This window comes from Cervus elaphus, chromosome 20, assembly GCF_910594005.1.
Source record: "Cervus elaphus chromosome 20, mCerEla1.1, whole genome shotgun sequence".
Lineage (NCBI taxonomy): Eukaryota > Metazoa > Chordata > Mammalia > Artiodactyla > Cervidae > Cervus > Cervus elaphus.
Window position 1 is genome coordinate 57322857 of NC_057834.1, and position 143247 is coordinate 57466103.

Sequence of the window (143247 nt, forward strand, 5' to 3'; positions counted from 1 at the left end):
TGTGCCACTTGGGAAGCCTCTTCCAAGGGTAGCCTTTACTCTGTATCCCCCAGGACAGTTCAGATTTCAAATATTTTGCCCCACAATCCCGACATTAGAATGTGCTACAAATACAAATGTTTTGACAACCAAGCAACAGTTTCTGAAATACTTCTGTGTCCCAAAATAATAAAACAGCAAACACTTGCATAGTGCTGTTTTCCAGGACAATTGACTCGCCAAGGTCACCTTGGTCAGATCTTGACATTTTTTAGCTCAGAAAATAATTGTCCTCACATTCAGCCATCCTGTCTCTTTCGTGCCTCCCTAGTCTTGTCTGAAAGCTTTGCACGTCTATGTCCTTCATCCCCTCAGGGACAGAAACATTATTGTAGTCACATGTCTTTGAATGCTTCCCTGTACTTGCTTAGTACATAATGGAAGCTAAGTTAAGAACTGTGAGTTCATTAATCAGCTTAGAAAAACACAGAAGATAAAAGAATAAATTATATTATGAAAATTATAATAATATGCAAAATGGTTCATGAGTATGATATTAAATATAAAGTTGATATAAAACAGTAAATGCATTAAGATAGTAACTATGTAAAAATCTAAACAGACTATTAAAAGACTGGAAGGAAATACAACAGAATGTTGGCAGTGGTTATTGATCAATGGTGTAGGTAAGGGTGATATTATTTGTTTATTTATACTTTTCTGGATTTTCCCATTTACCTGTAATCATCTTGTGATAATTTTTTGAGCAGAAAAATACAAGTTTTGTATTTGATACAAATAGATCATCCACTTAAAGGAAAGCAAAGGCAACATGAAGAGACTGGTCGATCAGAGGGTCTCCTCAGGGATTGAGCTGCATGAGTGGAATTGGGGTTGTGGTGTGGCTGTCACAGACTCTGTGTGTGTGTGTGAGAGAGAGAGACAGACAGACAGATAGAGACAGAAAGAGGTATCCATGTCACAATCCAGTGGCTTATATATGAGGACATAGTTTAAATGATTACTTATGAACTAGGAAACAGAACAATTTCTCTCCTTGTTATACTTCAAATGGCCCGTGAACTTTGGAGGAAACATCCCAGAAAATATTAATATGTCAGAGTGGGAATGGAGCCACAGAGATCTAAACTCAGATCTTACCGATCAATTTCTGATAACTACTTTGTTTAGTACACTGATCTGGGTTGAGCTATATACCAGGAAGGAAAAGGTTGAAATCAGAAATAGAATTCTCACATCTTCCTATGTCTGGGTCAGACCTGCAGTTTGGTCCTGTTGCCCTGGAGGAGGGACCCTCAGGCATGCCTCTGATGATGGGCTGGCCCTGCTCAAGGTACCTGTCGTTGTCACTGGTGGTTCTCACTTCTGGGGGGATCATGTCTCTGTGGCTGTGTGTGTGTGTGTGTGTGTGTGTGTGTGTGCACGCGTGCATGTATGTGAAGTCTTGAGTGATTTGGGGGAGAGCACAGGGCAGTGGGACTGGGCTTTCTGAAGACCTAACTCTCTGGCCAAGCCGGCTAAGCCAAAGAGTCTGCCCTGCTGGCCTTCCTGATGAACTGTTGTTCTCCACTCCTTCTGTGCCCATGTGGCTGGGAAACTGGGCTCTATGATCAGAATGACCATTCAGAGACATCAAACAACCAGTGACCAACCAGTAACTGACCAGTAATTTGTTCAGTTGGTCAAATGGCTTTGTATGTTTAGATCTTGCTGTAGAAAGTAACATTTTGTGGTCCTGTGGAGGACTTCAGGAAAATCACAACTTCACACACAGAAGCAGAAGTTTTACAAAATATTTAAATAATTCATTCTGATTATAAAAGAAATATGAATATTCTAAGAATTGGAAAATACAGAAGGAATAAAGAAAATAAATTTCCCATAATTCTAATCCTTAGTAATAGTTTCTATTAACATAATTTTTTCCTAAAATTGCTTCATTGCAGAGACTCTTTAATTCTCCAAGTAATATGTTTGAGTAATTAAAAATGTCAGAATCATCACTTAACAACTTTCAATTATCTGATATCCTTTTCAGACTGTTTTCTAAGAATTTTATTTGCATGACTTACATAGTCTTAAGATTTACAAACACTGGTTATTACTTTCACTAATAAAGAAGTATTTGCATCCTATTAAATGCTGCTGCTGCTTAGTCGCTCAGTTGTGTCCGACTCTGTGTGACCCTATGGACTGCAGCCTATCAGGCTCCTCTGTCCATGGGATTCTCTAGGCAAGAATACTGGAGTGGGTTGCCATGGCCTCCTCCAGGGGATCTTCCCCACCCAGGGATTGAACCCGGGTCTCCTGCATTGCAGTCAGGTTCTTTACTGCTGAGCCACCAAGGAAGCCCTATAAAATAATAACAGCTTTATTTATGTATGATTGGCATATAATAAATTGCACATATTAAATGTGTCATTGTATACATTTTGCTGTGGTTCAGTTGCTAAGTCATGTCCAACTCTTTGCTACCCCATGGAATGCAGCACAGGCGCCTCTGTCCTCCCATTATATCCCAGAGTTTGCTCAAATTCATGTTAATTGAATTGGTGATGCTATCTGACCATCTTATCCGCTGCTGTCACTTCTTTTGCCCTTGATCTTTCCCAGCATCATGGTCTTTTCCAATAAATAGACTCTTCACATCAGGTGTCCAAAGTATTGGAGCTTCAGCTTTAGCATCAATCCTTCCAATGAATGTTCAGGGTTGATTTCCTTTAGGATGGACTGGTTGGATCTCCCTGCAGTCCTAGGGACTGTCAAGAGTTTTCTCCAGCAACAAAATTCAAAAGCATCAATTCTATGATACTCAGCCTTTTTTATGGTCTTAACTCTCATCTGTACATGACTACTAGAAAAACTATGGCTTTGACTATATGGACCTTTGTTGGCAAATTGATGTCATAGCTTTGTCATAGCTTTCCTTCCGAGGAGCGAGCATCTTTTAATTTCGTGGCTGCATTCACCATCCGCAGTGATTTTGGAGGCCAAGAAGATAAAGTCTCTCACTGTTTCCATTGTTTCCCTACCTATTAGCCATGAAGTGATGGGACGGGATGCCATGATCTTCATTTTTTGAACGCTGAGTTTTAAGCTAGCTTTTTCACTCTCCTCTTTCACTCTCAAGAGGCTCTTTAGTTCCTCTTCACTTTCTGCCTTTAGGGTAGTGTCATCTGCATATCTGAGGTTATTGATGTTTCTCCTAGCAATCTTGATTCCAGCCTGTGCTTCATCCAGCCCGGCATTTCGCATGATGTACTATGCTTGTAAGTTAAATAAGCAGGGTGACAATATACAGCCTTGTTGTACTCCTTTCCCAATTATAAACCAGTCAGTTGTTCCATGTCCCGTTCTAACTGTTGCTTCTTGATCTGCAAGCACGTTTCTCAGGAGATAGGTAAGGTGGTCTGCTACTTCCATTTCTTTAAGAATTTTCCACTGTTTTTTTTTTTTTTTTGTGATCCACACAGTCAAAGTCTTTAGCATAGTCAGTGAAGCAGAAGTAGATGCTTTTCTGGAATTTCCTTGGTTTCTCCATGATCCAACGAATATTGGCTGTTTGATCTCTGGTTCCTCTGCCTTTTCTAAACCCAGCTTGTACATCTGGAAGTTCTCAGTTCATGAACTGCTGAAGCCTATCTTGAAGGATTTTGACATTTTGACATATGTCTATATTTGGAAGATAATCTCCACAAATAATATAATACATTCTTCATCTCTCTAAGTACAATCACATTTGAAAAATATTTCCTTAAAAGAAGTATCCAGCTAACAAATATTACCATATTAAAAAAAAAGCAAAAAATAAAAAAAATTAAAAAGCAAAGCAAAACAATAGTTGTTCCTTGCAATTAGTGGTTCCTTCTAAACTTATTTCTCTGTGTGAATATCTATATCTACATATAAGTATATATTATATATGTCTACATATAGAGAGACATATATATATATGTTTGTGTATGTGTGTGTGTGTGTGTGTGTTGTCATGCTGCATGGCCTGTGGATCTTAGTTCCTTGACCAGGGATTGAACCCATACCTCCTGCATCAAAGCTCAAAGTCTTAACCACTGGACCACTAGGGAAGTCCCTATAATTTTTATTCCTGCTTTTTCCCGTTAATATTATATGATAAGCATTCTCCATATCCCTCAAAATTCTTTGAAAAATATGATTGTTAATGACTGCATAAAATTCCATGGTAACAATTAGCATTATGCAACTATTCTCCTTGTATAGAATAATATGTTTAAGCTATTTCTAAGTTTTAAAAGATAAAAATATATAATATCATTTATGTTCAAATTATAGAAAATATGAAAGTCAGAGGAACACATTAGTGGCACTTTAGCACTAAAATCAGCAAAACCCAGATTCCAGGAAACTCTGTAGAACAAATGAATCAGTTTTTTATTTTTATTTTTTCAGTAAATAAACTACTGGGCCAAGAGATCAGGGGAAGGGATCCTGTAGGGTCTTATGGATGAAAAGAGGTTTAAGAGACATATCAACTAATTGCAATGTGTAAATGATATTTGGATCCATATTCAAACTCTAAAAAAAATTAAGAGAGAGAGAAATTGAAACACTAATACATATTTGATGATATTTGTTGTTGTTTTAGTTGCTAAGTCGTGTCTGACTCTTTTGTGACCTCATGGACTGTGGCCTGCCAGGCTGCTCTGTCCATGGGATTTCCCAGGCAAGAATACTGGAGTGGGTTGCCATTTCCTTCTCCAGGGGAATCTTCCCAACCCAAGAATTGAACTGGTTTCTCCTATATAGGCAGACGGATTCTTTACCACTGAGCCACCAGGGAAACCCTTGATGATATTAAGAAATTATTATTTTTTTCAGAAGTGATAAGAGCATTGTAGTTATGCTTCTAAAAACAAATTCTTGCCTTTTAAAGACACAACTGAAAATTTCACATTTTAAAAGATATATTTGGGATTTGCTTCAAAACACTGGGAGGGAGGACAGGGGAGTGTATGGAGATACAGATAGGTCAAGATTGTCACAGTTGTTTAAACTGGGTAATGGGTATCAAGAGATTCATTTTACTATCTCTTGACTTTGGTATGTGCTTGATATTTTATGTAATTAAAATACAGGAGAAGAAAGGAAAAGGGAGCTGGCATCTCTGATGCCAAGTTCTGAACTTTGCTGTGAAGGAAGAGGCCCTGTACTTGAACAGGACAGACTTCATTTTAGTCCCACCCTTCACACTTACTGGTTATGCATCCTTGGGCTGCTTCCCTAATCTCTTTGAGCCTCAGAGCCCTCACTCACAAAACTCATACTATAAAGCCTGCCTCACAGGGTTTTTGTGAGGAAAAACATGGTCTTATCTGGGAAGTGCTTAGAAAATTAAGGAACATTGGGTCTTTTATCTTAGGGGCTGAGTAGAGCATGAGGTCCTGAGAAGGCAATGGCACCCACTCCAGTACTCTTGCCTGGAAAATCCCGTGGACGGAGGAGCCTGGTGGGCTGCAGTCCGTGGGGTCACTAAGAGTCAGACACGACTGAGTGACTTCACTTTCACTTTTCACTTTTACTCATTGGAGAAGGAAATGGCAACCCACTCCAGTGTTCTTGCCTGGAGAATCCCAGGGAGGGGGAAGCCTGGTGGGCTGCCGTCTATGGAGTTGCACAGAGTCGGACATGACTTAGCAGCAGCAGCAGCAGAACATGAGGTCAAAGGGCAAGGACAATATGTACCTCTTTCCTTCTCAGGGGGTTAAGGTTCCCCAATTTTTTACTGGCAGCTGGAGGGTGAGGCTGTTATTGACACGTACTTGGGTATACCGTTTTAATTCCCTTGTAGTTTCTTTTATTATGTATTTTTGGTTGTTTTCTTAATGGTTGTCCTGGGGAGTACAGTTAGCATCTTAAATTACAGCAGTCAGTTAAGATTAACACCAACTTAATTTTGATGGTACCAAAAAGTTTCCTCCTATATAGCTCTATTCTTTTCCTGCATTTGTGCTATAATTATCACAAATTACCTCTTTCTACAATTTTTACCCACCGTCATAGATTTACAACTATTGCTTTGTTCACTTTTAAATCAAATAGGAAAAAAATATATTTGGACTTTTATGTTTACCCGTGCTGTTACTTTTACTGATACTTTTAATTTCTTCATGTGGATTCCAATTACTATCTATTATATTTTTATTTCAGCCTGAAGAAATCTCTTGGTATTTCTTGTAGGTCAGATATGCCTCATGACAAACTCTTTCAATTTTTGTTTATCTGGAGATATCTTTTTTCTTTTTAAAAAAAGATTGTTTCCTGTTAATTGAAGGATAATTACAATATTGTTTTGGTTTCTGCCATACATTAACATGGATCAGAGCCATAGGTATGTGTACAACGCCTCCTTCACCTTCAGATTTGAAGAATAGTTTTACTGTATATAAAATTTTTGGTTGACAGCTTTTCTTTCAGCACTTTGAATATGTCATCTCACTGTCTTCTAGACTTCATAATTTCTTTTTCTTTTTTAGATTCTTTTAGGTGATAGGTTAAGTTCTTTATTTGAGATTTTATTGTTTCTTGAGGTAGGCCTATATTGCTGTCAGCTATTAACTTCCCTTTTAGAACTGCTTTTGCTGAATCCCATAGATTTTGCAAAGTTGTATTTCCATTTTAATTTGTCTCAAGGTATTTTCTGATTTCCTCTTTGATGTATTCACAGACCCATTGGTTTTTTTAGTAACATGTTTGTGCTTTTCCAGTTTTTTTTCTTCCTGTAATTGATTTCTAGTTTTATATCATTGTGGTCAGAAAAAAATTCTTCAGATAATTTCTGTCCTCTTAAATTTAATGAGACTCATTTTGGGGCCTAACATGATTTCTGATGAAAAGTCAGCAGCTAATCTTATTGTGGATTCCTGGTACCATATGAGTCACTTTTTTCTTCCTGCTTTTAAGAGTTTCTGCCTTTCAAAACTTTGCTGAACTTTCTTGGATGAGCAGATGAATGTTTTTCAGCAAATTCAGAGAGTTTCAAGCATTATTTCTTCAAATATTCTTTATACTCCTTTGCTTCTCTTCTCCTTTTTTGGACTCCTACTATGCATATGTTGGTATGCTTGTTGATGTCCCCTTGGTCTCTATTCTTTTTTTCTTCATTCTTTCTGTTACTCAGTCTTGATAATCTCAATGAATTTATCTGCAAATTCACTGATTCTTTCTTCTGGATATTTATATCTACTGCTGAGCCCTTGGGAAATTCTGATTTCAGTTATTGTAGTTTTCAACTCTAGAATTTCTGATTCCTTTTTTATAATTTCTACATCTTTGTTGATATTCTCTGTTTGGTGAGACATCATTCTTATATTTTCCTTTAGTTCTTTGGACATGGTTTCTTTTAGTCTCTGAACACCTTTAAAATACCTGGTACCATATGGGTCACTTCTCAAAGTCTTTACCTCTTAAGTCGAATGTCTGAGCTTTCTCAGCGATTGTTTCAATTGATTGCTTCTTCTCCCTGTATATGGACCAATCTTTCTTGTATTTTCACATACCTTATAATTTTGCTGCTGTTAAAACTAGACATTTAAAATGACATAATGCAACAACTCTGGAAATCGGCTTTCTACCCCCTCCCCAGGATGTTGTTGCTGCTGCAGAAAAATACTCTGAACATGACACAGGCCTTGGGTCAAATTCCCTCCAAGCCTGAAGCTCTTCTTTGGGTAAGTAGACTGTCACAGTGGGGTTTTTTTGCCTATGGGCATGGATCTCATTTTAGGAAGATCAACATGGACTGAACACCCACAATGCACTCTGATCATGATGCCTCTTTGAGGCTCTCCCAAACATCAGATGCAGCAGCAGGGATCTTCCCCCTCCACTCTTCAGTCTTTGGCCTGTCTCCCCAGAATCACTAGAGTGTGTTGAATCTGCAGATGTTACATTCAGTGGTCCTTATCCAGCCTGGCCCACACAATCCAAGCCAGGCCTGGATGACCTCCCCTGGATGTCTGGCTGGGTATGTGAAGAACAAATTTCTAGTCTCTTCATCCAAGAAGGTCATATTAGGCAAAATAAGAATGACGCTAAAGCCTGTTACCAGTTGGAATGATCAGTGCCCAGATGTCATGATCAGTGCCCAGATGTCACCTGGGCCAATAATTAACCAGGGGCCTGGAAGATGCCCAAAAGGTGGGCAGGGAGAAAACATATGGGTTACAAAGGGTCCAAGCCAAAGGAAGACAGTGGGAGGGCTGACAGTCTAGAAGGGCCTTTCCCAGAGGCACAGATGGTGGGCACTTTGCCCAGGAGGGGCCTTCCTCCTTTCTAGTAGATTCAGGGTTAAGAAAAGAGCTGAGAGAGCAGAAGTCTGTCATAGGCCCACCCCCTACCCAGTGCCAGACTAAACAGTCCTGAGGGGAAGAAGGCGAGGATGCTAAGGCCCTGGGGACCTTCAACCCCAGTCTGACACAAGCTATCTGTTTGTGCAATAAGCATCTGTTAAATGGCTACTAGGGTGTAATTTGACAAGAGAGTGGACTTGGAAAACACTCAGACCTGGATCCAAATCCAGACTCTGCCACTTACCAGCTGTTGTCACCTTGGCCAAGTTTTAAGTTTCTCTAAGAGAAAAAAGAAGATATTTACACCTAGCTCATGAGGTTGTCGTAGGGTTGAATGAGTTGCATTTTTATAGACTGCTTCATGCGTACTAGGTAGTTGATCAGTGAAAACTGTTCAATCTTTTTTGCAGCACTGAATAAAGGAGAGAAATAGACCATGCCATGTTTCCTGAAACCCTTCTATGACTTCCTCTGCCTTAATCATCCTGCAGGCCTGCCAGGATGCTTTCCAGGCTAGGACAGTCCACCTTGCTCCCTCAGCATTCTAGCATCCAGGGGGGAAGTTCCTGGTCAGCCCCCTTCCCAGAAACTGGACCAGGAAACCAGGGAACAAGAGTGTTGCTCTGGTAAAGGGTACCTTCACCGGGGGCTGGGGGGACTTGCCAGGAAATGTGGGCTCTTTCCCCAGGGCTGCCCCGCAGCTGACCTGGGCCTCAGGCTGCCCAGCCACTGCTCACCCCCTAAGAACTTTAGCTCCTCATTCAGGGGGTCATCAGACACCCACCCAGGCCCTGCCCAGACCCCAGTCCCACCCCCACCAACCCCTTCCTTGTCATGGCTCGCAGTCTGCATGAGGTTAACCTCAGCTTCTTCCTGGTTGCCTCTGATTCACTTTCCTGGCTCTGGCCGGATAATGGTTTGGGGTTTGGCTGGGCCCTTCTGCTTGTATACTCAAAGCCAGAGTTCCTGACCCTGCTGCTAACAGACACCCGCTGCATCCCTGGGCCATTCCCCCCTCTGTTTCCCACCTGTCCTGCCTTTTAGCCAAAAATCCTTGAGCTACAAGGTATCTGAATCTTCACCCTGGCAGGAAGTGCCTGGCTCTGCTGCCTTCTGCTGAGTACAGCCAGGCTCTGGCAGCATCCTGGGTCCCCAGTGCCTGCCCAGAGAGGGGCTGTGTTTGGCCTGGGCACCATGGGACCAGCTGGCAGCACAGCATCGGAACATGCTTTATCTGAGGGCAGCCTTTGGAGTCCACAAGGTGCTTTGGGGTTCGTCTCTGCATTTGAACCTCAGATCAGGTATTTTGTTTTTCATTTGCAAAATCATGTCTGACCCTGCGACTCCATGGACTGTAGCTTACCAGACTGCTCTGTCCATGGGATTCTCCAGGCAAGAATACTGCAGTGGATTACCATTTCCTTCTCCAGGGGATCTTCCTGATCCAGGGCTCACATCCACGTCTCCCGCGTTGGCAGGCAGATTCTTTACCACTGAGCCACCCGGGAAGCCCCAGATCAGGTTTATCTGGCTTGTATTCTTAAACCAGTTCTAAAGATGAGGAGAAACCTGAGGTCAAAGAGATTAAATACTGCCCCAAGTTCACACAGTTAGGTAGGAAGAGATCCAAGCCAATGGCCTGAGTTCTTTGGCTCTGAATCTGAAGTTGATAGTGTTCCACAGATACAACTGAAGCAGTGCCTGCAGCACATGAAGCCCAGGAAAGGCCTACTGAGATTTCTGGATCTCTCCCGGGGCCTCCAGAAAGGAAAGTGAGGGACAGGGGCATTTGTTTGTTTATTTGCCAACTCTGGCTTAAAGACCTTGAAATATGCATTCTATCTGCTGCACAGGGATCAGTTAGGGTTTTAACTGCCTCATCTCCAGCAGAAGCTGGGGACACCTGCTGAAAATATCTCTTCTGCTAGTGAGTTGTAGTCATTAGAAATATATTCCATTTGGCTAATACCAGGAAAGCCCCTAGAAAAGGTCACCATTAAATCTGGCCAGAATTTACCTTACTATACTTTTGTTCATGCATTCAGTATTAGCTGTTTGATGCACATCTATTGAGCACCCACTGTGTGCCAGATACTCTCAGGCACTAGGATGCAAGGAAGGATGCAGCACAGTTCCTGTCATGGTCAGTGGCCTGGTGGGACAAATAGACAGGCCCTCAGTCTGTGGGAGCACAGGGGAGAAGGGAATTGAGCCAGGGTGGGCCTCCGGGATATGGGTCAGGCTGGGAAGGCTTCTCCGAGGAGGTGACTTCTAAGTTGGGACTTGAAGGAAAAAAGCATGAATAAGTTTCTTCAAAAATCTTTTCTGAGGAGCTTTGGATAGAAAGGGAAGAGTTAGCTTAAGAGAAATGATGCGAGACAGTGTGGTAGTAGTGACTTGGGACACAGAGAGATGTAACTGAGTTGCCTGGATACTTGGTCTCTGGCATGTTCGCTTGGTGCCCATTCTTACCCTAAAACCTTGGTTTCCTAAGTCCGGGGACCCAAGCTTTCACTTAGTGCTGTCCAATGTGATTTTGGAGACGATACGAATGCTCTGTTTCTGTGTTATCCAACATGGTAGACACATGTGGCTATTCAAATTTGAAGTGTGGCTAGTACTACAAAAAAACTAAATGTTTGCTTTTATTTCAGTTTAATTAATTTAAACCCAAATAACCATCACATCACATAATGCAGCTCTACATGCTTCTGATTCTAAATCACATGTGAATCCCTTGAAATGTCTTGGAAAGCTTTAGAAGCCTGGTGCCTGAGATTCCAATTTCGTTGATCTAGGATGGGACTTTGGTACCAGTCTTTTTGGAAACAACCCAAGTGAGTTTCAGAAGAGCCAGGGTTGAGAACCATTGATTCAATACTCTTAGCAGTGGGGAGGCTCCCCCCACCCGCCGCCGCCTTGCCCCAGCCTTGCCAGGAGTGTGTATTTGGGCTCTGCTGGGCCTTCAGTCACTCTGGACCTTCCCAGCACCCTGCTGTCCCTGAAAGGCTGCATCCTTGGTCTCCTCTCCAGAAGGAAGCTCAGGACTTAGGGCCACTCACAAAACTTGCTGGCTCTCTTTCCTTCTGCCAACTTCACCTTGTTCCCAGTCCACAGACAGGGCTCATTCACTTCATAGCCTGCTAGGACCTGGACAGTAGAGCTCAGTGGTCAAGGAGCCTCATCTTTACAGGGCCCTCGGGCCCTTGGACAGAGCCCAACCAGCCGTTTTCCTGGGCTGGGCTAGGCTGTGCTGGGGCAGAGGCTGGTGGCCAGGCATGAGGTTTGGCTGGTTTTTGTCCGTTTTTCCTCCTAAACGGATATGCAGATGAATGTGTTTGGGACAGCGATAATGCAGGAGGTTTTAGTAACAAGAATGGAACTTGGAGACAACCTTCCTTCCCCAAGTATTTTGAAAAATGCTTTCTGAGCTGGAGCTCCCCCAGTAGCTCCCGGCACCCCCCACCCCCCACCCCCCCATTTTTGCCATCCACACCCCAAAAGCAACTTTTTCCATGACTCACACATGGCAGCTTGTGCACTTCTTTTATTATTAAATATAAAAGCAGCTTCCTATTTTTTAAATAGATATTTAAATGACTTCATATAAAATAAATCAACCACTTCCAAGTATAAAAACAAAATCTCACAGTGTGTGAGCCAATGTTCCCTCTCGACTTTCTCAGAGAAAAGAAGGGTTCCTGTGCAGGCAGCCGGGTAGCCACCCAGAGGGGGTGCAGGGGCCCCTCCCACTCCTGGGTCACCAAGAGCGCACAGTTTCTGTGATGGGTTGGATTCGCTTTCTTGATCTTTAAAATACTATACGTTCAAGGGGTGGGGAGTGAGGGAGGAATGTTTTTTCTGTGGTTTTTTTTTTTCTCCCTTCCACTTTTAAATACAGAGTTTTTAGTAACAAATATAGAGTCTGTGACTAGGAAAACGGGCCTCCTGGGGAAAGTTCTACACTGCCCATTCCTCAACTGATAGCAACAGGGCAGGCAGGGACCAAAGGACCCTCACTTTCAAGGGCAGGAAGGGAAGCTCATAGGCCCCGGTCCAGCGGCCAAGTCCAATAGGATCTCTTGGTGGCGGGCCCGGAGCAGCAGGAGAGGAGGGACACAGTAGCACAAAGGCTGAGGGCAGTCTACTGGCCTGTCACCTGATGCCCAGAACTCAGAGTCGCAGCCACTGGCCAGTCCAGGGAGCTGAGGCCCTCAAGGCAGACCGGAAGCAGCTGCCTGGGCTCTCCGAGTCCCTCTCCCACCCTGGCTCACCTGGTTAGAGAGATGATACTAGTGAGGGGTGGGAAGAGAGCTGGAGGGGGTCACTGCCTCCCGGGCTCCTGACAGAGACACCGCTCAGCCCAGGTGTCTGCTGACAGCAGCCTTTGGACTGTGGTGGGAGCAGGGGCCTGGACAGGGAAAGAGGCCGGCCGGAGGGGATCAGGGGTGCCGACCCCTCGCCACACCTCAGGGGCAGGCCGTCAATTTCAAAGACCTATTTGCCATCAGAGATCACCCTGCAGTCTCTCTCTGTGTCAGTCCCTCCCCTCCTTTTCGCCCTCTCTTTAGTCATGTCCCTCTTGGGAATGTCAAAGTGCAAGATGCAGAAACCTGGGTGAACAACGCAGCCTAAAGACCAGCTCTGGCTGCTGGCCCCGGGAAACTCTCCCACCCTGATCCATCCCAGGCAGTCAGAGCCGGGTCAGCAGAAGGTCAGGGCTCAGGGGCTCCCTCAGTCGACAGGCGAGGCCGGCTCGGGCGCTCAGTGCAGGAAGCTGGGGAGAGGCTGGAGGAGGGGGAGGACGGACAGGTGTTTGCTCTCCAGGATGGATGGGGCAGGCTGTTCAGCAGGCAGGTTCAGTATTCACAGTGCGATGGTTTCCTTCAGAGGAGAGGCTCTGCACGGCCTCCTGGAGGAGCTCTGGCAGGCCCTGGGGGACGGCGGGGCAGAGGCCAGCGCCTGGTCTTGCCCTGGGCATCGCGAGCCAGGCCAGGCAGGTCCTGAGGGCCGGGTTGGCATCCCCTCTCTGCCTGGCTGCCGACAGAGGGCACAGAGGCAAGTGGAGGGTACAGACCCGCCCCGGGCGATCAGTGCAGACCAGCAGGCCCAGAGGCCTTCTCTTCCCGTCTTCTGGGCTACACGCCTTTACGGGAAATCCAACAACGCTGTCCCGCCCTGTGAATCTCATGCTTCTCTCTCTGGAGACAAGTCCCTGCTTGTCGGTGCTGGAATCCCTTGGCGGCAGGCAGGTCCTCTGACACGAGGGCTCTTCCATTCCTCAGTGCCCACCCTGCTCTCCCATGTCCCGTGGGCCTCCAGATCCCTAGAGGGGAATGGGCAGAGGACACAGCCCCTGAGGGACAGAGGGTCCCCAGCCGGGCTTGGCAGCCTTCCTTAAGCGGATGGGAGCCTCCAGGGCCCCTGATAAATATCAGCAGCGTTGGGGGCATCCTCCGGCCCTCTCTTAGTCAGTCCAGAGTCTGAGGGTCAAGGGCAGAGGAGCCCCAGCCTGGCTGCTCTGGTCTAGCCCTGCTCTCCCGAGTCCAGGAGCTCTCATGGTGGGCAGGCCACATTCCCGGGAGAATGGTTGGGGAGGGGTGGTGGCGGCCGTCCCCACAGTATCTCCTCCCATGGAGAGACTGTCCTGTGTGCCCATCTGTAGGGGAGAGAAAGAAAGGCTGTCAGCTGAGTGGGAGTCAAGGGAGGGGTCGCTGAGGACATGGGTGGGCGAACTAGAGCGTTCCTGTGGGCTGCTGCAGACAGGACTTCCTCCCATCCTTTCCTTAGCCTTCCCCGCCACCCCAGACACCGCAAGGGCCCTGGGCAGCTTTCTCTGGCAGCAGCCCAAGCCGCTGAACAGACTGGCCTCACCTCCTACCTCCTCCTGGGGAACTAGGGACCACGGGGGAGGTAACAGGGCCTGGCAGAGGTCTGAGCGGAGTTGGGATGGGCGTTACTCAAGTGGAGGGGTCTACCAAGGAGGGAAGGGGGCACTTGAGTGTCCTTAGATGCACCCCTCACCCCAGGCAATACCATCTCACTATCTTTGGTCTAAAAAAATCAAGAGCGAATCCTGCTAACTCTAGCCAAGAAGAGGATTTTCTCATTCCCACTCCACACCATTCATCACAGAGGTCATCACACACAATACTCAGGGCAGCAGGGCAGAGGTATCTGAAGGGAAAGAACTGGGGGCAGTTCCAGACAAGGAAACTCCCACCCTGCCATTTGGCCTGCTAAGCCCTAAGCAAGCCAGCCTCCTTCCGGATGGGCCAAGGGACTTGCCTCCCTGCATCATGCATAGGAGTCAGGGCCCTGCTGTCTCCCAGCCTTCCCCCATCCTTGTCTTCAGAACGCTTTGTTCCCAGAGCAGAAATCCCCTGGCTTCCATCCAACAGTTTGACTTTGGACCCTGTGCGGAGCTTCCCTCCCTGACTATCCCTGGGCCCTACCAGCAAAACCCGTGATGGATAAGGAGGAAAGATGGGACCATAGCTTCTGGCTCCCAGCCCATTCCCATGCTCTGGAAGGCAGGCGGGGAAGACCATAAACTGGACATGAGCCACGCTCGGTATGGCTGGGCCACAGGCCCTGCTGGGGCCAGAAGGGAAGAATAACCAAGTGGGCAGGCTCCAGCCCACTGCCCCTCTTTCTTGGTTCCTTGGAGTGGAGGGGTCAGGGTCCACATTTCCTTTCTGAGGGTCCCTCTCTTATACCTCTGCCTCTGTGTTTCCCCCTCTCATTAGGGCAGCAGTCTCAGTTGGCCCTAAGGCTCCTGCTGCCTGGCCTGGAGACCACTTTAGGGCAGGATCCAAGTAGGGGTCTGTATGTGGCCCTGGCCCTGGATCACTCTATAAGTGAAATCTTCAGGGGAGGAAGAAGAAAGCTTGGGAGGGCCTGAGATTAGGTAGGCAGAAGGCCAAGGCCAAGGAGGGAGGTGGGCGACCAGTCAGAGGGTGGTACAGCATTGAGTCGTGAAGTCCCCAGGGACCTTGTTCCATCCTCTGCTTGCCAGTTCTGAGGGGTCTGCCTCATTCTTACAGCCCTGCCAGTGTCCCATCTGACCCATTTGAGTCCACCTTACCTACAAGGTGGACCCCGGGAAGTGTTATCTCTTTCACATGTGTTCCACATGTATTATATCTTAAAGAAAGAAAGGAAGTGAAGTTGCTTAGTCATGTCTGACTCTTTGCTACCGCATGGATTGTAGCCTACCAGGCTCCTCCGGCCATGGGATTCTCCAGGCAAGAGTACTGGAGTGGGGTGCCATTTCCTTCTCCAGGGGATCTTCCCGACCCAGGGATCGAACCCGGGTCTCCCATATTGTAGGCAGATGCTTTTACTGTCTGATACTGTTCTCTAAATAGGCTCCCCTGGTTTTAAGCATTTGGCAGATACCCTATCTCTGTAGGAGTGGCCCAGACCTGTCATTCTACACACTAGAAGGCCCTGAAGTGCTGGCTTGCATTTGGCATGGGTGTGACTAGAAACATGAATGGGCCAGCCTGCCAATCTGCAATTTAGGCAAGCAGCCAGCTAGCCAATCAGCTTCATCAATCAACTAGCTAGTTAGGCAGTGACTAGCTAGTTAGTTGGTCAGAGTCATCTATCCAGTTGGTCGGCCAGTCAGAATCAACTAGTTAGCTAGTTAACTGGTCAACCAGAAGGCTGGCCAGTTAGAGACAGCCAGCCAGGGTCAATCAGCCAGTCAGCCCTGAAGCTAATCAGTCAACATCTATCGAGTTCTTAGTATGAAGCATGAAGAGGCCCTCTCTGTTTAGGACTTAGGGTAGAAAAAAAAATGCAAAAAAAGTAGAAGACACAGTCCCTGTGCTTCAGGGGCTTACAGACTCCTTAAGGGTACTCATACGCATAAAGATTTTAAAATGTATGAAAATAAACAACATCCAAGGAAGTGCAAATCAATATAGCAAGTTAAATACAAAAAAGATGAGTAGGAACTAAAGGAGCAACCAGAGGATGATGGAGACCATCAGGAAGAGCTGATTTCTGCAGGCTGATTGTGGTTTGAGGGGAAGGAAGGGAGGAGGGCTGTGGAGTGCCTGGAATTGGGGCGCCAGGGGTGAGGAGTGATAAGAGTCACATGTTTATCAAATACATGGGTGAGGACAACAGAAGACACTCACTGATGTGCAGGAAACATGCTGGGAGGACTGTGAATACAGAATTAGGATTCAAAACAATTTCAGTTGGCTCGGGTGAGGGGCTGAAACCAACAAGGTGGTTTTTAACAAGGATGAATATAAATTCCTGCACACTGGTTAAAAAAAAAAATTAAGTTCTCCAAGAACAGGATAGAGTCCACAGGTTTAGGGGAAATGGAACTAGGGGGTTCAATAGACCACAAGTTTAACATATGACAACAGAATGATATGGTGGTTAAAAAAAACAAAACAAAAGAGCAATGCAGTCTTAATTGGTACAAATAGAAAAACACTGTCCATATCAAGGAAGGTAACAGTCCCTCTGAACTCTGAGCTGGTCAGACAATATCAGGGAGCACTATGTCTAGAGCTGAGAGTCACATTTTCAGAGGAACATTGACAAACGAGTGTGTCCAAAGGAGGATGACCAGGGTGGTGAGGGGTCTGAAAACCACATCATATAAGGAGTGTTTGAAGGTCTTGGCCACCCTTAGCCTAGAGAATTCTTAAAGGGGACATGGACACGTGAGTTTAAATATTGGAAGGCTCTCATGATGGGGAGGGGGCAGGAAGCCAATTACATTCAAATAAGGAAGGACTTCCCCACGGTGCTATTGGGACAGGGCAAGGAGCTTGCCTGTGGCTGAGAGTGTGTAACCAGAAGCAAGCTGACTCCCCATCAGGGATGCAGACAGGGGAGGCCTCTCTGCAGTGGGATTCTAGACCAAATGACCCCCGGGAGCCCTTCTAGGACCATGCTTCTATCGCTCCATGGATCTAAAAGCAGGGAGGCAGAAATGGTCTTGGTTGGGGGGAAGGCTCCAATCAGGGTGCACACAGAGAGGAAGCTGGCAAGAGATGTGTGTGAGGGGCTGCTGCTGGAGGAACTTGGGAGCCAAGCTGAGAATGTTGAGTTGAAGTGGTTGGTGATGCAGAGCTGCTGAAATTCCCCTGGAGGCTGAAGACTTTGCACAAACAGTGTGGTTGCTTTGGGATGAAAGATGGCAGCAAAAGTCGAAGCTGGATGCAGAAATAGTAGCCTGATTCAGAATTAATAGTACCTGCCCTCAGGTGGAGGGAGTGAAGTCGCGATAAGAGACCTGAGGACCCGGGGAGAAGAGGGTTGGCCAGACTTGGCGTTGGATGGAAAAGGGAGTAGGAGAGAGAGAGAAGGGAGTCAAGGGTGGGAGCCTCAGGGGAGCTGGTGGTACCACAAGCAAGTTAGGGTGAGTGGAAAGTTTGGGTGTAACCAGTTTTAAGGAGCGGCGAGAGCTCCAGATCAGCGTCTTACCTTAGGACTCTGTCTACACTGGCAGCTCCTCCTGTCTGTCCTCTTCCTGGGTCAGGAGGCTGTGGGCAGAGCACAGGGCTGGTGTAAGACTTCAGCAGAGGCCAAGGAGTGAGGGAACCCCAAAACCCTCACCCGCATGCTCCAGCCCTCTCAGATTCGGGAGACCAGAACTGCCTAACCCTAAGAAGAAATTAGGAAAAATCCCAGATATCTAGGGAAGAAGAGATATGCTTCCTTCTCGCCACCCACCCCCCGCATCCTGTTCTGAGCTTCATTTCCTTAGAGCAAGCGGCAGAAAGTCTCCTCCAAACCTAGATGGAAAATAGATGCCAAGACAGCCCCCCTCCCCCCGTGCCTACCAGAGCCCCCTCCCCCAAATTCTCACCTGCCCTCTGGTTGCTCCATGGGAGAATCTACCATCTGTGGCTCTCGATGGCTCTGGGGGCAGAAAAGAGCTGGCTCAGTGAGGAGCTGGGGGAGGGTGGGGGGCCGGGGCCCTATCCTCAGGCAGGGCTGCCCTGGGGCTCTATGAGTGAGTTGCCCAGGTCTTCCCTCAGCCAGAGGGCCAGAGGGCTTCCAGAGGCTGCTCCTATCCCGGGACTCCTTACCCCTCCACCGCTCTGCATAGTCTCCAGGGATGCCCTGCCCTGCACAAGCATCACTTTCCTCCTCCGTCTCCTGTCTGGGTTCTCACCGCGCTGTAGCCCAGGAAGAATGTCTCCTACTTCTCTGCAGCGTCCCTCCGGCCGATTTTGCAGCCTGAGCCTTCCCCATTCTTGAAGAAACCCTCCACTTGCACCTCCCACCCTCTGTGCTCAATCAACTTCCTGTCTCTCAGAGTCTGAAGAACCCAGCCTGAACCCAAGTCGTCCCCTGCCCTGCTCCTGCGCCCAGGCTCTGCCCCACCCCACGAGCCGCCCTCCTCTCCCCCATGGGGCTCTTCTTACCCGCCGCCGCCGCCTGTAGAACAGGAGCCCGCCGACGGCCAGCAAGACCAGGATGATACTGGGCACCAGCAGGCGGAAGACAAAACCAGGGAGCTGGGGGTCGGAGGCTTCCTTGTGCTGCCTCTCATGGCCTGCATCAGTCAAAGGAACGGAGTTAAAACGGGCCGGGGGCCTGGCCGCCCCCTCACTTGCTTGTCCTCCTTTCAGCTCTGCGGGACTCCTCCGGTCCCTGGTGCTCCTCCTGCCTTCCAGCTCCCCAAGGGACAGCACGTGGCCCCCGGAATGGCTTCTGGGGAGCTTTGGCTGAGAAGAGGGGGCGGAGGGACTGCTGAGGCCTTTCGGGCGCAGTGCTGGGGTCTTGGCCAAGCCTGGCTCCTGGTGGTCTCTGGGCGAGGCAGAGCGACGGTCTGTCTTCTCAGGTGTGTGACTCCAGGCCTCCGTGGGTCTCATGGGGCCCAGTGTGGGCAGGTGTGTGCTAGTTGCATCCGCAAGCCGCAGCCCTTTTCCTGATCCAGAGAGTGCTGAAGATGCTGGGAGGATGTGACTGGGGCTGGCAGGCTCTGTCTGGACCCTGCGTCCTCCCAGACTGTAGGAGAAAAACTCTGCCCCTTGGGGCATAGGACCCTCACTAGCCTCTCCGGAGGCCTCTTCCAGGGCCATGTTAGCACCCAGCAGAGAGTCAAGAATGTCTTCCATCCCAGTGACAGGGGCTCCAACCGAAGGACCAGGCTGAGGAGAATCTCCAGTGGGGTGGCCCTCAACGCGTGGAGTCTCTGGCGACTCAAAGGTCTGGCAGGTGCTCCTGGGTGGTCGCTGCTTGGCACTGCCCGGGTCCACTGTGCGAAGGGCCTGCTCTTTGGGCAAGAGGGAGCTGCCGTCTGTTGCCTCAGAGTCAGCCCAGGTCAAGCCAGCCATAGGGGCTGTGGAGGGGGTGGGGAACTGCTGAGGGGAGACAGAGGCCAGGTCACTGCTAGGGGTGGCTTTGGGGTACAGGCAGTTGCAATCAGGCTTGGTCACCACATCTGAAAGAACCACAGAGAGAAGGAGAGAGAAGGATGGGGAGGAGATAGAGTCACCAGCCTCCAGCACAGCTTTCCCAGAGGGATGGAGATGGGGTGTGGGTCTGGGGGGTCCCCTCAGGCCCTAACTCAGCCCTGGGGCTGAGGTGAGGACAGGACTGGAGCCAATGCTCATGACACAGGCTTTAGACAGGAAAGGAACAAACTGCAAGAAAAGAGCAAAGAGTGGGGTTTAGACACACAGGTTGGGGGATGGGGTCAGGGAAGACCAGAAAACTGCCCTTTCTGGAGATCCAGCTGGCCAGATGCCAAGCCAGGGGTGACAATAGCCAGCCAAGATGTTGAGTAGTGGCCTCCAACACAAGACACCCTCAAGCCCCCAAGACACTGTTGGTTGGAAAGCCGCAAGGTGGGGGGGGGGGGGGTTTCATGCACAGCAGGGGGCTACGCAGCCACGACCACAGGTGGGAGCAGGCTGGGGCTGGCATGTGGCCAAGGCTTGAGGCCTTGGGGTTGAAGCGACGAGACTGGACTTGGCCATTGGCAGGCCGCAGGGCCTCAGCCCTTGCCTCGGGGAGCAGGGTTGAATGTAGGCGGGTACATTGGCACAGGACGCAGAGACGAGGACAATGCAGGGTACATGTGTGCGCAGCTGGGCCAGCGCTGCCCGGGTTTGAATGATGCTCAGACTTCAAATCCAATCTTGTCCCTTGAGGGGACACTCAAGGCATCCTGGGGACTTCTGGAGCCAGGCTATCCTGGTGATTCACAGCAGGGCTCCTGGAGCAAGCCCTGACTCCCGGATGGAACCTCTGCTGTGTCCACGGAACCCCCCATACGTTCAGCCAGCCTGCAGAGCCAGTGGGAAAGCTGCCATGCCTACAGGGCTCTCTGAGAAGGCCCCCTTTTCCACGCCCTGGTCTCACAGCCACCAGCTTGATCCTTCTTGATGCCTCAACATGCAGACATACGTAGGCGTGCATGCACACACATGTCGGAAAAGACATGTGCCTAGGACCACTCAGAGGTACACGAAGCCACAGACGTACACAAAACAAGCACGTCTACATACACAGGAGCACGAGTAGCAGCCAGGCTGCCTCCCAGGGGTCCCTCCAGCCCGATGTGTCACCCCCCCCAACCCGATGCACCTCTGTTCCACTCACCCTGCCCCAGCCCCACACTTGCTGGCCCCTTCCAACATGCTTACCATGGCTGGAGCATTTAGCAAAGCTGTTGTTGCAGTTCTTGCTGAAAACGTTCCAATCCTTTTTAAGGAGATTTTTTGTTTCATTAAAGACATTCTTGATTTTCTCCAGCAACTGGAGAGGCGTCTCATGGAATGTTCGGACACAAGCCTGGAAGGAGAGCAGAGCCCCCTTGATGAGAATAAGCACTGGTCCCATGTCTGTAGCTTCTTTGTCACACTCCCTTGGCCTTTCTCACATCCGTCTTCTTTTTCTCTTGTTTTCTCCCTGCCCTCTACCCTTGTTTGTAGGACCCCTATGTCCTGAGGTGGTGAGATTTATCATTTATTCATGGCTCCATTTAGCACATAGTTATGTGCCAGGCATATGGTAACTACCTGGAAATCGTGTAACGAATGAGAGAGAGGTGGTCCCTGGTGAAGTTGGACATTGAGTCCATCGGGTCACCAGCATTGTTACAAGTGCAGTGAGTCCTAAGAAGAATTATCTGAGCGTGTATAACAAGTGGAACTAAATGAGGACTTGGGAGAATCCCCAAGGAACTGACTAAAAGATGAGCAAGAGTTAACAAGGAAAGGAGGTGGGGTTGGAGAGAGCTGTCCAGGTGGTGGGAATAGACTGTGCAAGAAAGAACCTGAAATGTTAAAAGATGAAAAAGAAGGCTAGAGTAGGCTATAGCACAGCCATCTAGGAGGAGAGTGGCCAGAGATGCAGCGGAGAGAGGTCAGAGAGGACCAGGTCCTGTGGGGCCTTGTTGGCCTTGTCAAGAACCTTAACCTTATCCACAGAGCAAAGAAAACTTCTGGGGCATGTTGGGGAGGTGGGTGGAGCCTAAGACTCTAATCCTTTAGAAAGAGCATCCTTTGTGTGAGGAGAAAGGCCTGGAGGAGGCCATAGGGCTGTGGATCCTTCTCTGGCATTGGTGTATCTTGACAGGAGAGCCCAGACTGCCCCAGTCCTGTCTGCGGAGCTGCTATTTTCTCTTCTGCTCATGGGACCTAGGCTCCCCATGCCCACTGGGGCTCTGAGAACATCACACTCCAGGTTTTCCTCCCTCCCCTTGAGCTGCTCCATCTCAGTCTCCTTACTAGGCTGCCCACCTCCACTTGACTTCCGCAGGCTGGCATTCCACTCGCCCCCAGACATTGCGCCCATGGCTTCATCGCATCTATAGCCCGCCTGCTGATGAACCCGAGTCCTTCCTTAAACTGAGCTGCACAGGGAAGAACTATGGGCTTTACTAGGCACTGAAGTTCTTGAAAGCACCACTGGATGCCCAGGGGCTGTGCACAGTAGGTCCTCAGTAAATGTTTATCAGATAAAGGAGAGAGGAATGCAGGAATGGGAAGCCCCGGGCTTGGCTTCATTACTCACCAACTCAGCAACACTGGCCAAACGAACTTTCCAGCTTGGGCTCATCTCCTCATTTGTCAAATCAAAACGACAATCCCTGCCTGCCTCCCTGACAAGGCAACTGTAAGGAAGAGGTGAGCTCTCTTCCTCTTGTCTTTCTTACAAAATATCTGTGCTCTTCATACCTCACCTCATACATCACAGTGAAAACAAGGACAGAATGTCCTGGTGTCTATCTGTCTCAACAGAGGCAGTGGCTTTTCACCTTCCGAGCTCTGAATCCCTCCCCTGCCAGCTCCTCAGGAGACCTGCTCCTCTAGCTTCACCTGCTCCCCACCTCCCAGCATCCCTGCAATGTGCAGGGCAGGTGGCTTGCTAAAATACAAGATTCCAAGGCCCACCCACAGACCTAGTGAATCAGACTTTCTAGGGGTACATACTGGGAATTTGCATTTAAAAGTTTTTGTGTTTTTTTTTTTTTTTTTACTAGAAGTTATTTGAGTTTTTATTTGTTTAAAAGGAAAGGTGCTTTGGAACTGGAAATTTTTAAATGAAGACTTCCTTTTGCTTTTATTATTATTATTAGCCACACCATGCAGCATGTAGGATCTTAGTTCCCTGACCAGGGATCAAACCCACACCCCTTGAAGTAGAAGTGTGAGTCCTAACCACTGGACCACCAGGGAAGTCCAGGAATCTGAATTTTAAACTAGCTCCACAGATGATTCTTATGAACCTCAACCCTGGAAAACCACAGATCTAATACTTCTCCTATTTAGAAATATTTCCTCTCTCCATCCCACCCTCCCTCCAGCTAGCTCTCTTTTTCTACATTTTTTTTTGAGCCAGGTTCTTCCACAGTGCTGTCTCCACTTCCTCACTCTCTGTCCACTTGCTCTGGCACCTGCCTCCAACATCCACATTGCCAAATCCACCAGACACTTTTCAGCGCTTCTCCTGCTTGACATCTCAAACCCCAGTTGATAAAGGTGACTACTCTTCCCATCCTGAAACGCTCTTTGACATAGGCTCGGTGATCTCACGCTCTCCTGGGTTTCCTCCCACCCCTTATGCAGCTCTTCAGTCTCCTTGCCAGGCCCCCTTCCTGTGCCTGACTTCTAAATAAATGCTGAGATTCCTGGGCCTGTTTCTCTTCTCACAGTTGGCAATGTTATGAAGACCCCTAGCTTCACAGATGACCTTCAGACCGACACTGCTTCCGTCTGTCAATCACCAGCCAAACTCCAGATTCGTACACCCAGCGACCTACTCAACATCTCCATTCAGTCATTTCACAAACATCTCAAGCATAGTGTGCCCCAGCCTGAAACTCCTGCCCTTCCCCCAAACCTGCTCTGTCCCACTTCAGCATCACCAGAACTCTATGGGCTGCAGACAAAACCACTGTCATTCTTCTCTTCCCTCAGCTCCACATGGCCAATGCGTTGCCAAATCCCCTAGCTCTTTCTCTGAACTCAGAAGGTGTCCCCTGGCCTCACCTTCACTGCACAAACCTAGTCCAAGCCGCCTGGACTTGCGTCTCCTGCTGGCTGCGCAGCCTCCATCCCTGATCCCTACACACCCTTCCCAGCACAGCAGCCAGAATGGTCTCACAGCGCAAGTTAGACTAGGTCCCTTGGAGAAGGAAATGGCAACCCACTCCAGTACTATTGCCTGAAAAGTCCCATGGATGGAGGAGCCTGGTAGGCTACAGTCCATGTGATCGCAAAGAGTCGGACACGACTGAGCAACTTCACTCATTCACAGTTTAAACAAAATCCCACATTTTTTTCGACCCAGCCGATCTGGGTCACCCAGCTGGGAGACCCAGGCTCCCACCTCCGTGGCTCTCTTGCCTTCACTCCCAGGCCTTGGCCATGCCAACCACGTTGGGAGGGCCTGAATGTGTGTGCTCCCGCTCACTTAGGGCTCTGTGCCCAGCGTTCTCTATTCTGGAACACTCTGACCACTTTTCACGCTTCCTAACTCTTACTCATCTTTGAACCCCGAGTGAATAACTTTTTACTCAGAAGCCTTCCCTGTCTCTTCTTCCCCACTGCCTTTTAAATCCGAGTCCCATTTCTCTCTTCTGGAGCCCCACATACTTCTTCCTGGCTCTCTCCCTCACCTCCTCTGGTCTTCACTTTCTGGTTTGCTTTCTGCAATGCAGTTATTGCCACTTTACTTCTACTTTATTTACGTATTTTGTTAACTGTCTCACCAACCTCACATCTAAGCTCCATGAATGTGGGGAATTTTGTCTGATCACAGCTGTTCCCCAGAGTCTAGAACAACATCTGGTACACAATAGACACTCATTGATTCTTTGTTGGATGAACGAATAGTCCTCATGGGTTAAAATTCTATCTACTTGTGTCATTGTTTGTCTAGTGACTGCCACCCTCACTTAACTATAAGCTCCCAGAGGCTGGGAACCATGCAGTTCCTGCTCATGAGGAACATCAGCAAGGCCTAGTACCATCCGTCCTGCACAGTGAGTCCTCCGCAAAGGTTTGTGGAAGGAATACGCGAGTGAGAGCACAAGTGAGCAAGGACCTGGGGTGAGGCCAGTGAGCATCTCTGTGCTTACAGGCGGGGTGGTACCACCGCAGCTGCCCTCTGCCCTCTCTCCCTCAGTGCTCCCAGCTCCAGGACCCTCCTACCTTGTCCTGCTCCTCATAGTCCATGGTGAAGCAGCTCTTCAGCCTCAGAGAGAGTTCCTGGAGCTGGACAATGACTTTGGCATTGGGGGTGTTGTCTTTGAAGCGCATGGTATCCTCCATTATGTCTTGCACCAGGAGAAATGCCTTCTTAAGGTAGCACACGGGATCATCCTGGAAAGTAACAACCTGGAGTTTATGACCTGGCTGATGCCACTCGGGAGCCCAGGCTCTGTGCTGGATGCCCCCTCCCAGACAGACTGCCCGACCACTGCTCCTGAGGAGAGGACCATCCACTCCAGAAGACAGAGAACACGGCCCTCAGCTGGCTTTCACTCTCCCTTGTTGGCATCTGACACTACTGGGGATTGCCTTCCCTACTGCTTCCCTTTCCTAGAGGGAAGGAAATGTGGACTCTGACCAGAGTAGTGCTTGGATTTCTGAAAGGTGAGCTCAGATTGAAGGTGCATAGGTAGGGTGGGTTCTGAGGAACTTCTCTTTTTCTGTCTCTGACCCTCTTTTGGCTTGCTTTCACAAGAAGCTCTTTACCATACGGCTCCTTCTAATCTTCCCAGCCACAGGGGTACTGGAGACTACCCCAGGGTCCAAAGAACAACCTTAGTGTTTTGTCTCCCTAAAAAGATGGTGGATGCCTCAATGAAGACTCTGCTTTAGCTCTGTATTCCTAGTCCCTGGTCCAATAGGTTCCTTGTAGTAAATGCTTGGTGAGGTGGGAGTGAGCAAGTGAGTGGAACATTGAGGTTACTCCTTGGGCTGTAAGATTTGTCTCCAGTGCTAATGGAAGTATGTGTGGGTCAGGTGTGCAGAAGCTCAGAGATGGGAGCAAACCCTGGTCATGATGGTGATTTTGTGTCAGGCAAGAAGATGAATAGATGTGGCATAAAACCTGGGGTGGGGACAGCTGGAAAGGCATTACAGGCATCAGAAAGAGCATGTGCAGAGGCTTGGAGGCAGGAAGGAACACAGAAAGGGGGTAGTGGGTTGGGCTGTGTGATGGGGACTGGAACTTGTAAACCCAGACTAGACAACCAAGGCTTTCCCCTGGAGTGAGGGGGTCTCCAGGTTCAGGAAAGGCAGTGAAGATAACAAGTTGTGGTTCAGAGAGCTCCCCCCAGTGGTGGGATGAGGAGCGCACAGGAGGAGAGGAGGCCATTTAGGAGGTTCTTGAAACTGTCCAAACAACTGATGGGGTGGGGCCCCAGAACCCAGAGATGCTGAGGAACCAGCATCACTCAGTATCTGGTTGGGCGTGGGATAAGGAGGAAGAGGGAAAGGGCTGGACTGATCCCCTTGGTTGCTGGTCTGGCTGTTAGATGGAGGTGACGTCCTTAAGCAAACCATGTGACCCAGAAGAAGTATTGGTTTGCCTTAGGCCTTACAGCCTGCCTTCCTGGGTTCAAATCAGGCCTCCACTTCTGAGCTATGCCCTCTCCCCTGACCTTTCATAAACAAGATGAGTGAACCACATAGTCGGGATCAAAAGTGCCTGACACATTGTAAGTCCTTGACATGTGCCAAGCCAGGAGAAGGGCACAGCAGGGGACTTGAGCCTAGGACCCTGACCAACCCTGGACCCTGGCACCCCAGACTTGGGCACCCTGGGGTCCTCATACACATACCCTGAGCACCTCTAGGATTTCTCCTGCCCACATACACCCACACTGGTAAGTGCATACATATGGGCCCATGGGTTTTGTAAACAGCCATAACTCACCAACTGCTCCTGGTCTACAAACTCGAAGGAAATTTGGCACGAGGTCTCCATCTGACTGTCAATCTGTAAGAGAGAACAGGCTAGTGGTGGCAGGTGTCTGCAGTTCCAATGAGCTTGCCTAAGAATAGGGACTAGAGTTCCTGGGGTTTGATCCTCATCCATCTCCCCCAACCATATGTGAGAAGACAGAGCTAAGGTTAGGGGAAGACCTGTGACTTCCATATGGCCAGGGGAGGGATGGAGAAGAACAAGAAGCCTCGGTCTTGTACCTCCTACTTTATGAAGTCTGACAGATGCCAGTTTGTTATAAGGAAGAACTGTCTAATACAGCATAGAGGACATAATCTCCTGTGGGAGGTAGTGAGCTCCCTGTCCTGGAAGGAATTTAAGCAGAGGTTAGACAAGCTCTAGGAATTCAGGATATATACAGACTGGGGCTAGATGCCCTTACAGCCCCTGCTGCCCTTCAGAGCTGTGGTTCTGTGATTCTGAGCCTCAAAGAATGCAGCAATTCTTAGTCTACTTTGTATTGCTACAGCAGCTACATACAGGAGGAAAAGCATAGCGGGTAAGAGAGACAAGAGGCCAGCCCACAGGCCCCAAACTAAAGGCCCTGGAGCTGACCTTAGCCAGTGGGGCTCCACCCTGCCTTCCTGGCCAGAGGGATGGCAAATTCTGTTCTGAGCGGGACAGCAGCCATGACAGCAACCTGATTCTGCTTGGCTGAACCACACTAGGAATTGTTGACATCTATGCTGGCCTGATGAAGGTGAGGCATGGGCTCCTTCAAGGCCCGGGTGAGCAGGCCATCCCAGCCCCAGGGTTCGGGCAAGAGCCAGGGAAGTGTCGGGGTAGGGCTGGGAGTCAGCTGGGAGCCTCCCTTCCAAACCTGGCCGAGGCCCTGGTGCCAGGCTGGCGGCACATCTGGGAGCCCAGGAGCTAGAGGCAACATTTGGACACAGAAGGCAGACTGGGCTGGCTCCTGAAGGGAAGCATCCCATCAAGGGACAGCAGGCTCTATAAGCCTTTTCAGAGTCCTTGATGGACATTCTAGGCCATAGTTAGCCCAGGCAACCAGCTAGAAGCCCACCCTGTCCCCCGCCTGCAGGAGAGCTGGAAAGGGCTTCAGGATTGGGGATGGGGGTGGGGTCAGAGGCATTGACCTTTAGAAGCTCAATGAGAAGAACATTCGTGGAGCTACTGGGAGCCACAAGCCACATCCTGCACGGCCGTCCTCCTCTGCCTACAACCCCTCTCTTTGGCCCTGTTCCCTGCCTCCGTTTCCCCAGTGGGGAGAACCTGGGGTAGGCAGGACCACACACTCACCAGTTGCTGCAGGAACAACAGGTGTCCGTTCCCAATCATGTGGCTACAGTTCTCCGACACCTCCTTGGTAGCAACACTGCTCACCAGGAGACAGGCCAGCAGCAGCAGCAGAGGGCCCAGCCATGTCTGCGATAGAGAGGGCATCATTTTTCCCCAGCTTTCTCACACTCCCCAGGAACCACCCTGCCCTGCTGAGGATGGAAAAACAAGGACCTCAGACTTACAGTGCTACAGGCTCGGCCTCTCATCCCAGAATACACCATTCCCAAAGCCACCTTCCTCAAGATTTCCTAAGAACCATGCACAACCCTGCTCTCCCTTGATAACAACCCAAATGTCATCTCCTCCAAGAAGCTTTCCCAGATTAACCCAGGCCAAGCCATTCTACACACTGAACTTCTAATGAGGACATGGGAGTTGTGCCTACCAGTCTAAATGCCAGTCACACAGGAAACTCCTCTAATGCAGGACTTGCTTCTACCCATTATTCTGACTCTGTAACATCAAACACTGAGCCAGGCATCTTGGGAGCTGCCCACTCCTCTCAAGTTCATGTTCCTACACTGGCTGGCTTCCACACTTGGAGCCAGAGACATCTCTCTGGGCCCAGCCCTTCCTGCTACCTGATTCCACGCATGTCTGGCTCTGCTAATGGAAAAACCAGGGGCCCAAACTCAGTTTCACTGGGAACCTATCCCGCATCACAGACCTTTGGAGCCCTGGGGCTGTGTGTCAAAAAGAGCCCAACTGATTAATCAGAGGCAGCAGTGCCAACTCTAGACCATCCCTGGCTGGCACCTGCCTATCGGAGCTCCATCAGGCTCTGCATCCAGCCTGACAGCTCTTATCGTTGCAAGAACATTTTCTGAGATCTCTCCCCTCTTTTAGCAACCCCTGAGCCAGTAGCTGCTTGTCCCCAGAGTGATGGACGAGCTCCTGACACCCTGTCTTTCCACTTCCTTCCTCCTTGCCAAAGTCCGCTTAGCCCTCTCCCTGGCTCTAGGTACCTGCTTCTCCAGCCAGAGGCAGAGAAAGACCCTTGGGCTGTCTCTCTCCAGATGGATGTCACCTCCTGGCAGGTCTGGGGAAATGCTGTCAAGGTGGGGTGTGGGTTGGTACCTTCCTGGGTTCTGGGCTCTGCCTTTTAATTCAGATGCTCAGACAAATAGTGCAAACAAATAGCACACTGGAGGCTGTGAAACAGCCCACAACAACATGCTGATTTACATACAACTAAAAGCCTAAAATGTTTGTCAGCTCTTACCAGGGAGGAGAAGCCCTGGCTGGGCTCCAGGTAGGTTGCAGGGAGGAGGGGCCACAGTAAGACCTTCAAAGATGGGGGAGGGGGGTGGATGGGTTGGTGGGGAGGTGGGGGGGGGGGGGGGGGAGTTGATGGCAGAGAGAGGAGGGGGAAGAGGGGCCTGGGGGAAAGAGGCTCAGGATGGCCCAGTGCTGATCAGCACCAGGGTCTGGTGAGGGTCCTGGTCTGACCTGGGAGAGGGAGACTGTGGAAGAGGGAGAAGAGTCATGGAGGGAGCACTGGGCCCTGTTGAGGAGGGAGCTCTGGGTGGGAATGGCTGTGCCAGCCCTCAGGAACCTGCAGTTCAGGCCCCACGGGAGGAAACTGGGCCATGCAGAAGGTATGTCTCTGCCCCAGGCTGGTTGCCCCTGAGGCTTCAAGCCTCAGGTGTCAGTGGTTTGGAGGAAAGGGCCCATGGGGAAGGGGATGCTCAGGAAGACAGCCTTGCCACTGACAGTTTAAGATATTGATGTTCGAGGGCAGCCAGGAGGGGGCAATGCTTAACCCCAAGGGCTGCCTGGTTTCTGAGGTTATTTCAGGCATCAGTGTGGGGAGTGTACAGCCACCATGTGGGAGGCTGACTTTGAAGGTGGCCAAAGGGGACCACCCCAGCACCTGGGGCCTTGACTTGGCCTCAGAGGAGGAGCTGGACAGGTACCCAAGGGTTAACACTCTAGCTCGCGCCTGGCTGGCCTGGCTCTTCTCCCCCCTCCTTTCTTCTTCCCACCCACCAGCTTTGGCCTCTGGGGCAGCCCTAGGAATCTTTGCTTCAGGCTCAGAGAGACTCTGGGACATCTCAGCCCAGCCACCCATCCTCACCTGCTTCTCACCCTGTACCAAATTCCCCGATAAAACAGTCCCTGGAGAGACCTTAGCATGAGTGGACCCTCAGGCTGCCCCTGTCTAAAATCAGCCTCTTTCCTTCCACATTTACCTTCCTCCTCTTTCCTCACCATTTCTCACTTCCAGCCCCTATTTGTCTTGTTGTCCATCACCTCACCCTTCCTGACTTCCCCTCCTAACCCCAATCTCATCTCTCTCAGCTGGCTCTTCCTCCTCGTGGAAGGGCTGGTCCCTATCACCCTACTTGCAACCTCCCTCCCTTATCCTCTGAATATTTTCCTGTTTCTCTCGCTGCCCACCCCCTACACCAGGTTTCTCCTCTAGAATTCCTCAGAAGCAAACCCATTGGGAGACCACTTACTGTTCATTAATGGAGTCACTCTGCATCATCTAGCAGCTGCCCCAGCTACAGCCCATGGTTAGGGCAGGGCAGTGGTGAACAGCCCGCAGCCCCTGTCCACAGTTCTGCAACCCCAAACCTTCCTTCCACCTCCTCTACCATCATCAAGTCCAGGAGCTACCAACTAACTGAATCTGAATCTGCAGGAAGATCCAGAGCCGGCACCAGGCAACTCTGGTACCCCCATCCCCCACAAAACGGACTTGACCCAGCCACCCAAATGCCCAACAGCTCCTGTCTGTGAGCTGGAACAAGTAGTGGCTTGCCCGGGCTCCTTCCTTCTGCCTTGCATTCTATAAGCTGGATGGTACCTGAACTTTCCCCATTCAGAAGCACCCACTCCCCAGCAGGACCTAGAAGCATGCGTATGGCCCGTGTGGAATGCCCCCTGGGCAGGCGCCACCCTCAGGCGCACAGCCATTCCGCCTGTCCCTTGGCGGTGGAGAGAGTCTAGGACGGAGCTACTGCCCCTTGACTGCAAACCCCTCTCCTTTGCCCGCAGGTGGCTCTGCGTGCCTCTCCCTGCAATGGGCTAAGCAGTCTGCTCTTCCCCAAAGAGGTGCCGCAGCCCCAGGAGCAGCTGCAGGGCCGCCTCTGGTCCCAGCCCTAGCGCAAAAGGGGCCTCGCGCAGTCGGCGTGCAAATATGGGCCCGGTGCCGGGGGGACGGAAGAGCCTCGGCAGTCGGCGCGCGCTGGGGCAGTGGGCTCCGAGGAGCCGCGCCGCGCCGCCAAGCTCCAGTCCCAGCCCGGCCCCGGCCCGGCGCCGCGGCGATCGCTTACCGTGGGAGGGCAGCGCCCGGCGGCGCCCCGCGCGGTCATACGGGCAGCTGGGTCCCGGCCGGGCGCGTCGGCCGCCCTCGCTCTGCTGCTCGCTGCCTTGATCGCTGGCCGCTGCAGAGTCCGCGCCCTGGCCGAGGGCCGCGCTGCTGACCCGGGAGTGTAGAGGGACCCGCGGCGGCGCGCGGAGCACCCAGACAAACTTTCACTTTCCCCTAGCCGGGCTCCACTGGCCAGCTCCTCGGCACAGCCTTTTAAGCGGACTTGTGAGGCATGTGGTTTATGGGAAATCACCTTGGCCAGGCGCCAGACACACAGACACACGCACACACACAGGCGCGGGCGCACTGACACAGACACACACACTGCGGAGGCCCACTGAACGCCTCCCCGCCCCCACCCAGCGGGCCGGTCTTCTCCGTTCGTCTTCAGTCGCCCTGCGTGCTGCGCTCAAAGCCAAAGCCTTCAAGAAAGCAACGCGGGCTCCGCCGCCTCCCGCCCTCCAGCGCGCGTATTTTGGACAGAGCCTGGTCTTTCCTTCCGCGCTCTCCAGGCGGATCCGGTGCGCGCGCTCTCTCTCTCTCTTTCTAATATTTGTCTCGAGGGACTTTCCCTCTGGGTCTGAAAATTCCCAAATCTGAGCAGGAAATGGCCTGAGAGCAGGGGCAAATACTGGAGACCGGGGCCTCCCCGACTGCGCTTGCTGCGGCACCTTGTGGCGCCTTAGTCAGCAGGTTTGGGGGCAGCCCTCTCCTTATGCAGCCCCCAAAGCGCCCGCCCAGCCTCTGTCTTCTCTGCTGGGGGCAGGGTACAGGCAGAGAGGCTACTACCCGGCCAGAGGGGGATGAATTGTGTCCTGTGGCTGGGGCTGGGACACTCTGCTGTGTCCCAGGAGATGCTTCCCACACCTGATCTGCAGGTGATATAAACACTGGCTGGAACCCAGGTTCCCTCCTGAGCCTTAGACCTGGGCAGATTGGCACCCAAGCCCTACATTTCCCTGAGGCTTTTGAAAATGCATTTACTGAAATGATTAAGCTCATTTTGTCTCTATATGAGAATGAATCTAAATGAGGCTAAATAGGACGAGCCTGTTAGTCATAATGTCAAATTCGAGAGCTTTTTCTTTCAATTCACTAGGATTCAATGTTTCAGTCTCTCCGTGGCTCCACCCACCCCCAGCCCCTGGGAATTACATGATATGCAGCCATGTCTGGAAGGGGCATCTCTTGTCACTTATTCCAGCCCCAATTAGTAATTTTACACCTGCTTGCTCTTATTAATACTGGTGCCTCTGTTTACAATGCTCCTTTCCCAACTTGTGCTTAAGGCAAACACCTTCTCTGTCAAGGCTGAAGTTACACCACATCCTTCACTAGCAGAGCCTTTTTGGACTCCTCAGGCAGATCAATGATTCCTGTCCCTTGGTCTCACTGAATTTGGCTCCTCTCTCTGTAGTTTTTCTGATAAATTGTCATTCATTCATTGTCCACATTATTCTAAAAGTTTTTCAGGGGGTGCTGATAGCTATATTCTGGAGCATCAGACTGAAGCTTCAGCCCCACTGAGATTGAGACTTCCTCCAAGCTGGTCCTGGGTTTCAGTTCAGTTCAATTGTGTGCAATTCTTTGCGACCCCATGGACTGCAGCATGCCAGGCTTCCCTGTCCTTCACCATCTCCCAGAGTTTGCTCAAACTCATGTCCATCGAGTTGGTGATGCCATCCAACCTTCTCATTCCTCTGTCGTCCCCTTCTCCTCCTGCCTTTAGTCTTTCCTAGCATCAGGGTCTTTTCTCATGAGTCAGTTCTTGGCATCAAGCTTCAGCATTAGTACTTCCAATGAATATCAGTACTGATTTCCTTTAGGATTGACTGGTTGGATCTCCTTAAGTCCAAGGGACTCTCAAGAGTCTTCTCCAACACCACAGCTCAAAAGCATCAATTCATCTGTGCTCAGCTTTCTTTATGGTACATCTCTCACATCCATACATGACTACTGGAAAAACCATAGCTTGTCTTGTGTTTACCTCCAAATTGAAAGTGCCCAGCACATACTTGGTACTCAGTTGATAGTGAGTGAATCACATGAATCCATTAGAGAATAATTTATTCATTTGACAAAATGGCTATTAGCCATTAGTTCATTAGCCATGTGGCTACTATGTGCTGGGCACTGGGCTACACCTGGGAATGTGATGATGGACATGTCGGCATATCTCTGCTTTCATGAGTTTGGGAGTAGTCAGAGCTTAAAAGGTGTGGGGCAGCCCTGGATGCGCAGAGACTTGAGGAAGGAAGGCCAGAGACTGAGCCCAGCCAGAGGAAAGAGGCTAAGGGCTTACTTCCCCTGGGCATTGTCAAGTGGTCCCAGTACAAAATGATTTAAGATAACATGTTGACACGACTTGTTCTTAGGACTGATAAGAGGTTAGAGGAAGTGATGTGACAAGAAAACCTCTTGTCTTGTTGAAAGTGAGAGGGGGAGGGAGGCAGGAGGAGGGATCGGGATGGGGAATACATGTAAATCCATGGCTGATTCATGTCAATGTATGGCAAAAACCGCTACAATACTGTAAAGTAATTAGCCTCCAACTAATAAAAATAAATGAAAAAAAAAAAAAAGAAAGTGAAAGGAAAGTGAAGTCGCTCAGTTGTGTCTGACTCTTTGTGACCCCGTGGACTGTAGCCTACCAGGTTCCTCCATCCAAGGGATTTTCCAGGCAAGAATACTGGAATGGGTTGCCATTTCCTTCTCCAGGAGATCTTCCCGACCCAGGGACTGAACCTGGGTCTCCCACCTTGTAGGCAAATGCTTTACCGTCTGAGCTGGGAATAAAATCTTACCTACTCCCTCCTTCACCAACAGCTGCTGCCCCAGGCTCATGAAGGCTGGTGTTAGGACACAGTTCTGCCTCTGGAAGGTAGCCAGTCTCTGTCATCATAAGCCTTAAATTCTTGCTCCCCCTTAACTAAAATTCTTTACACACCCAGGTTTGAACCCTGACTCCATCACTTACATGCTATCTGACCTTACAACTCTGCTCAGTCATTCATTATGTGACCTGAGATAAACCTCTCTCGGGCTCAATGTCTTCATCTAGGAAATGGAGATGTTAATCTTTCTCACCAAAGTGTTGAGGATTTAATGGGATGATGCCTGCAAAGTGTTTAGCACAGGACCTGAAGGTAATAAATACTATTGGTATTAGCATTAGTATTAGTATTATCTGTCCCCTCACACAGGGCTGAAGCAGTGGCACAATGGCAGCGCAGTAAACTTGGAAGTCCCAACACCAGACTTCAGCCCCAGCTCTGCCATTCACTTGCTGCATGATTTTAGACAAAACCCTTATGACTTTGGAGCCACCCTCTTTTTTTATTTTGACAAAGGCAACAACAATAAGCACTTTACCCAAGGAGTGGCTTGAGAGGTCCAGGGGGTGACAATGTGGGGGTCTTTAGGGCATCAAGCAGCCCAGAATCAGTGCTGGTTATGAAAGAATGCTTTGGGATCATAGGCTGTGGGACGTTGGGAGGCTCTGCCTACGTGGAGCTGCAGAAGGATGAACAAGGTCCCCGATAACCGTAATTCCACAGTAGGGCTTGCAGTTAACTCATCTCTGTTACCTTAAAAGGAGAGGTAGTCAATCTTCCTGGCCTCAGGCAAGCTTTACCACCAGACATGGGGAAATTGAGGCTGGAAATTGAGACATGGTGTGTCTGCTGGGGGACCCCAGACAGCATCTCCCATGGTCTCTCTTGTGCTAGAGAGACCGGCCCCTGCCTGTCTGACTGGGAGACCTTGGGCAGGTAGGTTCTGGCTGGATCTCAGGGCCAAGTCAGCAGGATGCTTTCCATCTGCGTGGGGTTCCTTAGCTGTTCACACCTGTGCAAGCCTGTGTGTGCCCGTCCGTGGTCATGGAGTGTTGGAACCACAGACCTGACCCAGAAGCTGTTCTATCCATTTTGTCTCAAAGGCACAAACAGAGGCTTAGGCAGGCGAAGTCTCCTCCAAAGTCACACATGATTGGCAAAGTGCGGGGGGCGGGGGCAGAACTCAGGAGTGAGACCTGACTCTGGGTTGCCTATGTTTTCCCTCGTTAGAGTAGCAGCTGTGCTCCCTGCTGACTACCGGCAGAGTCATGTCCGGAGCGGGGTCCCGGGGGAGGCATGGAGGAATTTGGAACAATCCAAGATTTGGGGTTTTAATGGTTTCCTAGTGTAGCATCATCAAGAAGGCAGCACTCAGCTGACCCTGGAGGAGGGCACATGGAGTACCAGAGGGATTCTGCTTGCCAGAGGAATGAAGCAAGGGTGGGAGGAGAGAGATTGAAAAGAGAGACATGGAGACCGATGGCAGGAAGTGGGAGGAAAGCCTCATTTGCTCATTGTCAAAATGTCATTTCCTTGAAATTATTTGACAAGCAATTTCCCCTTGAGATCTCTTCTACGGAGTTGACTTCTATCACAAAAGACTCCTTTCTTTCTCTTTCATTTTCTTTCTTCCTCTCTGTCTCTTTCCCTCTCCTGCTTTTTCTTTCTTTCCCCCTTCACTCCTTTCTTTTTCCCTTCCTTTCTCCTCCACTCTTTCCTCTTCCTTCCCTCCTCTCTCTCTCTCTCTCTCTCTCTCTTGTTCTTCCACTGAAATGGCCCAGGGCTCTTTGGGAAATGGACTGGGGGTGGATAGAGTAGCCTTGGAAGCTTGGGGCTGCAGAGGAAATGCCACTTTCCTGTCCCCATGCTCCTAGCAAGGAGCTACAGAGATGGCCTGAGTGTGCTAAGACCCTCAGCTAACCCATCTCCTGTGCTACCCACCAAGGTCTTTTACTCTGCAGACTGCCATCCTAGTCACGCTTTCTCCCTTTATGTAGAGCAGTGATGGGTGAGGCAGGGGACAGAAGGAAAAATGGTGGTGCAGCTACAGCCGTAATGGAGGGACCCTTGAACTGGGTTTCTCATCAATTAAACAAGAATGGCAACTCCCAGCCAGCTGACTTCCCAGGGCTGCTGTGAAGACCTGGTATATGGTAAACTTCCAGGTGCCAACATTTGATACTTTGGGAAATGACTGATAGGGTTGTTGAGACCAGCTGTCCCCTTTGTCCCTGCAGGTACAAAAACACTTGTGGTGGCTTCAGGGCCATGCCACCAGGAGTCTTGCCCCTGGAGGGTTGGCATTCTGGGAGGCTTGTCTGTACCAGGGGCCCAGCTCTTTCGTCTGCCCTGAGCTTCCTGCCAACATGAGACTGGTCTCCATCTTCTAGAGCTGAACAGGCTCTCTCAGGTACTCATGAACTCCTCAGAGTTGATCAATCTATCCTAGAATTGAAGAAGAAATTTATTTGCAGTGAATTTTGGCTTCCCAAGTACACTGCTTTCCCCTAGAGTTATAACCCCTTAGCTGAGGACCCTTCTAGAATGAAAGTTTATCTGAGATTTCATCGGAAAAAAAGAATCACGAAGAGGATCATGTGTCTACTGGTTTCCAAGCAACAGACAAGCTTACTTCCTATCTTTGGCTCTGTGTGACTTCAGAGCAAATAAGTCAGACAATTACCTGGAAACAGGAAGTGAAAGTCTATGCCATCTGTAATCATTTGTTAATGCAGTAGGCATTTTTGAAATGTCTGCTCTGTGCTGGACTCTGTGCTCATCTTGATCAGGTGAATCACATGTCCTCCCTGCTCACAGACTGCCAGGGAGACAAACATCCTCGGGACAAGCCCTCTTGAGGCAGTGAGTGTGATGATGGGGAAATGTATGAAGTGTCCCTGAACCAGAGTGACTTGGCTTCTGGATGTCACTGCAGGGAGCCAGAAACCTGGAGCAGAGAAGAGTCTGAGGGTTGGAAGAGTTCTAGTCCCAGGGGAACTGGGGAGCAGACCCCCTTTCTCCCATCTCTTGTGGCTTAAGATTATTCCTCACCTTCATTCTCTGGTTTGCCCAGTGTCAACTGGGAAGTCCAAAAGGAGGCTTCCTGATGTGAGAGCCCAGCGACGTAGGATGGGAAGGCCCAGAGCAGGGACAAGAGTGGGAAGGCTTCCACTCAGATTGCCCTATGTGAGGAGAGGAGAGGCGAGACTGATTCACACTCCAGTCTGCAGCTCTCTCATCTCTGTGGCTGCCCTCAGTCCTGGGCCAGGGTTCTAGCCCAGCCCCAGGTCCTTCAGCCAGATGGCAAATCTCCTTCCTACTTTCTGGTGCTGTGCACTTTTCCCCCAGGAGTATGAAGAGTCTGAGCAGCCCTCTTGAGTGGAGTGGTGAAGTATGATGAGTAAGAGCATCAACTCTGTAGCCATACTGCTTGGGTTGAAATCTTAGCTCTGCCTCCTGCTCGCTCTGAGTCCCTGGGTAGTTTGCTTAACCTTCCTGTGCCTCAGTTTCCTCATTTGTAAAATGGGGATAATAATGGCATCTTCCTCAAGGGCTTCTGTAAAGGTGCTGCTGCTGCTGCCATGTCACTTCAGTCATGTCCGACTCTGTAAATTTGAGTAATCATGTATAAGATGCTTAGGACATCGGCTGAAACATAGTGGGTCCCATGTAAGGGGGAGAGCTCTATCATTGTTAAGGAAGAGTGAGGCCAAGAGGGCACTGTGCCTGTTGTCCAGTCTGGGCTACTCCAGGCTCCATTAAAAGAGGACTCCAGCCAGGCGACAATGGGGGCGGGAAGGGGGCAGCACATGGCCAAGGCTGCTTCCACCCCAGGAAAGCCCCTCTTCTACTGTGGACATTCCTCTGGATCCTGTTGTGAAAAGAGCCCTGTTCTGGGGGCCAGGAGGGTGCTGGGTTGGTGGGGCTAGGCCTCATCCTGGAGCCAAGCGGGTGGACAGGGCCTGTGCTCCCAGCTCCCACTTGGAGTTGCTGACGGGAAGAGGAATGCAGTTTCTTGGGAGCCTCTTTCCTTCCCCTAACCACAATTGGCCCACAGAACCGCAACTACCAATCGGTCCATTCATTAGAAAGCCTCCTGATTATCCAGCTGAGCCCAGTTCCCGCCCTCTCCCTCACATTCCATCTCCCCGGCGTGGGGCTGCCGCAGCCTGCTCATCAAGCCTGGAGTGCCCTTCCACTCTCCCCTCCCAAGAACAGGAGTCTGGGATAGAATCCAGGCAGGGCCATGATGATGTCTGGGGGCTCCTTGGGGCTGTTAGATAAGAGCTGTGTTCCTGGGAATTCCCTGGCAATCGAGTGAATTAGGACTCTGTGCTTCCATTGCAGGGGGTCATGGGTTTGATCCCTGGTTAGGGAACTAAGATCACAGCCACACGGCATAGCCAAAAAGAAAAAAGAGAAGAATTATGTCCCCAGAATTAATTCCTTCTAAGAAACTGCAGTGCCCAGCTCTGTGCTAGAAGGCAAGAGGGACCAAAACTAGATGATCCAGTCGTCAGTGTGGGGTTGCAGATTTGGCTTCGCCTCAGCCAGCAACCTTGGCCAACTTGCTGGAAACTTCTGCACGTCAGTTTGTTCATCTGTAAAATGAGGATTATAACAATTGTTAACTCCTGTGAGTAGTGATAATATCAAATTAGAAATTTCCTAGAAAGTAGTCTGAACTCTTGGAAGACTCCTGCAGATGTTGGCCATCACTAGTAGAGAACTCTGGGTTTAAAATTGGATTTCAAGTCCAGATCTGCTTCCTAGATGCAAAACATAGAGCAATGTAGGAATCTGTTTTTGAATCTCAGATTCCTCATCTGTTAAGTGGAAATTAAGTGGACATAATGCTACCTGTCTTAGTTTGTAAAAAGTCAATACCAGAAATAACCAGACTCTTGTTGCAGAGCAAATGTTCAATGAATGTTAATTACAATCATTCAGAGAAGTAGCAGTGGTGATATGGCCAGAGGGAACTGGCCATGGGAAGTGAACCAGATTCACACACCTCTTCTCTTCCACACAGCTGTAGTTCCCCATGCTATAGTCACTCAATAAATATTTGCTGATTTATAAAGGATGATTGATCCTAGACTCTGGCATCAATATTCCGCACCAGGCCTGGGGCCTCTTTCAAGGGACAGGGGACCATCTTGCCTGGAGCCCCTCTCCCCTCCCTTTGTCCCCCTCCTTAGGCCAGATATTTGCTTTCCTTAAAGCTCATAAAACACTATTTCACTTACGCAAGAAGGCTGTCATGCCAAAGCTATTTTATTATGAAGAAAGCAGAAAACCATAAAAAAATATTTTTAGAACACAACAGTAGAACTCATGTTCTGTTTCTTCCTTGAATCTGAAAAATAAGATCATGGACTATATGCTTAATTTTTAAACCAACTTCAGTGGGGTCTTCCTAAAGCTGAATTTTGAGGAGGTGGTCCTAGACTATGAACCCATGTCATCTTGGATACTCTGGGCCGCTAGGGAGTTTCACCCCTTTTTGCAGGTGGGAAACAGTCCTCTAGAGAAAAATTAGACATGTATCTCTGGAACCACGGACACTTTTCCAGACATTAATTAACTTGTTCACTTAATGAATATTGGCACCCACTGATCGCCAAGCCCTAGTCACTAAGACCAAAATCACTGAAGAAGATCCATCCTTACCTACAAGGCACTGTCAGACTGTGAATACACTGCTGCCAGACGGAGCGGCAGTGTTACATGGAGCTCGGAGCAGGTAAGTGGGTGGGGAGTCAGGAGGGCTTCTAGGAGGAGGAGACCTTGGAGCTTCATTGAGAGCAATACAGAATACCTGTACCTGGATAGCAATACAGCAGCACAGGTACAGAAATGGAGAAGGGAGAAAACTAAAAGGTAAACCTGCCAGGGAGAAAAAAAGAAAGAAATGGGGAAGAAATTCCAGAGAGAGGAAACAGCATGCACCAAGGCTAGGAGAGGTAAGCGACGGTGCAGTGGGCTCTGGGCAGTACAACTATTTTGGAATGATTGGAGCTGGGGAGAAAAGATAGAAGTGGGAGAGAGGCCCAGAGGTCTTATCCACAACATTTGACTTTTTCATGAGAAGCTGCTGAGGAAGCTGGTCGGGGGGGGTGGGGGGAGGGCAGGTGACAAGATTAGATCTTCCATCCATTCATGTTGGTGCACGTTTTCTGAGCCCAGGGTCCTGTCCTTAGGTTATGAGGGGCCCATAAAGAGATGCATATGGTACTGAGTGGACTCTTGTCCTCAGGAAATGCAGTGTCTAATCAGGAAGTGTGCAGGTTTGGGCTGACAGAGACTTAACTACATTTATCAGCTGAAGGGATGTTGCCTACAGAGAAAGAGGCTAAACAGATGGAGGGACGGAGGCCACTGGAGGAGCAGGGTTCCTACTGGCAGGCAGAGGCAAGATCAAGGATGCAAGGAAAGATTTGTAGGGTCAAGAGAAGAGATGTTTTGCCTTTGATGTCAGTGGTGTGCGTTTGGCAGAAGAAAAGGGATTCAGGAGACTGAATGCTGTTGAGAGAGAAGTTTAGGTGATCAATGATGGGTCTAGGTGGGGAGGGAAGGTGGAGGGACCATGAGAAGTTCATTGCCTCACTCAGGAAACATGACACCTGGTTATTGAGCCCTGCAGGGATCAGGGACAGAATAAAACTGCTAAAGTTCCCTCCCCCAGAAGCTCATGGCCTTCTTCTGCCTGGCCTGCTGTTCCTTCCTACTCCTCCTGGGTCCTCCTGTTGAAATGACCTTTCAAGGTGCTGCTGCAATGGGCCTGCTCAGGAAGCCTTCCTGTTGCTCTCAGCAGGAATGCTTTTTCCCTCTTCTGGATTCCACAGTGCTTTTCTCTCTGCCTCTCCTCTGCTTGTGTCTCCCTTTGCGTGTATAGTTCTTACACTTCTACCAACTAAACTGAGCTTCTAGAGACAGCTTTTGGTCTCCCACAGGACCCAAATATACTAAGTGCTCAATAAAAGTTTTGTCGAATGGATGAATTCATCAATGAATGAGTGAATGAATGGATTTCAAGAGCCCAGGTCATCCCCCCTGCTGGAAACGACCTCCCCTCCCCATACCTAAGTTGAGCTCCTCTTTCCCCATCCCACTGTGGCCTGTCCCCCGGCTGGCTGCTGGATCACATGCTAGTCACAGGTCCTCTGTGCTTGGTTGAGGTCATGGGCTCAGGCAGGATGCCAGAGCTGCAGGCTTGGAACTCACTGTGTCGGTGAGATGAGGTGTGGGCAGAGCCTGGGGAACCTGTGCAGACTGCAGAGAGCTGCGTGCTTATCAGGATGCTAGAGCAAGCTTTGGGCCTTCCTCCCTCCCGGCCTCTCATTTCTCTGCTCTGGCCTTTATGTGTCTGCAGGGCAATCCTGTCAGTGGGCACCATCGGCCACTGTGGCTCCCTTAGTGCCCCAGTGGCCCCACACGTGCCTCTTCCTGGCGGCAAGGCCTTCCCCTGGTTGGTCCAAGCCTGTGCTTCAGCCTCATCTCCTGTCATCCCCCTGTAGGCCCGCGAAGAGTGGATACACACCTGCTCAATGAATCTTTACTGAGTGCTTACCATGGCCTGGCTCAAGGTTAATTGCTGGAATTTTCACAGTAAAAGACAGTCTGCTCTCCAGGAGCTCACGGCCAAGTAGGGCTAGAGGAGGTTTGACAAGTAAGTAGCCGACTCCAGTGCCCCAGCCTGTAGTTAGTGACTCGGACAGGAAGCCCAGGTTGGGACCCGCAAGAGAGGGTGGGGGAGTCTGGCACAGTCTGCGGGGGAGGGGAGGGGAGCGCCAAGGGCAGAAGAGAAGGGAGGGGCATTTCGAGGAGAGCGAGCAGCAAAGGCTGAGGGCAGAGAGGAGTGTGGTTTGGGGTGGCCACGTGTGAGTGACAGGGGTTTGATGGGGTAAGGACCGGTTAGGCCAGAGACCTGTCACTAGGCCCCCATCCCCACTCACAGAAGTAAACCTCCCAGCTGCCACCTTCTCTAGAAATTTCTGTTTCTCCGACTTGCGTGGTTTCGTCCTTGTCAGAAGCCCATGGCATTTTTGTCTCCATCTGGGCGTCCTTTTCCACATTCCAGCTTATTTTAGGCCTATGTGTGTAGCTGCTCTGCCCTCTCCACCAGACTGGGGGCTCCCCCAGAGTTGGGACCTGTTGTTTCTATACTCTCCACAAATACTGAGCCAGGTGTTGGGTACTGAGAATGCAGCAGAGACTTAGACGGACACATTGAATTCAAACACCAAAGTGTCCACCAGACTGCCTCTGTCCCTTCATCAGGCCCTCTGATGAATCATCAGGAGGTCATTTCATGAGTAAAGAATTCATCCAAATGGACGAGAGTCGTCTGGTGCCACTTGCTATGCGACGTTTAGCAAATCTCGTAACCTCTCTGTCAGGGATGAAAGAAACACCTCTCTCAGGGCGTGGTCATGATAAGATGCAGTTAGAAACGAGGAGGTGCCAGGTGAACTTTGCAGCAGGCTCCTGAGGCCAGAGGTTTGGGGGTGGCTGCTCTTCCACTGCCAGCAGAGTGCACCTTCCAAGAGTTGCTCACTCTCGATCTGGACTCCCTACCCGGACACGGCCCACAGGCTCAGCTCGGCTCACCTCAAGTAAGTCTCCTCTCCAGCTTGCCCTGATTCTTTTTTTTTTTTCCACTCAAAAAGGAAAAGCTCCTCACCCTACTAGACGACCTCACATGTGAGGGTGTAATTTCCAAACGCAGTTTCCAAGACTGCAGTTTATCCTCTAATTCTGCTTCTTGGTTCCTTTAACCTCTGTGTTGTATTTCATCCAAATTTCAACATCAGAAGAATGATAGGTTTTCAAGCATGCTCATATGCCAGAGCCCCTAGAAGCTTGCACATTTGTGGAACTGAAAAAAAAATTAGTATGTACAACTTCCAATCACCCTTGAAAGTGAAAAGTGAAAGTGTCAGATGTTCAGTTGTGTCCAACTCTTTGTTGGACTGTAGCACCCAGGCTCCTCTGTCCATGGAATTCTCCAGGCAAGAATACTGGAGTGGATAGCCATTCTCTTCTCCAGGGGATCTTCCTGACCCAGAGGATCAAACCCAGGTCTCCTTCATTACAGGCAGATTCTTTACGGTCTGAGCCACTAGGGAAGCTGAGCTAAATCAGAGATCCCTGAGTCCTTGATTCTCATGGAGATAAACAGTAGCTGAAGCCAAGGTTTAAGATTTAAGAAGAATGTCAGGATCTCATGTCCTAAATGGTGATTGAAGGAAGGGGGTCATCATTTATGTTTAGGGATGGGACTTTTGCTCTAGGGAACAGAATCTGAGAGCTCTGGATCTCAGAATTGAGCCTCAAGAGCAAAGGCCCAGTATCATAACAGCTGCTGGCCTCCCAGCTACCCTAACATTCCCTATTTTCCATTTTCCTTTCCTTTTTAGGAGTCTACACCAAAATGCTTATGAGTTCTTGACTTTCCCTTTCTCTTTCTGTCCCTTCCTAGAAAGGTCATGGAACATGGCAGCTAGCTAGGAACATGGACTTCAGAGCAATACTGTTTGGGTTCAGTACCTTTGTAGTTACTTTCGTGTGACCTGGGACAAGCCTTCTGTGCCTCCATTGCCTTACTTGTAAAATGGTCAGGATGATAATAAACTGGTCTCACAGGCATTGGTGAGGGGTCAATGAGTTAACACAGGGGTCAGCAAACTGTTCTGTGAAGGGCTAGGTGGTAAATATTTTTGGTTTACTGTCCATACTGTCTCTGTCATCACTGTTCAACTCTACCATCATGTTTATCTCAAAGGCAGCCATAGACAGTACTTACATCAGTGGTGTGCAGGGTGATAAAGCTTTGTTTATAAAAGTAGGCCAGGAGCTGGATTTACCCTGAGGCTCACAGTTTTTACCAAGTTAATACACAAAGAAAGTGCTTGGCTTGTCGTAAGCACTCAAAAAATGTTAGCAATTATTATTCATTTATGAATAAACTAAATTTGAGCAGTTATTCTGTGCAGGCGCTGTCCTCACAGCTGAGAGCAACATAGACAAGGTCCCTGAGCTGGTGGAGCCTGTGTTCTTATTGGGGGGTGGGAGTAGATGAGGAGACAAATGACAGGAGATAGCAGATGGTGTAAGAGCAGTTATGAGAAGAACTAGGGGCTGAGATAGTGACAGTCAGGGAAGATCTCTTAGAAGCCATGATGTTTCAGTCAAGACTGTGACGAGGACCCAGCACGATGCCACTCTGAGAAAAGAGTTCCGGGCAGAGGGCCCCACCAGCTCTGGCTCCCTCTTATGAACCAGCTGCAGGGTCTGCAGTGCTGGGAGGACCGGGAGAAAGGAAAGGAGAAGGAAAAGACAGAAAGGAAAACAGGGCTCCCTTCTGACTTGCCACTCAGGGCGCTGCAGGGGCTGTGGGGAAGAACCTACAGCCCCTCTCCTGGGGTATGTCCCTTCCCTCAATGCTCTACTCCTCACCCCAGCTCCCCTCTCACCTTTTTTCCTCTCACTGCCTGCCTCAAGGCCCTCAGCCCAGGCGTGGCACCCACATCCGCTCTTCACGTCTACCTCTGGCTCCCAGGCTTGCTACCTCCAGCTGCTCACTACTGCAGCTGGAGGGGATCCCTTCGCGCCGTCCAGCAGGTGAGCAGCAGGGTCTGGCTTCTGCTTCCCCCTGCATGGGGAGATGGGAACTCAAGACAGGAGATGAAGTGGATTTCACTGGAGCCGCTCCTAGACACAGAGCCTGGAACCCAAAGGGTACTCAGAATTCCTGCCTTCTGGTCATGGTTCCCTCAACCTTGGGTTGAGAAAACACCTGTGTGTGTATGGATTCTGGACTCCAAGTTCCCTCTTTTCCCCATCTCTACACCCAAACTTGTGGCTTGCTCTCTCTCTTTCTTTTCATTTTTTAATTAATTATTCTAATTGGAGGATAATTACTTTACAATGTCATGATTTCTTCCCCCATACGTCTACATGAATCAGCCATGGGTATACATGTGTCCCTCCATCCTGAACCCCCGCTCCCCACCCACTTCCCACCCCATCCCTCTAGGTTGTCCCTGGGTGCCCTGATTGATGCATCGAACTTGCACTGGTCATCTAGTTTCCATATGGTAATATACATGTTCGTGCTATTCTCTCAAATCGTCCCACCCTCGCCTTCTCCCACAGAGTCCAAAAGTCTGTACTTTACATCTGTGTCTCTTTTGCTGCCCTGCTCTCTCTTTCAACATCTATACTGAAGTGTAACTGATATACACAGAACTGTACAAATTTAATGTACACAATCTGATGAGCGTGAACAGATGCATATACCCATGAAACCATCACCACAACCAACATATCCATCACCTCCAACAGTTCCTGTGTCCCTTGGTGTTTTGTTTTGCTTTGCTTTGCTTCTGTGGTCAGAACGTTTACAGGAGGTCTACCCTCTTAACCAAATTGTAAGTGTATGAAATGGCATCGTTAGCTATAGGCACCTCAGCCTTCTCTTACTAAACATTCTGACTCCCACCAGAATCTTGTGGGATGACCTAGCTGAGGAACTAGGCAACCACATGTGATGTCCGTCTCCTAAATTCTAAACTCCTGCGACTTCAGGGGTTGGAGCCAGTCTGCCTCGTGGACTGTCACAGTGAGTTCACTCTTGCCAGCTTCTATGTCAGAGGGATGGGTTACTTGACCTGATCCCAGTCCCAGGATACACCCTTCTGGGAGCTAGTGGCCCTCTGCCCACCTCCTTCAGTTCTCACTTCCTTAAAAAGCCTTGCCAGATTTTGTCCCCACGCTGATGCCCTCACTGGCTCCAGAGTCCACCCCGCCTTCACCCCAACCAGGCAGCCAGGGTTGGAATGGTGTCTCCTTGCTCCTTCTTGGATCTCGCACCTCTCATCTGGCGGTGACAGGGTCTCCAGGGCTGCGTGACTCACCAGCAACTGGCGTTGTCAGCCTGGCCGTCATGTGGCGCTGTGGGACCCCAGCGGGTGGGCGGGCAGCGCTGGTCAGGCAGGCTTGCTCGCGGCATGCTTGGGGGCCTCCCTCCCCACTCTTTGCTGTCCTGTGCTGTTGTCTTGGTGCCCAGGAAGCCTGTGGGGGAAAGAGAGTCTGGCCCCTCTTCCTGTCAGCGATGACTCTCTGCTTGGAGCTGACCCTCTGGGGTGAGTCACCGGGAAGGGGAGGCAAGCCCTGCAGTGGAGCAGGAAGCCCCAGAGTGCAAGTGTTCCTTCCACAGCCCAAGGCTGCTGGAGGTCTGAGGCTGGATAGGGGTCTCCCAGTTGAAAGAGGGGCTTGAAACAGGCTCCCCGAGACCCTCTACTGGGAGTGGTCTGCAGACTCCTGTCTCCCCCAAACCCTTGCAAGCCACACCAGACTAAACATGACTTTGACCATGTCACAGCTTTTGCTTGTAATCTTTGGAGGCTCCTTATTGCCTCTGGGATGAAGTCTGAGTGCCTTAACTTGGCCCCACCTGCCTTTTGACCTCATCTTCCTTTATCCCACTCCTGCCCTCCACTCCCATCAGCTGGCCTCCTCCGCTCCTAATTGTAGCATACCCACAGCCATCCCACACCTTTGTCTTTGCCATGCCCCTTCTGCACCACTCCCTGTGATGACTTTTCTTTTCTAGATGCACCCAGACTCTAAACTCCATTTCCATTCTCACATCACCCATCCATCCATTCAAAAAATATATCTGGAGCACCTTCTACTAGAGTGCCAAGCTCTATGCCAAGAGCTGAGGTTTCAACCACCTGCAAGCTAGACAGGTAAGTGCTGAAAGACCTCCCAGGCTTGTGGATGAGACAGACATAAAAGGGCAATGCCAGCATAGCCAGGTGAGCTCAGGGTGCTAGGGGAACACCCGGGAGGGGCACCTCATCCAGCCTTGAGAAGATGATGGTGGTCTTTCTTTGTATGTGTGGACCTTTTTGAAGTCTTGATTGAATTTGTTACAATATTGCTTCTGTTTCATGTTTTAGGTTTTTTGACACATGGGATCTTAGCTCCCTGACCAGGAATTCAACCCACACCCCCTGCACTGGAAGGCAAAGTCTCAACCACTGGACAGCCAGGGAAGTCCCAAGCATAGTGGTTTTGCTGGAAGAGGAGATGCTGCTGATTTCTTGAGTGTGAGTAGGAGTTAGGTAGGCAAGAGAACCAGGGAGGGAATGGGGCAGCAAGGATGTTGGGGCCAGAGAAAGCAAAAAAGTAGGAAGGCCTGGGGCAAGAGAGTGCATTCTAGGAACTGAAAGTTGATCATAATGTTTGGAGTGGAGAGTGTGAGAGGGAGTGTGGCAAGAGGAGAGGCTGAAAGTTACCCAGGGGCCCTGGAAAGTTTAAAATTTATCCTAAGAGCCACAAGAAGCCAGTAAGAAGTTTACAGTGGAGGCTTACAATGAGCAGATTTGCACTTTAGCTGGTCTAGAGTGACCAAAGCGTAGATTATGGATTGGAGGAGGGCAAGGGATGGGCTCAGTGATCTCTTAGGAGGTGATTTACGTGGTCTGAGTGAGAGGTAGTGGTGGCTTGAACCAAAGGATGGCCGGGGAGCTGAGGCCAAGAGGAAGGGTCCAAGGCCCTTTCCAGCTAACAGGACTCGAAGGTTGCTTAGGCATAGAGGTGGAGGGGAGAATAGTCAAGCATGCCTCCCAGCTTGTGATTAAGCAGATGGGCAGTGGGGCTATTCTACTGAGAGGAGCAGGCCTACTGGCAGGGGACGATGAGTGCAAACTTGGGCTTGTTCAGTTTGAGCTCCTGAAGGGGCTGTTGAGGGCAGGCAAGTGCCAGAGAGTGTGGACAAGGCTAGGTTTCTGGAGAGAGGTCTGTGTTGGAGGGATAGTCTTGGGGCCCAGCTGTACTTGGTCATTGAACTCGGAGAAGATGTTCTTTCCCTCTTCCATGAAGCCTTCTCTGCTTCCTCCAGTTGCCCACACCCAGTCCTAGCCCTCCCTCCACATAGGACACGCTGATTTGTGTTACTGAGCTTTTCTCTAAGTGTGGATCATTTTTCTGTTCAGATAATTATCAGAGGTTAGCTTTAAAAATATCCTCATGATAGGGGTGAGACCACGACCCAGAAAAAGAGGAAACGGATGCAAGAAATGTTTTAAAACAGGGTTTAATGGACTGGTAATTGACTGGGTATGTGGAGTGAGGGGACAGGAGGAGTCCCAGCTGTGTGTGGGTGTTAGTTGCTCAGTCACGTCTGGCTCTTTGAGACCCCATGGACTGCAGCACACCAGGCTCCTCCGTCCATGAAATTCTTCAGGCAAGAATACTGGAGTGGGTTGCCACTCCTTTCTCCAGGGGATCTTCCTGACCCAGGGATCGAACTGGGATCTCCTGCATTGCAGGCAGATTCTTTATCATCTGAGCCACCAGGGAAGCCTGGAGTCACAGCTACCCCAGCTTACCAACACAGGGGACTATTTAATCCAGAGGGCAGGAAGAGGAATGGGAGGAAGAAAATGGATTAAGTTTTGGATCCACTGAGTTTGTGGTGATGCCTATAGAACCTCTAGCTGGAAAAAGCCAGACAGACCCAGGAATTGGAGTGTGAGGTTTGGGTCTGGAGTTACATGTGAGGTGGCCTCATCCACCACTTCTCTCCATTCTCCAGCCACATTGCTTTATAAGCTCATTTCTCACCTCAGGGCCTTTGCACATGCTCTTTCCTTTTTTGAAACACTCTCTTCTCAGACACGTGGTTTATGCACTTAATTCAGGTTGCGGAATGGAGTGGAGTAGCCCTTTACCCCATCACTCTCCATCTGCTTACCCAGTTCTAATTTTCATCATAGCATTCACCACCCACCAATAATCCATTGTAAAGTTGTTTAGGTGTTCTGTCTCTACCACTGGAACATAACTTCCCTCTGGGCAGGGGTTCAGAACCCAGAGGGACCTCAGGGCAACCTCCTGACACCTAGGCCTGGGGAGAGGGCCCCAGGTAGCACACGCAGGGCCAAGAGGCCCAGGGAGTGGAGAGTCCTGGCAGGAGGAGGGGCTGAGATTATGGAGTGCCTCAGAGAGGTCTCCTCTGAGAAAGCCCCTGGGAGGCTGTCTGGTGGTAGCTTCTGGGTCGTGAGGGACAGACTCCAAATACAGTGAAGAATAAACCAGGAGAGTGGCAGGGGCAAGGAGCTGGGCAGTGTGCCAGGCCCTGAAATGATAACTGGGGAGGGGCATAGAGGCAGGGGAGGGGGGGTCACTTGTGATGAATGGTGATCACAGCCTCCTAACTGCCCTTCTGGCCCCACTTGGGCAGTGAACACCCCATTCAGAATCATCTTGAAAGCATACATCAGATCAGTTCACTCCCCTGCTTATTGCTTAGAATAAAACCAAACTCCCTAACATGATGAACAAGGCCCTCCGGTCCTGCCCTGCTTCTCCTCTGACCTCATCCCTCCACACGGCCCCGATCACTCCGCTCCAGCCACTCGGGCTCCAGGCTGGTCCTTGAGCCAAGCATCTTCCGGCCCCAGAGCATCGGCACTGCTGTTTCCTCTCCCTGGGAGTTTCCCAGAGTGTGGCTCAGCCCTCTTATCATACTCAGGTTTCTGGCCAAATGTTACTTCCTCCAGGAGACATTTCCTGAGCATCCTGAAGTGGAAATTTCCCACCTTCTGTCAGCTTTTCCTTGCACAAGAGAAAATTATATTTATTATATAGTAAATGTTTATTTATTTGCTGGTTAGCTTCTTGTTCATCTTCCTCACTGAATGTAAGCTCCAGGAGGACAGGGATGTTTGTCTGTTTTGTTTCTTGCTGTATCCTTAGCAACAGAAGTTTGCCTGGCACTTAGCATCGATAAGTACCGTAGAGAGGAGCAAGCTTAGGCTCAGAGCAGCTGAGTGACTTGCCCAGATAGAGGCCCAGTGCATGCCTGCTGCAGGCAGGGGAGCACAGACCAGACCCCAAGCTCTTCTTACAGTTCCTATGGGTCCCCCACAGAGCTAGGCACTGTCTTGGCTTTTTCCCAGTCTGGGGGTGGGGGTAGATGAGAGGAAGACTGAGGGGAATGAAGAAGTACCAGAAAGAGCATTGGGAGGGGAGGGAAAGGAACCTTGAGGATTTAGGAGGGATGGGGAGGGAGAGGAAGGCTTGGGCAGCCTGCCTCCCATGAGATCTGAGCACCTTGCATCCCAGCCCTGAAGGGGCACCTTGGATCTCCCAACAGCCCACGTCTACCTCCCAGGGATAAGCAGGGACTTCCCTCAGGAGGGGATGCCCTTGCTAATGCAGCCCTGGACCCCCGGTTCAGCACTCCTCTCCCCTCTCCGCACACACTGTGGGGAATTCCCCACTTCCTGGTAGGAACTGGGGAGATTTTCTTCAGCCCAGGAATTCAGGACATTGCCCAACTTTGATCATAACTTCTTCATCCTCTGCATACCACGCCACCCGCACCAACATGTAATGGAGGTGGGGGGGGGGGGTTACAGGAGGAGCGGAGGGTCTCCTGGAAATCTCTCCACTTGCCCCCACGCAGGCACTTTCACCTCACATCTCCCCAGAGCCCTTTATCAGGCCACGTGGAAGTCACACTGAGAAAATGGACCCCCTCTGTCCTCTTCATAAGGTGGGTGACTCGATGGCTGGCACCACAGCTGCTGCACACAGAGCCCGCCCCCCCACTTCAAGATGGGCCCCCCCATTCACAGTGGTGGGGGAGGGGAGCGGGTGCGGTTCTGCTTGGGGCCCCTCAGGCTGCTTCTCTGCTCTCTCAGTGAGTCACTCCAGCCGATCCCTGTAGTTCCTGATCCTGCTCTGCTGGCTAGATTGGCCTGCCCTGCTCCTGGCCACGTGCGGAGAGAGTGGCTAGGGGATGGGCGGGTGCTGGGAGGCCTGATCAGTCAGCCAGACGCAGGGAGCCCCACCGGGATGAGCACTGATCCTCTGGTGCCTGGGTCTAGACAGCAGTCCCATGGATGGTGAGCGCTTGTCTGGCCTGAGACGAGACAAGCCAACAGTTTACTCAGAGGTCCCCAGAGCACCTGCTGCTTCTGAGCATCTTATCCTCTTCACTCATTTCAGCAGACGCTGGCTCTGCCACGCCTAGTACAGGGCACTGGAAGAGTGGAGAATAACAGCATGAGGGAGACAGCTCCTGTCTTCCAGGAGCCTGAAGTTCACCCTAACAAAACACACGTGGATCTCTGATGATCTGCCAGCCTCTGGGCAGGGGCGTGGGGACTTGGAGATAAACAAAGCATTTTTCTGAACTCAAGGAACATATACTTTAGCTAGAGAGACAGACACAAGCCAGTAACTCCACTCCATGGTGAAATTATCTCAGCGCACACCATGAACCTCTGTCATGGCCCATCCGCTCACCCAGCACCCCAGCACCCCTGCCAGCACATGAGCACCTTGAAGCCAGGGCCAGTCTTCTCTCTGAATTCTCAGGGCCTCATACAGCTATGCATCCTTGCAATGTAAGTGCTACATGAACAGCTTCTAAAAAGTGAAAATACATGCTAAATAGAAATTCAGGCACAGCCTCCTGGCTTTGTTGCAGAGGAAGAGCTGGTTATTTCTGAATGATGAGGCTCATATAAGGCACCAGAAAGAAGGTGTGATTTCAGCTAAGCCCTACAGGATGCAGATGGAGAATGGCAAGAGGGACTTCTCAGGCTGAGGGGATAGCAGAGCCAAATCTCTACAGTCAAGAAAGAATATTGTTTATTTCGACCAACATAAAACACTAGCACACAGTGCCTGGAGGGAGGATCTGGGCGGCAAGGAACATGGGGCCGGGTCAAGAGGAGTCCTGAATACCATGCTAAGGAGTTTGATCTTTGTTCTGCAGGCGCAGAGATCCCTGAGAAATTTTGAGGGTGGGAATCATGTAAACTAAGCAGCATTTTAGGAAGATTATACGATGGCTGACTAAAAGGAGGACGCCTTGCTAGGAGTGTCCTCTCATTGGCCTTGGCCTCTTGGGAAGGGGGCGTAGCTGGGGAAAACTGGGGGGAGGTGTGGTAGGAGGGAAGCAGAGAAATCATTTAAGAACCAATTGCAATGGTAGGAGGCAGATGACAATAGTATGAATCAGAGCAGGGGCAGTGGGAATAGAAAGAGGCAAAGTCAATGGCCAGTTGGCTAGGGATGTGAGGCTGAATTTTCTAGCTAGAGTGGCAGAAAGAAAACAAGAGAAGGGGCAGGCTCTGGGGATTTGGGGGGAAAAACCAGTATGGGTTATGACCAGTATACTAGTTCCTTGTGCTTCCAGAACAACACCGAGAAGAGGAAGAATCTTAGATTTTCTCAGTCTTGATGCATACTGATAGCAGGCTCTGGGTGCCTTCAGGCTGGGAAGACTCAAAGGAACCCATTTCGTTCCAAGCTTCTGCAGAATCTCTCTCTGCTGTGGAGACATTTCACAGTGCCCTCCCAGCTTGAGCCACTACCAGGTCTCCTCTGCCCGCCTACCACCATAGCAACCCATGTGACCTAACAAACAGGGAAGCGTTGCCAGGAGAGGTAAGACATGTGGAGGACACGGGGAGGCCTTGCCATCACCACGGGTGACTCTCAGTGTCCATGAGAGTGACCCCGCCCACACCCTAGCCTCCTGGTCACTCGATTTCTCCATCTCTGATAACCTCCCGTCCCACTGTCTTGGCCACCCACTCTTCAGACACAGTCATCTCAGTTCACTCCACAGAACTCACTCATCTCTGAAATGACTAACTCTGACATCTTTCTAGCTTCTCAGCTTATTCACTCAATCACCCAGCCTACACCTGTCCTCTGACCCTCTCAGGAGCTCCTGATCCCTCCCCTCTCTTCCAATTCACCAGTGAATTTTACTCTCTCTTGCCTTTCACATAAACTCCCCTTGGTCACACCACCCAGCAAAACCCAAGCTGTGGATGAATCAAATTACCTTGCCCTCTGAACTGTCCCTGTGTGGTGGGTGATTTCTGTTGGAGATTTGCCACACAAGCAAGCTGACCAGATCTACCATCCCTGGTGCTCACCAAGCCTGACTGGGTCCTCAGCTCTGCCCGCTATGATTCCCCTGTGCTGTGCCAAGCTTATTCTTACTCAGTTGTGTCTGACTCTTTGTGACCCTGTGGACTGTAGCCCAGCAGGCTCCTCTGTCCATGGGATTCTCCAGGCAAGAATGCTGGAGTGGGTTGCCATTTCTTACTTCCTGACCTCGGGATTGAACTCACAACTCCCAAGTCTCCTGTACTGGACGGGGGTTTTTTACCACTGTGCCACCTGAGAAGCCCCAAGGGAAGTATGTGTGCAGATCAGAACTTCATTCCCTTTCTACCTATATTGATGTTGTTATTTAGTCACTAAGTCATTGTCAGATTTAGCAAATAAAAATACAGGATGTTCAGTTCAATACAAATTTCAAATAAACAAGGAAAAAATTTTTAGTATGTCCCATGTAACATTTAGGACAGATTTATACTAAAAAATATTTTTTGTTTATCTGAAATCCAAATTAAACTGGGCATGTTTATTGTATCTGGCAAAACCTGCATGACTTGACGTCTTTCTTTGAGGCTCCAGAGGCATCTCCACTTCATGGGTCCACAACCAAACTTCCCATGGAACAAACTTGACCATGGCCAGGGTTACAGAAGTGAAAACAGCAAATTTGGGGAACACCTGACTTGAGGGATTCAGGAAGAAGAGTAAACTACACAAAAAGTAGAGAAAGAGGAACTAGAGCTGTAGAGGGAGAACCACAAAGATGCAAAGGCCGGAAGCCCAAGGTAGAAGGTCTAGAGAAACAAAGGTTGCACAAGAGTCAGCGTCCTGAGAGCATGAGCTCTGAGAAGTGGAAACTGGGGTTGGAAAATGGGACGTCAGTGGTGACCCATGAAGGGGAAATTAGCTTATCTCTCTGGTTCTGTCTTCACTCTGTCGGCCCCTCAGTGGGCAGGGAGAATGCTGTTCTCTCTGCCCATTTCGACAAGTGGGAGAATTATTTAAGATTTGGGAAATGGTTGGGGAAAAGGAGAAAGTCAACCCTGGTTGAGCAAGGTCATGGCTATGTGTCCAGTGTCTTGAGCCTGGGACTGTGGGCTGAGGAAGGTGGAAGTGTGATCCCCAGCCTCTGGAGGCTGAGGATCTAATGAGGGTGTCCAGGCGCTGCTGCTCAGCTCCACACCTTCTCAGGCTCAGGGGCCTCCTGGCTGGCCCCCTTTATCTCTGCTCCCTTTCTTGCCACCACTCATGCTTTTGCTTCCCATGTCCCCCTTCTTGGACCCCCAGAAGCTATTTACAGAAAGAGCCACAGTCTCCCCAGTTCTCCACTTCATTCAACCGCCTAAGACAAGACTCAACATACTTGTTTACTTACATCCATTTCGAGGAAACAAACAGCAAAACAAGTAACCCGTCCACCTCAGCTTGGGGGTTATGAGGTCTAACAGCTCTCCAAAGCTCTTCCAGCTGCATGTGGGTCCTGACCCCTCCTGGGAGCCTTCATGGGCGTTGACCTCAAGGATTTGATCCTGAGGGTACAGCCTCTTTCTCCTTTCCACCCCACTCCCCTCTCAGTGCCCCCCACTTCCATCTTCAGAGGGTACTCTGTCCACAGAGGGTAGTCTGTGGAGCCCTTGGTTTTGTCCACAGAGCTTCCAACTCATGCAGGAGTGTTCCAATGTGAGGCATTCTCTTCCAGAAAACACAGGACAGATTAATTTTCCATGATAGCATGTTATAAATAACATTTTCATTATAACACTCACATGCTCAAAAACTTTCAGTGGCTCCCTTGAGGCCTGGGAGCTGAGGGGGAAACCCTTCACTGGCGCGCAGAGAGCCCAAGGCCGGCTCCAGTGGGAGAAGTGCCTTCTTTTTTGGGGACAGAGGTGGGAGGACGTCCACCTGTTTCTCTGCTCCTGAGGCCTCGTTGAACCTGGGCATGCACCCCTCCCCTGTACAGCCCCGCTGTGGGCCTTCTGAGAAATGGGAGTTTGGACAGGAGGAGAGAAGGTGGGTTGGGATAAGAATGAGCTCAGAAGACCTTGACCTTGGGCTTCTGGGAGGCCAGCTCCAGATAGTACAGGATTACTATTATCAAGTGCAAGTTCAGCAGCTGGGCAGCCAAGGCCCTTTTGAGCATCTGGCCCCAACCTATGGCCCAGAGGTCAGGAGGCTTGAGCGCCAACGCCTTCACCAGTTGCTCCCAGACCTTGAACAAGTACTCTTTTCTCTAGCCTTAGATTCTGTAAGTGAGAATGCGGGAATTGGCTCCTCCGGTCTGTTCTAGCTCTGCCATTCTACAACTCCAACTCTGCCCTTCCTCTCCAGTCCACACACAGCATCCTGGTTCAGCCTCAGGCCTCTGGACACTCCAGGCCAGAAAGGCCCACACACTTATTTCCTCGTTAACCAGTTGGTGAGAGCAGCATTGAGAAGGAGTCTGCATTCAGAGTTGGTGGGAGGCAGGGCTACAATCAACAAAGTCGTCCACAGACAAGCATAGCAGAGTGGTCCTCACGGGTGCCATCTGTTCGCCAAATTTGATCTACACCCTTCCACCCTTTGACTCCAGCAATCCCCCCTTCCTGAGTTCCTTCCCTTCTTTGCTACCTCTCCAAATTCTTTCAAGACCCAGATTCTTCAAGAAACTGAGGGATCTTACAGGCCTCAGAAACCTTTTCCTCCTCTGGGCCTTTTAAAGTGATTTTGGGGGAACATTTGGTTTGTTTTTAAAGGTGGTCCATAGTGCTGCTATAAACAAAATTAATATATAAATAAACCAAAGCCAAAAAAGATGATGACTCTTCTGCTCATTTGATATTGAACCCAGGCCGCTTTGCAAGGTTAAGATCGTCCTGGTGGGTTTGTGTGTTCTCACCGTGATGAGACGGTGGGCTTCTGGGCAGCAAGGCCTAGCTGGTCCTGCTTTGTCTCTGGCTGGTGTAGCCCAGAGCCCAGCCTGGAACAGATGCTCAGGAGAGTTTAATGAGTAGGAAAACTGCTTGTACGTAGGACAGACCTGGCAGTCGGACCCTGGCACCTCCAGACTGACAGTCCGGTGCCTGAGCTGAATACAAAGAAGGGGCAGAGACGACGGGCTGAGTCAGACGAGGGATCTGGGGACTGTTTCCCTAGAAATCAGTTTCAAAATAGGGGAGGGCCTTGTTGGGGGAGAGGAGGTGGGGAAGTTCCAACTGTGAGGAAAGTGTGAAGGTTCAAAAGTGGGAACCAAACAATACACTCTGGGAAATCTCACTGAAGAGAGGTTCTCATCCTTTCCCTTCTATGCACATGAAACTGTGCTTTGCCAAGCTGCTGTCTGTTTTTTCCTGCCTGTGTGCCATCTCTCCCCTAGCTGTGTGTGCTGGCTGCTCCCACACTGATAATCAGTCCATCAGTCAATAAATTTAAGATGTTGGTGGTGCCCTGGGGTTGGTGGCCAGCAGTGTGAGCACGCTGAGAGCTATAAATTCAGAACTGGAGCTGGGATGTGGCCAAGGCCTCATAGAGTCATGATTTATGGGAAGTTATTTTCTAGTTTTCACTGTTGGCCTTCCTATATAGGGATGCTGTATGTGTGTGTGTATGTTTAGAGGGGATGGGAGAGTGTGTGTGTGTGTGTGTGTGTAGGGGGGATGGTAGAGTGTGTGTGTAGGAGAGATGTTAGACTCTGTGTGTGTGGTATGGTGTGGTGTGTGTGTGCTGTGTGTGTGTAGGAGGGTGGTAGAGCGTGTATGTATGTGTTTGTGTGTGTTTGTAGGGGGGTTGGTAGAGTGTGTGTGTATGTGTGTGTAGGGTGGCTGGTAGAGAGAGAGTGTGTGTGTGTGTGTGTGTGTGTGTGTAGGAGGATGGCAGAGTGTGTGTCTGTGTGTGTGGTATATATATGTGTAGGGGGGATGGTAGAGTGTGTGTGTGTGTGTGTAGGGTGGCTGGTAGACAGAGAGAGAGAGAGAGTGTGTTTGTGTGTGTGTGTAGGAGAATGGCAGAGTGTGTGTCTGTGTGTGGTATGTATATGTGTAGGGGGGATGGTAGAGAGAGAGAGAGTGTGTGTGTGTGTGTGTGTGTGTGTAGGGGGGCTGGTAGAAGGAAAGAAAGGAAATAAAAGACCAGATGCCTGATGTTTAGGCGCAGTGGAGAGGAGCCTCCCCCCTCTGTCTCCTATTGTATTTGGTCACCCATGGTTTGCTATTTAACTATTCTAATCATGATCTGATTTGTATGTGCTTGTTTGCTCTCCCCGACTATTTCACAGACCCCTCGAAGGCAGACACTGGCTCCTCTTTCTGGCTTCTACCTCCCCACCCCTCCCAGGCTCCTAGCACCACAGGGGGCTCATGGGAAAGCTGACTGACTGGCTGAGTGGAGAACAGCAAGGGTTAATTAATCCTCGAAGGAAGACCTCCTACCTCGAAGGAAGAGTCCTGCCGCCTGTTCCCCGAGGGCCCACAAACCTCTCCTGGCACCTTCTGCAGCTCCATGATTCGTGTACCTTGTCTTGCCGCCTGCCGCTGCCGGTTCCGCCTGTCCTGTCCCCTTTGGCCTCTCTGGGGAGACGTCGCTGGCTTTGAGTTCTGAATATTTCAGCTGGTTTCTGTGATCAGGGCCTGCTCCGAGGCCAATCTGAATGAATTCAGCCACCTCCCTGTTTTACAAGTCCCTGTTCCTCCAATCATCTCCTCTGCCTTCCTGCACAAATTGTTGCTCTTTTCCTTCTGAGTGGGGAATAAGCCTGACATCCTGAGCCCGTTTTTTCTCCAGGCCCCTGCACATCCCCTCCCTCATTGAGCAAGGACTTGCTGGGCCCTGACTCTGGGCCTGGGTCGGGGAGTGACCTAGGCAGCAGTCTGGAAGCAGGGAAGACTCCTGCCCTCCAGCAGCTCCATGTCCAATGGGGTGGCCAGAGCACAAGGCTCATTGCGAAACCCTGCAAGGCAATGCTTGCTTGATAAGCACCACATGTGTGCAGAAGAGTGATCGCCCCGGCCCAGCCTGGGCTCCCCTGGGTGGCCCGGGGTCTGGGAGGGACCCATACAAAAAAATGGGAAGAGGATTCTTCCAAGAGCCAACCAGTTCGGCGGTTCACCAGCTGTGTGACTTTGGCCAAGTCACTTAACTTTTCTGGGCTAGTTACTTAACCTCTCTGGATTTGGGTTCTTTATCCCCACGCCAAACCTACGGGATACTCTGGGATTCTGAGAGTGTGTGGCGCAGAGCTGCAGCCCAGTTGCTAGACAAAGAGAAGGGCCTGGAGAACTTGCAGAGGTGGAGGCAGAGGCCAAGGCCAGTAGGGATGAAAGTGGAGCCTGTGACCCTAAAGACGACTTCCCACGACCACTATGTAAGAGGGGTCACACTTCGGAACCACATCCTCTTCTGGAGACTGGGTGCCTCAGGCCGGGGCTTCACTTCTCCCCTGCTCTCCCAACCTCAGTTCCAAGGCTGCAGTAGGCAAGAAGAGGAGAACCGAGGGGTGAGAGCGGCAGGACCCACACCAGCACTAACCAGGACAAAGACAAGCTGTTCCCCCCAGCCTGAGGTTGTTTGTTTGCAAACAACAGTGTTTGCGCTGGCCACTGTTCTCTGCCTCCCAGGCCAACAGAGGCTGTCTGTGTGCCTGCCCCGCCCCCCTCCCAGGCTCCATCTCTGGCCTCCACCAGGGCCCAGTTGGTGCAAATTCCCTAGATCTTCACAGCGGCTCTCCACAGATGCAGTGTCCAGACCCGTGGAATGGTCAGTGGCAGTTTAGGAGGAAGCATAGAAAGCAGGTACACCCAGCCTTGGGGAGAGTCCGCCACTTGTTAAGCAGGGGAGGTGTTTGTCTGGCCACATCCCAGAGGCCTGACTCTGACCACACCCATCCCAAATCTCAGGGCCAAAGTGCAGAGATGGCTCTGGTTATCACCACCAGTGCTGGGAATCTAGGGGCCCAACTACCTCTGAATTGACCTTCTGAGGTCCTAAAGCCCTTAGTCCAGGAGATCAGATATGCCCAGAGTTTTGGCAAAGTTAAGGGTCAGGGTCTGTTCAGAGGATCCCTGTGTGAGGTCAGACAGCCTCATCCTAGCCCTTCCGTCCTTTGGGATAAACACCTTCTATCTCATGCCTCATCAAGCAGGCAGCTACCTTTGGGAAGGGTGGCCCAATAACCAAAGAAAAATGTGCTATCTTCTATGAAAAGAGAAACTGCCCTAAGATGCTGGGTAGGTCCAAGGGCCTGGCCAGAGGGGAGATGCTCAGGAGCAGTGGGAAGGAGTCTCAGCACTGGGGCCAGTAGAAACATCCAGTTTCTCCTTTGCTGAAAGAGAGCCCTGAGAGACAGGTGCCTTGCTTTGCAGCAGAGGGTTGGAGGTGAGATGGGATATAGGAGGGGACAGAGTTGCTCCATTGAGCCCGAGACCTCCACCTAAGGAGAAGGATGTCTCTTCCTTGCCCACAAGCTTAGTCCTTATCTGCTCTCTGCCCCAAAGGACAGCAAGTCATAAAACTCCAAAGACGGGTCGACACAACCCTCTCCTTCCCCGTTTCCAAGGCTTAGGCCATCCCTGCAGTCTTACCCCCATCATCCCCAGACCGCTGGGAGTCTCCAGAGAGGGCAAGGCCTCTAGTAAGAAAGCCAGGTTGACCCAGGATTTCTCAGCAGACTTGTGGGCCCAGAAAGGAAGGGGATTTGAGGGAGGGCCTAGCAATGGGTGCTGGAGATGTCAAAATCTTGAGCCTCAGCAACTTTGAAGTCAGACAGCTGAGAGTACCATCAGGGACCCCAGTTGTGTGGCCTCTGAACCTCTCTCGACCTCTCTGAGCTTCACTTTCATTCCAGTGGGAATGATCCCCATTCCATAGTCAGGAAAATTAAAGCAGGTGAGTGCATATGTGTGTATGTGTGCACATGTGCATGTGTGGAGGTGCCTGGCATAGAATAAGTGCTTATACATTTTTAAAGCCTCCCTCATATCTCAGGCAGATGGCAGAGTTTTATAATCAACTTTCTAGCACAACTTTAGCAAGGATCCCTGAGTGCATCCAGGAAACACTAGCCTGGGCTGCTGGCAAAGCTGGCTCTTAGCTGCCTCATGCTGAAGCTTTGACCCAGAACCAGGACCCGAAGGAGCAGAACTCGTTATGTAGGAGGAGCTGATATGTAGGAGGAGCTGCTTTGTGACTTTCTTGAAGTCACCCTTGAAAGGGAGTCCAGGATGTGCCTGGGGTAGGACGGTGGTGTTCAGACTCCTGATATCACCCTGTGCTGGTAGACTTCCATCCCCCAAGTCAGTCCCCCTTCTCTGGACACACACAGAGAAGCACGCATGCATACACGGTCCCTGTGTCTGAGGGCAATCTGGGTCAACTCTCTTCCTGTAAACTGTGAGCCCCGTGACCTAGAAGGATGGGGTAGCAGCCCCTCCCATGTGGGTGCTGTGATGGTGGGGAGGGCTGTTTCAGAGATGACTGTATTTACAAGAATCCCACATTTTTGTTGAGACAACCAGTGAGTCCCTTGTACCCTCTCCCACCTGTTGCCTCCCTGACTCATGGCCCACCTGTCAGCCCAAGGCCTCTGAGGAAGCTCCCAAACATCCTGGTTTTGCACCCCCCCCCCATTTAATTTCAGATATCCAAATAAGGAGTTTTAAAGTGTGTCCAAGAGAAGTCCCCAGAAAGCATCGGGCCTTGGAAGCTCTGTCGCTTTGAGGCAGCTTGATGTCGGGGCAAGAGTGGGTAAAGTGCAAGGCCAGCTAGGGTCAGGCGAGCCAAGCGGACTAATGTCCCAGGGACAGGATGTGCACACCCACCGCATAGGGTCAGACCAGCCTGGAGCATCCAGCGTCTGCCACCTACTGAGTGACATGATCAGTTAGGCACCCTCTCTGGGCTGAGGGGGACTAATTCCTACCTCATGGGGTTTGAAGGATTTATTTGGAGCAGAGTACAAAGTGGATGATCCCAGACTCGGCCCAGAGAAGGTGGTCAGTAGCTATAATAACACACATGATCTCAGTTAACAGCAACTCCACCTTTCTAGGAGCTCAGGCCAAAAACGGTGGCATCATCCTTGATGCCTCTTTCTCTCACATCTTCCACCAAAACTCTTAGCAAATCTTGTCATCTCTTGATTTATCTGGCACCCCACTTCTTCTCATTACCTCCTACCACTGTACCCAGGTCCAAACTGCCATGGCCTCTCCCTTGTCTTATTGCATTGGCTTCCCATCTTGTCTCTCACTGGACCCTCCAGTCTTTTCTCAACACAGTAGTTAGTGGGATCAAGCTATCCTTGTCTCCCTGTTTCACTCACCCAAGTCCGTGCCATGGCCAGAAAGGCAACTCATGATCTACTCACCTCCTCAACTCTCTGGCCTCTGTTCCCACCACACTGGGAACACTCTCACTCTCACTGAATCACCCTTGTTGCTCAGCACTCAGGCATGGTTTCCCCCTGCCTGGGGTTCACATGCCCTGACACCCCTGCACCTCAATCTCCCCTTCCCTATGAGGCCTGCCTTGACCATTGCAGCTGACATCGCCACCCACCCCACCCAGCACCCACTCCCCTCTTACCCTGCTCCTACGGTACTCAACACCTTCTAGCGTACCATGTAATTTACTGATTTATTCTTTAATGTCTGTATTCTGTCTTCTCTCATTACAGTAAAAGCTGCAGAAGGACAAAAATCTTTGTTTTGTGCCCTGGTGTATCCCAGGCACCTAGAACTCAATGAATATTTGTCATGTGAATGATGGAATCTCATTATTATGAGATGGTTGAGGCAACCAACTTCTTCTAACCACAAGAAAAATTCAGGTTTTCTACAGCTAAGTTCTGATCTTCTGAAGGTGCTTGGGGTGAGGGTAGGGAGGACTGAAAAACTGGCTCCCCTATGCCCTTGGCCTCCTCCCTTTTTTAATTCTACTGCCCTGGGGTGCGTCCCCCTTCAACATGCTAGCAGAGATACAAACTCATTCCCTTGGCTTCCCTCTGCACAGCGGAAGCTTCCCTGGTGGCTCACAGTGAAGAATCTACCTGCGATGCAGGAGACCCAGGTTTGATCCCTGGGTTGGGAAGATCCCCTGGAGAAGGGAGTAGCAACCCACTTCGGTATTCTTGCCTGGAGAATCCCATGGACAGGAGAGCTTGGAGGGCTACAGTCCATGGGGTCACAGAGAGTCAGACACAACTAAGTGACTAACACTCTCTGCACACTGGAGGTCAATTGGAACTTGAGTTTTTACTATTTCCTACCGTGGGAGAAAATTAACACAGAAAACACAAGAATCATAAAAATGGTCTGGTTTAGGAAGTGGGTATAGGTGTGCTCATGTTTCCAGTTCCTTCTGAGATGTCTGCATTCTTGCCTCAGGTGCCTGGTCTGGGTTCCCTCCTTCCCGGGGCCTAATCGCCCACACTCCGCTCACCTCTCTCCTTCTCCCTCCTGACCCTGGAGCTAGAAACCTAATCCACCGTTTCCCAGTCATGGTCTTGAGAAGGTCACTTCTCTGGGGCAGTTTCCTCTTCTGTAAACCTGGACGGCTCATGCTCTGGCCCTCGAGTTGTGTTGGCAGGCACAGATGAAAGAGCAATATGGTGGACTTGGAGAACTTTTGAACCTTACAAAAGCCTACGGTAACTAGGAGGTGTCAGCGCTTTCCCAAAGGCAAGAAGACTAATGAATCTGAAATAGGAGGCAGTGGGGGCTGTTGACGCAGCTGGTGTCTGCAAAAGCCACCCTTACAGGTCAGGTCACTCTTGCCAGGAGACTTGCATTCTGATCACAGGTGAAGGAGCTTTAATTTCAATAAAACAATGATCCTTTGGTCTCCTGACTCCCTGGCTGTAGATGAGGCTGACAGTCTTGGGTGGGCCGGGGGGAAGAGCAGGACCCAGGGAAACTGAAGCTCCAAGTGGGGCCAAGTTGAGGTTCCATCAAATCTGAAGGGAATCCCAGGGGAGCTCATGTTCTGGGAGGGCCAACTTTGGGGGCAGAATTCTTATACTTCCTTGGGAAACTTAGCTTGGCGTAATGACATGCATAAAGTACCTACTATGTATTAAGCACCATGCTAGGTACTGGGGATATAGCAGTGATATGATAGACAGGGCTCTCGCCCTCCGAAGGACATGCTGTCTCTCAGTGAGAGAGACGTGGAGCAAATACACAAATAATTATTATTAGCCACAGACGAAAGAACTCAAGAGGAGAAGAATAGGGTGCCATGAAAGTGTATGATGGGAAACCTGATTGTGTGCACTTGGTGGTAGTGGGGGGGGGGGTATCAGGAGGGTTTCCCTGAAAGTTCTACTTGAGCTAAGAACTTGTTGCAAGACATCAGTGGGATATTTTAGGCAAGTCAAAACGGCTCTCCATGTGTCCCTGCAGGCCCCTGGAAGCTGGACAGAGTGTCACCCTGAGGCCCTTGGCAGAAGTCAGACCTCAGGGGCAGGGCACACGACCTGGCAGTGAAGGGGCAGGGAGGTGTCGAGGGGTGAAGCCTGGGCTCTTTGCCCCTCAGTCCTTGCAGACCCCACCCGTCCCCTGGCACGTCCAGCTAGCACGGTCTGCAAGATCCCAGTTGCTCGGCCACCGATCCACGGAGGCGGCGGGGCAGGGCCCCATGACCTCACTGTAATGGTGTCCTGTAGCCCCGCCCGCAGGAGGAGAAAACAAACACGGAAAAGTCCCCCAGCGCTCCCAGATGCCTGCTCAGGAAGACTCAGGGCTCCAGGCTATGGGCTGCGTGCCCAGCTCAGGAGGCCAGAACGGAATTCGAAAGTGCTTGTTTCTCACTGAAAAATTCCTAAGATTGCTCAACATTCCTTTGACCCCAGGAGCTGGCTTTTGGCAGGAGGTGCTGAGAGCGGAGGATCCGGAGCCTGCAGGCGTGGCTCGGGGCTGTCAGGGAAGAGCTCCTCTGTCCTGCTCCCTGGGGGACAGCGGGAGAGGGGCTGGGGAGGGCTGTGGAGACACCTCCTCTTGTCTGGACCCAGGGGCACTGATGGTGGAGTGGATTTTGTAGGTCTGAAAAGAGGATGGGGAAACCAGCAGCCTTCAGAACAGGGAGCGGACATTCCTGGTCTTCCAGTGAGAGCTACCATGTTCCTGAAAGGCCCTGATGTTGGGGGACCAGATTCTTGGGCTCTGGGGCAAAGTCTCCTGGAATAGCTCACCGAGATCAACTCCCTGTGACCACCAGGAAGGTCAGCTCCCTCTTTCCAGCTTTGTGTCTGAGGATGTTGGCTTGGCTCAAACGCCCCCTGCTCCAGGCAGCTTGCTCCCTGCCTAGATTTAAATCCTCTCCTCTGAAAAGGTGCTAACTACACTGTGTCTCACTTTGTAGTTGTTTCTCTAAGTGTCTGCTCTCCTCTGCAAAGCGGAAATGCCCTGGAAGACAGGGGCTGTTTTGGCTCAGGCTGGTATAATTCCCACAGGACTCAGGTGGCATAGAAATGTAGGTACCAAGGTAGTCACTGCAGCACTGTTTACAATAGTGGAGAACAGCAAGTTCTCTAAGTGTTCAGCAGTGGGGTTTGATTAAATAAGCTGGAGTGTATCCACACTGGAATGCTAAGCAGCCACTGACAATTACATTTTAAAAAATATTTAAAGATACAGGAGTATGTTAAAATCAATAAACTCCTATCCTGCAGAGCGAAGCACTATTAAGATTTTGGTGTGTTTCCTTTACATATTTTTTCTATGTAGATACGAAAATGTATTAAAATCCTACCGAAATGGGATTATATGTGGGGATAAAAGTTAAATTGTGTTAAGTGTGGATTGCATGCTTGTGAAAATTTGCATTCTGGTGAAAGTAATGGGAAACAGCAATTGGAGGGGAATCTATATTGTCACAGAATGTAGAGTATGAGGATGTTGAAAATTATCCTGCACTCAGCATTCTACACACGAATTAGAAAAGCCACAAATGACCTTGAGGCTGTCACTTGCTAACCGCACCCACCTCATACTCAAAAAAGACCATGGTGGGGAGTGGTTTGAGAATGGAAAGAATGAACGTCTATTGATCATATCAAATTTTGCACGGTCACTGAATTTCACATTTATTTTAACACATTAGAATCATACTGTGTACAAATGTTTCATATCATCTCTTATTTAATGTTGTATCTTAAGCAGCACTCCATCTTATTAAATATTATTTTAAAACATATTGTTATGTACATGTTCTTGCTTTTTGAAAGTGTTCTTGGGACTCCCTTGGTGGCCCAGTGGCTAAGACACCACACTCCCGATGTGGGGGACCTCGGTTCAGCCCCTGGTTGGGGAACTAGATCCCACATGCTGCAACTAAGACCCAGCACAGCCAAATAAATCAATAAAATTAAATATTAAAAACATGTTTTTGTCCCTTATACATCAGGTGCAATTGCTGGGTCAAAAGTAGAAATATTTGAAAGATTACTGAAATATATTTCCAAATTTCCTCCAGAAATGTTGTTCCAAATTACACTTAGCAGTGAATGAGAGTGTTTCCTGGAGCCCTGTCAATGAGTGGGTTAATCATTGTTAAAGTGAGGAGATGGAATTGAGAGCTACTTTCCACAAGTAGAATTGATGGAATCTGATAGCTACTTGGGAACTGGGGGTGATGAAATCAAGAGCAGAAGCTCTCGATTCTGAATGATGATAATACTGAAGTCCTTGGCTTGAGTGTATATAGAGATGGGGAAGCCTTTGGTGGAGAAAGGGAGGAAAGGAAGAGGATTGGGATCAAAATAGAAATTTGGGTTGGGAATAGAATCTGCTGGCAATGCAGGAGACCTCAGTTTGATTCTTGGGTGAGGAAGATCCACTGGAGAAGGGATAGGCTACCCATTCCAGTTTTCTTGGGCTTCTCTGGTGGCTCAGCTGGTAAGAATCCACCTGCAAGGTAGGAGGCCTGGGTTCAACCCCTGGGTTGGGAAGATCCCCTGGAGAAGGGAACAGCTACCCACTCCAGTATTCTGGCTTGGAGAATTCCATGGACTGTATAGTCCATGGGGTTGCAAAGAGTTGGACATGACCAAGCAACTTTCACTTTACTGTATATTTAAAAGAAACAAACAAAAAAATCACACGAGACTCAGAAGATAAAGACCTTTCCCCCAAAGAAAACATGCAAATAGTTAAAGAATAACAAAGTACCCATCTTATCATTCTGTTAACTAAGATCCATTTGGTTGAAAAACAGTAGACATTTAAGTTTTGTAAGTTTAGTAAAAGGGGAGAATCTAGGGAATGTTCATTTTTAAAACCCAGAAGAACAGAGATACAACTAGGACCCAATCTTTCTCACACACTGACAGGATTCTCTCCTTTTCATCTTTGTTTTTCTCTGCAGATCAACCTTATTCTCTCTCAGACTGGCATTACCCACACAGCAAGAAGCAGGCTTTTGAGGGTGCCTATGATTTACCTCTCATATCTTTGCTACTGGGATCTGGTCTCAAGGTCAAAAATCTCAAGGAAAGGCTCTTATTCACCCAGCATGGTCCTCAACTGAGGTTTGGGATGAGCTATTATGAGTGGTTGTCTTAGCTCAAGTACCCTTCCTTGGGCTAACAAAGTTTCTGGGAGCAGGATTTGGAAGAGGATGGAGTATACACATGTGAACCAAAGGGCTAGACAGAACAGACTGCTGTTCAGAAGAAGAATGCTCTTCCAGGAGTGTGAAATGAGTCTTCTTCCTAGCATACCCACATAATTCTCTTTCCATACAAATAATGCCCCTGAGTGTCCTCTCTTACCTTAATACAACCATCCTCTTCTCAGTGAGACATAACTCAAAGTCATTCAGCTACTACTTCTCACTTCAAGGATAGAATCTACAATGGAAGACCTCTTTCCTCTGGTAATTTTTATTTTCTTGTTCACTCTTATTGTTTTACAGATTTAGATCAGCATGTGTAAGTGTGGATTTAGTATTTATTCTGCATGCTCAGTTGCTCAGTCATGTCTGACTCTGGGATCCCATGGACCGTAGCCCATCAGGCTCCTCTGTCCCTGGGATTCTCCAAGCAAGAGTACTGAAGTGGGTAGCCATTTCCTCCTCCAGGGGATCTTCCTGACTCAGGGATTGAACTCATGTCTCCCTCATCTCCTGCCTTGGCAGGCAGATTCTTTACCACTCAGCCACCTGAGTATTATTTACCCTATTCAATCAGAGGATACCTTCTATCTGAGGATTCTGGGGAAGTTTGCACTGTTATCGCCTCAGTCTTCTCTACCATTTTCTCTAATCCTTTCTTTTGAATCTTTTCTTTGATGGATCCTCTCAAATTCTTTGCCCTATCTCGTAATTATCCTTTCATCATTTTCAGTTTTTAAAAACTCCTCTGTGCTGAGTTCTGGGTAAATTCTTCAGTTCCATCTTCCAAAGCACTAATTATTTATTGAAGTATATTCGGTTCAGAACTTCCCCCTAGCTATTCAGTTTTTAAGAATTAGATATTTTCCTTTTCCAGGGTTTCTAACTGTTCATTTTCCATATCCACTTACTCATATTTGTTTCTCCCCTCATCTTTTGAGGATTCTCAGCTTGCTTATTTCACAGTAACTTTCCTCTTGTTCTACAATTTTCTTCTCATCTGAAGGGAGTTTATCTCCTGCTGATTGTTTTTGTTGGCAGCCTTTCTTCACATTAGTCTTTTTATTTCTTTTCTATTTCCGATCCATGGACATGTTTATCTTCTTTTGAAATGTGACTGTGTCCTTTTATTTCTTCTCTCTCACATGTTTCTCTTTCACCGAAGAGGTGGCGTAGAGTGATGTTAAGAGCTCAGGATCTAGAGACTGCCTGTGTTCAGACCTTGGCCCATGACTTAATACGAGTACAGTTTGGGGCAGGTTTCTTCACTTTATCTGTAAACTAAAGGATAAAAATCATAGCACCCACCTAACAGGGTTTTGGGGAGGCTTGAGGGAGATGATGCTCATAAGGCGATTTGACAGCCCCTAGAACACATCGAGTATTTAACACATGTTTGAGCAAGCTCCGGGAGTTGGTGATGGACAGGGAAGCCTTTGCGCCCATGGGGTCGCAAAGAGTCAGACACGACTGAGTGACTGAACTGAACTGAACTGAGATATTTTTCTACACATTTAGAGAAAAGCAGTGTATCCAGATGTGGATAGGATTGGTGCTCGAAGTATCAACTTAGAGGGTCACTTGACAGCAAGTTCAAGTCCAGGATTCCTGAGTGTATCTATTCCTCTTGGTCAAGACTTCTCATTGCTCCCCATGATCTTGCCCTCACTGGCTTCGTGATTACTACCAACCACCTCCCACACACCTCATGTACAATGCTGGTGGGAAACAGGCTAACTGTTATAAATGCTACTGTTGAAAATGAGTGATAACAAGGCAACACACCGTGGTCTCTGGCCCAGCATTTGAACCACATCCAGCCGGACAGCGATGGTGAGGTCAGGGCTGTGGCTAGTGAGTATCACTGCATCTTGGCCACGACTGAGTTCTCTGGTCACCAGTCTGACTCCAGGTTTTGCCTGTTGGGAGCATTGCCCTTGCCCACATCCACCATACCCTTCGTGAGCAGGATGGCGGAGAGGTTTCCTCCACTCTGGGTTGTACTGTCTTACGAAACACGTCCTATTGGTCTCACTACCTGGGAATTACTTCATGATAGAGTTTCCCAAATCCTTTGTATGATAGAAATCTTCTGGAGAATTTAATGAGAATTGTCAGTCACACCCCCGATCCACTGACTCTCCAGAGGGAGAGGCTTGGAATCTGTCCTTTTAATAGTAACAATCATCTCAGGTGATGCTTATCATCAGGAAAGTTAAAAAAATTACTGCCTTAGTGCTTGAGCAATCACATACCTCAGTTTGGCAGACGTGGACTTTTTTTTAGCATTTCAACATAGAAAACTGTAATCATTTGACCATGACGTTCATTTAGGGAGATCTCTGTTGGCCAATTTCCAATTCCAGAGAGTTGTAAGGCAGGCATGGAGGGTGCTTTGGCCTCTGCTCACATGATTTCAGTCTCTTACTGCAGAGGAGGCTCTGCCCCTCTCCCGGGGCTCAGTGGGAAATGTGCAGAGGAAGTTCATGCCTACCCTGTCCTCAGTGTGGTCCGTGCTCTGTCACGTCACACTGGGCTGGGGTAGGCAGAGGGTGCAATTCCTCATGAGGCAGGGAGTGCACAGCATGAGGTGCTTGGCTGGTTGCAGTCCTTCCCAGGTATCACTATTCCAATTTCCAGGATTCTATGGCTTCTTAATCCATGAAGAAACTCTGGTGTGGGGCAGAGCATTCAGCTTTTGCAGTTGAGCAAAGCGTATGACTCTGTGACCTTGGCTACTTGGGACTGCTGTCTACCAATGGAAAGACCTCTCTTAAAGTTGTATCTGAGCTCAAGAGGGAGGGGATATGTGTCTACATATAGCTTTGTTATACAGCAGAAACTCATACAACATTGTAAAGCAATTATACTCCAATAAAAAAAAAAAAAAAGAAAGAAAAACAGTATCAGTCTGTCCAGTGGCTCCCTGACTGCTTCCGGGTCTTCTCTTTCTCTCCCAGCACCCTATCTAAGGCTGCAAGAAATTATGACACATTCTATTATACTGATATCTCATACCAAGTCTCCCAAAGTATAAGTCTGAATGGCTCATCATCTGAGTCCCAGGAGCCCCTGGAAAAGAGTTTAACCAACTTCCTTGATAGCATAAAAATAGGGAAGGCCATTTTCCCAGCCTAGGATCCTTGGAGGCTCACAGCACACCCCCTCCAACTCCCAACAAATTTTGATTCAGCCATTTGGGGGCTCCTCAATTTCCACATCCCCGTTCAAGTTCCAGTTTCTGTATCAAGATTCTTTTTGTGGTAAGTAACAGAAACTCAGGCTTCCCAGGTGGCACTAGTGGTAAAGAAGGTGAAGGTGAAGTTGCTCAATCGTGTCCGACTCTTTGCGACCCCATGGACTGTGGCCCACCACGCTCCTCTGTCCATGGGATTTTCCAGGCAAGAATACTGGAGTGGGTTGCCATTTCCTTCTCCAGGAGATCTTCCCAACCCAGGGATTGAACCTGGGTCTCCCACATTGTAGGCAGACACTTTACCGTCTGAACCACCAGGGAAGTCTTTTTAGGACAGTGGTAAAGAACCCCCTGCCAATTCAGGAGATATAAGAGATGCAGGTTTGAGCCCTGGGTTGGGAAGATCCACTGGAGGAGGACATAGCAACCCATTCCAATATTCTTTCCTTTTTTTTTTTTTCATTTTACATATTCTTTTATGCTCCAGTATTCTTGCCTGGAGAATCCCCATGGACAGAGAAGCCTGGAGGGCCACAGTCCACAGAGTTGCACAAAGTCGGACATGACTGAAACAACTTAGCATGCCGGCACACAGCAGAAACTCAATTCAAACTGCTTTCTGCAAAAGAGACATCTGTTGAAATGGTCACACGGTGGAAAAAAGCAGGAATGTATCAGGGGTCCCCAACCTCCGGAATCTAATACCTGTTGATCTGAGGTGGAGCTGATATAATAATGATAAAAATAAGTACATAATAAATGTAATGCACCTGAATCATCCTGAAACCATTTCCCCCTCTCCACCAGCTGTCGAAAATCGTCTTCCATGAAGCTGGTTCCAGGTGCCAGAAAGGCTGACTTCAACGACCAAAACTGCTGAGACGTTTTCCCTGCCCTGCTTTCTTGCTGTCCTCTGCATGGCAGCATTGTTCTCTTGGACAGGTTTTGTGTGGATGGCAGAGCCATGCCTTTGGGAGCAGCTGTGACTCACCTCTGCTCAGCACCAGTGTGGAGGATGGCTTTACTTTCTCAAATCATGGAATTTCTTTAATTACAAAGAAAGGCTCTGAACGACTTAGCTTGGCTCAGGAATCCAACCCAACATTGGACCACATGTTTAGAAGGAGGAGTAAGAGCACTTCCCAGAAGTCTTTTCCGGGTAGACAGAACCAAAGATGTGCTCTATTCCCCAAATCAAAGAAATACAAGTTAAAACAGCCATGACATGCCATCGGAATGAAACAAAATGAGGATACCCAATGCAGTTTTCTATTGCTGTGGCAACAAATGACTGTAAATTTAGTGGCCTAAGACAACCCAAATGTATTCTATTACAGTTCTGTAGTCAGAAGTCTCACACTGGGCTAAGATCAAGTTGTTGGCAGAATTCTTCTAGAAGTTCCAGGGGAGAATCTCTTTCCTTGCCTTTTCCAGCTTCTAGACATCTCCCACATTCCTTGGCTCATGGCCCCTTCCTCCTTCTTCAAATCCAGCAACTTGGGGCTGGGTCATTCTCACGCAGATGTCTTTCTGGTTCTCTTTTCTGTCTTCCTCTTCCACTTTTAAAAACCCTTGTGATTATATTTGGACCCATCCAGATAATCCAAGATCAGCCAATTAGCAGCCTTAATACCCCTTTGCCATGTAAGGTAACCTCTACATAAGTTCCTCATCTCTTGTGGGGATAGAGGCTGTTAGTCTATCCACCATGGCTTGAAAAATGGCAGTAAATAGATCCTCTCAAATTCTTCTGGTCAAGGTGTGAATTTGCATAAAATTTCTGGAAAATAATTTGGTAAACTGGCCTTCAGATATTCATATTTGTTCATTAAGTAGCTCTAATAATCTGTCCTTAAAAATAATGCCAGGGACTTCCTTGGTGGTCCAATGTCTAAGACTCTGAGCTTCCAATGCAGGGGGCCTGGATTCAATTCTTGTTGGGGGGACTAGATCCTGTGTGCTGCAACTAAAGATTCCACATGCTGCAACTAAGACCCAGTGCAGCCAAATAAATAAATATTTTTAAAAATAATGCTAAATATGTAAATGTGACAGTGTGAAGCTTATGCACTAAAATGTTCATCACTACTTTATTTATACCACCAAAGCATGGGAAATAACCCTAATGACTGGTGATGGTAAGGCTAAGTAAGCCATATTATATCTGTATAAGGAAATATTATGTTGACAGTAAAGACTTTTGTTCCTAAGAAGCTTTTAATGAAATGAAAATATGTATATCCCCTAATATAAAGGAAAAAAGAGAAAGATATCTATACATTCTACTCACTTTTATTGTGAACTTAAAACTGCTCTAAAAACATTGTCTATTAAGTTTTATAAAAGAGGAGGATACAATAAATTATTATAATATAGTGTAATAAAATAGATATCTGAAAAGGCTTGGGAAAGAGAATGTTAACAATGGTTATGCTATGGGTGGTGGGATTATTTGCAGGTGACTTTTTCCCCTCTAAATAAACATGTTATTTTTTGTGCTCTCTTCGGCAGCACATATACTAAATAAACATGTTATTTTTAAATTGGCCTTCAGGTACATATAATTGTATTAACTGTAATCCTTATTTCCTGACACACTCTTATCATTATTCCAGGCAAGGTCACTTCTATTTGTTTATTTGGTTGGTTTCCTAGCTATTTCCATAATGGATTAAGTACCCACAAACTTAACACTCAAAACAAAAGCCTCTCTAACCATAACCTCCCCCACACACCCTCCTTGTGACTCTCCCTGTTCAAGATAACCACGATGCTCAATCTCTTGTTTATCTTTTCTTGCTTTCATTTGTATGTAGTTTTATTGTGTCTATTGTGGGATCACCACTCCCTTGCAATGTCTTCCTCTCATTATTTCCTGAGAGTCTTGCAAGGGACAACGTGTTTTTATTCCTAGACAAAAGAAATTATTCTATACTAAGTCAGGGAGTGTTGACACAAGAGTAACTGATGAAATGCCATTTTAACTATTTTTTTCTTCAAACCTCTGTGGTCATTCCAATAATACCCATACATGGTTCAGAAGTTGCAGTTCAACACCTAAATGTATGGTGTTCAAATCCCACACTCCTCTTGAAGGGAGGTGTTGAGGTGCCTTTGAGCTTCATTGGGACCCAGGCTTCCTTTGAAGGAAGATCCACTTTCCTTGGTCTCATTCTCTGGTCTGTCTCAGGATGTTTCTGGGCCATTTCTGCCTAATGGGACACAGTTGACCCACCTGGAGTCCAGGTGAATAAATTGAAGTCCTCTGGCCCAAGCTTCCTCAGGGTCTTATTAATCCCAGGGCCCCCAGGTTGACTTCTGATTTCAGGGATATCATTTTTAATCCAGCACCTGCTGAATATCTCATCAAGAGATATTCATGTGAGCAACAGCTGTCCATCTTCAGACCAGTAGGTCTTAACCAAGGACACTTTTATCAGCATCACCTGAGAAGCTTTAAAAAATGAAGATGCCTAGAATCAACCCCACCCCACAAGACTCTATAAATCTGCTATCAGCAATTTTAAGGCACTCCTCCAAAAACCAGATATGCACTCTTGGTTAAGAACCATATCGTCAGACAACGCCTAGCCAAGGCCCGTACCTGCCTTGGTCTTCAGCAAATTCTTCAAGGTAATGCCAGCTAAAACATAGACTTATGTTTCAGGAGACAGCTGTTCATTTTTTGCTTTCTTCGTGCCTCCCAGAAAATTGACATCCCCTTTCTGACTATCAGAAAAAAGGCCAACTGTCTTTGAGAGATGCTGGCATCAACTATTTTTCATGTTTTGGCTATTGTGGTTTCCTGCAGACGTTGTAGATCTGTTTCACTCTCTCTGGTTTTTCCCTGCCTGTTGCTCTTTTTCTCTCTCTGTCTCCTTCTGTCCCTTTCTGTCTCTCATCTCAGTTTACCCTGAAGTTCAACTCTGTTCTTTTCACTATGAAATAGACACCGGCAGACTTCCATCTTTCACTTCTGACCCAAGAGGTAAAAGGATTTCTCTCCCTAGGACTAGTTTGAAATATCCTGCAGAAAGACCATGTTTGTAAGGCAATTCGAGTAACGGCTAAGAGCATGGACTCCAGAGCCAGAGCTCAAATTCTGGTTGTGCGAACAAAGACAAATTACTTAACCATCCATGACTCAGTCTCCCCATCTGTAAAATGAGGAGGATTACTGCACCTACTCCATCGAATTGTTGAGAGGATTCAGTGGGCTAAGATGCTCTCAGAACAGTGCCTGGTATGCAGTAAGTACTATATAGTCAGGGGGCTCCGTGTGTCTTGTAGGCAACCCAAGAATGTTTAATTTGCTTCATGAACTTGGCTTTCTAAAAGCAGGAGAAATAAGATGAGCTCTTTTGTCAGCCTTGATTCTAAAACTTGTGTCAATATTGGTATGACATGGAAGTGAATGAACCTTGGGAGAAAGAAATCACTTTATCAAGGATCTCTTTATGATACGTAAGGGACCTGTCTTTGTAAGACATGTTTAGTCATGTTCACTTCATTTAGGGAAAGTATTTCAACAAGTTGGGAAATTTGCATGAGTCAGAAACTTTAAAGGAGACTATGGCTAAAGGGGGATAGAAATCTCCAAGGACTACCCTCCTCATTATAGAACCAGGATTAACCAAGGAAGCCTGCTGGCCTCTCCCTCCCCTCCTCCTCTCTGTTTCATCTCCTTTCAAGGACCATCCATTTTGCATTCCTGATTTGTCTTGCCTCTCTTCCATTCCCACATCACCCACTCTCATTCAGGCTACCTTTTCAGCAAGTCTACAACATCAGCTTTCCCTATTGGCCTCCTCACATTGGCTCTGGCCCCTTCCAGGGTTCCAATGCATCCTCTACTCCCCACATTGGAGACAGAGTGATTGTCTTGAAATACAAATTTGGCTGTAACTCCTGTTGTCGCTATTCCACCTTCACACCTCTAAAACCACTCCCTGGCTTCCTGGTGCTTTCATAATAAAGAAAAGCAGTTTTAACAGCCGAGTAGCAGGCCCCATAGAGTCTGGCCCTCACTTGTCTCTCCAGCTCCACCAGTTCATCTCATTTGCTCTACCCACAGAGGCCTTCCTTCCGTTCTGCATAATGACCAAGCTGCCCTGTGCCACTGGGCCTTTGCATATACTAGTTTCTTCCTGGAAGGCTCCTTCTCTCCACTTCCACTCCCTCTAATTTTTCTTTTTTCCACAACAGCCATCAGTTTTTTTTTTAAAAAAATATATTTATTTATTTGGCTGCATCAGGTCTTCGTTGCAGCATGAGCACTCACATGCGGCATGTGAGATCTACTACGGGACCAGGGATCGAACTGGGCCCCCTGCACTGGGAGCACAGAGTCTTAGCCACTGGACCACCAGGGAAATCTATCTACCCTATTTTAAAGAAAAACACCTAAACTTTATTTTTTAGAGCACTTTTAGGTTCACAGAAAAATTGAGAAGAAAATATAAAGAGTTCCCAAATAATCATCTTCCCACACTCCCCACACCTCAACACATAGCCTTCCCTACCACGAACACCTCACACCAGTGTGTTCATTTGTTATAATCCATAAACCAACATCAACACATCATTATCAACCAAAGTTTATAGTTCATATTATGACTCACTCTTTGTGCTATATATTCTGAGTCTGGACAAAGGTACAATGACAGATACCTAACGTTATAGTATCATACAAAGTATTTTCACTGCCCTAAAAATCCCTTGTCCTCCACTTATTCACCCTGCTTGCCCTCTAATCCCACAGCAACTGCTGATTTTTATCACCTTGATAGTTTTTCCTTTTCCAGGATTCTATAGTTAGAATTGTATGATATGTAACCTTTTCAGATTGGCTTCTTTCACTTAGCAACATGCTTTTGTAAGGTTGCTTCATGTCTTTTCATGGCTGGATAGCTCATTTCCTTTTAGTGCTGAATAATATTCCATTGTTTGGATGTACCACAATTTGTGTATCCACTCAAGGATATATTGATTACTTCCAAGTTTTAGCAATTATGAATAAAGCTGCTATAAACATTGTGTGTGTGTGTGTGTGTGTGTGTGTGTAGTCTTCAATTCATTTGGTAAGTACCAAGAAGTATGATTGTTGGATACTATGGTAAGAGTATGTTTGGTTTTGTAAGAAATCACCAAACTGTCTTCTACCGCTTCAGTGGCTGCACCATTTTGGATTCCCACCAGCAATGTGTGAGTGTTCCCCCTGCTCCACATCCTTGTCAGCACTTGGCATTGTCAGTATTTTGGATTTTGGCTAGCTGTGTATACACCTATATTGGTATAGTGGTATTTCATTGTTGTTTTAATTTGCAATTTCCTAATGACTATGATGTTGAGCATCTTTTCAGATGCTGTTAACCATCTGTATAGTATCTTTGATGATATGTCTGATCAGAAATTTTGTCCCTTTTAAAAAAATAATATTTATTTTTTACCGTGCTAGATGTTTGTTGCCACATGGGCTTTGGCGAACAGGAGCTACTCTCTAGTTGTGGAATGTGGGCTTCTCATTGCAGTGGTTTCTCCTTGGGGTGGCTTCTCTTGCTGCAAAGCATAGACTTTAGGGTGCATGGACTTCAGTAGTTTCAGCTCATGGTCTCTGATCTGGGGGCTCAGTAGGTGTGGCACATGGGCTTAGTTGACTGAGGCTTGTGGGATCTCCCTGGATCAGGGATCGAACCCATTCACCCATTTTTAAATTGGATTGTTTCCTTCTCCCTTTCTGACCTCAACATATCCTTCTTTCTCCAATTTAGATCTTAATCCAGAAATCCCTTCTTTGCATCTCTGTCTAGATTTAAAAAAAAAAAACACCTCAAATTCCTGGAGAACTATTTTACCTCTTCTTCATAGTTATCAGAGTTGTAATTTAGTATTATTGGAATAATGTCTGTAACAGTAGGTATTATGTCTGGTTTCACTCCTTGGTGTATCGATGTGCCCAGCACTGGGCTTAATATAAACAACTATGGGATGAGGAATAAACTAATAACCTCAGTGAGAAAGAAGGTGGAGAGGGAATGAGGGGTCATGTAAAGAAAGCACTGCAAAACAGAGTGAGGCCAGAATTTCAACGAGCAGAGGGGGCAGAGGGCCAAAGAGGGCAGAGGGCCAAAAACAAATGCCAAAAGTGCAAACCTGTAAGACTGGTGTTAGGAATACTAAAGTGTAATATGAGCCAAGGCTTAAACAAATGACTGAGACCACAGAGAGACTATTTTAGAAAATTATTTGGAGCAAGAAAAATAACAAGGAAGAGCCAGACCCCACACTTAGTGTGGCAGAATGAGGCGTAACTTTTCATGCATAATGTTTCTCTCCCTCAAGAAGAGTAATCCTCAAGCCAGAACGTGTAAAGGCAAACTCCAGAAGAAGAACGGCAAGCTCAAGATAAGTGAAGAGTTTTGGGAGCAATTAGCCACATTGCGTGAGCTCTGGTTTTGGATGAATCTCCACAGGACTTGGAAATATGATTGCAGAGTCACTGTCCATGATTTCTGAAAAATTTGGGAAAGGAGCCAATAGCCAGGAAAACGTGAAACATTTCTCAGTTTTTAAACAGGGAAAGAATGTGCATTTGGGTAAATTTATTGACTTCTGACTTCCAAATATGACATTGATTCACTGCACAAGTATGTGCTAGATTTGTAACTGGATGCCTAGAAAGTAGGACTTTATATTTGTCTACTTCAGTAGGCCACCATTTCAAAGTCACCAGGCAGCTAGGTGGAAGCAGAGAATTACCTTGGAGGAAGTGTTCGTTCCTAGAAAAATCACACAATTGATACCTTCAGTGGTGTAAATGTAGGCAGCTAGGCACCCAGTGTCCTCAGAATAGAGCATAATTGGACATTTCTCCTAGTGTAGAGCTTGACAAAGGCTGTTCTCCAAATTTCTTGGTATGAATAGCTGGGTTGCTAGAAGCAATTGGGCAAATTTATACAGCTACAAGGAGCCTTCTGGAAGAAAAAGGGTCAGACTCATTCCCTTCTCATTTGAGGCTAAATACTATTAGATCCACTCTGATGTGCTGAAATGGCTACACCTGAAAAGATGACCAAGCACCTCCCCCACAGGGGGGACACTAACCATATGGTGGGGGGAGTGTGAAACCATGACTTGATCATCCTCCAGCACTGTGTGTGGCTGAGGCCAAAGCACCCACCCAATCCAGCTGCCCTAGCAGAGAGGCTTTGCAGTAGTGAAACAGGAGGGAAGGGGGCAGGGCACAACCTTTAAAAGAATAACGTATCTATAGGACATGACAAAAATTGACTAGAGCCAACTAGGTCCAAGATGGTGGAAGACTCAACTTCCAGTGGACCTTAAGCCTCATTATATGCTCATCATAATGCATTAGCATAAGCTAAGTGACACAGCCACCAGCGCCATGACAGTTCTCAGGCACCATAAAAGGTCAAAAGTGGGCGGAGGCCCAATTCCTGGAAATCACCGCCCCTTGCTGGAAATAGTTGAAATAATCTTCCCACTCATTAGCCTATGACATTACCCACCCCATAAAAACTAACCACCCCATATTTCAGGGCCTCTTGCCTTCTGAGATGGCCCACGCTCTTTCTTTGGAGTGTGTTTGTCTCTAAATAAATCCACTTTTTAATTATCACTCTGTCTCCCGCTGAATTCCTTCCGGGATGAGACATCAAGAACCTGAACCTCATTAAGTTCTGAAACAAGGTGTGTGCTTTCAATGAAAAGACAGTGGGGTCCAAGCCCCAACCTGGGTTTTGGGTTTGAGTCCCATCTGAGTTGCACAGTTTCAATATGAGCCCATGTCTGGCACATTCTCTTGTAATCTTGATGCTAGGGAAGACTGGCCATGGCCTGTGAAGAGAGCTGGGTGGGCTGTTGGTATTAGTGCACACGAGCTGGGTGGGGCCATCTGCCTTTAGCAGTGATAGATATGGGTAGCAGCAGCAGAGAGAGCTTGGGTCCCCCTTGGTCAATCACAACCATACACAGGGAGCCCAGAGATTTTTTACTGTTATGGTATACGGGACTGGAAAGTATTTCCCTCCTCCCCCCAAATTCATGTCCACTTGTAACTTCAGAATGAGGTGTCATTTGGAATAGGGTCATGGTAGATGTAATTAGCTAAGATGAGGTCACACCGGCCCTAAATTTAATAAGACTGGTATTCTTGTAAGAAGAGAGGATTGCATATAAAGACCCCAAGGGAGGAAGGCCATGTGATCATGGAAGCAGAGACTGTAGTAATGTGGCTGCAGCCAAGAAATGCCACATATTGTCAGGAGACCCAAGAATCTAGGAGAGAGGCATGGAACAGATTCTTCTTGATTTCAGACTTTTGACCTCCTGAACTATGAGAGAATAAATTTTGTTGTTGTTGTTGTAAGCCAGCAAATTAGTGGTACTTGGTTACAGCAGTCCTAGAAACAAATTAATTCAAGAGATTAATCTGAAAAATAAATGATGTGAATCTTATTTGAATCCCAATCTGGTAAAGAGAGTTATGCTAAACACAGCTTATTAACAGCTGGCTTATCTCCTGTGATTAACAAGAAATTGCAGAGATGACACATTATAGTATTTTTATGGATAAATTAGAGAAATGTATGTTAGATGACAATACAAGTATGAGGGTTGTCAGCCAGCTTAACTCTCATTGGGATGAATTGATTGATGATTGAATATTGCATGCCTCTGTGCTTTTATAACAACTTAGATAAGATTTTGAATGTGTTCTCATCAAATGTATAAATAATATGAACTTGGTAGGAATAATATGATAGATGTGACAGATGCCATGCTCAAATTAATCAGAGTGCTTAGAATGATGAGCCAAAGGCCTCAAGATGACATTTTATGGGGGGAAAATGTAAAATTAAACCTTTAGTTTCTCAAAGTCAATTGCAAGAGGTGGTGACCTAACTTGAGAACAATACATGGGAGATTTATAGTTGACCCAAGTTTAAAGGAGGCAGCAAAATGACATGGTTACTCAAAAAGGTAATAAAAGTTTAGATCACACTGACACAGATGTACTAATACCAACTAATTCATTAGTTAAATTCCTTACAGGTAGATTAAAATGATTTGAATATAGGTCATCCAAGTATTTCCTGTGAAAACCAAATGATTAACAACTAGCTTTGATACATAGGAGTAATGAACTGAGTGTATTGACAAGGGGAAGAAGGCAGTTTCTAGAAAAATGCTCAGCATATATTAAATATGAAAAAAACAGCCTCAAGATTCCCAACTGTTCTTTCCCAATGCTGTTCTTCCATGCCAAGGAGTCAGAGGAGCTGAAACAGATCAGGCAGTAGCTGTGGATGTGGCCACCGCCCCTCGCCATCAAGGGAAACCAGCAGATAAGTGGTACCCACAGAACCTGCGGGCACTCCTCACCCTGCCTTCTCCTGCAAAGGCTGTTGTGGCCCACACTGACTGTGACATAAGCAGAGGAGGAAAGTCTGGGGCCTGCAGCTCCAGTTGGAAAATATGCAAATCCCACACAACATCAGAAAGACTATCTTTGAACTTTTCATTTAGAAACAACATCAGACTTATTAAAAGCTGCCAAGGGACTGCCCTGGTGGTCCAGTGGTTAGGAGTCTTCTTTCTAACACAGGGGACTCGAGTTCAATCCCTGGTTGGGGAACTAAGCTTCCCAATGCCGGATGGCAGGTGAGACCATGCAGCAAAACTACTAAGCCCATGCGAGAGCCTGCCCACCTTAGTCAAAGTTCCTGCAAGTCAAAGCGAGGATCCTGAGGGCCACAACTAAGACCCAATGCATCCAAATAAATAAATATACATTTTTAAAAATTCCACAAATATTATTATTAAAAAAATTGCCAAAAGAATTCCTGTGTATCGCCAGTCAGGATGGCTGCTATCCAAAAGTCTACAAGCAATAAATGCTGGAGAGGGTGTGGAGAAAAGGGAACCCTCTTACACTGTTGGTGGGAATGCAAACTAGTACAGCACTATGGAGAACAGTGTGGAGATTCTTTAAAAAACTGGAAATAGAACTGCCATATGACCCAGCAATCCCACTTCTGGGCATACACACTGAGGAAACCAGATCTGAAAGAGACACGTGCACCCCAATGTTCATCGCAGCACTGTTTATAATAGCCAGGACATGAAAGCAACCTGGATGCCCATCAGCAGACAAATGGATAAGGAAGCTGTGGTACATATACACCATGGAATATTACTCAGCCATTAAAAAGAATTCATTTGAATCAGTTCTAATGAGATGGATGAAACTGGAGCCCATTATACAGAGTGAAGTAAGCCAGAAAGATAAAGACCAATACAGTATACTAACGCATATATACGGAATTTAGAAAGATGGTAACAATAACCCTATATGCAAAACAGAAAAAGAGACACAGAGGTACAGAACAGACTTTTGGACTCTGTGGGAGAAGGCAAGGGTGGGATGTTTCGAGAGAACAGCATCGAAACATGTATATTATCTAGGGTGAAACAGATCACCAGCCCAGGTTGGATGCATGAGACAAGTACTCGGGCCTGGTGCACTGGGAAGACCCAGAGGGATCGGGTAGAGAGGGAGGTGGGAGGGGGGATCGGGATGGGAAATACATGTAAATCCATGGCTGATTCATGTCAATGTATAGCAAAAATCACAATATTGTAAAGTAATTAGCCTCCAACTAATAAAAATAAATGGAAAAAAAAAAAAAAGAATTCTTGTGTATGCTTCACCCAGCTCTCCCAAATGTTAACATCTGCTGTAGGTGGAGTACAATGATCAATACCAGAAAATTAACATTGATCCTGTTAACTCGTTTGCAGGTCCTACTGAAGTTAGCTCAATGGTCCCACTCATAACACTTTTCTGTACCAGGCCTGGAGCCAGGCTTCCACACAGCAGTTATTAATAGTTGTTGTGTCTCCTTGGTCTCCTTCAAATTGGAACAGTTCATCAGTCTTATGAAAGAATATTTGAGGGTAAATTTGACAAACCAGAAAATGTCTAGAATAGTGTGGGTTGGAAAGCAAGAACCCCGAGGAAACTTTGCCAGGACTGGAGCTGTCAGCCCAGAGAGAAGTCTTAAGGGGACGTGTTAGTTGTTTTCAAGGTTGTCTTCAAACACTGGAGGAACCTCATGCAGAAGATGGAGTAGATTTATTCACTGTTGCTTCAGGGAGTGAAAACAGAACCAAGAGGTGGTGTTACCACAGGAAGAGTTCAGTTTGGTACTATGCAGAGCATTCTATTAGAACTAACCAACCATACCCTGGACCTTGGCAGCACTGAGCTGGATCAGGGCAGATAGATAAGTCTGAGTAACAAGAATTCAGGGAGAGGCAGGCCAGTGGTGGGTAGCAGAGCGGGAATGACCGTGGAGTAGCTGGTCAGGGCCCTCGTGACTTCAGGATGTCAGCCCAGGAGAGAGAGCGGAGCAGAAAGAGACTTGATTAGCAGGCCCAGCAAAGAAGGCCGGGGAGAATGGCTAGTGCAGAGAACGCCTCCTTTACCAGTTTGTTGCCAAAGTCCACTATTAGGAGGCAACTTGAGGCATTGTCCACAGCCCTACTAGCAGGCTGTCCATCCAGTCTGTCTAGTCTATCTACTCTCACAAGTAGAATTCATTTGACCTCTTAGGAGAGTCCCTGGAGGGACAGAAATCATGTTCTTTGTCCCAGGAGTCCCAAGTTGGGAACAAAGGTACAGGGACACCTCTTAGGGGGTATTGAGGTGTATTGGGGGCTAAAAAGATGCCAAATCCCTGGCATGGAGTCCAGACTGGGCAGTTCCTATGGCTGGAGGTTTGACCAGGATCCTTCTAAAGAATGTCAATCAAAAAAAATAAATTAAAAAAAAAAAAAGAATGTCAATCATATCTATTTGAAATGCATATCATCACTGAAGAAAAAAGATAACTAAATTGAAAGAAAAGCAATGAGTTAATGCTTAAGTAAAGGTCTTACATTTCTGTTTTTTCAAAACCAATCCGTTGTTGAGATTTTCTTCCAGATTAGCTCAGCAAACATTCAGTTCACCGTGAGAATGTGCTAACAGCCACATCACAGTGCAATTCTATCATACTGTGGCTGCATCCACTTATCCAGCCACAGGTCTTGGGTCTGTCTTGCCATTCATTCATCTGACCCTTCACTCATCCGCTTATACTTTCATCCATCAAGTCAACATTTGTCTAATTTCCATTACGTGCCAGGTTCTATGTTGGACACTGGAGGTGTAATAATGAAAAATACCATCGTTCCTGTCTCCATGGTGTTTATGGCTTAGCAGAAGCTGGGAGGATGGAGGTGACAAAACAATGAAGCTCTCATTGGGTGAAATGAAGACTTCAACTAAGGAAGTTTAGGTTTCCATTTAAAACTCACCCAATTGAGCAGTTTCTAAGATGATTCAAAATCACCTGTAAGGAGTACAGAAAAGTTATTTGAATTTCCACAGACAGGTTCAGATTTTATGTGAGTCACAAGAAATTCTTGGGATTGGAATCAGATTCAATGAAATTAGGTGTATTAAGTATTGTGTGCCAAGGCGGATGAAAGGAATCACCAACCCAATCCCTCTCCTTTTCAGACTCAAGATTATGAGAACATCTCTGGTGAGCTGACCTGGTCCCACCAGAGGACCACTGGTGGGGAAGACCACCAATACCTCCAAGAGAAGGGAAAGGGCCTGTAAAGAGGTGACTTAACTGTCACCTCCCAATCCAATTGCTTTAGCAGGGCGAGGCTGTGTGCAGAAACCCAAATGTGATGCTTTCTTGGCTGCGCCTGACACTGAAAGCACAGGAGTGTACTCCCTTGAAAAACCACCATGAGCTGCACAGGGAGCTGAACTGGGTGCCGTTGCAGCCATGAACTGGGTGGGACTGTCTGTGATCAACAGCCACTGCTTGCGGTCATAAAAGGACCTGAATTACAGGCCCTCCTCTCTCACTCACCGGCCATCTGAGTTGGCTCAAGTCCCCACCCATAACTTGGGGACATTATAATTTTCTTCTCAACAAAGTTGTTTAAAGGCTTAAAGACTAAATGGAGAGACTATGTGGGAAGGCGCTCTGTTACTAGAACAAGAGTGTGTTCAAGGAACCAGCTCCAGTCAGAATTCTCACATCCTTAGATGGCTAGTCAAGCATCACCTCCTACTAATTTTCACTTTGACTTTGGGTGAGACATTGTTGACAGGACATTAAATCATCGATTGTTTTGCCCTATTTTAGACAGTAGCATTCTTTTCTCTTTTTCTTTAACCCCAACAAGTCTAAGCCTAACTGCTGATATGAAATAGGATAACACAATATTCCTTAATGGGGTAATTGTAAAAATTAAATTAGGTATCAAGTGTCTACCACATGGCAGAGCCTGGCACAGGCTTTGCCTGTGAAATCAATTCTTGCTTCCCACCCATATTGCTCAATCTTTAGCGTTAGTGAATACATGCAGAGAGTAGTTCTCAAAAACAGTTAATAACAGCTAACACTAATTGAGCACTTACTATAAGCAGGCACTGTGTGATGTGCCTTTTTTTGTGTTATTTCATCTGATTCTCATGATAGCCCAATGGAAGGTATGCGATCACTATCCCTATTTTACAGACAGGAACTAGGGGAACAGAGAAGTTAAGTAAGCTAAGGTAGCACAGCTGGTGAATAACAGAGCCGGTGCACAAGCCCATACATTCCAATCTCACAGCCCTTGCTCCTACGTGCTGTACTCTGCGGCCTCGTTACTGGGGTAGAGACACAAATTCAGTTCAAATTCAGCTTGAAAGTGGCTGATAGTAATAAATTGTAGGTTACCTCTAATTTGTGCTAAAGCTTGACCAAAGGCAGCTTAGTTCCACCTGCTTTTCTCTGCCCGGATAAACCGTCTCAACAATGTGTTTCAGTTTGCTTATCTCCCTTAATTTGTTTATATCAGTCACCTAAGGCAGGAGTAATTTGACCTTTTACATTTTAATAGTGCTCAGTGATTCACATGCCTGAAAGAGAGAGGGAGAGAGAGAGAGAGAAACAAGGTTAACATAGTATCATGTATCATAAATAGTAGCCTGGGTCCAGCTGGATGTGGAAAAACTCAGGGCAAATGGAGGGGGAAAAGGGAGGATTGTCTTTTGAGTAATAAATTTAGAAGCTAACATTTTGTCCTGAGAGTCACAGTGCAACATAAAATTTCCCGTATTAAAGAAGTCTGGGAATGATACAAACTGTGGCCCCAGATATGATTACTATAAAAGAGAGAAGCCTGATACAGTTGGTACCAAAGTGGAAGATGGAGGTAAGGAAAGACATATAAACAGCTAGGAAACCAGAGTCACTATAGAAACCCATGGTGCTGGGAAATGCAGCTCAGAAGCACAAGGGAAGAGAGAGCCCAGGCAAACGGTGTGGTCAGGCGGGACTTACTTAAGGGGGCTCTGCCTGGCTCTTCCAGCTGGTGTCAGAGCCGGGAAGTATCCTGGATTTCATAAAGCTGGGGTGAACGATCCTACACTTAGACTTTGGACACTGATTATGCATCTGCCCTTCAGTGAAGGCCAGGATGCAAAGATGCACCAAAGGTCACAAATAACCTCAGGAAGTTTACCAGCTACTGAGACAGACAGACCGGCAGGCGTGTGATGGGCGTGCTGTGTAATGGATGCTTCTGTGAACCTAGGGAAACAGTAGCAAAGAGGGAGCAGGTCCAGTACAAGGAGGGTGATATCGGGGACGCAGTTTGGGGAATGACGTGGTATTTTCCAGGAGGGTGGCACTGAGTGTCATCATTCCTGGCATGGGAACCTTCACCTGCCGAGATCTTGGAATCTGAGCTCATTTGGTGTGTTTGGGAAAGCATGTTGCAGGGTATGACTGGAGAGAGGGCCTCTGTGGACACACAGTGAGTGATGGGCTGGAGGGTGGGCAGAAGTCAGATCACACATTATGCCTTTAGTTTATCCTGAAGATGTCTTTTTTCTCTGATGGTTTGTTGAGAACCCTGAACAGAGCAGACTTTGCCTGCCTTGGTGCTTCTGGGCTCAAGACAATACTTTTTAGTGTTTTTCAAACTATCACTTGTGGATAATGAATTTTAAAAAAAAGAAATAGACTAAACCAGTGCCTTTTGCATGGATGGCCTGCTTTTTTAAAAATTCCAATCTGTCATGGACTGAAACTTCATAAAATACAAGGCAATAAAAATTAATTACTAGAAAAAGGATCATGCTCCTGGATGTCACAGTGATATCAAATTACTATAAAAGTTCCTAAAAATGCCTACTTTATTGAGATATAATACCCATACCATACAATTCACCCATTCATTGTATACAAGTAAATGTTTTCTGTATATTCACAGAGTTGTACAACCATCACTACAACCAATTTTAGAACACTTTATCACTCTTGAAAGAAACCTTCTACCCCTTAGAAGTTAATCCACTTTTTCCTCTAGACCCAGTCTTCGCAGCCTTAGACAGTCACCAATCTACTTTCTATCTTTAAAGGTTTGCTTATTCTGGTCATTACAAACAAATGAAAGCATACAATAATGTGCTCTTTTGTGACTGGTCTCTTTCTTTAGCATAATGTTTTCAAGGTATATGTATGTTGTAGCATGGATCAGTAGTTCATTTCTTTTTATTGCAAATAGTATTCCATCCTTTGAGTATGTCATGTTATTTATCCATTTATCAAGGTTCCCAGGTGGCGCGAGTGGTAAAGAACCCACCTGTCAATTCAGGAGGCATGAGACATGGGTTCAATCCCTGGGTTGGAAAGATGCCCTGGAAGAGGGCATGGCAACTCACTTCAGTATTCTTGCCTGGAGAATCCCATGGACAGAGGAGCCTGGTGGGCTACAGTCCATGGGGTCACAAAGAGCCGGACACGCCTGAAGGGACAGCACCCACGGCATGCATCCATTCATCAGTCGACAGACATTTGGGTTGTTTCCATCTTTGGGCTGTTTTGAATAATGCTATGAAGATTTTTACGTGAAGGCATGTTTGATTTCTCTTGGTATATACACACCCAGGGGTAGAATTGCTGGGTCATATAGCTCTATGCTTATCTTTTTAAGGAATCGCTATACTGTTTTCCATAGCAGCTGCACCATTTTACCTTCTCAATAGCAGTGTATGGCGGTTCCACTTTCTCCACATTCTCCTCAGCACTTATTACTCGAGCCATCCTAGCGAGTGTAAAATGATATCTCATTGTGGTTTGTGTTTGCATTTCCCTGATAGCTAATGATGGCAGGCATCTTTTCATGTGCTGTACACTTAATTTCTGCACTTATCTCCGTCCTGGCTGCTGATAAGCAGCTCACAGACCACACTTCATGTAGCATTGGACTGGAAAATGTGAGTGCATTACATGGGGTGAGGTTAAGCATTATTTCAGAAAACCTTTGTTTTGGTTAGGCACATGTGTTTATGTGTTCGGGACTGAGATAATAAAATGTACTTGTACTTCTTATTGTTTGAATCCCTTCCTGATATCCCTCTTTATCTAGAGTGACACAGGCCATCCTAGAAGAGGGACATTGTCCTTCCAAATATGCCTCATGGCTAAGTGCCACTGGCAGAGCCCTGAGAAAATCTGACTGGCAGCTTCAAAATATGAAATTAATAAAAAAGGGTTTAAGTCCTAAACTAGTTTAATTACTAAAATAGATTCACTGTTTTGAACTCATATAAAATATTAAAAAAAATTTTTTAAAGACTCTCCACTGTATTTTAATGCTCTATTAATTTGATGAGGGTTTTTAAAAACCTGACTTTATTCCATGAAAATGTGACTGCTTAAAAGAGTCGGTTGGCTCTGAGGTACAACCAAAGGCAAGGTACGCCTGGGTCGCCCTCGGTGGAGACATATGTACACACCACTCAATTGTGGGTGTGCTCATGCCTTCCTCTACATGAGTACCCATGCAACTCTCTTTGTTTCAATAGATGCTGCTGTTCACTCTTGTTCATTGCTGCATTATTCTCAATAGCCAAGTAGTAGAAGTCACCCAAGTGTCCACTGACAGATAGAAGAATTAAAAAGTGTGATGGGTCAGTGTGCTCAATTGTGTCTCTTTGCGACCCTATGGACTGCAGCCCCCCAGGCTCCTCGGTCCATGGGATTTTCCCAGCAAGAATACTGGAATAGGTTGCCATTTCCTCCTCCAGGGTACCTTCCCCACCCAGGGATGGAGCCAGTGTCTCCCACTTCTCCTGTATTGCATCTCCTTCATTGTGAGTGGATTCTTTGCCACTAAGCCACCAGGGAAGCCCCAAAAGCATGATATATACATACAATGGAATGTAATCCAGCCTTTAAAAAAACAAGGAAATCCTGGCACATACTGCAACATGGATGAAATTTGAAGACATGCTGCTAAGTGAAATAAACCAGTCACAAAACGACAAATACCGTATGGCTCCATTTAAATGATGTCTCTAAAGCAGTCAGACTCATACATACAGAGAGTAGAATGATGATGGCTAGCGCTGAGGGGAGGGGAAAATTAGGAGTTGTTCTTCCATGGGCACAGAGTCTCAGTTTTGTAAAATGAAAAAGTTCTGAAGATCTGTTGCACAGCAATGTGAAAATGTTTAACACTACTGAACTGTATACTTAAAGATTAAGAGGGTAAATTTTATGTTGTGTAAAATTGAAAAAAATTAAAGGTAATGCCACACCACTTAGCAGACAGAACTGGGTGTTGGATTGACAAATCCAGATTTACATCTCCACTCTGCCTCTCCAGAGCTGTGCGACTTGGGTGAGTGATGTCAACCCTTGATGCCTGAGTGCTTTCTACAAGAAAATAGCTAGTTCTTAGTGCTAGCAGGAAGGTTAGCTGCTAATGAAGTGCCTGGCAGAAACTGGGGAGAGTCCAAAGAGCGGTGTCTTCCGTGAGCGGTATGCAACTTACAGCCCCCTCCCACTGCACTCCTGTCTGTCCATCCCCTGGTCTACAGGAGCCAGTCTGCAGAGCTGTGGCGGAAGTGCCTGGATCTCCCAGGGCAGTGAGCTCAGCTCTACGGACAGTGGCCTACACCTAAACCTAAGTTTGTTGTGTTGTTGTTGTTTAGGCACTAAGTCACGTCCCACTCTTTTGTGACCCCATGGAATATACACCTCCAGGCTCCTCTGTTCGTGGGATTTCCCAGGCAAGAATACTGGAGTAGGTTGCCATTTCCTTCTCCAGGGGATTTTCCTGACCCGTGGATCAAACCCACGTCTCCTGCATTAGCAGGCGTTTTCTTTACCACTGAGCCACCAGGGAAGCCCAAACCTAAGTTATACCCTCTGACAACAGGACTTTCTGCTTCTGTGAAGCTCTGAGGGATCCAGTTTTGGGGTTCCTTGAGAGAGCCTTTTACCAGCTCAGCCTAGCTTCTGGTCTCACAGAAGGCAGCCAGACACAAGTTGTGGGATTTTAGGTGTGTTCCAAGAGAAGCAGTGGGGACTTTCTGTACCCAGGAAAACTCCCCAGCCAGTCAAGGCCTCATCCCTTGGCTCAAGGCTTTGCACTCATAAAACACACACATTTCTGAGATCATACTAATACCATTACAATTAAATAATTTTACAGTTTCCTAAGAGATTTCACATACAGAATATTCATCCAAACTTACTATCTCTACTTTTACAGATGAAAATTTTAATGAGCACCTACTTTATGCCAGGCCACTTTCCAGGTTCTTTCTTCCAAGTTATCTCCCTCTGTTTTGTAAATGGCCCAGGAAGGACATGAATGGTGCTTTTCCCAGAGCACCTCCGCTCCCTTCTGAGTCATCAGTGAACCATCAGGCCCTTGCAGAGTGGTTTTCCTGGGGCAAAGAGCACAGCAGGAGGTACCTAAAAGAGACAGATCTGCCTGACAAGAGAGGGTGCAGACAACAGTGGCAAGGTGAGGGGCCATCAGAATGTGGAACCCAGGACTATGATGGTCTCGACTCTCGGCCAGCCTGCCGGGCTTCAGTTTCCTGGGCTCTCTTGTTCTCTCTCCTCAGAATCCCTCCTCACAGTCCCACCCCACTCCCATGGTGGGTAAGCTCACTGGCTTGGGAGGCACACAGATCTGGCTCCAGTCTCTGCTAAGCCTCAGCCGTCATCAGTACAACAGGGACAGTAAGTGGAGCTGGCTCTTAGGAGGCTGTGAGTGTTCCGAGAACTGCTGCGCGTGGAGTGCCAGGGCTGTTCCAGGCATGTAGTAAGAGCTCAGTATAATCTGCCATGGGGCTTTGACTCTGCCCTTCAGGGACTCCTACCTCTAGTCCCTCTTTTCTCACCCAATCCCACTCCAGCCAAACCCCCACCCTTGAAAAAGCCTCAGGGAATTGCACAAGAAACAGAGCGCCAGCTGGGAGTGGAGGGGAGCTGGCAGCAACAGACAGTTCCTACCATCTCCCCTTCCTCCTGGAGGACAGGCTGACCCTCAGGCCTGGCCTCAGAGACTAAATCCAAACTCCCTCCTTCCTGTTTACTCTATCAGCATCCTGGCATTTAATTAGGCCCCAGGGAGAAAAGCTGTGGGTTCAGCCTTAGGAGTGGCAGAGACCCTGGGCTGGGAAAGCCACTGGTCTGAGTCTCCCAGTGGGGCCATCCCATCCCACAGATAGGCTCAGAGCAGAGGAGGTGAGAGCTGACAGGCAGGGGGCAGGCCTGCTGGACTCCCACCACCCAGGGAGTATTCTGCACAAGCTCTATCTGATGAGGTTTCCGGCAGCCTCCTGCTACTGCCGTTGGTGACATCCCAAAGGAAGTCACCATGCCTTAGAAGTCCCACTCCTCCCCCTCCCAGAGTCTCAGTGCCTTGAAATTTTCTCATCCTGTGGAAGAGTGTCCCACTGTGACTGCCTTTCTGAGATTTTTGAGGAGATGCTTAACTCACACCTCCTCTAACTTTACATCTCTTCAGCAAGACCACAAAGAATGGGTATTATGATGAAGTTCTCATAATACAACGGAAAGACTGCGGGCTTAGTAGCCAACAGGCTGGCATTCAATCCCCAGTCACGCTATTTACTCAAAGTTCTTCAACCCCTTTGGACCTCAGTTTCCTCACAACTGTAATGATTCTGATGACACTTAGTCCACAAGGTTACTATGGAGATTAAATCAGGTGATATGTGACAGTACCTAACATGCTGGGCACATATAAAAGATGCTTGACAAATATTGTTTCCTCCCACTTTTTCCAGAGGGAGCATCATGGACCATAGCTTAGTCAGTCAGCGTTTTAGCATCCTGTACTTCTCAGTAGCATTCAACATCTATTGGATCATAGACAAAGCAAGAGAATTCCAGAAAAACATCTACTTCTGCTTCATTGACTAGGCTAAAGTCTTTGACTGTGTGCATCACAACAAACAGTGGAAAATTCTTAAAGAGATGGGAATACCAGACCACTTTACCTGCCTCCTGAGAAACCTGCATGTAGGTCAAGAAGCAACAGTTAGAACTGGACGTGGAATAATGGACTAGTTCCATATTGGGAAAGGAGTATATCAAGGCTTTATATTGTCACCTTGCTTAATTTAACTTAGAGTATATCGTGCAAAATGCCAGGTTGGATGAAGCACAAGCTGGAATCAAGATCACCAGAAGAAATATCAATAACCTCAGATATGCTGATGACACCACTCTTATGGCAGAAAATGAAGAGGAACTAGAGAGCCTCTTGATGAAAGTGAGAGTGAAAAAGTTGGCTTAAAATTCAGCATTCAAAAAATGAAGATCATGGCATCTGGTCCCATCACTTCATGGCAAATAGATGGGGAAACCATGGAAACAGTGACAGACTTTATTTTCTTGGGCTCCAAAACCACTGTGGACAGTGACTGCAACCATGAAATTAAAAGATGCTTGCTCCTTGGAAGAAAAGCTATGACAAACCTAGACAGCATATTCAAAAGCAAAGACATACTTTGCAGACAAAGGTCCATCTAGTCAAAGCTATGCTTTTTCCAATAGTTATGTATGGATGTGAGAATTGGACCATAAAGAAGGCTGAGAGTCAAAGAACTGATGTTTTTGAACTGTGGTGCTGGAAAAGACTCTTGAAAGTCCCTTGGGCTGCAAGATCAAACCAGTCAATCCTAAAGGAAATCAACCCTGAATATTCAAGGAAAGGACTGATGCTGAAGCTGAAGCTCCAATACTTTGACTACCTAATGCAAAGAGCTGACTCACTGGAAAAGACCCTGATGCTGGGAAAGATTGAAGGCAGGAGGAGAAGGGGACAACAGAGAACAAGATGGTTGGATGGCATCACCAACTCAATGGAAGTAGTTTTAGCAAGCTCTGAAAGATGGTGATGGACAGGGAAGCCTGGTGTGCTGCAGTCCATGGGGTTGCAAAGAATCATACATGACTGAGCAACTGAACAACAACAATTTAGAAATGATTAGAGTGGGGAGGAGATATTGTCTCAGCCCTGAAGCAATTCCCAAGTGGGTGAGGGAAACCATAATACATACACTTTACTAGCAAACCAAGATGGTGTGACCAATGCTTCCCCTGGGTCTTGAGATACTGAGAGGTCACTGCTGCTCTCAGGGGCCCTGCCAGCATAGCTTCAAGGCATTGCTGTCTAATAAGAAGTGGAAGATGGTGGGAGGGATGTTCAAGTTGGGGGGGGACATGGTAAATCTATGGCTGATTCAGGTTGATGTTTGGTAGAAACCAATACAGTACTGAAAAGCAATTATCCTTCCATTAAAAATAAATAAGTTTTTTAAAAAGGGAAGGCTGCAATATTAATTTAGAGTGCTCCGTTGTTTTGTTCAAGAACTCCCCAAATGGACACATTATGTTCCAAGGGCCCTCTCCTGAAATGGAGCTATGATTTCGAGAAGACTCTTGACTTGTCTACTGAAGGCAGAGTTGCAACTTTGCAAACCAAGCCGCTGTGGACAAATGTATTCTCACTAAGGAAGGGACAGGACTGATGAATGGTTATGGAAGTTTTCCTCTCCTTTTGCTCCCTGGGCTGAGAGTGGGCCCCTGGTGTTAGTGGAATAAGGGCCAGAAGCTGGTGACTATATTGTGAGAGGCTATGTGAGACTCTGCACATAAGCTCAGCTGCTATGGGACACAGGTGACAAAGTGAGGTGCCAAAGTTGGAAATGCCAGTACCTCTGATGGCTACTATGTCTATCTCTTACCCTCCTAATATATCTTGAATGATTTAATTGCTGGTACATAGGTAAGTTGTTAATGGCAGAGTAGCCAAGAAAGCAGACCCAGGGACCAAACCACCTGGGTTTGGGGCAAACCACTGAACTTCCCTGACTTAGATTCCTTGTCAACAAAATGAGGACGCCGGTTCCCTTCCAAGGCAGCACATATAGGGCACTTAGAAGGGGGCCTGGTATGGGGTATGTTCTACGTTAAGTGTCAACTGTTACTTTATTTTTTTGTTGGCTGCTCTGGGTCTTTGTTGCTGCTCACGGACTTTCTCTAGTTGTGGTGTGTGGGCCTCTCATTGAGGTGGCTTCTCTTGTTGGGGAGCACAGGCTCTAAGGCATGCACTGGCTCAGTAGTTGTCACTTGTGGGCTCTAGAGGGTGGGCTCAGTAACTGTGACCCACCAGGCTTAGTTGCTCTGCAGCAAGTGGAAACTTCTGGGACCAAGGATCAAACCGTGTCCCCTGCATTGGCAGATAGATTCTTAATCACTGGACCACAAGGGAAGTACTCAACTGTTATTTTTGAGCCACATAAAATATTTACCTTTCAGTGAATGCTCTCACGTTTTCTAGGTTTGCAATTATATCCTCAGTGAATAATGAAAAACTGGACAATTCTCTTTTCATTATCCTACTTTCTACTTCCTGCCTTACTTCTATGCCCTGGCTATAATGCAGGCCCTTTGGGGGAATGGTAAAAACCATGTTGAATATTCAGGCAGCTATGGGAAGGATGGATATGGATGTGAGACAAGAGTGGCCAGAAGCAGAACGCAGGCTAGGAAGCTGCTGTTCTAAGTTAGCGACAATGTGAAGATGATTCTGCTATGGATAACACCCTAGCAAATGGTAAGGGGTGCTCCAGCTAAGAGACGTGCGTGTGTGCATGCTCAGTCTCTTCAGCCATATCTGACTCTTTGCAACCCTTTGGACTGTAGCCTGCTAGGCTCCTCTGTCCATGGGATTCTCCAGACAAGAATACTGGATTGGATTGTCTTTCCCTTCTCCAGGGAATCTTCTCGGCCCAGGGAGCAAACCCACATCTCCTTACAGCTCCTGCATCGCAGGCAGATTCCTTACCTCTGTGTCATTGGGGAAGCCCCCAGCTAAGAAGGCCTTTAGAAGAAAAGTCAATTGGATTTAATTGTGATATGAATCACAAAAATAAGTGACTAAAATTGACCATCAAAGCAATTCTATTATAATATTCACCTGGAAAGGAGAGAAAGAAGGGGAAAAAATCATATGGTTAGTTTTGAGTCAATGGATTTGGGAGAAGTTTGCAAACACTTTTTTATTCTACTCTGTAGTTAGCTATTTCCAAAACACTCTATAGTTCATTAATGTTTGTAAAACTCAAGTTTACAAAGCAAACATACATTTGGCCTTATTTTGCATTCATGAAATTCTATGGTAGATGTTACTAAGCACCAGATATGAGGTATTATAATATAGTAGACAAAAACATGGCTCTGGTGTTTGAAGCCTGGCTTACTAGCTGTGTGACCTCTGGTAAACCACTTAACCTGTCTGTGCTTCAGTTCTGCATCTATGAGATGGAGGTAATAATACCCTCCCTGTCACAGTACTGCTTAGTAATATCACTAAATACCTGTTACTATGAATATAGGAACTTCGGGACTTGCAAAGTTCTCTTCCTCTCTTACCTGACCTTCTCTGATGCTCATGCGCTCCCTTTCAATTCACACTGCAGTTAAACCGTGGGCTGTCCTGTTACTGTGTGCCTCACGAGCCCACTTCCACCTTGAAACCCTGGTTCAGTCAGGAGAGTGATGCTTCCCGGGCGGTGAGGCTGAAGGCCCAGCCTGGTCTCTCAGAGGGAAGAGGAGTGAACCTGCTGGACCCTGGAGGCATGACAGGGGCTCAGTTCCCATGCGCTGAGCCCCATGGCAGCCCCTCTGCTTAGGGTGGCTGAAGGACCTATAGTGCTGTTAAATAATTAGTCCAGGGCAGCAGCCCTGAGCCAGACCTGCCCTGGGCAACCAAGGTGTGTGGTCACCTGGCCTATGAGGGAACCTCTTTCTCCCCAGACCAAATCTCTGTCTCCCCAGACCAAAGTCTTTGTCCCACATCTCAGCCTGACACTGGCCCTCTGCGCTTCTATCACACATGGGCACTTGCAAAACTGCATGACAGATTCCGCCCCAGCCTGTTCTCCTCGGTCGCACCCCTGGAGCATGCGTGGAGAGGGGACAAACAGTGTGGGAGCAGAAAGTAGAGACCACGAAGCACCTGCAGGCGCTGCTGTCAGAGCTCCCGCTCAGACACGGGGCCGAGGGGAGACTGGGGCTGGTGGGGAAGGAGAGGACCTCTGCGAGATGGAGGTTTGGGGGAGCAATCTGAAGGGGTGTCTGAGGAGGAACAGGGCATGGCAGGAAAGCAAAGGAACAGCGTGTGTGCAGGCAGACACAGAAGCAGGTTAGATCCACAACAGAGCTGGGAACAGCTATGTGGCTGCAGTGGAAAATCCCAACCAGAGGCGAGAATTCCATTCAACAAATATTTATGGCACCTACTCAGTGCAAACAGGGCCAGACTGAGTCACTGGGCACGGCCCTGTCCTGGCACAGATGAAGGGCTTAGAGGGGGTACCGGAGCCAGGCCTGGTGCTGAGGACCACCTGGCTCTAGGCAGTGCCTCAGCCCTGGGGGGAACTGAGCTCTGTAGCCAGCTGGGGCCCCACCCGCTCTCAAAGAACTACTGAGTCACAGATCCCCGGGGCTACTGCCCAGGCTGACGGAGGGGGACCCATCAGATTCATGGGGAACTGAGTCTCTACCATAGTTCAGCATGGGGCAGGCGGCACAAGAAGAGGCATCAATAGGCCCTTTCCTTCCTCCCTGCCAGAGGCAGCCCCGGAGCTGAGGATGCGGAGACCGGGGTGGGAGTGGCTGGGGGCGGGGTGAGAGAGGGTCAGAGCCCTGCCCGCCTCTCTCCTCTCTCGTCTGTTTCTCACTTAATCCTTTCCCCCACCTCCCCACAGCTCCCCTATGTCTCTAACCCATTCCCGCTTCACTCACTTGCTGCCCCATCGCCACAGGATCCCTGTCCTGTTGTCCTACCCTGTCCTATCCTACGCTGGCCCTACCCTCTCATGCCTGGTTGTCCCAGCCCTCATGACCCAAAGACCAGAAGTAGACCCAGAACATCCTCTAATTCTAGATTCAAACTTGGTTCCCTTGCCCCTAAGCTCTTCACAGGAGGCCCCTGAGACTGGGCAGGCAGCAGCTGATCCCAAACAAACTGACCCCATGGAAAGTATGTGAAAGCCAAAAACACCATCCTCTGCCTGAACACTAGCCAGCCGGGGTGAGAGCAGCCACCTATGGCCACTCCCCAGGAAATAGCACCCCAAAAGGTCAATGCAGAAATGGGCTCCTGCTGAGGTGCTACCCCAAGAAGGCCTCAAGTTTGCAGAGCTATTGACAGCTTGCAACGCATAGTCACAGCTGATTTTTACAGAAACCCCAGAGTCACAGTGATCCCATTGTACAGATGAGGAAACTGAGGCTCAGGCATAGTAAGTGCCCAGCCCAAACTTGGCAGCTAAGTGATAAAACTTAGACTGGAGCTCAGGCCTGTCATATTCTGGTCCTCACACTCTACATTAAACCAATATTCTTGTTCACTCTTGACTTGACATCAGGTCCAGATGACAGGTTGTGCTAGGTGGTGACTCCCTCCCCACCTAAAGCAATCACTCCTGCTTATTCACACCCTGGCATTCTTCACCCTGCAAGCATTCCCTCCTTGTGCCTCCTTTAGTTACCCTCACCTGAGTGGGCCCTTGCCCTTTGCCCAGAAGGTTTTTTCCCATTTGCTCTTTGAAACCAGTCACCACCCCTTTTTTTTTAGGAAATGTCACCTCCTCTGTGAAGCCCTCCCCATCATGACTGAGCAGAGCCACCCCCTCTCTGCAGGCCCCCACATCTCTGTCCCTGGACCTCTGCAGGCTCTGATGTTAACCCATCATGAAAGAATCACCCATCTGTGTGTCTGTGCCCTCCACTCCCACCACCAGCACAGAAGCCCTGCTCTCTGTTCTTCTCAGTGGCGGCTGGTAGAAGGAAGAAAGTAGGGAGGGAAGGAGGGAAGGAAGGAAGGGTGGCTGTCCAGGGAGTCTGATCATGTGTCTGTAAGAGGAGCTTGCATCAGGAGGGCACCCGGTCATCTTGAGAGAATGGAGAAGCCGAGGCCAGGAGAAAGAGTGACTTCACTGGCCCTTGAGCCACCCAAGGGTCACATGTCCTCCTCATTTCTGGCCCTCCCCCGGGAGGACATTACTCAGCAACTCCTCAGCTCCACCCACTCCTCCTTGCTCTACTCAGGAAACAGACATCTCATGCAGTCATCTTTCCTACCTCGGTGTTTTTTTTCCAGTAACCGTGGAATCTCCCTAAAGCCACCTTCTCCCTCACCCCTGTCCATGTCCCCCACCTCCAGAGAGGCAAAGGGGAGTCCCCAGGAAAGGTCTATCAGGCCTCCTTCCCCTCCTTAGATGGAGCCAAAAGAGCAGCCAAGCCTGAATCAGGGACTCACTCTGACCTTTGGAGGCCCATGTTTAATAAAGAAAATGGCACCAGTGGTCCTCCTGCCCTCCCTCCTTTGAGCCAAGGCCCCACACCCCAGCTCCCTGCTCTGCAGAGCCAGCCCCCTCCAATGTGGGGCCCTCAGAACACAGCTCCAAGGAGCCCCAAGAGAAGGCTACCCCAGCTTGTTGTCCAGACCTACTGGTGTCAGAGCCTCTGACAGCCCCAACCTGCAACGATCGCAGGATTCTACCATTAGAATCCATTCCTCGGATGGAGCCCAGGCCTTCAGCTACCTTTCTGGGAAAGCCAGCTGATCGTGGTTGCTTATTTAACCTCTTTGCAGAGCCACTTGGCAGAAATGGAGTCGACCAGAGAGGGCACGTGTGGCGGAGGGTGCTGGCTCCTGGCCACGGCGTCAAGATGAAGAGAAGCTCCAGGATTCTCAGGCTGGGAGAGCTCGAAGCCAGTGTTCTGTTGACCGGAGAGAGAAAGGAAACGAAGGCTTGACCTCCCAGTCCTGCTTTGGGGCACCCGTGGAGGCTTGGGCCAGGGGCAGGGGGACAGGGTATAACAAAGTTGGCACTGGAGGGGTTAACCTGGGTTGCCCAGCCTCTGTGCACAGAGGGGCTCCTGAAGCTGTGCCTTCTTGTTGTACGTAGAGGTAGAGCCAAGGCTGGCCGGGAGCATCTCAAGCCATAGCCTCCCCGAACCGGCTCCTGCCGCACTTCCCCACCTCCCAGCCCCCTCACCCGCCCCTTCCTTGAATCCTCGTCCCAATCCCAGGAAGCCACTGGCGCTGGCACGGGACCCAGGCGACTGACTCATCCACAGGACCGGTGGCCTCCCCAGCCGCACTCGTACCAGCCACATCTGCTCCCTGCGCCTGCTCAGCTGTCCAGCCAAACTGGTGCTCCCACTGAGGCGAAGGTGATTGGCCCGGCCCAGGCCCGGACGTCGGCAGGCTGCACTGTGGTCCCAGCTGCTCGGAATTCTTCCATGAAGTGTGTGGACCCCACTCAGACTGAGACCTCCTACACACACTGACACCTCTCCACACGCCACTCATGGCCCCACTCGGCCTCTGTGCCCAGGCCATCAGGCCTAAGAAGCACATGCCAACCCTAGCTCCTGACCAGCCACAGAGAAGATGAAAGACAGGGCCACATGGCAGCCTCCAACTCATCCCCTTAAAGGCTCTCCCCACTGTCCTGGTACCCAGGCTCCAAGCCCTTGACCTTCCCCCACTGTCTACCCTGTCCTCCCTCCCCTTGGTGTCCCAGAAGCTGGCCTCTTTTCCCTACTGGGCACATTTACCAACCTCACTTCCTACTGGCAAGTGGGATGGTTTGGAGCTGCCGAGATCATGATGACTTGATCTTTCATGGTCTTACATGCAAAGGCCAAAGTGTTCCATGACCATGTGGGTTCTTCAAAGCCATTATCTAGTGCTGGGGGAGGGGACTCTTCTCCTGCACCCCCCTCACCCTTAAAGCCCATGGTCCTCCCAGCAGGGGAGTCAGGGTGCATCACTCATCAGAGTTACATCTGAGGCTCGGCTCTCCGCTGACTAGCTGGGTGGCTCTGTGTAGATATCCTACCAGTACAGATGCGGCCGTGATTTATTAACACAACAGCAAAGGCTTTACCAAATGGATGGGAGGCATGTCCATCACCCTGAGGGGCAGCTATTAGGTGGTCTGAGGGAGAGAAGGAGCGTCTGCTCTCTCTGTGTACAGAACCAGCTGAAATGGATCTGCCCATCCAGCCTAAAGGGACACATCAGAGCTAGGCAGCAGGTCTATGCCCAGACGAAGGTCACAGGACACGGACAACACTGGGAGCCCTTGTTCCTGGAGACAGATCCAAGAAGATACAATCTTTTAATTACATACTCAGGCTTCCTGGGCCGCCGGCCAGGGTACACTCAGCCCTCAGCCTCCTCTATGCGCCCAGCAGGAGTACTGTCTCCCTCTGCCCTGATCCTCTCTGGGGAAAGAGGAGTCCAGGGACCCCCAACACAGAGGACAGGAGGCAGCAGCCTGCCAGGGCTGGACTTGGAGCTCTGGTGGGTTCCCCTCACAACATACCCACTTGGGCTCTGCCAAGACCTGGATGGGGGACAGGGAGAGTGCTGCCCCCCAGGGACAGCCAAACCCTCTGGTCCAGATTCTTCGAAGGGCCACTCATCAGCCTACTGGATCCAGGCAGTTACCCAGTGTACGAAGCAGCCCTGACTAAGGCAGTAGGGAGCTGGCTCTGTGTGCGTGCAGGCAGCCTCGGTCACTCAGGCATGTCCGACTCTTTGCGACCCCATGAACTGTAGCTTGCCAGGCTCCTCTGTCCATGGGATTTTCAAGGCAAGAATACTGAAGTGGGTTGCCATTTCCTCCTCCAGGGGGATCTTCCTGACCCAGGGATTGAACCCACATTTCCTGCATTGGCAGGCAGATTCTTTACCACTGAGCCACCTGGGAAGCCCTGTAGGCACCATGAGATGAGAGCTAAAGAGGGGGACCCATCTTCTCCCACCTGAGGTACTCAGAAGTCTTCTTATGTGCTATTTTTGCTGGGCAAAAAAAAAAAAATGCCAGACCTGATCAGTTTGTGATTGACCTCTTCAGCTGATTTCCTTTCATCTCCCAAGGATCCCAGCCTCTCTGAATCCAAGTGAACAGGAGCTCCTCTCTGGCGGGTCCCAGGGAGCTGGGCTCCATCCTTCCCAGCACCTGGTGCCCTGTCTCTTTAAGACAGGCAACAGCTCTGAGATGGGTAATCTTTAACCCCTATTTAGCTAGTAAGGGAACAGAGTCTAAGTGAGAGGTGATAACACACAAATTCCAGAACATGAGGGTTGGATTTCACTGTTTAGGGTTTGCTCTCTCTCTCAGGAAACCAACTTGGATATGTAGAGCAGTTATGCATTTATGAGGGGCTTTCCCACATCAAAACACATCTAATCCCTTGGCTTAGAGAGGGGAAGTCTGGGATGCAGAGAGAATAATGCTTCATCTCAAACCTGGGAGAACCAGGACTGGGGACCAGGTCTCCTCACTCAAGTTCTAGGTTCTGTTCATCTCAACTAGCCAGGCTGGCCTTGCACTGATGCAGCTGGTGTGGGCACTGGTCCTCTTTGCCCACTCTGCTCAAGGTCACCACCTTTGCAAAACCCCCAGCAGGAAGAGAAGATGGATGGCACCAAGGGAAAGAGTGTGCTGGGCGTTGACCTCTATGGGCCATTGTGGCCCCGACCATGAGAAAGCTGGATGGCTCCTCTGCTGGTGAGGCCCAAGTCTCAGGCTAGGTCTTGCTCAAGACAGCTCACTTTACACAGAGATAAGGACTTGGTCACTGGTCAGATTAGCCTCCCCACTGCTGTTCCAGCCAGCAACATACAGTAGGAGGGGAGAATACATAGCCTAGAGCCTTTCATCCTGGGCTCAAACCTCAGCTCAGCTACCTGGTAGCTGTGTGGCTTTGGGCAACTTCTTAACCTCTGTATGCCTCAGGTTTCCCATCTGTAAAATGAGAACATTTAAAAAAAAAATTGAGAACAATAATGCAGTACTTACCACATAGGATCCTCACAAGAAGTATATAAGTTAATATGCATAAGGTACTTAAGACAATGCCTGGCACATTGTAAGGCACATTGTAAAGCAGTTGATTTATTATTATTATTAACTTATTATTTTATGTCCCAAGAGAGACGATGGATAACAAAGCAAGCAAAACCATAACACCCTTGAAGAGTTTCCATGGGAGGAAGGGAAAAGGCCTGTTATGCAATGGATGCAAGGGACTGTCACCCTCCATGGGCGAGTGGATCATCAACGGGGTTACATCAGGTGGAAATTGTCATTAATAGCAGTTCCCTCTTGGGCCAGTCACAAACCCACAGAGCACGAGGGGGTGAGAAATTTTACTATTATGGGAGTGAGAAATGTTACTACTGGGCACAATTCCATTTTTAGAATGTGGGAAGTTATTTTGAGCAGAGGTTTGATGTTTGTTATTTCTTTAATAGCCTCTGCACTCTAACAATACAGACACGTAGGGGCTCTGACTAGAAACCAGGGCACAGTGGGGAGCCTTGCTGCACTTCTAGGGTTGCTAGGCAACCCCTCTGGCCTCCCACCCCAGCCGAGGCCTAGTGGAGAGCCAAGGGTGGGCTCCACGAACCCCCCACAATCCCCCATCAGGAGTGCCCGAGCTCTTCAGATGCTTCTGGGACTCTCTCAAGGGTGTCTCGAGAAAGCAACCGCCTTCTCTTTTCAGCCTGAGTAGTGTCTAGTGAGGCAGGAAGATCCGCAGGGAAGAGCATTTGGTACAGTTACAGTTATGCCTTTCTTTGAAAAGTTATGTTGCTTTCCTATGACTGCTGTAACAAACTGTCATGAACTTGGTGGTTTAAAACAACAGAAATCTATTCTCTTATAGCCATAGGGGCCAGAAATCCAAAATCAGTATCACTGGGCCCAAATCAATGTCTCCACTGGGCTATGCTCCCTCCAGAGACTTTAAGGAAGAATCTGTTCTTGGCCTCCTATAGCTTCTCATGGCTGCTGACATTCCTTGGCTTATGGCTGCATCACTCCAGCCTCTGCATCCATGGTCACATTGCCTTCTCTTTTTCTATCTGTGTCAAATTTCCCTCTGCCTCTCTTGTTATTGCACTCAGAACCTACCTGAATAATCCAGAAAAGCATCCCTCCACCTCAGAACCCTTAACTTAATCTTATATCCTCTAAGAACTTTTTTCCATATAAGGTAATGTTTATAGATTTCAAGGAATGAAGATCTGATATCTTGGAGGATCATCATCCAGCCACTGGGCTTCCCTGGTGGGTCAGTTGGTAAAGATTCTGCCTACAATGCAGGAGACCACCTACAATGCAAGAGACGTGGGATCGATCCCTGGGTTGGGAAGATTCCCCCGGAGCAGGAAACAGCAACCACTCCAGTACTCTTGCCTGGAGAATCCCCTGGACAGAGGAGTCTGGTGGGCTACAGTCCACGGGCTTGTAAGAGTCGGACATGACTTAGTGACTAACCCACCGCCACACATTCAACCTATTATCCAAGCCAGTGTCTTCCACCAACCAAATCAGATAGCAGGTCACCGCTCAGCCCTGGCGTGCTGCCCTATCACTATCTCCCTGGCACCAAACACCAGGGTAAGAACCACTGAAAACTCAGCACTGATCTGAAGCCCTGCCCATCCTGGAGGTGCTTTGTATAGATCTGCAGACAGGCCAGGCTTGGAGTTTCTGGGAGGAATGGGGGAGTTGGACTGCACACCCAGGCAATGACAGCTTCCTTGAGGCCTCTAGTTACCACCACAAAAGGAAACAGGGAACTATAGATCAGATGCCAGGATCGTAAGAATTCAATAAGGACATGAAAAAAATAGAAAATGCTAATCCTTCAGAATGCCAGCCTCTGGAGATTAAAAAAAAAAAAAAATTGCCGTGTAAAGTGATCTTCTTTCTAGAACTTTTTCTATCCAGATAGAAGCATATACTTGTAATTTTAGAAAGCAAAGTGGGATTATACTACTCATCCTATTTTTCAATCTTTTTTTTCCAAAAATGAAATATTTGGGGTGTCTTTCATGGCAGTCCATGTAGCATTTCCTCCCTATTTCTAAAGGCTGCTGTCAAAGAGCATGAGTAGTTACCCTATTCATGGGCATTTGGATTGTTTTTAATTTTCCAGTTGAAATAAATGTGGCGAGATAGTTCAGTGAAATAGCTGACTTGCCAACATTGCTACAGGAGGCTCACAATGATGGGGAGGCATTTTTCTCTCTCCTTCACACACCACCCCAACACACCTCAAAGTAATCAAGCCTTCAGTGAAAAAATCTGGGGCTTCCCTAGCTCCTAGGAAGAATTAATCAGCCCTTGTTTTCCAAGACTGAGCATCACAGAGACAAAGAACCAGATTGTCAGAGAGGGAAGGGGCTCTGCGTTTGTGGGAGCTTCCACTGCAAGCACACAAACATCTCCTCTCCATCTGGCTTAGACAATAGAGAGAACGTATTGCTTCCTGTGTCAGAAAATCCTAGGGGCTGAGTGGGATTCAGGTGTGGTTTGATTCCGAGGTTCTCAATAGCCTCAGGCTCTGCTTCTGTTTTCCCGTGGTTCTCTTGACTCAGTCCTGCTCTGTAGGTTAGTTTTGTCCACAGAATCATTTTTTTCCCTTATAGTGAAAAGACTTAGTTCAGGGCCCACATTCATTCATGACACTACTCACAGGAAAAGAAATGTCTCTGTCCTAGTCTCTTTACAGTAAAACTCTTGAGATGCATCTTGACTGGACCAGTTTAGGTCATGTGCTTACCACTGAACCAATCACAGTCATGGGAAGATGGAATATCCTGACAGATCTAGTCTGGGTCATGTGTTTCCAGAGAGTTTAATCCTCTGAGGTCATAGAAGCAGATGATTTCCCCAAAGTCAGAGGTATTTATCTAATAAAAATTAGGATGTTGGGAAAGGGGAAATAGGAGAGTAGAAACTGAGTGAGTGAAGTCGCTCAGTCGTGTCCGAGTCTTTGCGACCCCATGGACTGTAGCCTACCAGGCTCCTCCCTCCATGGGATTCTCCAGGCAAGAATACTGGAGTGGGTTGCCATTTCCTTCTCCAGGGGATCTTCCCAACTCAGGGATCGAACCTGGGTCTCCTGCATTGCAGGCAGACGCTTTAACCTCTGAGCCACCAGGGAAGCCCAACACGTTGTGTACTCCTCCCCGTCGGGGAATCGAACCCCGGTCTCCCGCGTGACAGGCGGGGATACTCACCACTATACTAACGAGGAACGAGCTAAAAGTGAATTTGTTTCCGCCAGGTTTCCAACCGGGGATCTTCCCCGTGTTAGGCGAACATGGTAACCACTACACTACAGAAACCACGCTGATGGGGTAACCAACAGGGGTTCATGAATATGTTTAAGGATGAATGGGTTCAAAGTGGTCCTACTTAGAGAAAAGCAAGTGGGTTTTCTGGGCTGTATAAACCCCCCACCCTGGTGCCTATAGAATCCCAAGGGGGTAGAGCACAAGCACAAGTGTATGAGGAGCAAATTCATACCACCTCCCCTAAAATGCACCATAAGCATCCTGATATGTGAGCATATACCTTAATGTAAGGATAAATTCCTAGAAATAGAACTGTTGGGACCAAGGGCTTGCATATTCAAACTTTAATAGACATTGCTAAATTACCCTCCACAAAGGTTTTACCCGTTTCTCCTTCCAACAATACTGTCTATAGAAAGGTCCATCAACCCTCTTCTTGTTAGTGTTAATACATACTAAATATTACCCATCTTTCTAATGTTGGCTATACCAGTGGGGCTTCCCTGGTGGCTCAGTGGAAAAGAATCCACCTGCAATGCAAGAGATCTGGGTTCGATCCCTGGGTAAGGAAGATCCTTTGGAGGAGGAAATGGCTACCCACTCCAGTATTCTTGCCTGGAGAATTCCATGGACAGAGGAGCCTGGTGGGCTACAGTCCATGGGGTCGCAAAGAGTCAGACACAACTGAGTGACTAACACACACAAAGAGTTAATTTGATTTTTTAAAACTTCAAGGTAGAGTGAACATCTTTGCACACATTTATTAACTAATTATAATTCTTCTATGGATTACCTGCTTGTGGCCTTTGTTCATTTTTTTATTGAGTTGTCTTTCTGCTGTTGATTTGTGAAAGCTCTTTGTAAATTAGGGATATAAGCCCTTTGTTTAATCTGTTGCAGATATTTTCTCCAGCTTGTCCTTTGTGTTTTGACTTTTTATAGAGAGCTTTTGTTGTCAGAACTTAACAAATTTTGTGTGGTTCAGTATATCAGGCTTTTCTGGTTTTCTGCCTAAAAGGTCTCACTCCCCCTAAAATAACACACAATAAAACGTCAGTCGTGGCTTTCTTCATGACGTCTGTGGTTTCTTTTTTATATTTAAGTACTTTACCTATCTGGAGTTTTAAAAATTGCATTATACATGCAAGGCAGGAGTGAATTTTCTTTTTTTCAAATGGAGAGTTGATTGAGATGTAAGAACTCTGTGAGATTCCAGAACTTTCATAACTTCTCTGCTGTTCTCATTTCCATGGAGTGATTAGAAGGGGTTAAAAGGAACTTGGCTGATGCTTGTCTTTAAGCTCAGGGACAGCCAGGAATGGGGGATGAGATGAGGCTGGGGACGCAGTCTTCGGACAATGCTGGGAGGATGCAATGTGGTACCCAGAGCAGGAGAAGCAGCTGAGCTCTGCAGTGAAGAAGAAAGGAGGGCACGTAGAGTCAGGCTCCTCTTGAGAAGAGTTCAGGGAGCAAAAGAAAGACCCCTGCAGCGTCCACCACCCCCTAAGCCCCATACCCATATCTAGAAGTCTTTGGAAATTTTGCTGCCTCTTTCCAATCTTTCCACCCAGAGGTCTGGGCTCATTAGTGTGTGTGTTTGTTTCTTCCGTGAGTATTTTTGACCACCTCCTCTGAATCCAAGAAAGGACCACTATATCTGGTCTGGTATGAACGGAAGTTTGTGATATAACCCTGAGGCAGCAAGGAGAATGTTTGTAGGGACTCTTCTGAGTTGCAGGAGGCAGGAAGTCGTTTTACAAAAATTTCCTTTGGATGTGGCATTTAAAATGTTGTCCTTCAGATCTGAGAAAGTATTTCCCTGACTCCTGGGAAAATGAAAAGGGCCATATTATTAACACTTGGGAACACTCATGCCTTTCCTGAAAGAGCCATCCTGGGGTGCTACCTGCCTCGTTTGGGAGAGGTCAGAGGTCAAAAACACCCTAAGGGAAGGACACCACCACCATCAGCAGCCATCCTGGTCTCTGTTGCAGAGGCTGGAGGTCAAGGGCTCCAAGCAGCCAGTCCCAGCAGCTTTCACAAAAGCCTGAGTGCATCTCTGTCCCCGCATTGACCTGGAATCATCTTTTAGGTCACCCTCCCCATTGGAAGGTACAGATCCTGCATGTCGGTGCTCCATGAATGGTTGAATAAACAAATGAGTCCATGATGGAGGAGAGCAGGGTACAGTGCTGGGGCCGCAGCGCTGCAAGTGGGCCAAGCCCAGCTGAGGACCATGCAGAGACAGAGCCCACAGCAGGCAACGGAGGTCCGAGCGCAGCCTGTGGGGGAGCATGGCCCCTTACATCTGCTTCTTCACACACAGGGTGGGCTGAGAAATGCCATCACCACCAAGTCCCGAGGCTGTAACCCTCTCTTCCCTGGAGGAGTGACCTCCAATGGACAGCCCCTCACAAGAATGGCAGCCATTCCTCGCTCAGAAGCTTCAGCAACTGCAAGCCCAATTCCCTGAGCCCTTTCCTGCTGACTCACCACAGTCCCCCTGGGTCCGAGCTTCCTGCCTGGAGCCCAGTGGACTGGAGGGGAGGGGGGGAAGAGGCTGCGGACACTGCATCAGGACCCAGGAATGCTCTGCTGGACGGGAAGCAGAGACGACTAACCTCCTTCCCAGTTTCTGCTGCTGTGAGGGATGACCAGTAAATGGGCCAACTGGAGGGCTGAGTGGACTCCTCTGTCCCTGACTCAGTCACAGCCAGGCCCTCGCCGACCCCCATTTCAGAGAACAAGGTGCCCCCAGCCCCCTGCCCTGCCGCTTGTGTCAAAGTACATTTGGGACCTGCCGGGTCTTTCCTCTGATTGCCGGCGACAGTGTGTGGTTCTGCCCAGTTGCCTACGACTGTGTGTCCTCACCCGCCTGTGAGTGTGGCTGAGTGTGTCTGTGGTTGTGTAAGGTGGTATGAGCCTGTGCGTGACCGTGCAGATTCAGAATCCCTGCATGTCACAGCGCCCAGTTATGTGATCACACACCACGGGTGAGCATCAGTGCATGAGGTTAAGTCTCACTGTGCACTGTGTGTGTGTTCACATGTGCTTGCGTGTCATGGTGTGTGAATGCATGGTCGCCTTTCGTGACCTGTGACTCCACGTGGCTGTGTGCTGCTGACAGTCATGGTGTGTGACAGTGTGTGTCTGTGGATGGTTGTGTGTGACTAGGTGGGCTTCGTATGATTCTGCAGGCCCAGGGAAGTGAGGGGTCTGAAGCCCATATTTCACAGTAGGTGAGAAAGAGGTGTGCGTGTGTGTATGTGTGTGTGTGTGTGGGGGGGTGTATGTTGTGTTCTTTCTCTTTTTCTAGGTTCTACTCCTATAACTTTTGAAAGGAAGTATAACTAGGTTGCAGGATGTTCTTCCCTGGGTCACTGACTGGTCCTAGAGTGTTTTCTTGGAACAGTCCAGGCTCAGGGGCAGTGTCAGCCTGTCTGAGCCCCCACTCTGGCTCCCAGTGCTCCCAGCGCAGCCCCTGGCTCAGGCCCCAGCAGCTCCCCCCTGCAGGGGCATAGCCAGCTTGTCTCAGCCTGGACGTCTGCCCCTAGCTCTCCCCAGACCTATTTTGAGTGCAAAAGTAACATTGGTACCCAGCTGTCTTTCTCTCCCCACCCTGAAGACCTGCCTTTAAGGAGCTTACCCCCCCCACCCCAACACACACTCTCCTTCAGGGAAAGTGGAGAAGGGAACTAAAGCACCCAGATGAGGGACCGAGGAGTGTTTCAGACTCTCACAGGCCCTGACAGTCCTGCTGCCTCTGGGCTTCTGGCCTCCACTTTTCTACTAAGGAAGGTGGCTGAACCTCCATTCTAACCGGCCCCAGGACAGGTGACTTCGCCCTCCACCTTCCACCCTCTGCAGATGGGCCTTCTGCAGAGACTCCGGCTCTTGGGGCCATGGCTCTGCCCAGGAATGATGACATGACCCCTCCGGGTTGTCTCCTACAGATCCGAGTTGGGTGACAGCTGCCCAGGTGTGTGAGCTTCTAACCGCTTCTGCCCCTGCTGGAAAGAATGTCCACACTCTGGGTTGGATGGGCTGTGTGGCTGCCCCAGTGGCAGGCTGAGGTTGAGCAAGGTGCCACCTACCGAGTCAGCAGGAGTCTGGAGCACCCCGAGCAGAGAAAGTCCTGGAAACAGAGGTAGAGGGGAAGAAGAATTGAAGGTGGGAACCAGGGCTCTATAGAGAGAACTGCGCCAGGACCAGGCATGCGCTACAAACAACACCAAGGCCCCTCCAGGGGGGAGTGCTATCGAGAGAAAACCCTGGACCAGCAGCTCAGGATACCAAGGTTCTGTTCTAATTCTGCCTCCCAGCGGCTGTGTGACGAGAGGAAGCCGCTTTCCTTCTCTGGGCTTCTGTTTCTTTACCTTGAAGGTTGAAACAACAGAGGAAATGAAATATGTAAAGTGTGGTGCCCAGAGGCAGGAGTAGGTGCTCAATAGACATGAGTTCTCTTCCCTTATCCTAAACATGGCTGTTGATCCCTTTCCAGGGGTCTAACTAAGGCTTTTCCCAGCCCCGATAGTCTATGTCTCTAAAGGAATCCCTCTTTTCTTCCCCCATTAACGCTGGCAGGACCACCACACCCAGATCCCAAGGAGACCCTGCTTGGAGTGGGTGAGGTAGTGTGGGGAGGGGAGTTGAACACTAAGAAGGGGAGAAAGCTAGGGGTGGAGGCAGGTGGGCAAACATAACAACAGGAGCTGTGGTCTCCCCATAGCAGGGCCCAACAGGTGGCTCCTTGTCCTCCCTGACTTGGCCACTCAACCTATTTCGGTTCCCTCCCTCCCACCCACCACCTCGTGCCCTCTGGGTCTATATAGCTCCAGATCCAAATTGTTCTGGTAAGTGCTGTAGCTCAACACTTGTGAAACATTCAGACTGAATTCAACATCCTAAGCCCAATAAGCTAAGCACTAGAGGCTGGAAAAGTTAATAAGACACACTATAATCGTCTGAGATCTTTAAGCTACAATAACAATAACACCTATTGATCACACTATCTAATGCCATTTGGCAAATTCAAATGCCTTCAAGAGCCAAACAGATTTTACAAATGGCTGAAGCAGCTTGATGGGCATGGTAGGGCCTGGGGACCAATTATGGATCAACATTTCCTATTCCCAAGCAGGCCAAAGAAGAAACAGCTGCCTCTAGCTGCCTTTTGTGGCGTTTTCTGAGTTTTCACTAAGTGCTGAAGTGCTTTATTTCATTTAACTCACTTAAGAATTTTGACAGATTAGTGTCATAGGAGACAGATTATAAGGTGATCCCCATATCCTCATGTTCGTGCCCTTGTGTAATCCCCTTCCCTCGAGTGTGGGCAGGACCTGGGATTTGTTGGCAATCAATGGAATAACCATTATGCCAATATCTAACCAATATTGTCAAAAGGGATTGGATGTCCCTTCCGTGATTACATGTTACAAAAATCCAGTCTCACCAGCAGGCTGGTGCTAGAGACTTCCTCTCTCACTGACTCTGAAGACACAAGCTGCCTTGTCCGGGGAGGGCCTATGCAGAAGGTCTTATGGCAAGGAACTGTGGGTGGCCTCTAAGCGCTGAGAGCAGCCCCCTGCCAACAGCCACCAAAATTCCAGTTTTTTAACCATAAGGAGATGAATTTTGCCAACAACCTGTGTGAGCCTGGAAGTGAATCCATCCTCACTGGAGTCTCCAGATAGGAATGCAGCCCTGCTTGTCATCTTTTTTTTTTTTTTCTTTAATTTTTTATTGCAAGATATTTGCTTTATAATATTGTGCTGGGTTCTGCCATAGATCAACACGAATCAGCCACAGGTATACACATGCACCCCTGTCCAGCATCTTGACTGCAGCCTCATAAAGGACCCAGCTCCTGACCCACGGACACTGTAGATAACAAACATGTGCTGTTTTAAGTTGTGAAGTTTATAATAATTTGTTACGAAGCCCCAAAAACATTAACGTATGTATTATTTCATCTTACTAAGGAACCTAAAGCCCAGAGACTGATGGGAGTCTCCAGTTACTACAAGGCACAGCCAGGCCAGAGCCCCACCTCCAGCCGCTTCAGGCTGATGTCTTCTTCAGCCTGCCATGGCGTGTCATTGCTCTCTCAGTTTCTACCAAGAGATAAGAGGGGTAATCTGCATGCTGTGGATTGCAGTGTTGCTTTTCCATTTCAATTCACCAATTTGCTGAACCCCTACAGTCTGCCCTGCACCGTGCCGGGGGTACAGTGGTCAGCAGCACAAACACAGGGCCTGCTCTTAGGGAGAGGATGGAGCACCAGAGGATATAGATGATGGATAAGTGATGTTGGCGCGATGAAAGTTACAAAACGAGGAGGGATGGGATGTACTGGGAACACATCATAGGACAGTTAGCTTCAGCCAAGGGCTAGGGAGAGTCTCCTTGAGGAAGTGACGTGTAGGTCCCTCGGGGATGGGCTTGGTAGGGAGTGCGCCTCTGCATTGCAAGTGAGTGAGTGGGTGGGTGAGCTTTCCTGAACGAGAGTCCTCGGGGAAGAGGTTTCTTCCAGCAATGTGAAATCACCCTATCTCTGTGCACTGGCTTCCAGGACACCTTGTCCCAAGGACCCAGGGTCTCTTTGACTGGCCTGTGATGTCCAAGACCTCAAAGCATCACTTCCCGGATGTATCATGGTTGGACAGGGTAGGGGTGAAAGTTGCTTAACTGTCACTCTCATCCCTTAAACATCCCCAGACATCTGGCAGGGGAAGAATGACAGGTGGGGGCTGGAGGCAAAGCAGTCAGTCAGGGGAGTGAGGTGTGGGCAGAGGCAGAAAGAAGAGCAGGAATTAGAGAGCCCACCTCCAGCCCCCATGGGCCTCCATCTGTGATGACTCATCAGACCCAGGGGTCCTTGCTGATGAGCTGGAAGGATGGTATGGATCAGGAAGATCCTAGCAGGGAACAGGCAGCATACTTCAATTGGACCATTAGAGGAGCATTCAGTAAAGAGATTCTTTTCAAAGGTAAGAGCAGGGTGTAGGAAAGGATTGCAGGAGCCTGGACCAAGGGCAGCCGTCTATCCCACTGCTAGGCCTGCTGGCCTGGGGAGGTGACCAGACCGTTGTGAGTGGAGAGGCTGCCTGAGCATCTCTGTGGTCTCAGTTGAGGGCCGCAGCCAGACTGTGGCAACCCCACAGGGGGTGTTGGGGGAATAAGTGCCTTAATTCCCTCTCCTCTCTGCCTCCCATCAGCTGGCAATGCTCCCCACTGGTCAAAGCAGAGGGTAAGGGTACCCATCAAAGCAATTCCACAAGTGAGCATCCCGGGGCACCACAGAGTAGGGTGGAGAAGTTGGGGAGCAGACCTGGAAGTGAGAGGAGACCCAGTCCCAACTCCACCCCTTCCCAGACAGCAACTCTGGAAAAGCCCCTCAACTTTCCTGGGCCTCAATTTCCTTCTCTGTACAAAGGACAGTGAGTGTGCTTATGTTGTTCCAAATTTGAAATTCAATGATGAAATTAAGGATTCCAGCTTGGAGCCCCGAGTGCATTGACTGGCTGCCAGCACTTGGTTTCTAAGAGTCAGCAATGAGAACACAAAATCGAGGCCACTAAGGAGCCAGACACCCTGGACATCCAGCCCAGAAACCCTGGACATCTGAACACCACACCAATGAGAGGCTTGCTCAGCAGGTCGTGGAGGCCTGCCAGGACTGGAACCCAGAAGCAGTCTCTCTCTCTCTGCAGGACCCTGAGGTGTGCGCATGCACACACACAACCACACCCACAGACACACACAGTGGAGCTGTAGGTAGGGCAATGTCTCACCTCGGCCCCTCTGGAGAGAAGCAGCAACAGGCTAGTCACAGCCCAGGTCTGCGCTCTGGATGGCTGAGGTCAGTGGAGGGACAGACGGCAGGGCCAGGCCTCCTAGCCCTGCCCAGAATCATGGGCCCAGCTAGAAGGGAACTGGGCAGCACTAGTCCACCTCCCTGTGAAGAAATCCTCCCAGGCACCCTAGACACGTGTCATCTAGGCGGGACAATGGCAACCCACTCCAATATTCTTGCCTGGAAAATTCCATGGACTGAGGAGCCTAGCAGGCTACAGTCCATGGAGTGGTAAAGAGTCAGCCACGACTGAGTGACTGAGCCCACTGGGAGCAATGGAGAGGGAGCTCACCACCTCACAGGGCACCCTAGGCAGCCACCTGCCCCTGGATGCCAAGCCCCTCTGGGGCAGCCCTTGGAACCTCAAAGTCAGACTCCAGGCCCTCACCCCACTTCTGTCTACCTGAGATATCGCTTCCGTGCCCAGAACAAAGGCCCCTGGTGAAACCCGCAGCCCTCTGCCCTTTACTTCTTTATCACCCGCATTTCAAGCTCACAGGAAGAGGGTTTTCAAAACATCAGAGTCAGAACAGCACTGTGGTCAATTTTTTCAAAAGAAAGGAAACCAATAAGGATCAAAGAACTGCAGGTGCAGCAGATTAAGACCCTGCAGGGTGGGCAGGGGCCGAGGGCAAGGAAGAGTGTGCCCGCCTGCATGAGAGGCCGCTGCTTGCCCAGATCCCCAGGGTAGGAGTGGGCGAAGGGGCGGTGGGGAGGGCAACTGGGAAAGGACAGCAGGGCTGCCGCGCTGCTTTGTAGGTTGAGAGGAGACAGCTCACATGGCCCGGGCTCTCGCCAGCTCTTGCCTGCACCTATGACAGTCTCTTAAGTCTCTGCAATGCAGTGGCAAATTTCCTTTTTCCGAGCAATGCCAGCCGTGTCTCTTGTGCTCCTGACGTCTCAGCGTCCTGAGCTCAGAGCAGGAAACACTAGTGTGCACGTCTCTGCTGAGACTGTCCTTGAATTTACCGAGCTGCTTATTAAAGGTGTTCACCATGAGACTGTTTCTTTTACTGCCTGGATGTCCCTTTTGCTTCATTTTTCTGGTTTCCTTTCCCTTTATTTTATCTTGTTTATTGAGTGAGTCTTTTTAGAAAAAAAAGTTGTGAAATGTTTTTAAAATGTGAAAAAGCAGAGGGATTATATAATGAGCATCCTAGTATCCAGCTTTACCAGTTCGTAAGAGATTGTCACATTTTTTCCCTCTTTTTGCTGTGGTACAATATACTAACACAAAATTTACCGATTTAACCATTTCAGTTTCTTTTAGAAACATAACATTATACATACAGCTAAAGAGCCCTACAGCCTCTCCACCATGTCCTTCCCTTCTTCCCTAGAAAAGTGCAGTGAAGTGAAGTGGCTCAGTCATGTTCAACTATGCAACCCCATGGGCTGTAGCCTGCCAGCTTCTCTATCCATGGAATTCTCCAGGCAAGAATATTGGAGTGGGTAGCCATTTCCTTCTCCAGGGGATCTTCCCGACCCAGGGATCGAACCCAGGTCTCCTGCATTGCAGGCAGACTCTTTACTGTCTGAGCCACAAGGGAATCCCTAGAGGTAACCACTATTCTGAATTTGATTCTCCTATAGAAGTGATGCATGGATGTTGTAAAATAATCCATGTAGTAGAGAAGATACAGAGCCAAAAGTAAACTTTCTCCTGCTTTCCCCAGCCTTAAACTCACTTCCCCCTTGAAGTAACCATTGTTAAAACTTTCTATGACTCTTTCCGGGTATCTTTTAATACAAATGAATATATTAGTTTGTTTTCTTTCATTATACACGTGAGCTTACACCATGCATAATGTTCTCCAACATGCCTTTCGTTTCCAGTTATCACTGTTCCTTGGAATTTTTCTGTGTTAGTACTACTAATTCTACTGTGTTCTTTTTAACAGCTGCATGAGATTCTACTTTATTTGATAGTTTCCCATGGAAGGGTATTTAGGTGGTTTCCAGAGGCTTAGCTATTCTAAACAAGCCTACACGGAACATTCTTGACATATAGTTTTGCTCACTTGTGGGAATACTATATATCTGTATCATAAATACCTGAAAGTGGAGTTTCTAAGTAAAAAATATTGAACATTTGACACCTCGAAAGATATTGCCAACCTCCCGTCTAAAAATGAGCAACTCAAACACCAACAAACTACATGTGAGAGTTTCTATTTCCCCACATCCTCGAGAACATGCTTTTTCATACCACTTTTGGCCTTTTGTTTATTTTCTTCTGTAAGCTGTCTGCTCTTACCCTTTTTGAACCCTAGCATTTTATGGGCTGATTTTTACACTTGATCTTTGATCCATCTGGAATTAATTTTAGATGATATTCTTTTCAATGAACATTTATTGATGTTCCCACTCTGTAAATAGATTGAATGAAGTACTGAGATAAAGGTAAAAGCAGATTTCTCTCCATTCAACAGGCCACAACTAACTGATTTTGCCTTCCCATTTAGAACTAGCTGATGTTGAGGCTCTAGGTTAAGAAGTGGACCATCCATAATGGATGAGTGAACACAGAGGCACTGCCAACATCCAATCAGTGATTTGTTCTATAAACAGGCAGCAGTGGATTCAATCACTAGAATTTTGTTTTTTTTTTCCTGAAGAGATGTGTATTGCATGTGGGAAGAGGGGTGCACACATGCTTGGTGGCCAGAGGAACAGACCGTGGCAGAGAGGAAACAGCCCACCAAACCCATTCTCCCTTTTCCACTATGATGAACTTCAAGCTGGGAGTATGGCTGCCCTTCTGGGGATAGTATTTCCCACCTCCGTGCATTTAGAAAGGGCTATGTGACTACACGGGCTTCCCTGGTGGCTCAGTTGATAAAGAATCCACCTGCCAACGCAGGAGATGCAAGAGACGTGGGTTTGATCCCTAGGTCAAGAAGGTCCTCTGGAGAAGCAAATGGCAACCCACTCCAATATTCTTGCCTGGAAAATCCCATGGGCAGGGGAGCCTGGTGGGCTACAGTCTGTGGGGTTGCAAAGAGTCAGGCATAACTGAGCACACACATGCACGCATGCACTCGTATGACTACATTCTCACCAGGGGAATGTGAGCGGAGCTGGTATTAGCCCCTCGGGCTATAATGGTTTTAAAATATGACACACATTCTTTGACTCTCAACTACCAAGTGATGGGTGTCTATGACAGCTCCACTTGAACCTGGGTGGTCTTCATCCCAGAGGAAAGTGGAAAGTCATGCTATCGCTGAGGCTAAGGCATAGAAGGCTGGGCAGCTTCTACCTTGAGGGAAGACTCACCCTTGATGCCCAAGTCTCAGTAAAAGAAGTCCAACTCCTGTGAGGACCCCAAGTTAGAGAGGCCACATGTCAGTGCCCTGGAACAGGCCCCACTGAGCCCAGTCTTCTAGCCAAGCACCAGGTGAGTGAAGACACCCCCAGACAATTCAACCCCTACCACTTGAGTCACCCCTAGCCATCTGAGTCTTCCTAGATGAGGCCCCAGACATTGTAGAGTACAGACACAAGCCATGGTCCAAGAATTCTGCCCAAACTCCCGGCATTCCTCACAGACCCACGGAATCAATGAGAATAATGAAATAGCTGATATTTTATAGTACTATTTCAGAGTGGTTTGTTATCCAGTAATAGATATCTGGAACCAAGCCAAGACCAAGGAAACTCTTCCCCTTCCTGCTGACTCCAACCCAGATGTGGCAATGATCCAGCCTCCACGATGCAGATGACAACTCCTAGGATGACAGGGCCACTGGAGGAAAGGACCTGGGTCCCAAAGGACCACATGGAGCACTGCTGCCAGCTGATAAGGAAAACTTACCTCAAGGGGCATATGTGAGAGAGGAACACTTGTCTTTAACCTTTAAGCCAGCGGTCCCCAAACTTTTTGACACCAGACACCAGTTTCATGGAAGAAAATTTTTCCAAAGATCAGAGGGGATGAGGGGGATGGTTTCAGGATGATTCAAGCATATTATATTTATTGTGTACTTCATTTCTGATCTAATGCCACCCTGATCTGACAGGAGGTACCTCTCTGCAGCCCAGAGGTTGGGGACCCCTGCCTTAAGCCAAACAAACAAAACATGTGGTACATATGAAACTAACACAACATTGTCCATCAACTGTACTCCAATAGGAAACAAACAATACAAAGGTACAGCAGTGAGCAAGGCCCACCACATCTGGGGAAGAGGATGGAGGGAGGGGCCACAAGGGCAGATCAAACCCCGCAAGAGAATACAGTTGGTTATTTAATGACAGTTGTAATCAGTTCTTTGCAGAGATATACAGGAAGCTGTGAAAACCGTTCAAAGGGCTCTCACCCAGTGTGGGTGGACAAGGAAGGTAGCCCCGAGGAAATGATGCTGCTTTGAGAGCAAAAGGGTGAGTAGAAATTAAGTAGAAAGATGGAGAGGGAAGAGAGGAAGACTGCTATGGCACCAAAAGTGGGTGGAACATGTACACGGGCTCTGAGTCAGGAAGGAGATGGTGAGTTTGAGGAACTGGAAAAAATAAAAACCACCGTGGGCCTCATGGGTCAGGCTGAGGATTTCAAACCTGACCTCTAAGAAATACGAATTCATGGGATAGTTCCAGCAGGAGAGTGACTTGATTGGATCAGCCTCTGGAAGCTGAGGGGAAGACACGGGGGCAGGGAGACCAGTGGGAGGTAGATGAAGACCCTGTCTATGGTAGGGACTGTGGGGAGAAGTGATTGGGTCTGATGGATATTTGGGAGGTGGCTGGTAGGACTTGGAGGGTAGGGGGAGATGGTTGCGAGAGAGACGAGTCAAGGATGAAACACCAATAAAATGATGTCTGGTCTATAAGTAAGTTATGATGTCATGGCCAGAGGAAACCTAGGCAGGGCCAAGTCCAAAGGTAGCTCAGGTCAGGAGAACGGGGACTGGACTTGTTGGCGGGTGCCTTTGAGCAAGCCATTTCCTCCATCTTTATAAATTGTCTATAACATGAAAACAACTTACTACACAGAACAGCTTTTGTGGAAGGACAATGGCTGCCTTCATTCACCCCAGAACACTTAGTGAGTGGTGCCTATGATATGCAGTAAATAAGATAAGTACATAAAGTACATGGTGTGTTAGCAACAGTGCCAAGGAGAGCAAATAAAGTCGGGAAAGGAGACAGAAGGCAGAAGCAAAGTTTTAGATAAGATGTTTAAGGCATACGCTCATGAACAGGGTGTCCAGGTTCTATGGAACCTGAGTGAGGCTTCCCTCTGGAAAATAAACATTAAAACATCTTATTTTTTCAAATTTCACAAAACACATGGCTCTGTGAATAGACCTCTAGGGCTTGGAAGGGGTAGGTGTGAGCAAGGGGGCCCCGAGCATAGGCATCAAGGATTTTCTCAGTAATTCCACCTCTGCTCATGAGTAACAGAGCTGTAGGAAGCGTGGAGGGTGACTGTGGGTGTCGCCAAAAGAACCTCCTTTATGTGACTTACAGTAAGTCACTCAACTACTCTGACACCCAATTTCCTGAACTGTAAATGCCCTTATAAGGTTTTAAGGAGTAAATAAAGGCTTGTAAATCAAACTTCCAGCTCAGAGTAATACGTGGTAGCTAATTATTTTGATTTTTATTTCTATCTGACACAGAAGGAGAACCGTGGTCTCAGCTGTGGGAAGTGACCAAAATAAAAGGAGGATTATGAGCCCCACACTGCCTGGGAAGGCTGAGGTCCGTGGCTGCAGGAGGTGCGCATCGTGTGCGTGGTTTTGACCTGTGGAACTGGTGTGTGGCAATGGCCCTCATGTGCTGCCTTCTGGAGAACAGCCTTAGAGAGACCACACATCGAATGAAGTCCTAGGTTCCCCTAGGTACTTGAATTTATGAACAAGATGAACAGAAAGAGGGGAGGCTGAGCACACAGTTAACATTGCACAATAGTCGTCCTTTGCACAACTATTACCACTGTCTCCCGAGCCTTCTCTCTCCTGTGAACAAGGGCAACTCTTAAGGAAAAACTGATTGCATGGCTGCAGGAGAGGAGGCAACAGTCGCAAACAAAAAAATCATTGCAGTGGGTGTTGGACAAGTAGGTATGGCATGTGCCATCAGCATTCTTGGAAAGTCCCTGGCTGATGAACTTGCCCTTGTGGATGCTTGGAAATGCATCTGCAGCATGGGAACATCTTTCTTCAGACACTTAAAATTGTGGCAGAGAACAGATGACCCTGTGACTATGGGGATAACTGCAGGAGTCCACCAGTGAGAGAGAGAGAGTCAATTCAGTCCGGTGCGGAGAAGTTTTCTTCAAATTCATCATTCCTGCGATCATCAAGTACAGTCCCATTTGCATCATAAGTGTGGCTTCCAACCCAGTGGATATCCTCATATATATTACCTGGAAACTAAGTGGATGACTCAAGCACCATGTGATTGAAAGTGGGTGTCAAAGTTTCACTATTTTATGGTTGAAAACTTGGCATTCATTCCAGCAGCTGTCATGGATGGATTTGGGGAGAACACAGCGACTCAAGTGTAGCTGTTTGGAGTAGAATATATGTGGCCAGCATTTCTGTTCGGGAACTGAGCCCAGAAATGGGAAAGAACAATAATAGTAAAAATTGGAAGGAAGTATGTAAAGTGGTAGTGGAAAGTGCCTGTGAAATCATCAAGCTAAAAGGGTAACCAACTGGTCTGTTGGATGACATGTGACTCATCTCATTGAATCCATGGTGAAAAATCTATCCAGGATTCATCTGGTGTCACAATGGTGAAGAGGATGCATGGCATTTAGAATGAAGTCTTCCTCAATCATCCATGTGTCCTTAATGTCCAGGGGTTAACCAGTGTTAGCAACCAAAAGCTGAAGGCTGATAAGGTTGCTCAACTGAAGAAAAGTGCAGATACACTGAGGGACATCCAGAAGGACCTGTAAGGCCTGTGGCTTCTGGGTTCTCAGCTGTAGAAATTTCAAAACTCCTACTTGAGGGAATTCCCTGGTGGCCCCATACTTCAAACTCTGCTTCCACTGCAGAGAACACGAACTCAATTCTGGGTCAGGGAACTAAGATCCTGCATACTGCGTGGAGTGGCCAAAACATAAAAATAAAAATAGAAACAAAAACACTCCAGTGTGATTATCCATGAGCCTTTGGTTTTCCTCCATGTACATGGATCACAGTTTGCTTTTTCTCTTCCTAGATGTGTGAATATGGGCTCAAAGAATCAAAGGCCATGCTTGTGGTTTAATGTTTGCAATAGGAGCCCTTGCTCTAGGAGTATGAACTATCAAAATAAAAAATAAAAAGCAAGATGAAAGGAGAGAAAGAAAGGATGGAGGCTGGGAGCTTGGGCAGGTCTGGATTCCAATCCTGCCTCTGCCTCTGCCAACCTGTGGCCATGGCTGGTGGCTTCATATGCTCGAGCTGCCACTTCCTCAGCTGTCACATGGCAGGACAGTCCTAACAATGCTGGGAAGAAGGGTTGTGATGACATAAAGTGCAGACAGGCACAGAGCGAGGGGTCACTGCTCCTGCCCCCTCCTCTTCCCAGTCAGATACACACTCTGGGACCTGTACCAGGAGGAGACATGTCTATGACTGCAGCCTTGGGCACCCCGGGACTGAAAGTTCTCCGAGGCCCTGGGTGCATGGCTGTCACAGCATATGCTCTCAGCCATGTCACAAAGCAAGCCTGGCTCGTGGTGGGTGCTGGTGACGTTCAATGACCTAAAACAATGAAACCCATAATCAGAGGGTGCTCCGACTTGGCTGCTGTGGGTTTGTTTGCCCACGCACGAGACACAATCATCTTGCTTGGAGTTGCATCGGCCGTTAGCCCTCAAGTTCTGTTGCTAAGAGATTATGAACCAAATGATGTTTCCAAAAAATAACCACTACAGGATGTTTCAGGATAGAACCATAATAACAGCCTAAACAGAATGGGTATGTTGTTATTGATAAATCCTTATGAAGAGCCAAGGAATGGGGTGGCTGAGGGGGGTAGTCTGGCCATACACATCCTATGGAAATTACTGGTTTGCCAAGGTCTTGAGTATAAGAAAATAGACTCAGGAATAAAACTGTAAGGGACATAATATAACGTCCTCATGATTCTGAAATCAATCAAGCAAGATGTATTTGTTGGGGACTTACTATTTGCCTGTTCTGTGTGTGTTTATAACGATGTCAGCCACATTAAGTTACAGGCGGTGGTGACTAAGTCTGGCAAAGCTGTAACCGCCCCTGGTTGGCACAGGGCCTATGGACCACAACTGATTAAGTGATTTAACAGCCGTTTGCTGCCACCTCCACTATTGCTGTGTTGCTGGGGCAACAGGAACCAGTCTACTAACAGAAGCCCACGTTAGTGCAGGACAAGAGATTCCATCCACAGGGTAGTCAGCAAACAGGGCACTTGTAAGGGACTGATGCTTGTCATCTGGTGCCTAGACCAGTGCTATGCATGGAATTTTCCTGGGAAGATGCAGCCATTCCATTGCAGGTCCTCACCTCCAGGAGATCTCTGTAAGGTAGAAGGATTAGTGCAAAACAGGTGTTATCTGTTAAGAAAGTAACTCCTGATCTCTGCCCGCCTCTCTCCTGACCAGGGAGCTGAGCAGTGTGAGGCCAGCCCCGCCCACCTCCCCACCTCCCCTCCTCCCCGCCCCCCCCCCCACCTGCTGGACCCCAAAGGAACCCCTCTGCTTGCTGTCTGGCTGGTTACTCTGGCTGCAATGGCCTAACGGTCTACATTTCATCTCACCGGGCAGATTAATGGCAAATTGTGTTCTTCTTTCTCACTTTACAGGTGTGAGAGCCAGGGTCACAGAGGGACAGAGTAAAGTGTCAAAGCCACAGAGCTAGTAAGTCAAGGGCAGACCCATGTCGTCTAGCCCCAAATCCCAGGATCCTCACTGCTTGCCAGACCCCAAGACCCATGATGCTTTGCGCAGGAAACCGCCGAGTGTTGCAACCGTACCCGGAAAGGGGTCAGTGTTTCCATGGGTCAACCCTGGTGACCCTCTGTCACTATGTGCACCCAGGGGAGGGGGCAGAGCCGCCAGCACTCTGACTTCCTCTTTCCCCCTGGGGGGGCAGAAGAAGGGGGTCACGAACCAAGCAAATCATTAACATCCCAGCCTCAGAAGTTTATCCTGCCACTCAGTACCTGGGTGACCTCAGGCAAGTTAATCTTCTGCAAAGCTGTTTGCTTTCTTAAAATTAGGAGCTCAGTATATATCCACTTTGTATGGAATTTATGAGGAATGCATGAGATTAAACAGGTAAAGATGGTTAGCAGTATGTGCGGGAAACACTTGATAAATGCTAACAGAAGCAGCATCTGGGGCTATAACAATACCCTCATTTTCACCGCCACCATCAACCACTTCTGCTCGGGACTTGGGGTGCAAGTGGGTAGAAGGATGGCACTAATTAGAGTCCCATTACAGTCCCCAGTAGTGACTGGCCTGTGCTATGAAGGCCTCCGCTGACAAAGGGAGACATTTCTCAGGGTTCCTGGTGATAGATGCTTCGTTTTTCATAAGATAGACTCAAGGAACAGAGAAGTAGCTTTGCGAGTTTCCAAGGCTGTCTAAACACATGTGCTTCCAATTGCCTCTCTCGGGCTGGAATTCCCCGGTGCCCAGCCCAGGCCAGCTCTCTCCACTGCCCAGTGCCCCCCACCCTGAATCGTGCTGGGCATCTTCCCACGACCAGACCTAGGGGCCTCAATGGCAGATTGCATCCTACTCATCATTTCTCAATTCCATCCCTTGGAGTGGGAAGAGCTGGGGTACCCAACCCCAAGTCTTTCTGAAGGTTTTTACTCTGAGAGTCTTAAAACTCCAGCCCAGAAAAGGGCATCTGAAGGCAGGCTGGATGGAGGGTGGAGATGCAGGCTGAAGTGGTGGGATCATGAATTCACCAGCCCTGCCACTTGGCACCCACCCCCAACGCAGCGGCTCCAGTTATCCTGTGGGGTCAGGATGCTATTTCTGCTGAGTCATCCTTTCTTGCCCAGAGGGATCCTGGCCCAAAGCCACATTCCTGGTGGGGTCTGAGTGCCACAGAGTACAGAAACTTCCTTTCTCACCAGCCGCTTGGCTCTCCAACCCCGCACACAGGCTGGTCTCTCAGCAGCCTCTGCCGGCAACAAACACCCTCCGCCAAGTCTGTGGGTATCCCCCCAGGGATCCAGCCCACCCTGGACCCTGAGCTCCAGGAGAAAAGACCATCCCACAGGGAGGGAGGCAGCAAGTGTGCCCGTGCAGGAGGGGAGGGAGGAGAGGCAGGGCCCAAGGGAAGGAGCCCAGAGAGGGACTGAGGAGCTACTTAAGCTAAAATTCCTGCCTGTCCCCTTGGTGGGCCCTCCTGTCAATGTGGGTCCAGCAGCCCCATTGAGGAGCCTATGCCCCAGGACAGGCCTGGGCAGGAACAACATTTCAAGCCAAAGAAGCCATGAGACAGTCTAGGCTTCAGCCCTGGACCCATATTGCTCCCCCCACCCAGCAAGTCCAGCATCCCCTGATTGTGCAAAACTTCAGGGTCCCCAGATAAGCATCTTCTGCGGAGCCCAGGTTTCAGGAACATCTTTGAGTACCCACTGTGTGCCAGGCTCCATACCAAGCGCTGGCCCTACCAGAGAGGACAAGGTAGATGTGGCCCAATCCGTGATGTCCCTCCCATCTTTTCCAGGCCCACGGCCCTTACCTCCACTCATGTTCTCATTGCAGACTGCTTGGGTTAAAATCTGGGTTCCCCACTTTCAGCTGTGTGATCTTGAGCAAGTTACTTTACTTCTCTGGGCCTCCATTGCCTCGTCTGTAAAATGGAGGCAAGCTAGTACCTACTTTATAGGGATATTACAAGAGATAAATGAGTTTACATATGTAAAATATTTAAGCCAGTGTCTGGCACAAAGAGCTCAGTATGTGTATGTGTGTGTGTGTGCGCGCGCGCGTGTGAGTGTGTCTGCGTTCCTGACCTTGAGCGTTTGCTCAGGCTGTCCACTATCTGGAATGCTTCCTCCCTTTTCTGTGGAAACCTGGGGATTCAGACTTGGCAGAGTTTCCACAAGGGAGGACCATTAGATCCTGAGGTCAGGCCACAGCCAGGTGAGAGCCCTTAAAACTCGCAGGGCATTTTCGTGTTTGACAAGGGTTTTACACCCTGTGAGGCAGATGAGGGAAGGGGGCTCAAGGATGTGCACACCTGCCCGAGGTCACAGCCCTAGTCAGCACTGGAGCTGAGGGTGGAGGCTGAGACTGCTGACTGCATGTAGTACAGTGCTTGCCCCAACCAGGAAGCTTCAGACACCCTGAGGCCAGCGCCAGGATAGCAAAGCTCCCCCAAGGCTCAGCATCCAGAGGACAGGACCTTCTTGGCCCTTCAGGGACTCTGGCGTCAGTGGGCTTTGTCTCTCAGAGCCAGACAGGGCCACGGAGGGCCACGGGACAGGGGGCACTTGCTGGCAGAGCCCTGAAGAGGGCCCCGCAGGAAGGGTTCAGCCCAGGAAACTCTGAGCCATGCTGGCAGACCACAGGGCCCCCAGGCTTCCTGCTCCCTGCTCACAGGCTGCCCCGTCAACGTCAACGGGTTTGTGAAACCCTGCCGGGCAGGCAGTGGGAACTCAAGGGGCCCCAGGGTTCACTGGCTGTGGTCGCCCTGTTCCTTCGCGGCCCAGGAGAAGGTGGCTTTCTAAAGATGGCCCTCCACACTGTAATGGGATCCAGCTGCTGTGGGAGACAGCACCTGACTGTGGCCCCATCACGTTAGGTCCCGAGGTCTCCAGATGCCAGGGTTCTTCCCTGCAGGCCCAGATCTCCCGGGCCTCCACAGATGCAGGGAACCCTTAGACACAGATGTAGGGGGGAATCTGTGATTGAAAGACTTTGGAGTGAGAGATAATGTGGATTATGAGGCAGCTCATAGCTTTGCTAGCTGTGTGACTTTGGGCAAGTTGATTAACCTCTCTGTGCCTCTGTTTCCTCTTGTGTAAAATGGTGATTAAAAAAAAGCACCTATCTTGTTTTGAGAATTAACTAGAATAATGTATACGGAAGGTTTAGCACAGTATCTGGCATACTGTAAGCTTTTGGATCACAGAAGCTGCTACGTTAGTAACCACTATGTGTGGCAACAGAATGCAAATACTATTGCATTTCTTTCATTTTGGAATTTTACTTAAAACCATCTAGACCCAATCTGCTATAATTGAAGGAAGTCTGTGCCTTCCTCTGGTAGCTTCCTCTCCCTTTGAGTTGTCCAAGAACCCCAAGTCTTATGTGCTCCAAAGGGAGAGGTGGAAGGCCCAGCCCCCCAAAGGGGCCAGGAGCACTGGGATCCTGACCAGTCCAGTGCCTGGTGATATTGTTCCCCCATGGTCAGAAGGAGAAGCTCGTCCTGTACCCTCAGGCACATGGATCTCTCGGGGGGGTGACTCCAGGTATGGCCCTAGGTGCCCCCAGCCCTGCTAGCTGAGGTGCTCCCCACACTAATGCTGCTTACGCTTACGTGGTCATTCCGTGCTGCGTCTGCAGGGCTTCTGGGAGTTCAGCCCCTTTTCCTTCCCCGGGATCCCTGCTGGGGTTGGCACTACTTCTCCTTTTCAGACCCTAAAACACAAGCAATCTCGCTACTCCTCTGTGTCTGAGGGTCCCCAAAAGCCGCACACCTCGGCCACCTTCCATGGTCAGCCTCAATGCTGATGCACCTGCCCACAGACCACCAAGGTAACTCTCACATGGAACAGAAAAAAATTTGCCTCCGTGGGGCATCCTGCCAGATCAATGTTCTCTTCAGTAACTGGGCAGCAGGGAGAAGCCAACCTTGAGGCCAGGGCAGCAGGGGAGCCTTTTCTCTTCATGCCCCGGAAGCCCCAGATATGAGCTCCTGGAACCAGGGAGGAGAGAGAGCTGCGTTACAGTATCCCTGGCAGCTGGCTCCAGCTCCTAAGCTCTTGCCAATGTGTCCATACGGTTCAGTGAATGCTTGTTGACTGACAGACTGACCAACAGAGGGCAAAAAGACCTACCTGAAGGAGGGGGTCAGGCAGAGGTGCTGGCTTGGACAAAAGAGGGTGAAATGGACCAGGGACACCAGGGTAACGGGGGAGCAGATGGGTCTGTGGGGGCAGGGGGTGGGCTCCTTGTGGGGGCCAAGGAAAGAGGATGCACTTCTAGGGCTGCCTAAGAGCGTGCGGCAGTCAGGGTGGCACTGGGTTTGCTGAGAGACCTAGAGGCGTCTCTGGAGATCCCAGACTCCTCCAGGCACACAACAGGGGCTGGGGAATGTGGTAGCAGGACCTGGAGAGGCAGCAGCCTCAGAAGGGGAGGTGAGCAGGACCTGCTCCTGGGCAGGGGGGATTCAGGGGCAACCATCAAATTGTAATTCCTCTCTCGAAGGGACATCTGGGCTCCTGGGGGGGTGGGCATTAACCATCAAATCGTAATTCCTCTCTCAGAAGGGATGGCTGGGCATGGTTCAAACTGTGAATCGGGCACACTGCCCTTGACAATGTCCAGAGCTCAGGTTGCTCAAGAGAGGGGCTCCCACTGCCCAGAGGTAGCTCCAGCATTCTCTGGGTCCCTCTCAGCGCCCTGTGCTAGGATCGTCAGGGGCCTCTGGGCCTTGAGCAGCCTGGACCTGAGCTGGGCTCCCTCGGGAGCAGCAGACACAGGGAATGTCTGTGGACAGGAAGAGCCAGGCCCATCGGCCCACTGGAGTCACGGCCTTTAGAACCCAGTACCTGGGCTTCCCTGCTGGCTCAGCTGGTAAGGAATCTGCCTGCAATGCAGGGGACCTGGGTTCGATCCCTGGGTTGGGAAGATCGCCTAGAGAAGGGGAAAGGCTACCCACTCCAGTATTCTGGCCTAGAGAATTCCATGGACTGTATAATTCATGTGTCACAAAGAGTCAGGGCAACTTGCACTTCACTTCACTTCACCTGGGTCCAAACCCCGGTTCTGCCACCTACCAGCTATGTGACAAGTGCCCTCTGTGAGCCTGCCACGCACCCCATGGAGCTGCTTGTGAGGATTTAGTGAGGATGTAAAGCATTTAGCCCAGGGCACAGAGCATAATGGTGCCCCCACTGGGCATGACTCTGGGACAGGTATGCCAAGGAAGCGGGTAAGGGTGATAGGGACCTCTCCCAGGCTCGTGCCTTTCTAAGAACCTTCTTGGCATCTCTTCCTCCTCCAGCCAGGGCTCCAGGCCCAATTAGAGGAGGCTGGGCCTTGGCCCAGGAGCACAGGAGGTTTCTCACCGTGGCAGAGAAATTGCCGGGTTGGGGGTGTGGGCAGCCACAGTGACCGTCTCCAGGCAGGACGGATGCGGCTTTGCTGACAGAGAGTCTGCGGCCAGGACATGCCAGCGGTGCAGGTCTGAGGTCAGCAGTGGGGAGCCGGCTTCGCCGCTCCCGCCAGGGCCCCACCAGGGCAAGGCGTCTGCTTTCAGTCAGCTGCCCCTCGGCTCAGCGAGGGGGGTAGGGGCCTGAGACCTCTTCCTCAAGCCCACTTTCTCATCACTTGGAGTGGAGATACTCCGGGCAAAGAAGGCAGGGAGAAGCTCCAGGGACCCAGGACAAGGAGGTGGGGACTGGAGATAAGGCTAATTGTTGTCAGGTCACTTAAACTCCGTCACCTGATACCTCGCAAGGCCATGCCTAATCAGCGGTCAGGCCACCTTCCCCTCCCCCATGTCCTGTCACAAGCCTCTGGCTTACTCCCCACTCCAGGACTTTGCACTTGTGCCCTGAACCTAGAGGCCCTTACCTGCCCTGTACAAGGCTGGCCACTCCCTTCCCTCAGCTTAAATCTTATTTCCTCAGGAAAAACTCCCTGATCCCACATTTGATCCTGTTAAATAATCTTGTAGGGCACAATTCATTTGGTACTTACATATTTGTCTGTGCCACTATTTCATGCCTGCCTCCCCTCTAGATGCTAAGCCCCATGCAGGTAAGAATTGTCTTCTTTGGGACTGCATCCCTAAAATCTAATGTATGGCCTGGCACAGGTTATGTGCTCAATAAATACCTGGAGAATGAATGAATGACTCATGCCACGAAATTTTTCTAGCAGTTTCCTTCTGTAACCTTCAATTTTTTGATCCCTACTAAGTCCCTGCAGGATAGTCAGTGCTTATGCCTATTTTACAGACCTGAAGTCAAGGTCACAGGTGAATTTCTGGCCCCTGGCTCCTAATCCAGTGCTCATCCTTTGTCTAGAAGGAGATGGTAGAGGCATGAGCCATGGACTCAGAGATCAGAGAGAGGGCTGGGTGAGGGCCTGAGGAGGGTGGGGGCGCTGCCAGACCCCTCCAGCAGTCAGGCCTGCCCACAAATAATACATAAGTCAGCTTGAGGTGCTCCCCATTTCCAGAGAAAGTCCAGCAGAAGCCACTAGGGATATGCCTTGGCAGCCCCCCAGCTCTCACACCCCATCCCTGAAATAGCCTCCACCACCACCTCAGGCTGGCCCTTAGCCGACCCCCAAGACTGAGAGGCATGCCTCAACCCCATGAAGGAAGTGGGCTTGGCAGTCAACCCCCCCGGTCAAAAAAAAAACCAAACAGTTATGCCATGTCAGGCTGGTTATTTATTTCTCAGAGCCTCAGTCTCCTCACCTGTAAAATGGTACAATAACAAGGCTTAATAGGTTGTGGTGAGATTCCATGAGCCCATGAAGATCAAGTGCCTTGCACTAAGAATTGGGTCTCTGCTGTCCCATAGCCTTCACTGGCTTCTGGGGACCATCTTAAAGGCGTTAAGTGGTTTTTCTGTGGGTGGTGGCCAGGCCTTACTCTCCTCTCCTGGAAGTGACTAGAGGACAGATACTACGTCCCATGTGGACATTCCTAGACTAGCACAGGCCCAGGCTGGCTGAGAGTGTCTGCTCGGGGCCAGAGTAGAAGTTCTGCTATTGTCCTGCTGATGAGAGGACCAGGGACTGGGAGGAGGCTCCTCTCCCACCGGGATCTAGCGGCTGGAGGATGCGTGTGGAGGGCAGAGCTATAGCACAAAAAGAGCTTTCAGAGAACCTGCAATTTCCAAAAGAGGCAGCAGTAAACTCCAGAAGGGAAGGGGGGATTACCCACTGGAGTGGGCGCACGATCCAGGAAAGAGGTTGTGATGGAGGTGGTTTCAGTCTGGGACCCAAAGTATAAACCCCAGGGCCCCCAAAGACAGGAGAGGATGCCTGGGAGGGAACAGGAGACAGCCTAGACCTCAGCCAGCAGGTGGGGAAATCTGGCTGAAGGAGGCAGAGGAACCCGGAAAGCAGACATCAGCATGCAAGCTTGAATGCTGGAGCCCCCGCCCGGGGGAGTGCCTGTAATATACATACATATATATACACATATACATACATACATATACACACATATACATACATGCATATATATACATATACATACATACATATATATACATATACACACACACATATATATATATAAAAGTGAAAGTAGCTCAGTCGTGTCTGACTCTCTGCAACCCCATGAACTGTACGGCCCATGGAATTCTCCAGGCCAGAATACTGGAGTAAGTAGTCTTTCCCTTCTCCAGGGGATCTTCCCAACCCAGGGATCGAACCCAGGTCCCCTGTATTGCAGGCAGATTCTTTACCAGCTGAGTCACAAGGGAAGCCCATAAATGTGTGTGTGTGTGTGTATATATATATGTACACACATACACATACTGGACACGTGTTCCAGGCAGGCACTGTTCTGGGAAGTGCTGCTAAGGGGACACCCATAAAAATATATATTTAACAAAGATGGAGTTCCACCTCTGGGTGTCCCCTTAGCAACACTGCCCAGAACAGTGTCTGCCTGGAATACGTGCCCAATCAACAGTCAGTAAACGAATGAATAAAGAGGAAGATTTTCTTTTCTCAGTTGGTCTCTTGGCCTCCTGCAGCCTGCCCTTCTTACAGCGGTTCCAAGATGTCCCCATGGGGAGCAGACCCTGGCCCCTCACTCCCAGCCCGAACCTCTGGTACCTCCCCTCCCACCCCAGCCTGAGGTCACACTTGTGGCCTCTGAGCCAAATCCAGCTGGCAGACCTTTCCTGTTAGGCCTGCCTGTGTGTTACTGTTTTGCTTATGTGTTAAATTTGGATTAATTACTAACATCTAAAAATAAAAGAAACCACATAAAAATCTCAGTTTCCAGCTTCTCTGAAGACTGAGTTCGGCAACACATCGACTGTGCCTGTTGGCTCACCTTGGGGAAAAGACCTGCCCACCTCAGAGCAACATCTTGCGCAAGCATCTTCACACCCCCACCCCCTATCCAGGCCCTGCAGGCAGCTGAGTGGGTGTCCCCTGCCACGGACTAAAGTCCCAACCCCTTGGCCGGGCCCTGGAAAAACTGAGAAATGACCCTCAAGACAAGCATCTCTGTCTCCACGGTCTTTGTCCCCAAGGTCTGGCCAGCACGCTTCCTCTAGTTCTCTGACAGCCCAGGCTCTTTCACACCTGTGGTACACGTGGGATCTCCGGCCATGGTGCCTGTCCCCTTCATGGGGACCTTGCTGATGTTCATCCCCGCTGCAGTGTACAAGGTGGCGCCTCCTGCTGCCCATCTCAGGCAGGGCAAGCACCCCCTGCACCCTCTGCAGCCTGAGGGAGGCTCCCTCAAAGCACCTCCCTGCTCTCTGCACCGAACCGCCGGTCGTGGACTTGGGGCTATGGGAGTTATGTCTTATTCCCCTCTATCTCTGGGACCCACAGGCCCAGTCTCTGACCTAGACAAGTCAGGGCCTCACTCAATGCATTCCTTGAGGAAATGAATTAAATAGAAGTCCTTAATTTCATGGGTGGCAGAGGCATACAAATTCCCCAAACAACACCAAAGAAATTGAGAAGGCTTTGCTGTGACTTTATCAAGAGACACAGTGATGACATCTACCCAACACACACACACACACACACACACACACACACACACACACACACTGCCCTGGCAGTTCCAGGACAGACTGCCCCAAGCAGGCCTGCTCTAGAAAAACAGGAAAATGGGACAGATGTTATTTTTAAAGATGTACACACACAGAGCCACATAAAAACACACACGCAGATGCATGCACGCACACCACTATACATATGCACACACATGTCCCGTGTCAATGACCCTCAAGTACCTCCTCTCTCACCTCCAGCTGGGGGCCCCGTGTCTCCTTCAGGTTCTAGGCCTTTGCTGAAACCCTGAAGGACCCACCTTCTCCCCTCCACAGCAGCTATGTCCTAGGCCTACTCTTTGAACCCAGACTGCTAAGTTGACAGTAGAGTTGGACAGCCCAGACCCAGATCTAGTGGCAGATTCAGGTATCAGACTGGAGAACTGAGAGGAATTTCAAGACCCACCCATGTTCTGGGTGAGAACAACCAGCCTACAGTCAGACTTCTTCTCCCAGCCCTTCTCAGGTGGGCAGAACCTGGCTGGGAGAAGCAGGGCCCCTCAGCCCTCTGCTGAGCCTACACACCAGGGTCACCCAGTCCTCACAGGAGCAGGGCATCCTGCCAGGCCCTGTTCGCAGATGCAGAACCAACCCACAAAGTCAGCTCCGGTGAGGCAGGCCCTCTCCTCATCTCTCTGGTTCTGGCTCTAGTGCCCTGTTCTTCACCACCATATTCTGAGTGCCACTGTTACCTGAAAACTGGGTTCACCTCTTGGTAGGTGTCAAACCAAAGGATACAACCAAGCCAAAGACTTGGAGAAGGAAGGGTTTATTACTTGCTGTAACCAAGGAGAAGGGGCTGACAGAGGATGAGATGGGTGGATGGCATCTCTGACTCAACAGACATGAATTTGAACAAACTCAGGGAGATAGTGAAGGACAGGGAAGCCTGGCATGCTGCAGTCCGCGGGTGAAGGGTCAGACACAACTTAGCTACTGAACAACAACAGGAACACCGGATATCTTTCCCAAAGCAGTGTCTCCCTGAACAGCAAATTGGGGAAGTTTTTTAAGCTAAGGGTACATGTATGCTGACGAAGGGTCTTGAGAAGAGGACAATCCAGTGTAGAATTAGGGCAAAGGTGCACAGAGTCCAAGCTTTAGTTGATTGAAGTCAGGAGAGTCAGCATCCTCACTCTGCCCTCTACATGCGCGGGGGCCTTATTTCCTGCAGAACTCAAAGAAGGGCATCAGACAGTGATGTATATACTTGAGGAAGATCCATGACTCTGCTTTATAGCTGAACTATTATTTCTTGACTGCTTTCCCTTTGTTCCTGCATTTCCTCACTTCCCTTAAGATCATTAATTACTGAGACCTGTTCAAGGGCAAGCATTGTGGTCAGACTTAGATCAACCAAAATAGCTCAGGACAAAAATGGCTTCTCCTATGTCAAGAAAGCCATGCCTGGTTCTCCTTCTCCAGGGCCCCTACCCTATCTCCTTACATTTTCACTGGCTGTTGATAGGCATGAAAGGGAAACAAGCTGATACACCTACTGACTTTTATTGTACACCAGAGCAGCATTCAAATTTGTCATGGTAGATCTGTATATTTACTCAGTGAATAATCTTCTGCAGGCCAACATAAAGCACGTCAAACAAAGGGTGGCGCTTTCTCACTGTCCCCCCAGAGACTCTGTTTGCGTCCAGGCCTCATCGGTTGAGGGGACTCACGAGATAAGGAGGGTTAAGGAGAGCGGAGCCAGGCACTATCTGTAAGCTAGCTACCTCTTGGCCCTGTTTTCAGAGGAAGCTCAGGCTCTGTGGGATGAGTCACATGCCTCAGGCACTTTCCCAGGATAGAACCCGGGTAGACCTGCCCCTGGCCCTGCCCTGGCTCTGTCCCCTCCCAACCTCGGGTCAGCTCGCCAGGCGGAGAACAGGGCCCAGCCTCGTGCGCTGGAAGAGAAGGGACATCTCTCCTTCTCCAGCCCTAGAAGGAGGCGATGGGATGCTGGGTTCCACCACTACCCTCCAGGGTTCCCACCACAGCGCTGGGAACCTGGGGCTTCAGGGTGTCCACTCAGGTTTTTCTTGGCTGCCTCCTGCTGCTCCTGCTACCATAGCCAGCCTCATTAATCACCTTCGCTCTCGCCAGTCCCCAGGAATGTGGCGGTCTCATAAGAGTCAGCCCTGGGTTAAACAAACAAACCAACCTGGAGGCTTCTAAGTCAGCTGTGAGGCTCTACCAGGCTTCTCCTTCCCTGCTCTGCCTGCCACCCCTGCCCAACCCCAGCCCCTGCTCCCACTGGGATCTCAGAGCCACCTCCAGGACTAGGAGGGAACAGCACAACCCAGTGAAACCACCTTTAGACTGAGCAGGGAGGGGCTGCCCAGAAGCCTGAACCCCCGCCCCTGCCCAGGGCCTCCCCCCACCACCTGCTTCACCCCCACAATCTCTGCCCCTTACTCCTTCATATTTGGTGTCTAGCAACCCCACTTCCCAATCTCAGGCCCTGCAAACCAGCTCCCTACATCACACCTCAAAGGAATGGAACATGTCCCTGGGAAGGTTCCGCCAAGGACGTGGAGAAGCCAGAGAGGTTGGGACCAGCTGGGAGCCTCTTCCTGCCCCCCTTCCTGCTTTCCACATCCCCTCCCCCCTCCCCAGGACTCAGCACCAGTAATGTCCCACTGAGCCTGGCCTGGGAGCAGGCTCAGGGACTCTCTGCTAAGGGGAGAGGGACCCACACCCCTAAGTGCCTGTAAACAAAGAGGAAAATATGCAAACACTCAGCCCACTCACAAGAACACAAGAATTCACAGCTGGACCGAGGGATGCGCGCAGGTGCAGACCACACTGCTGATCAAATGAGCTGCCCTGACCTGGCCAGAGCTGCGGCTGCAGCTCCCACGCTAGGGCCCCCAGCCCTACGGTGCCTCAAGCCACTGAAAATATTTCAGAAAGCCAACAGACAGCCTACACTTAGCCACAGTGAGGCTTCTGGGATTAACAGTGAGGCTTCTGGGACTCTGGCTTTGCTTTTAGCCAGAGTCACATCAACTCAGTGCAGACCATTTCATGCTGATAAACATTCTGAGGGTCCATGTACCAGAATTAGATAGAGAAAATGGAGAAAGAAGTCATAAATTAGCAATCATTATTTAACAAATTTTTTCCAAACATGGAGTATATAGTAGATAATAAAATGGATCTTACATGCTTACTTCCTTAATATACAAAGAGCTCCTATGAATCAATGAGAAAATGATGCATAGACCTCCCTTGAAATGGTCAAACATCAATAACATGGGATTCACAAAAAGAGAAGAAAGAAATTAAAATAGTCAACAAATATAGGAAAAGCTGCTCAAACTCACTCTAAAAGGTACTTAATTTTTAATGAGATATTATTTTTCATCTATCAAATCAACAAAGACTTAAAGGTTGATAATACTCATATTAAAGAGGCAAGAAAATGGGATTCTCAAAAAAAAAAATAAATAAAAAATAAAAAAGAAAATGGGATTCTCATACACTACTGATGGTACTGTAGGTTGTTACAGTGTTTTGGGAAGTCAATTTGTTAACAAATATCCAAATTTTAATCAGCAGGCAGTTAATCTACAGATATAGCTTTTCATCTCAGCACTATCTGTTATAGTAAAAACTGGAAGCATCTTAAATGTCCAGCAAAAAAGGAACTGGTTACTTGAGTCTTTACAATGACTTTGCAGTCAGTACAAAGAATGGGTGGATATACAGACATTGACATAAAAAGGATGCCCAAAATATGACATTACATGAGAAAAAAAGCTGGCCATAAAATAATATAATTATGATTCAACTGTGTTAAAAAAAAATACAGTGATGTGTATCTATATATGCTTGTTTATAAAGAACATGCCTTAGGGATAAACAAGAAATTCTTAAGAGTGGTTCCCTGGGGAATAGGATGGGAGAAGGAGCAAGGGTGGACAGAATGCTCTTAATTTTTATATGCCTTCCCTTGATCTTATAGTATTTATAACTTTTAATGATTTTTATTGAGTATAATTGACACATGACACAGTTTCAGATGTACAACATAATGATTTAATATATGTATGTAAATTGATTCTTGAGGAATGGCTACCCACTCCAGTATTCTTGCCTAGAGAATTCCACAGACAGAGGAGCCTGGCAGGCTACAGTCCATGGAGTCGCAAAGAATCGGACACAACTGAGTGACTTTCTCCTTCACTTGGCAAGGAAAAGATGCGAGCTCCCAGTTTAGAAGCACTGGGTGATTCCTAAGAAGGGGCCTTCAGAGGATGTGAGGATGGCTGGCCCAAGGTCCAGAGCGGAGGCTTGGAGGGTCCCCTGCAGAGGAGGGGAGCCCCACAGGAGCAGGCATGTCTCTCATCTGGAAGAAGATGTCAGTGGAGGGAGCTCTGCGCTCTCAGTGCCTCACCCCACTCAGGCAGGGAGACAAGCCTTGGAGGGCAGGGTATGGTCCAGCCCCTTCTCCTCTCCCTCCACCCCAGAGCTCCTCCTTCTCTTTCTGACCCAGGCCTGGACAAAATCTCCAACCCACAACAATACAGTTAGAACAACTTTTCTAAACGGAAAAGCAAAAGTGACAAGACCATCAGATAGATAGCTGTTTGGGAGCAGAGTGTTTGACCAGAAGGCCTCACAGCCTGGCCAGGGATGCTAAGACCAAGGGTGGGGTCCTCTGGAGGAGGAAGACTTTTCTGGTCTTTGTGATACTCCTGCAACCGACTCACCCCCATCTTAACTCCAGTCCTATGGAGGCAGAATAGGGTCACTTGGTTCTTGACTGGCAGGTCAGCTCCTAAGTTTCTTATCAGGGCTGGCACTTTGCTTCCCTGGCCATCAGTCTCTTCATCCATAGAGTGGGCATCATGGCACCCTGAGGGTTGATGTGAGGATTAGAAACATAAATAAATATTATAGCAGGAGGAGTGCCACATAAAAAGCATACGGTTAACTACCTTTATGTGATAGTAATTTTGCAATAATAATTATTAATTGCATTTGCCACTGTAATCATTTTACAATATATACCTATATCAATTCATAGTGTTGTGCATCTTAAATTTATACAATGTTACATGTCAATTACATCTCAATAAACCTGGGGGTGAGGAGCATATATAACTCTGTTCATCCATGTTCTTTTATCACAGCCTTACCTCTGTGTCTTTGCTCTGCTGGTTCCCCTGTTCCAGATGCCCTTGCTTTTCCTCCGTCTGGTAAAATCTTACTATTTTAAGGCTTACCTCCAGTATCACCTCCTTTGAATCCACCCGCCAAGACAGGAGGCGCAGGAGACAGGAGTGTGATCCCTGGGTTGGGAAGATCCCCTGAAGAAGGAAATGGCAACCCACTCCAGTATTTCTTGCCTAGAAAATTCCATTGGCAGAGGAGCCTGGCAGGCTGTAGTCCAGGGCAATAGTCGGACACAACAGCGATCGAGCATACACACCAGTATCACCTCCTTTGTCAAAACTTCTGCAGCCCTAGATGAGCAGAAGCATCCTCTCCTCCTCAGGACTTCTGGGCACTGTACTCCTAGCCCCTCAGCCCTCACCAGCTAGGTCGTGGGAGTCACTGACCCCATGCACCGGGAACTCTGGGCCAGGATGCTGCCTTTTGTGTCCTGTCTAACATAGAAGCCACTGGGCAAATCCTGGTCAGACCCACAGAATGACTTCTGCTTGTCTCTTGACAATCCTCCCCCCTGCTTTTTCGGGAGGGGACTGAGCAGGGGAATGGCCTTCATTTTCCCTAGCTGCTTTGCTGGATTTGGTTTGATTCCAAAGAAGTTGGGGTGGCCTCAGTGGGGGCCCAATTCAGATACTCTTGAGGTTGGAGCTCCCTCATTACAGGGAGGGGCTGGGGATACCAAAAGCAAGGGGCACAGCTGGAGAGCTGGACTCGGATGGGACGTGTGCCCTAGAAGGGTGGATGCCCAACGCAGGGCTGTCCCATTAGGTCACCCGAACTCGGTGGCTTCAGCGGCCACACATTGGCCTTTGGAGGGAAGGAGCCGGCCTGCCCTGACCCCCACCACAACACACACACACACACACACACACACACACACACAGCTGTGCACAGCTGGATTGTTCCCTCTGAACCTGGTGTTCCTCCCCACTCCCAGAAGGGCCACCCCACCCCAGACCTCAGGAAACATCATGGGTCTGTCCTGCCCCCTGCTGGCCTTGGAGAAAATAGCCCTGAGGAAAGTGCAGGAGCTGCCTGGCTGCTCTGCTAGGCATTCGTCCTGAAGACGACGACCACCCCAGCCCCAACCTTCCCACTGTCCTGTGGGTCTCACCACTGGACCTTGGTTACTGTTCAAGTCCAAACTCTTTGGCTGGGCAAAGTCCTTCAGGACCTGGTTCCAAAGTCCCTTTCCCATCTGACTTCCCACCACTCTCTCCCCAAACCCCGGCGCCAGCAAAGCATCTGTTTTTTTGCCCCTGGAATACACTCACCAGTGTGTCTTGACTGCTGGCCTTGATGCAAGCTATCCTCTTCTAGGCATGCCCTGGCTCTTTTCTCTCAGCTTCAAGATCCGGTCAAGTCTCACCTCCTGGCTGACCGCCCCAGCTCCAGACATCCTCCAGCACTCGGCCAGAGTTCATCCCTGTCCCCTGTGGCTTGCGCCCACCCTGGTCCCATCTGCAGCTAGACAAAGGATAGTCACATCGAATGTGCACAAACTCAGGGCCCAGCACACAGTTGCCTATATTCAGTGCTGGGTGGGATAGGTGATCAGTCCCAGCACCTCATGTTTCCATTTCTCCCACCAACCCCAAGGGCTGCGGGGAGGCTGGCAGGGTCCCTCGGGAGAGGAAGGGTGCTCTCAGTTTAAAGTGTAGGTCCCTGATCATCCTCCAGGCCCCTTGCCCTCACAGAACTAGTATCTGGATGACACCAGCTGTCAAGGAGAGGCGGGAAAGGGGAGGCCCCCTACGTGCAGCTGGACCTGGGAGAAATGTGTGTCCAGGGGATGCTGACACCCTCCTCCAGGTCACTGCCTCCTCTCCCAGCCACTTCGGCTCTCCTGACTTCTGGTTCCTGTCTATCTTCATTCACTCACCCACTCAGTGATCCTTTGTTAGGTGGCAGACACTGGTTTGCTTTTGAGTATTACACAGAAAAGAAAGACACAAAACCCTGTCCTCAAGAGTTTCCTTGTCTAGTAGAAGAGAAAATGAAGGTCTTCACCAGTATCTCATGTTAAGGGTTCTGACAGAGAAGAAGCTGTGTGTCCTCTCAGACCACAGCTGAACCAGCTGAGAGGCAAGGGGAATCCAGGGACCCTTCCAGGATGTGGGCGTGTTGGAGGTGAGATAGGAAGGAAGCACCCAGGCATTAACCAGGCAGGAAAGATGGGGAGGCAGAAAGTGAAGACAGGTCTGGATTTCTGGGCACTTCTTTGCACATGGATCCAGGGTAGGAAGAGGAGATTTGCAGAAAGCAAATCTCAAGTGCCATGGGCAAAGATAAGGACTTTGATTTTTTTTTTTTTTTTTTTTTGCTTATAGCAAAGGGAGCAACTGAAGGATTTTTAAGCAGGGAAGTGACGCGTGTACATCTGAATTTTAGGCAGATCTGTCAGGCAGAGGTTGGCAAGCAGCAGAAGGGAGCATCCGTAGGGAGGTCTGGGAGGCTGTGGTGGAATAAAGGGGGTGGGGGTGGGTCTGAATTAAGGCAGTAACAGCAGGGATGGAAGATCATAGCAGATTCTGGAGTTTCAAACAAGAAAAACATATGACTCAGTGCCTAGATGTGGGGAGTGGATGGTGGGACCACAGACTGAGATGAGGACACCAGAGAAGGAGCAGGCTCAGTTTGGAGCCCAATCTCTGGGACCTCTGTCCTCTCCAAGGACAGTGTTCTCTGCATGGATGCTGCAACCCACATGACCCCGGCCTTGCCCTTCAAGACCTTCCCTGGAATTACACCTTGCTGGTGGAAGGACATAGCAGGAACCTCGGCCTCTGCCCCATGTCCTCCCCATCACACAGGATCCTGCCCTTCCTCTTTGCAGCCCCAAAGGAGTGGGGTGGATGGGATTTAAAAAAAAATGGAGGTGAAGGAGCCAGGGAACCCATTAGGACTGAACCGTTCAGCTCCCCTGCAGGAGAGGTCGGAGGTGGGAAGCTCCCCAGGCCAGGAGCCATGAAGGCAAATTCTATCCAGTGAGGTGGCAGCCCTGGCTTCAGTTTCCTCAGCTGTAAAATGCCCAGCTCTATGGCAGGGCTACAGGCTGTATGGCGGGGCTAATGGCGACCTCCTCCAAGAGGACTTATGCCAACACGCTGTGCCTCCCAAGACTGCTGCTGCCAATGCCCCTGTCCCTACGGCAGGCCACTGCTAACTCACACCTCCACAGGAGACCCTCAAACACTCACAGGCAGGACTCATGGGAAAAGACCCCGATGCTGGGAAAGACTGAAGGCAGGAGAAGTGGACGACAGAGGCTGAGATGGTTGAATGGCATCACCAACTCAATGGATGAGTTTGAGCAAACTCCGGAAGATGGTGAAGGACAGGGAAGTCCATGGGATCACAAAGAGTCGGACGCGACTTAGTGACTGAACAATAACAAAAATGCTCAGCGGGGTCAGGCCACCTTCGAGGTCCCACCCACCATAACCGCCTATGATTCCACCCCGTCCTGGCCTTTTCTGTCTGCAATTCACCGACTGGCCAGCAGAGGGGGCCCACACCCCTTCCCAGCCAACCTGGAGCCCGGCCAGGGAGGCTGGCGAAGAGACCGGAAACCTGACTAAATCACCACTGTGTTGAGCAAGTGACTTGCTTAGCGCAGCACCAGGCCCCGGGCTCGCATTCAATAAGTAGGAGCCATAGTCTACATTTTGCAGATGAGGAAACTGGGGTTCCAAGAGTTACATTTGAACCCAAGGGTTCAGGCACCAATGACTATTTAGGCAGCTCCAGGAAAGCATGATGTACTGTCTCTTAACATGTGAAGAACTTGCCTTAAAAGAGGGAGCATGCTGGGTGAATGTTCCAGGAATGCAGGCCTAACACCGGCTTAGGAAAAAATGCTCTGATAGTCAGGGTTGGCTGGCTGGAACAGGGACTGCCTTGACAGTGAGCATGGTCTCTGAGGGAATGTTTTAGGCAGCCAGGAATTAAGGGGTGGTGGATCTCTCTAAAGCCCCCTCCAGCCCAGAGGACCACATTCTGAGAGGACTGAAGGGCCTAGTGCAGTGGGTGCCTGCCCTGCGTCACAGAAGCCACTGCCCCGCGTCACGGAAGCCACTGCCCCGCGTCACGGAAGCCACTGCCCCTCTGGGGCTCAGCTCTCTCCGGTGCCTTGCAGCTGTCCACACTCTCCCCAGGACACAGTTAGCCTCAGGGCCGGAGAGGCCCAGGACCTTCTCCGCAGGCTCTGGATCCCAGTCACCAGCCCAGCGGCAGGCCCACGCCCACCCCACCCCACCCCCACCCCTGGCTGCCCCACAGCCGGCCCCTCCCTCTGAGGCTTGTTCTGGAATCCAGGGCAGGCCTCTCTGGGCAGGGTCTCTGGTGGCCTGAGTTCTGTGCTCTTTTCACAGGGCTGTGGCCCTGCCCGTCTGCTGGGGCGGACAGCCTGCCACAGTCAGCAGGCTTATCCTGGGAGCCCCGCGAGGCTGTGGCTCAGGCCTCTCTTTGGACAAGTGCTCTGGGTCCGAGTTGGGGAGGCCAGGGTTCCTGGCCTGAGCCACTGTCCAGCCCTGTCCAGTTTCAGAGCAGAGCACAGTGGGTCATTTCTCTGAAAGGATGCTCCCTGTCTGTGGCACAAACACACTCCACAGGGCACACCCAGGGGACTGAGGGGGAGCGGGGAGGCAGACGGGACAGCCTCTCAGGTCCACGCCAGTCAGCAGCAGCGCAGCACGGGCCTCTTCCGGGTAACACACTTAAGGAAGGGCCTCGCCAAGTGGTTCCCATGAGAACCGCTGGGGAGACTGTGAAACTGTGGATTCTGGGACTTGTTCCTGGACTCTCCATGGGTGGAGTCTAGGACTTTGTATGCCCAGGGGTTCCCACGGAGCCAGGTATTTGAGACACTGCTCCAGAGAGATCAAGGTGGCAGCCTGCTTGGCGCTGTACCGTGCTTTTCTGGGGTGGCCGAGGGAGCTTGGGAAGGCCTGCCGGGGAAGACACACCTTGGAGGTGTGGAGTCTGTTCTGCGTGGCTCCACAGGGAGAGCTTGGGAGCAGCAGGACTTACAGGGAGCCCAGTGTTGGGAGGCAGATTTACAGAGCCCCTTCCCTGCTCCAGACATGTGACCTATGATATCTTGTGTAATCCTTAGTCATCACCACCCCTTCTGACAAACGATGAACCTGAAGCTCAGAGAACTCAGGTTCCAAGGCCACACAGCCAAGAGCCAGAACTAGGGTCAAACCGAGTGCTTCTGGCTCTGAGTCCCTTGCTCTGGACTATGTAGGGGTCCACACGGCCTACATTGCTGGTGAGGTAATGAGGGACTGGTCACTCAGAGGGTCCCAACAGCAGCTGGGTGCTGCAGAAGGGAGCCTTGCTCCCTGTGGAGGAACCACGTGGGGTGGGAATATGTAGTGGGGGTGGGAGGGCCGGGAAACCACAGAGAGGCTTCCAGACTCTCCCACCAGTCCCACACCCCACCCCCACACATTCAGCCCTCCCCAGGGCTCGGGAAGGACAGCACAGCCTGTCCAGTGCCTCTCAAGGGCAGCCAGGGTATGGCCTGGACCCAGCCCACGCTCTGGGTGGCCTCCATGAAGGGACCTGAGATTCCTCAGGGGGCACAGCCCAAGGCCTTTGGGACCCTCACGGACCACATGGCCCAGAGGGGAGGGTTGACCCACCCACTGGCCTTCCCAGGGTGGGGTGGGGGGCCCAGGCTACTGATCTCACCCTCCAACAGCCAGCTCTGGGCAGGATTGAGTCCCAGGGCTGCAGGAGCAGCACTTTCCTGGGACATTTTTGTCTTATTTTGTTACTTTTAAGACTCCTATTTATTTTGTGTGGGGTGGCACTGATTACAAAAGTAACAAAAGTAACATGCTTTTTGGGAAAAAGTTGAAAAATATAGAAAAGCACAGAGAAGAAATCATGTAGAAGCCACCCCTCCTGCCTCCCCAAAACCCCTAAAGAGAACTGACATTGTTTCTTTTAGTACCTTTTCTTCAAGCCAAGCTGCGGAGTTTCAAATGGCTGTCCTGCCATCTCTGGGGTGTGACCCGGGATAAATGACCTCTCGCCTCTTTGTACCTCAGTTTCTTCAAATCTAACCTGGAGATGAAAATAGCAGAACCTACTTCAAAATGTTGTTGTGAGCATAAGCACATAGGTGCCTGTCACAGAATGGATGCCAAGAAAGTGTTTAGAATCAAACGCTGGTGTTTATTTTTATGTTTAGATTTTCATGATTACAATTGTTTATAAAATTGAATATGACCTTTTTATAACAAGCTTTTTTCACCTAATACAACATCATGAACATCTGCTATATTTAAGATTTACATGATTGCAATGCTTTGTTTCGATTTATAAGGTTACGTGTGTTTTTAGATTTTTTTCTATGTTTTTATTTATATGATCTCAATTTATGTATTTATTTGTTTATTCCACTAAATTAGTATCTACACAGTATCTACCACTGTGTGGCCTGCCTTTCTATCTTGTGCTGCAGCATGAACTTTCCCCCGCATCACTGAATAGACTTTGAATGGCTGCATTATGCTCGCCTTGGGCAGCGGATTGAAACGCGGACAGGAACAGAAGTGCGTGATGGAGTCGCTGGTTGAGTCCCCTCCCCTGCACACCCATAGCAGGCCCCATAGCAGGCAGCCAGGCCGGGCCCAGGGAGGGTGACCCAGGGCACTGCCCCTGGTGGGACCGTGAGCCAGGCATATATCCGTCTCCTCCCTTAAGATCACTGAGGACAGGCCCTTCTTTGAGGCTCTGCTTCCTAAGCAGCCCTCCCCAGCCTGGCCTGGGGTTCCTCTCCACCCCAGTCTCCCTGGATGCCTGCTCTGAATCACCGTCCAAGGGTCAGGCCTCTAGTGAAGAGGTTTCCAGGTGTCCCTGTTGGCCCTTCTGCCAAGGCTGTCTGGGTGAGAGAAGGCTGGAGGAATCTCATCCCTGGGGACCATGGATCTCCCTGGATGAGGGGTGGGATGCAAAACAGAGGGGTGGGATGAGGAGGTATGTGTGGGAGTCACCCACCCCATCTAAGGCTGGACAAAGGCAGAACCAATTGCCCAGAAGTGGGGGAGGGACACTGAGAATGTCATCTAGAGGGCCATCCTGTTGCCAGGGACAGTTAGGAGAAGGATGGAGAAACAAGGCCCAAGAACTGGCTTGGGGTGTGGGGGCTTAGGAGACCGAGGAACTCAGGGCGAGCAGGGCAGATGAGGGTGGGCCCTGGGATTCCGACCCCAGCCTCCCAGCCCCTGAACAGAGCTGTTTCCAGGAACACCTAAAGCCCAGCCTTCTTTCCTGAAAATTTAATCCTCCAACACCAGCCTGGCTGCACAGTGCTTGCCCCCAAGTCACCCGCTCCCAGCCTCCCCCAGCTGCAGACCCCTTTCCTCTGCGTCTGTGCAGCAGGAAAGTGGAGGTGGAGGTGGCGAGCACAGCAGAACTGCTCTTGGGAACCAGGCCAGAGGCCGTGTGTGTGCAGGAATCCTGGGCCAGCTCAGACCCCTCCTCTCCCAGTGAGGCCAGCCCCTCCCTCTATACTCTGGACCCCATGCTGAACATGTTTGTTTCTTCTGACCCCCGGAAGGCAAGCTCCAAGTGCAGGGACATCATGGCTCTTGCTGACTCCTCTGTCTGGCTCATGGAAGCAACTCGCCCTGCGTGCCAGTACTGGGGGCAGCAGAGAGAGATGCACTGTTTCTGTGACTGCCTGGCAGCCCCTGGACTATGCATCAGCC

The 143247-nt window shown here is 49.1% G+C and overlaps 1 protein-coding gene, 1 non-coding gene and 1 pseudogene across 3 annotated transcripts; 1 reads left to right on the forward strand and 2 right to left on the reverse strand.

Moving 5' to 3' along the window:
* Nucleotides 1-11856: 11856 nt before the first annotated feature.
* CSF1 (colony stimulating factor 1) lies at nucleotides 11857-31913 on the reverse strand. 2 transcript variants are annotated; one of them, XM_043877300.1, is made up of 9 exons: nucleotides 31358-31913; nucleotides 28035-28160; nucleotides 26709-26771; nucleotides 24977-25147; nucleotides 20963-21110; nucleotides 18734-19755; nucleotides 18172-18224; nucleotides 17787-17845; nucleotides 11857-13986 (listed from the first exon to the last, which is right to left on the reverse strand). In XM_043877300.1, exons 1-8 carry the CDS (start codon nucleotides 31394-31396, stop codon nucleotides 17800-17802), a joined length of 1668 nt encoding a protein of 555 aa, XP_043733235.1. In that variant the 5' UTR covers nucleotides 31397-31913; the 3' UTR covers nucleotides 11857-13986; nucleotides 17787-17799. The 2 variants fall into 2 exon arrangements, with proteins under 2 accessions (XP_043733235.1, XP_043733236.1); XM_043877301.1 differs by having other exon boundaries at nucleotides 18734-18864; nucleotides 31358-31911.
* Nucleotides 31914-41413: 9500 nt separating this feature from the next.
* LOC122676743 lies at nucleotides 41414-119430 on the forward strand (annotated as a pseudogene).
* Nucleotides 104442-104513, reverse strand: TRNAD-GUC. The gene has a single exon. It is a non-coding gene; the product is annotated as a tRNA-Asp (tRNA).
* Nucleotides 119431-143247: the final 23817 nt, after the last annotated feature.

What these genes read in the sequence shown, in the direction of transcription:
- CSF1 (XM_043877300.1), bottom strand. Translation starts at nt 31,396, where the DNA reads ATGACCGCGCGGGGCGCCGCCGGGCGCTGCCCTCCCACG. An exon ending in CCGGGCGCTGCCCTCCCACG is followed by an intron (nt 28,161 to 31,357) that starts GTAAGCGATCGC and finishes TCTCTATCGCAG; the next exon opens with ACATGGCTGGGCCCTCTGCT. An exon ending in TGTTGTTCCTGCAGCAACTG is followed by an intron (nt 26,772 to 28,034) that starts GTGAGTGTGTGG and finishes TCTCTCTTACAG; the next exon opens with ATTGACAGTCAGATGGAGAC.